Here is a 142694-nt window from a genome sequence, read left to right as displayed (position 1 = left end):
CAGGCAGGGCGTCTCCTGCCCTTGAAGGACCTCCCCCGTCCAGGCGCCCCCGCGACGGTTGTAAGTGTGAGGACCGGGTGTACGTCCCTGTTTTCAGGGCCGTGTGATGCCAGCAAACGCTGCTCTCCCTCCCTCCCTCCCTCCCTCTCTCTCCTTCCCTCCCTCTCTCTCCCTCCCTCCCTCTCTCCCTCCCTCTCTCTCTCCCTCCCTCTCCCCCTCCCTCTCTCCCTCCCTCCCTCTCTCCCACCCTCCCTCTCTCTCCCCCTCCCTCCCTCTCTCTCCCTCCCTCCCCCTCTCCCCCTCCGTCCCTCCCTCTCTCTCTCTCCCCCTCCCTCCCTCTCCCTCCCTCCCTCTCTCTCTCCCCCTCCCTCTCTCTCCCCCTCCGTCCCTCCCTCTCTCTCTCTCCCCCTCCCTCCCTCCCTCTCTCTCTCCCCCTCTCCCCCTCCCTCTCTCTCTCCCTCCCTCTCCCCCTCCCTCTCTCCCTCCCTCCCTCTCTCCCACCCTCCCTCTCTCTCCCCCTCCCTCCCTCTCTCTCCCTCCCTCCCCCTCTCCCCCTCCGTCCCTCCCTCTCTCTCTCTCCCCCTCCCTCCCTCTCCCTCCCTCCCTCTCTCTCTCCCCCTCCCTCTCTCTCCCCCTCCGTCCCTCCCTCTCTCTCTCTCCCCCTCCCTCCCTCCCTCTCTCTCTCCCCCTCTCCCCCTCCCTCTCTCTCCCCCTCTGTCCCTCTCTCTCTCTCTCTCTCTCTCTCCCCCTCCGTCCCTCTCTCTCTCTCCCTCTCTCTCCCTCCCTCCCTCTCTCTCTCCCCCTCCCTCCCTCTCTCTCTCTCTCCCTGGTGTTTTGTTATCTCGTGCTGCTGCTTGGATACAGCCGGGCTGCCCGAGGCTGGCATCGCTCGCCCGGCTGCTGTTTTCCTTTGCTTTGGGCTCTGCCGCCTCTGCACCGGTGTCCCAGGAGGCCGCAGTGCCATCCTGGCAGCAGGGCTGCACACCTGCGGCTCTTCTGGCCTCCCTGGCTCAGAGGAGAGGCAGCCACTGCAGCGGAGGAGGAGGAGGAGGAGTTGCTCAAAGTTTCCTTGGCTGGGCCATGATTGATGGGGGGGGCTCTGTCTTCAGCCCCCTTGCCTCAGTCCTCTCCTTCCTTCCATCCATCCATCCATCCATCCATCTTTCTGTTTCTTTCTCTCCTTCCATTTCTTTCCTCCCTCCCTCTCACCTTTTGTCCATCTTATCCATCGTTCCTTCCTGTCTTTCCATCTTTCTCTTTCCTTCCTTCCTTCTTCCCTCCCTCCCTTTCTTTCTTCCTACCTTCCTTCTTCCCATTCTATTCCTGCCTCCCTTCCCCCTCCTCTTTCTCTTTCCTTTCTCTCTCCTTCCCTTTTCATCTGCTTAACTTTCTCTCTGTCGTCTTACTTCCATTTCCCTATCTTTAAAATTCCCATGTGGGCCGAAGGCATACTTTGAATTGCCAGCGTAGACACGTTAGTTTCCCACCCACCCCACCCCAAAAAAAAAACAGTTAAGAGTCCTGCAGGACCAAGAGGGGGGGGGATGACTTTAAATAAGACGCCCCGCTCAGCGGTTGCCCCCCGCCCCTTCCCCCCTCCCTCCGTGGCCCCTTGGAGATGACGCTCCTCTCCTTGGTCCATCCGTCCCTTTGTCCTCCGGTCGGGAGGAGATCCCAGCGAGCGTCCGAGCCAGGCAGAGCCGTCCTGGTGTCCACAAAGCCAAGGCCCATCGAGGCTGGCAGACCAGGAGCCCTGGGCCTTGCAGCGGGTTCCCACCTCAGAAATTCAAGCCCACGGCTTGCTGGAAGCCACCTGATCTCCGTTGAACGTGGAGCGACCTCGCCTGACCTCATTGGCCACTGCTCTAAAATGGCGGCGGCAGCAGCAGCCACCACCACCCAGAGGTGCCGGGCTGAATCCTACCCAGTCTTCTGGAGCAAGACACACACTTTAAAAAAAAAAAAAGCTGTCTAACCGGCGGTTTTGTCCAGCCGTCGGTACAGTTCCAGCGGGGTCGTACAGAAGACCACCTCAATCTCCCAGCTCGCTCTTCCCCCACCCCCCTAAATTCATAGCCAAACGGAAGGCTTTCCTTTCCCTACGAGTTCCGTATCGGTCCCCGTTGAACGTGGCTCGTATCTGCGGAAAAGGAGGCCGGGTCCCACAACCGCAGCTGAAGTTGGATAGAGCAGAGAGTAATAGGATTGGAAGGGACCTCGGTTGGTCTTCTAGCTGCTCAAGGCAGGAGATCTTGTAACCATCCAGGTAAAATTATTGTCCGGTCTGGGTTTTTTTTTTTAAACCTCTCGGGCTGCCCCAAAGAAGAGGGAGTCAAGCTATTCTCCAAAGCGCCTGAAAGCAGGACAAGAAGCAACGGAGGGAAACTAGTCAAGGAGAGAAGCAGCCTGGAACTAAGGAGAAATTTCCTGACAGTGGGAACAATTAACCAGTGGAACTACCTGCCTCCAGACGTTGTGGGTGCTCCGACGCTGGAAGTTTTTAAGAAGCGATTGGACAACTTCATTTGTCTGAAGTTTCCTGCCTGAGCAGAGGGTTGGACTAGAAGACCTCTAAGATCCCTTCCAATTCTATTATTATGGAGCTACCCACAAGCCCCAAGAGGTCAAATTTGCAGGAGCTGCCTCCTGCTTAAGCTGCTATACGTCCCGCTCCCAGGAAATCCAAGGCGGGAAAAGGGTTTCGTTTCTTGTCGCTCAGGTTGAAGCTCTTTCTGGTGGAACCTGCAGCCCACCCCACCCTCCCCTTTCAACATTTCATTTTGAGGAAGGAAAGAGAGCAGGGGGGTGGTGGCCTGGCTAGCTGAATTTGGAGGAAAAAAGGATGCAACAGCGGCTAGCAGCCAACTCGGAGAAGGAAGTCGGGAGGAACGATTCAGGGCCTGGCGGGAAATTCACATTTCTCTCTTGCGCTGCTGGTTGAGTTTCGGATGTGCTGGGTGTCCCAAGTAAAAAATAAAATAAATGATTTTATTGTTAAAAAAAGGGAGGGGGTGTTTCAGCTATATCAAAGTCAATCAAAGTAAAGGTCTCCCTTTTAAAGCTTATTGCAGGGGTCTCCAAACTTGGTCACTCTTTTAAGACTTGTGGACTTCAACTCCCAGAATATCCGGCTGGAGAATTCTGGGAATCGGAAGTCCACAAGTCTTTATAACCGGCCCAGGTTTGGAGGCCCTAGCTGCATTTCAATGCTTCAAAGGCATCCAGGCCCATGGCTGCTGTCCTCCTCTGTTGCAGCTAAGAGCGCCTGGAATATGGAGCATGGCACGTGTGTGTGTGTGTGCGTATGTGCATCGTTGAGGGCGTTTTCATTCCTCTTTTTTTCCTTACCCTGCTGGAGAGCGATGAGAGAGAGCAGGTGGATTCTCCCCAGGAACAGTAAAAAAAAAATTGCAAAGAAAACTTTAAAATCTTTTTAGGTAATCCTGGCAGGCCGGGTTGGGCTCTCCCAACAGTTTGAGGTGGTGAATTACCAGCTCTGTCCATTTTTATGCGGGTCTCTCTGCAAATCAACCCCCCCAGAGCGTCAATTCTCCTATTGCGACATAACAGCTTGACATTTTGGACCCTACACCCCTGCGAGGTGGCCCGTAAGAAGTCGCAGCGTGACGGCAGGAGGCTCTGTGGCGCATGGCTCTCTTGTCTGGTTCTCCCCCTTTTCTCCCCCCCTCCCCCCCCCCAGCTGCTACTGTAATTCTCTCTGGCTCCCCTGTGCAAACGCACTTTGCTCCGATTTGGGGGGAGGGAACTCCTGCAGATTTGAATGTACCCTATTCGGCGTTTTGAGTTGCGAAGCGGTCCCGGGATCACTCGGTCCAAAATGGCACTGCTTTCTTTTTTTTTTTTTAATTATTATTTTCGACAGAACCCATATTTGAAACAGTGAAGCTTTTAGCTGGGACGGGAGGGAAACGGGGTTTCGTGCACCCAAGGATGTCTTTCTTCTTTGTTTCTCTGCCTCTATTTAAACAATTTTTAAACAAGAAAAAAAATTTAACTTAGTGAAATGTTTGACAGTTCAGTATGTTTTTGCTCTAGTTTTGTTTTTTTAAAATTTGGGGGTATTTTGTTTTTTTGGCTTTAGTTGTTTAGGGGTGTTTTGAGGAGAATGTGTTCAGCATTATGATGGTGCAATTTTTTTTAAGGAAATATTTTCATCATGGGGAGATAAAATAAATGGCACTTTACATTACAGCATTGTGCTTCCTTCTTTTTTTTTTTTTAAAGTGTAACCAGGTGATTGTGGGGGACGAATTATTTCCTCTCTCGTTTCCAAGAAAGCTTTGCAAAGGCACCCTTATGGGTTTCAATAGCTCAGTTTATTCCCACGAATCGTTGCAGGTGGTCCTCAACTTACAACAGTTGATTTAGTGACCAAAGTTAAAATGACACGGAAAAAAGTGACCACGTCTCACACTTAACGACTGCTGCGGCATCCCCGTGGTCATGTGATCAAAATTCAGACACTTGGCAACGTAACTCATATTTACGAAGGTTGCATGTCCCGTGTGTGTTCATTATATTAGGATGCCTTTGAAGATGAATTTTAGGTTTTTAATGGTAGGACTAGGCTGGGCTGCAAAACCAAGCAGGGGTGGGAGACCACCATGTAATGCAGTCTAGGCGTTACAGGGACCCAGAAAAACATCCTGAAAGAAAATGGCAAACCAATCACCCCTCCATTTTTTTTTTAGTTTTGTTTCATGTTATTAATATTTTTAAGGCCAATTCTGTCAGGACTATAGAAGGAAAAAAAAGGCAGGTTTAAGAACTCATTTAAGCAAAATTCAGGAGGAGGCTGGTTTCATATGGGTCTCTGATGATGTCCTGCAGAGAGGCCCGCTTTGTAAGTCCTGTCAAGTGACATTTTAATTGACAGGACTCAGAATTTTTGTTTCATTTGGGTCCCTGTAATCCTTTAATTTGGAGTGCGACTGGAGCCGAGCATTTGCTGGCCAGTTGCCCTTCCTGATGCCTACGCGGGGTGCACAGCAGATATTTTCTCTCTGCGCCCTGCCGCTACCTAGGATTGAACTCTCAACCTTCCGAATGGGAGGCGAGCGTCTTCACCACTAGGCCACCCTGCTGCTCTGACTGGACCCAAAATACTTGCCTGATTAAGCAAAATGGAAGAAAGTAGATAAGAACCTTTATTGTCATTTTTTTTTACTGCGGGCGCGACGGCTCGCATCAAACGTGAAATTTAGGTGCCCGCTCTCAAAGTGAAACATACATGACACACAGCTGAAACATACTACGTACAACATATGTATAGACCCACACCCCTACATATACATAACAAATAACTCTTAAACACTGTCCATCTTGAATATATAACAGAAGGAGGAATCCTGAGAGTTCACAAGGTAAATTGCTGTATGGAATCAAACTATGGCTGAATCTGGATGTTCTGCTGCGGATACCACAAAGCCCCCCTCCTCCCAGAAGGGAACAAGGAAAACAGGTTGTGAAGAGGATGTGTAGTTTCCCAGATACTCATACGGACCGTGTTCAAACAACGCTCCTGTGCTATGTCCCGGATGGGAGGGAGGGAACTGCCAATGATCCTTTCGGCCATTTTCACCTACGGTAAACAGGCTGGTCCTGTATCTGGAATAGGGACAGGGCTTTTTTTCTCATTGAACGCTCAGAACGGAGTTCCGGAACCTTTTTTGGATGGAACCTTGTAGGGTAGGGAAGGCGGGTTGTATAACGTGTGAGTTCCGGCACCTTTTTCTTTTACAAAAAAAGCACTGAATAGGGACAACCAGCACTTCCAAGAACTGGTAACCAGCTTAGTAGCTCCCAATGCCGATGGTCTTCCGGGACACAAATGCTGCCTACTCTTAGGAGGACTCGTGAGTGACTGAGTTCAGGCTGCACACCAATCCAAAGAGCAACAACTCCTACGTAGTCCAAATTAAGCTAGCAGGAATGGCCAACACCCTAAATGACGGGCCGCAAGATCCAGAGGGATCTTGGTAGACTTGGAACACAACAAAAGAGCCTTGGTGGAGCAGTGGGCTAATGCCTCCTTAAGTAACACCAGCTGCCTGCAATTAGTGCAGGTTCGCATCCCACCAGGCTCAAGGTTGACTCAGCCTTCCATCCTTCCGAGGTAGGTAAAATGAGGACCCAGATTGTTGGGGGCAATTAAGCTGACTTTGTAATAATTTAATAATTTAATTTAATTTGTATACCGCCCTTCTCCCGAGGGACTCAGGGCGGTGAACAGGGCAATACATAGCAAAAAAACGAGTACAAAAATTAAAAGCGATTAAACCATTATGCCCATAATAATTAATACATCTTAAAATTAGAGCTATTTATAAAAACCCAACCCCATCCCATCAGACCAGGCCAGCTTGTTCGAAAAAGAAGGTTTTAAGATCGCGCCGGAAGGAGTGAAGGTCGGGGGCCATCCGGAGATCAACCGGTAAGCGGTTCCAAAGGTCTGGCGCGCCCACAGAGAACGCTCTCCCCCTGGGGGCCACCAATCGGCATTCTTTGATTGGCGGCACCCTGAGGAGGCCCTCTCTGTGGGAGCGCACTGGACGGAGGGAAGTTGACGCCGGCCGCAAGTGTTGCCGTAGGTAGTCCGGACCCATGCCATGAAGGGCTTTGTAAGTCATCACTAGGACCTTGAACCTCACCCGGAGAGCAACCGGTAGCCAATGCAGCTCGCGGAGCAAAGGTGTAACATGGGAGTATCGGGAAACCCCCAAGACAACTCGCGCGGCTGCATTTTGCACCAGTTGAAGTCTCCGGGTGGACCTCAAGGGCAGCCCCATGTAGAGAGCATTACAGTAGTCCAGACGAGAGGTCACGAGCGCATGAGTGACTGTACGCAAGGCATCCCGGTCTAGATAGGGCCGCAACTGGCGCACCAGGCGAACCTGGGCAAAGGCCCCCCTAGTCACAGCTCCAATATGCTCTTCCAAAGAGAGCTGTGAATCTAGAAGGACCCCCAAGTTGCGAGCCCTATCTACGGGGGGTAATAGCTCACCCCCCATGGCCAATGATGGAATGATCGGAATTTCCCGGGATGCCGGCACGAACAGCCACTCAGTCTTGTCAGGGTTGAGTCGAAGCCTGTTCCTCCCCATCCAGACCCGGACCGCCTCCAGGCAACGGGACATCACGTCGAGGGCATCGCTGGGGTGGTTTGGGGTAGAAATAAAAAGTTGGGTATCATCAGCATATTGGTGATACCCAACTCCAAAACCACGAATGATCTCACCCAGCGGCTTCATATAGATGTTGAACAGGAGAGGCGAGAGAACCGATCCCTGAGGAACTCCACAAATGAGAGGTCTCAGGGTCGATCTCTGCCCCCCTGCTAACACCGACTGCGAATGTCCCAGGAGGTAAGAGGAGAACCACTGGAGAACTGTGCCTCCCACTCCTAACCCTCTGAGACGTCGCAGCAGGATACCATGGTCGATGGTATCAAAAGCCGCTGAGAGGTCTAAAAGGACTAGGACAGAGGAACAACCTCTGTCCCGAGCCCGCCAGAGATCATTCACCAGCGCGACCAATGCCGTCTCCGTGCTGTACCCGGGCCTGAAACCCGATTGGTACGGGTCTAGGTAATCAGCTTCATCCAAGAACAAAGGGAGCTGCTGCGCCACCACGCTCTCAACAACCTTCGCCAAAAAGCGAAGGTTGGAGACTGGACGATAGTTGTTTAAAATTGCTGGGTCCAAGGCAGGCTTCTTGAGGAGGGGTCTCACCACCGCCTCCTTCAAGGCGGCGGGAAAGCTACCCTGACTCAGAGAGGCCGTAATCACTGCCTGGAGCCAGCCTCGTGTCCCATCCCGGGCTGCATAAGTCAGCCAGGAGGGGCACGGGTCCAACAAACACGTGGTGTAGCTCAGCTTCCCCATGATCTTGTCCACTTCTTCAGGAGTCACAGGATCGAACTCTTCCCAGATTAAATCGACAAGGCCGCCCGTATCCTCTTCGTCAGACTCTGCCCAGTCGGAGTCCAAACCGGTCCGGATCCGAGCGATTTTGTCCGACAGAAATCGACTAAACTCCTCGGCTCGACCCTGCAAGGGTTCCTCCCTCACCTCCTGATTAAGAAGGGAGCGAGTCACCCTAAACAGGGCGGCCGGGCGATTATCTGCGGACGCGATGAGGGTGGCAAAGTGGTTAGACCTAGCCACCCTCAACACTGCGAGATAAGTTCTCGTAAACAACCTTAGTCGTAACCGGTCGGATTCGGATCGGCTGGACCGCCAACAGCTCTCTAGGCCCCGTCTCCGACGCTTCATCTCGCGGAGCTCCATGGAGAACCATGGGGCCCGTTGAGATCTGCGTCGGGTCAAGGGCCGCATGGGTACAACTTGGTCGAGTGCCTCCGTGGCTGCCCTTTCCCAGGCTTCCACCGGGGCATCGACCGAGCTGTGAGCAAAGGAGGCAGGTGGGGGCCCAAGCGCCGTTTGGAACCGCTCAGGGTCCATAAGGCGCCTAGGGCGGAACCATCTTATTTGCTCAGCAACCCCACGACAGGGAGTGGCAAAACGGAAGACCATCCGCAGGAGATGATGATCGGTCCATGACAGGGGTGAAATAATTGGAGAAACCCCCCCCCAAGATCATCTAACCACCGTCCGGATAGAAAAACCAAGTCGAGCGTGTGACACCCCCCCCCCCCCGTGAGTTGGGCCCAGAATAACCTGCTTCAGGTCCATGGCCGTCATGGAAGCCATGAACTCCCGAGCTAACTCAGATGATCCCCCCAGGGATGGTAGGTTGAAGTCACCCAAAACTATAAGTTTGGGGAACTCAACCACCAACCCTGAGAGGATATCGAGAAGCTCAGGCAGGGCTGCTGCCACGTGTCTAGGTGAAACATACACCAGCAGCAAGCCCAACTGAGCTCTGGGACCACATCTCAGGAGGAGGGACTCACACCCGACTATCTGGACCATGGTGGCCTCCCGCGGACATAAGGTCTCCCTTGCAACTACTGCCACTCCACCACCCCTACCCTGAGCCCGAGGCTGGTGCAGCACCCGGAAGCCTGATGGGCAAAGATCAACCAGGGGGACCACGCCCTCTGGGCCCAACCAGGTCTCCGTAATGCAAGCCAGGTCCGCATGCTCCTCCTCAATCAACTCCTGAATGAGAGGAGCCTTATTCATTACGGACCTGGCATTGAAATACACGAGCCTGAGCTCAGGTGGCTGCTCATCCTTGCTCCCGGTACCACGAGCCGAAATCAGAGGGTCGGAGCGCATCACCGCTTGAAGACAGCGGGGACGCACTCCCGGGTATTGATACGGCCCTCTGTTCATACACCTGCGGCCATTCCCTACCGCCGTGGGAATAGGCAATCCCACACCCCGCTCCGGGGCCCCGTAGGCCCCCAACCCAAGCCCCACCGCGGCGCGAGCAATCCCCGGCCTGGTCTGAGAAACGGTTGGTGGAACCCCCCCAGTCTCCAACCGAACCTTTTTAGAACCCTCCCCTCTCCCTAACCCCATAAAAAATCGAGATAAAAAATGCACCAGGGGCTTCTTATTAAATTTGTGGTGGAGGCTCCTGTCCTTGCCCAACCATCTCTCAGGGTCCCAGTAATAATGCCGCTTGGGGTGTGTGTGAAAGCCCTAATAAGCAGGCATATACATAGAATGAAGGCTACTGCTAAGCTCGTAAGCCGCCCTGAGTCTTCGGAGAAGGGCGGGATATAAATGGAATTTAAAAAAAAATGAAATTCAGTGTAGGAGAGAAAAGTAAAGTCTTACACTTAGGCAAGAAAAAACAGACACAGGACACAGACAGAGATTGGGTGAAACCGGGCTTAATAGCAGCAACTGTGAGAAGGATCCTGGAATCTTAGTGGACAATCCATTAAATAGGAGCTAACAGGGTGCAGCGGCAGCCGAAAAAAGCCAATGCAATCCTAAGTTTCATTAACAGGGATTCAATCAAGATCACGTGAGGAACTTAATACCACTCTATAAAGCCTTAGTAAGACCACACCTAGAATACTGCAACCAATTTTCGTCCCCACACTATAAAAAAGATGTTATGATTCTAGAAAAAGTGCACAGAAGAGCAACAAAGATGATTAGGGGACTGGAGGCTAAAACACATGAAGAACTGGGCACGGCTAGTCTAGTGAGGAGAAGGACCGGGGGAGACGTGATAGCAGCCTTCCAATACTGGAGGGGCTGCCCCAGAGAGGAGGGGGTCAACTTATTTTCCAAAGACCAGACAAGGAATGTTGTTGTTAGCTGCGGAAATCGTGTCCGACCCATCGCGACCCTATGGACAGCATTCCTCCAGACAAGGAATAATGGATGGGAATTGATCAAGGAGAGATTCAACCTGGAAATAAGGAGAAATTTGCTGACAGAACAATCAGCCAATGGAACAGAAGTTGTCTTCAATTCTTGTTGGTGCTACATCACTGGAGGCTTTCAAGAAGAGACTGGATTGCTGTCTGTCATCAAACGGGGCAAAACCCGCTGAACAAATTTCTCGCTGAGCCACCGACATTTGGGGCTCCGTCGTGGTCGTAAGTCGAGAACGGCTGCTACTGTGCATTTATAAAGGGTTATTTGAGTTATTTCTTAAATTGATTTGCAGAGCTGCCCCGTCTCATACCCGTCAGGCTGGGTGACCCTAAACCCAGCAGATAAAAATAAATAATTAAAAAACCCGACTATAAAATAAAATGGATGCGCGTGATGTACAAACGGCTGAAGTTTTGCCTCCCTTCCCCCCCCCCAAAAAAAAGGGTTGGTGGGAGGCAGCCCCGAAGCCTTCCTTCGGTTCTGCCGGCGGACATTTAACAAATCCTGATAAAATTGTCAGGGTCTCACAGCCAAGGGAAGCGATAAAAGTTGGCTTGAGAACGCACAAGGTCAGCCGACAACGTCAACAACTGCCTGTCCTGCTTTGCCCTCCCTTCCTCTCTTACTTTTCCCATCTGCCACTTCCTGAACTAGGCAAGGAGGGTGGGACGGCGGAAAAAAATTAAATATGTCCTCAAGAAACCCCTGATCACTGTGTGTGTGGGGGGGTGGTGGTGGGGCTGCTAAAGGGACGTTTCACTCATCCACGTCTTGCTGTAATCTGCCTACCAGCACGTTTCTGGGGAAAAAAACCAGACCAAGGTGAACTGGGATTTAGAAGCAGCCTGGAAGTAAGAAGTTTCCTAACCATGGGAGTCCCACCAGGCTCAGGGTCGACTCAGCCTTGAGAAAAGGAAAAGGAAAAGGAAGGAAAGGAAAAGGAAAAGGAAAAGGAAAAGGAAGGAAAGGAAAGGAAAAGGAAAAGGAAAGGAAAAGGAAAAGGAAAAGGAAAAGGAAGGAAAGGAAAAGGAAAGGAAAGGAAAAGGAAAGGAAAGGAAAAGGAAAAGGAAAAGGAAATTTTAGGAAAGGAAAAGGAAGGAAAAGGAAAAGGAAAAGGGAAGGAAAGGAAAAGGAAAAGGAAAGAAAAGGAAAGGAAAAGGGAAGGAAAGGAAAGGAAAGGAAAGGAAAGGAAAGAAAAGGAAAGGAAAGGAAAAGGAAAAGGAAAAGGAAAAGGAAAGAAAAGGAAAGGAAAGGAAAGGAAAGGAAAGGAAAAGGAAAAGGAAGGAAAGGAAAAGGAAGGAAAGGAAAAGGAAAGAAAAGGAAAAGGAAAAGGAAAGGAAAGGAAAGGAAAGGAAAGGAAAAGGGAAGGAAAAGGAAAAGGAAAAGGAAGGAAAGGAAAAGGGAAGGAAAAGAAAAAGGAAAAGGAAAAGGAAGGAAAGGAAAAGGAAAAGAAAAGGAAAAGGAAAAGGAAGGAAAGGAAATGGAAAAGGAAAAGGAAAGGAAAGGAAAGGAAAAGGAAGGAAAGGAAAAGGAAAAGGAAAAGGAAGGAAAGGAAAAGGAAAGAAAAGGAAAAGGGAAGGAAAGGAAAGGAAAGGAAAAGGAAGGAAAGGAAAAGGAAAGAAAAGGAAAAGGGAAGGAAAGGAAAGGAAAGGAAAAGGAAGGAAAGGAAAAGGAAAAGGAAAGAAAAGGAAAAGGAAGGAAAGGAAAAGGAAAGAAAAGGAAAAGGGAAGGAAAGGAAAGGAAAAGGGAAGGAAAGGAAAGGAAAGGAAAGGAAAGGAAAGGAAAAGAAAAGAAGTAAATAGATGAAGGGAAGGGAAGGGAAGGGAAAGGAAGGGAAGAAAAGGAAAATAAAGGAAAGGAAGTAAATAGATAGTGAAGGAAAGGAAAGGAAAAGAAGTAAGTAGATGGGGAAGGAAAGGAAAGGAAAAGGAAAAGGAAAGGAAAGGAAAGCCTTGGTGGAGCAGTGGGCTAAGGCCTCCTAAAGTAACACCAGCTGCCTGCAATCAGTGCAGGTTCGAGTCCCACCAGGCTCAAGGTTGACTCAGCCTTCCATCCTTCCCAGGTAGGTAAAATGAGGACCCAGATTGTTGGGGGCAATTAAGCTGACTTTGTAATAATGCCGCTTGGGGTGTGTGTGAAAGCCCTAATAAGCAGGCATATACATAGAATGAAGGCTACTGCTAAGCTCGTAAGCCGCCCTGAGTCTTCGGAGAAGGGCGGGATATAAATGGGAATTAAAAAAATAAAAATAAAAATAATCGGTGGAACGGCTTGGCTCCAGAAATTGTGGCTGCTCCAACAGTGGAGGTTTTTAAGAAGAGACTGGACAGCTGTTTGTCTGGAATGGGATAGGGTCTCCTGCTTGAGCAGGGGGTTGACTAGATGACCTCCAAGTTCCCTTCCAGGTCTTCTCTTCTGTAATTCTATTTTATTCTGTCCTAGCTAAGAAATCGGCCCCATTGAGTCAACTGGATTTAGCCCATCATCCCCCAAACCCTGAGCAGGGGGTTGGACTAGATGACCTCCTAGTTCCCTTCCAGCTCTTCTCTTCTCTTCTGTAATTCTATTCTATTCTATCCTGTTTGAGAAATCGGCCCCATTGAGTCAACGGGATTTAGCCCCAGATCTGCACCAGAACCCTGAGCAGGGGGTTGGACTAGATGACCTCCAAGTTCCCTTCCAACTCTTTTATTGTGTTTCTAAAAACTAGATCAACTGGGATTTAGGGGGGGGGGAAGAAAAACGCAAGCACAAGACAACACTTTGTTTAGGGACTGACTGCCAACAAGGAAAAGAAAATTTCTGACAGTTAGAACAATTAACCCGTGGGACAACCTGCCTCCAGAAGTTGTGAATGCTCCATCACTGGAGGTTTTCAAGAAGAGACTGGACAACCATTTATCTGAAATGGTATAGGGTGTCCCGCTTGAGCAGAAGCTGGACTAGAACAGGGCTTTTCAACCAGTGGTACGGGTACCACCTGTGGTACGTTGGCACCTGGCAGGTGGTACGCGACCATCCTAGAAAAGTGGCAGAGGCGGAGGGGAATGAGCTGAACCGGTGGCAGCACCGCGCAAGCCTGAGCGAGAGACGGCTGGAGCTGCAGGGCTGTCAGGGCTCAGCGGAAGCGCCAGGATCAGCGCCAGGATCCAGCTGGAGCTCAGCGCCGATCCCGGTGCTTCTGCTGAGCCCAGAGGAAGCGCCGATCAGCTGGAATGTTGCAGCATCTGCAGGGTCTTGTGATTTACATTCAGACGCTTGGCAACTGATTCATATTTATGACGGTCACAGTGTCCCAGGGTCATGTGAAGTGACCAAAACCTGCTGCAACCACCCAGCAAAGGTGGGGGGAATAAAAACCAAACACCCCACCCCACCCCACCCCCGCTGCCAATCCTCAACAGAAATGCTCACAACGATGAAAACCTCGGACAGGAGGAAGAGCGCCGCCGGGCGGGCAGGCAGGCGTCTTGCTCGGCTGTGGCTTGGGGAGCACTTTTTCAGTACCATTGTAACTTTGAACAGTCACTAAGCGAACTGTTGTAAGTCGAGGACTACCTGTACTTCACTTTTTTTCTTTCTTTTTTTTTTTTTTGGTCATCAAGTTTTTGACCCCTTGCTAGGCGACTGGTGGTACTTGGATGTTTCCATATCCTAAAAGCGGTACAGTGGGTGAAAAGGTTGAAAAGCCGTGGTCTAGATGACCTCCAAGATCCCTCCCAACTCGTTTTATTTTGTTATTCCGCTTTTTTGGACCTTTCTCCTGGGTTTCTTGAAATGGAACAAGGTGCTTTTTTTCTATCGCCAAATCCGTTAAAAACAAACACAAACTCCATTTTTGGATGCAAAGGACAACTGTCAACACAGCTGACAAACAGACAAGAAGGGGACAGAGGTTAAAAAAAAATTGTATTGGGTCAGCCCAAAATATTCAGCCTGGGGTTTCTCTTTGGATCCGCTTGGGAAATTGCCAAAAAGACGCTTGCTCCTGGGGAGGAAAGCCATGGCAAATCTAGACAGCACACTAAAAAGCAGAGACGTCACCCTGTCAACAAAAGTGCGTATAGTCAAGGCTGTGCTCTTCCCAGTTGCAATGTATGGCAGTGAAAGTTGGACCATAAGAAAGGCTGAGCGCCAAAGAATTGAGGCCTTTGAACTCTGGTGCTGGAGAAGACTCCTGCGAGTCCCTTGGACTGCAAGGCGATCAAACCGGTCGGTCCTAGAGGAGATCAACCCTGACTGCTCTTTAGAAGGCCAGATCCTGAAGCTAAAACTCAAATACTTTGGCCACCTAATGAGAAGGAAGGACTCACTGGAGAAGAGCCTAATCTTGGGAAAGATGGAGGGCAAGAGAAGAAGGGGACGACAGAGAATGAGGTGGCTGGATGGAGTCACTGAAGCAGTAGGCGTGAGCTTAAATGGACTCCAGCAGATGGTAGAGGACAGGAAGGCCTGGAGGAACATTGTCCATGGGGTCGCAATGGGTCAGACACGACTTTGCGACTAACAACAACAAGCGAAGGTAACTTCTTGTAAAAATAACAGAATTGGGAGGGACCTTAGAGATCTTCTAGTCCAACTCCTTGCTCAAATAGAATATATTTCTCTCTCTCCCCCTCCACCATTTTTAATTTCCAGTATCAACTCCCAAGTGGGCACGCATTAGGGGTAGTCCTTGACTTACAGTTATTCGTTTAGTGACTGTTGAACTTAATTAGTCACCTTAGAGGTCTTCTAGTCCAACCCCCTGCTCATGTAGGAGACCCTGTAGTGTTCAGGACAAATGGCTGTCCAGTCTCTTCTTAAAAACCTCCAGTGTTGGAGCATTCACAACTTCTGGTGGCAAGCTGTTCCACTGGTTAACTGTTCTCACTGCCAGGAAGTGTCTCCTTAATTCCAGTTTGCTTCTCTCCTTGACTAGTTTCCATCCATTGCTTCTTCTTTGCGACAGCCCCTCAAATACCAGAACACTGCGATCCTGTCACCCCTACTTTTCATTAAAGTAGACATAACCAATCCCTGTAAGCATTCTTCATGTTTTAGCCTCATGTCCCAGCCTAATTGTCTTTTTTTTTTGTTCTTCTCTGTACTCGTTCTAGAGTATAAAATATAGAATAACAAAGAGTTGGAAGGGACCTTGGAGGTCATCTAGTCCAACCCCCTGCTCAGGCAGGAAACCCTGTAGCATTTCAGAGAAATGATTGTCCAATCTCTTCTTTAAAACTTCCATTGTTGGAGCATTCACAACTTCGGGAGGCAGGTTGCTCCACTGATAAATTGTTCTAACTGTTAGGAAATTTCTCCTTAATTCCAGGTTGCTTCTCTCCTTGAGTCTCAACTTCTTTTTTATAATGTGGTAACCAAATGTGGATGCAGCATTCCAAGTGTGATCTTACCAAGGTGTTATAAAGTGGTATTAACACTTCATGTGATCTTGATTCTATCCCGCTATTAATGCAACTGTATTTTATGCTTTAGCCTCCGGTCCCCCCGATTATCTTTGTTGCTCTTCTCTGCACTCTTTCCAGAGTCTTCACATCTTTTTTACATCATGGTGATCACAACTGGATGCCGGATTCCAAGTGTGGCCTTACCAAGGCCTTGTAAAGTGGTATTAACACTTCACGTGACCTTGATTCCATCCCTCTGTTAATGCAGCCTAGCACTGTGTTGGCTTTTTTGGCAGCTGCAGCACACGGCTGGCTCCTATTGAAGTGACTGTCCACTAGGGCTCCAGGTATATGAACAACCCTGCAACTTTCTTGCAGGTTGTGAAAAAGTGACTTGCTCTTCTGTATCTAATCTATTGGTTCAGAAACTCTTGGTGGTCTCCCGTCCAAATATTTACTTATTTATCAACTCTCTACACCTAACCTAAGTATAGCAATGTGTGGAAGATTCATGAAGTATTTTTTCCAAGGCTGATGGGCTACTGTAATTGGTTTCGTCTACAACTTGGTTTACAGGTAGTCCTCGGTTTAGGACCACACCTGGGACCAAAACATCCATCGCTAAACGAGGCAGTTGTTAAGTGAGTCACCGTGCGTTACCCTATGGCAGGGCTTTTCAACCAGTGGTACGGGTACCACCTGTGGTACATCGGCACCTGGCGGGTGGTATGCGACCATCCTAGAAAACTGGTAGCGGGGGAGGGGAATGAGCTGAACCGGTGGCAGCACCGCGCAAGCCTGAGCGAGAGACGGCTGGAGCTGCAGGGCTGTCGGGGCTCAGCGGAAGCGCCAGGATCAGCGCTTCTTTGGGGCTGTCAGGGCTCAGCGGAAGCGCCAGGCTCCAGCTGGAGCTCAGCGCTGATCCCAGCGCTTCTGTTGAGCCCAGAAGAAGCGCCGATCAGCTGGAATGTTGCAGCATTTTTTTTCATCAGGCTGACCTGGATTGACGACGGGTTTTTAAAATGTTTTAATTTTTAATTGTTTAGTTAATTTATTTTGGGGCTGTTTATTTAATTTCTTTTAACTTTTGTATTGTTGTTTTTATTGTTGTTAGCCGCCCTGAGTCCTTCGGGAGATAGGGCGGCATATAAGTCCCATAAATAAATAAATAAATAAATAAATAAATAAATAAATAAATAAATAAATAAATAAATAAATAAATAAATCTCCAGGGTCTTGTGATTTACATTCAGATGCTTGGCAACTGATTCATATTTATGACGGTCAGAGTATCCCAGGGTCATGTGACGTGACCAAAACCTGCTGCAACCACCCAGCAGACGGGGGGGGGGGGAATAAAAACCAAACACCCCCACCCCACCCCTGCTGCCAATCCTCCACAGAAATGCTCACAACGATGAAAACCTCGGACAGGAGGAAGAGCGCCGCCGGGCGGGCAGGCGGGCGTCTTGCTTGGCTGTGGCTTGGGGGGCACATTTTTGAGTGCCATTGTAACTTCGAACAGTCACTAAGCGAACTGTTGTAAGTCGAGGACTACCTGTACTTCATCACTTTTTCCCCTTTTTGGGGGGGGGGTCATCAGGTTTTTGACACCTTGCTAGGCGACTGGTGTTCCTCGGATGTTGCCGTATCCTAAAAGTGGTACAGTGGGTGAAAAGGTTGGAAAGCCCTGTGAGATGGGCGACCAATAAATTTGGCGGATAAAGCAATAAACACGAACGTGCCTGATTTTATCACATTTTTTGCCATTGTCATTAAGTGAATCACATGGTCATTAAGCGAATTCAACTTTTTCCCCATTGACAGGCAAGGTCGAAAAGGGCCGTTCGGTGACCCTGGGATGCTGCAGTTGTTGTAAATGTATGCAAGCGCCCCGATTGCGATTTTGTAACCATGGGAATGCTGTGGCCACTGTGACGGTGAGGACCAGTCACAAGTGTGAGGACTGGCCGTTCAGTCACTTTTTTTCATCACTTTTTTTTGTAACTTTGAACAGTCGCTAACCCATTCAGACGGACTACGTGTAATTTCGTTTTCATATCATCTCTTCAACCCCCTGTGGGCCAGCTTTGTGTCCTTCCAACTCTGTTATTCTATTCTATTCTCCTCTCCATCCCAAGCCACCTTATCAGTTAGTTATTATCACCTCAGCAACCTTGGCTCTTTTATGACTCGTGGACTTCAACTCCCAGAATTCCTGAGCCAGCATGGCTCAGCTTGGAAACCTCTGCCTTTCCCCTCAGCGTGGCTGGCTCAGGAATTCTGGGAGTTGAAGTCCACGAGTCATAAAAGAGCCAAGGTGGCCTACCCCTGCCCTAGGCCAACCTTGGCATCTCTGATTTGTGGACTTCAACTCCCAGAATTCCTCAGCCAGCATGGCTCAGCTTGGAAACCTCTCCCTTTCCCCTCAGCATGCCTGGCTGAGGAATTCTGGGAGTTGAAGTCCACAAGTCATAAAAGAGCCAAGCTTGCCTACCCCTGGTAGAGGCATTACTTAATTTCTTCCAAATATCCATATGGGTTTTACCTTGCTAAAATTTCTTTGATAAAATTATACACAGGTGCTCTTCGACTTACGACCGCAATTGAGCCTCAAATTTCTGTTGCTAAGAGAACAATTAAGTGAGTTTTGCCTTGTTATATGACCTTTCTTACCCACGGTTGTTAAGTGAATCGCTGGAGGTAGCTCACACTTATGACCGCTGCAGCATCCCCTTGGCCACGTGATTTACCTTCGGGTGCTTGACAACCGACTCACAGTTACGACCAGTGCACCATCCCCTTGGCTAAGTGATTTACATTTAGATGTTTGACAGCCGACTCACACTTACGACCGGTGCAGCATCCCCTTTGCCACATGATTTACCTTCGGGTGCTTGACGCCCGACTCACACTTATGACTGTTGCAGCATCCCCTTGGCGACGTGATTTACCTTTGGGTGCTTGACAGCCGGCTCACACTTACGACCGTTGCAGCATCCCCTTGGCCACATGATTTTCATTCGGGTGCTTGACAACCGACTCACACTTACGACCATTGCAGCATCCCCGTGGTCACATGATCAAAATGCGGACGCCTGGCCAAGGACTCACACTTACGACGGTTTGCAACGTTCCGGGGCCGTGCGGCCTTCTGACGAGCAAAGTCAACAGGGGAACTAACTTTATCAAACTGCAGTGATTCACTTAACAACTGTGGCAAGAAAGGTCATAAAACGGGAAAATTCACTTAACCAAGGTCTCACTTACCAACGGAAATTTGGGGGGTCAGTTGTGGTCGTTAAGCCGAGTACTTCTTGGAACTAGCCGACTGAAGCTTACTAAAGGCTTTCAGGCTTTCAATTAAATCACGCTCCTCCTATTAAAATTAATTTCTGACTGAAAGGAAAATAGTCCAGAGGAAATTCCAAAACAATTATTTCAATTTGCTTGAGGAATTCAAAGGAGGCCGAATCTAGAATACAGAACAGGGAAAAATGGGGCTGGAAGGGACCTTGGAGGTCTTCTAGTCCAGCCCCACCTCGATTTCTCTCTCCTTCCGTCCACTATTTTTAATTTCCGGCATCCTCCCGAGGAGGCCCGCAGTGCAGGTAGAACCATTCATTTAGCGACCGTTCAAAGTTACAACGGCAATCAAAACAGCAACTTAACAAGCGTTTTTCCAGACTTAACGACCACTGCAGCATCCTCCCCATGGCCACCTGATCAAAATTCAGAGGCTCCTATTTATGATGGTTGCGTTGTCCCCATGGGGGGGTGGGTGTCCCGGGGTCCCCTTTTGCGACCTTCCGACAAGCAAAGTCGATGGGGGGAAGCCTGATTCACTTAACGACCACATTACTCACTTAACGACTGCAAGGTTTAACCAATGTAGCAAGAAAGTTCGTAAAACGGGGCAAAAGCCACTTAATGACCCCGTCTTGCTCAGGAAACAAAAATGTTGGGCTCCAGCCTGGGCCTCTCTAGTGGCCTACCTCCCTGGAACAAAAGTGTCAGAATAACAAGAGTCGGGAGGGGCTTGGGAGGTCTTCTAGTCCTACCCCCTGCTCCATTTTTTCCCCTCCAGAAATTAACCTTAAAAGAGCAGGGTGAGTCCTTCGGGAGAAGGGCGGTATATAAATAAAATTATTATTATTATTATTATTATTATTATTATTATTATTATTATTATTATTATTATTATTATTATTATTATTATTATTATTTTATTATTATTTTATTATTATTTTTTTATTATTATTATTATTATTATTATTATTATTATTATTATTATTATATTTGGACATCTTCAAGTTCTCTCTCTTTCTCTCCCCCCCCAACCGCCTCCCCCCAGTGCTTTAAGAGGCTCCACCCCCCCCAAAACCAGCCCCGCCCCATCTGTAGAAGGGAGATAGGACGGGCCTACCTTGCAGGGCTCTTGGCTGACCCAGCGTGCAATCCTTCCAAGCAAAAACCCTAATAGGTTTCTTTCCCAACCTCTGATTAGATCCAAGCCACCGGAGCTGTCACTTTCACCGGCCGGGCGTTCATGCTTTGCGAGGATCCGCTCCGCCGCCTTGCACGTCTGAACGCGCCTTAAGCAGCCAAACTGCGCCTTGGCCAGCCAAAAGGACCCGATCCAGCCCACCCGATTCTCCTTTACAACGCGACTTTTTTTTGGGGGGTGGGGAAGGAGGGGAAACCACCCGACCGACCGACGGTAGCGGATCCGCAGCTACCCAAGCGAACCATCTTCCCTTCCTTTTCTCTCCCTCCCTTCCCCACTCCTCCCGGGGATCGGCCGGATCGTCGCGTCCCCTTCTTGACAAGGCGGGCTGGGCCGCCGGGCGCGGCGCACGGGCTTTGTAGTCCCCCCCGCCGGAACCGGCGGCCGCCCAAAAACGGTGCGCCCCCCGGTTCTCCAACTTCGCGCACGGTGCAAAAGCACGCGTGGAGGTCCGTTCATCGCCGTGCGCGCGGACGCGTTTGTCCGTGGGTCGTGTCTCTCTCTGTGTGTGTGTCTGGTGTGTGTCTGGTGTGTGTGTGCGTGTGTCTGTCTCTGTGTGTGTGTGTGTGTCTGGTGTGTGTGTGTGCGTGTGTGTGTCTGTGTGTGTCTGTGTGTGTCTGTGTCGTGCGCCTATCTCTCCCACCCGGCTCCCCCAAAGCTCACGCTCCCCATCTCCATCCCCCCCCCTTTCCCGCCGCCGCCGCGCGCTCGGAAGCGCAGCAGGCGCGCGCGGACGCGCGTGGAAAAAGCGCGTGCAAAAGCCAAAGGCGGACGGGCGTGCAAAAAGAAAAAAAAAGGAAGGAAGGAAGAAAGCGGCTCGGGGCTCCTCCGGTTTTTCTCTCTCTCTCTCTCTTTCTTTTCTCTTCTCGGGCACAGCCCGCCCGCCTGCCCCGGCCTGTCGGGCTGGAGATAACCCCGGCGAGCCCTCCGCCTCGCCTCCTCGTGGGAGGGAGAGGGAGGGAGGGAGGGAGGGAGGGGGGGGCTCCGCTGCCGATGGCTGGAGGGGAGGGCAAGGGAGGCGAGGCGGGGCAGGGCAGGGGAGGGCAAAAGCAGCCAAGCAGCCCCCCTTGGCCAGGCGTGCGCCCTTGGCACGGAGCGCGGCGGGAGCCCGGGCGCCAGCGGCGGAGACGTGGCAAGAAGCGGGTGACTTGCAACTTGCGGACCTCTCCCCTCCCCGGGTTTGTATGTGTGTGTGTTGGGTGTGTGTGTGTGTGTGTGTGTGTGTTGGGGGTCTCGTCTCTCCTAGATCTGGCTTTTGCGCGGGCTTGCTCCCATCCTCCCCAGCCGGGCCCATCATCCCCGGACGGGTTCCCCCACCCTCTTTTTTTTTTGCAAGTCGCTTCTTTTTCCCCTCCCCGGGTTTTTATGTGTGTGTGTTGTGTGTGTGTGTTGGGGGTCTCTCTCCCACCCCCGGGTTTGTGTGTGTGTGTGTGTGTGTGTGTGTGTGTGTTGTGTGTTGGGGGTCTCGTCTCTCCTAGATCTGGCTTTTGCGCGGGCTTGCTCCCCATCCTCCCCAGCCGGGCCCATCATCCCCGGACGGGTTCCCCTACCCTCTTTTTTTTTTGCAAGTCGCTTCTTTTTCCCCTCCCCGGGTTTTTATGTGTGTGTGTTGTGTGTGTGTGTTGGGGGTCTCTCTCCCACCCCGGGTTTGTGTGTGTGTGCGTTGTGTGTGTGTGTGTTGGGGGGTCTCGTCTCTCCTAGATCTGGCTTTTGCGCGGGCTTGCTCCCCATCCTCCCCAGCCGGGCCCATCATCCCCGGACGGGTTGCCCCCCCCCTTTTTTTTCTTTTTTTGCAAGTCGCTTCTTTTTCCCCTCCCCGGGTTTGTATGTGTGTGTGTGTTGTGTGTGTGTTGGGGGTCTCTCTCCCCCCCCCGGGTTTGTGTGTGTGTGTGTGTGTTGGGGGTCTCGTCTCTCCTAGATCTGGCTTTTGCGCGGGCTTGCTCCCATCCTCCCCAGCCGGGCCCATCATCCCCGGACGGGTTCCCCCCCCTCTTTTTTTCTTTTTTTGCAAGTCGCTTCTTTTTCCCCTCCCCGGGTTTGTATGTGTGTGTGTGTGTGTGTGTGTTGTGTGTTGGGGGGTCTCGTCTCTCCTAGATCTGGCTTTTGCGCGGGCTTGCTCCCCATCCTCCCCAGCCGGGCCCATCATCCCCGGACGGGTTGCCCCCCCCTCTTTTTTTTTTTTGCAAGTCGCTTCTTTTTCTTTTCTCTTTCCTTTCTTCTTCTTTCTTTCTTTTTTTTTGGCTGCACCCCCCCCCTCCCTCCCTCCCCAGCGGAGCGCGCGGCGGCTGCACCTTTAAGAGAAGGGAGGGTCCCCTCTTTCGCCCGGAGAGCAACCAGGAAGGGAGTTCACGGCATCATACGGGGCTTTGCATCTACTGTTACAGGCTGGGGGAGAGGCGAGCACGGCACAGCCAGCCCAGCCAAGCCGAGCCGAGCCAGCCAGAGCGGGGAGGCCGGACGCGCCTGGCTGCTGCTGCTGCTGCCACCCGAGACCCCCGCCCGAGACCCCCGCCGGACCAAGAAGGTAAGGGGACACAGCGAGCCGGCCTGGCCGGGTTGGCTGCCATTCCCATAGGGGTGGGTGGGGGGGGGAAGCTGGGTGGGGGGGGGGGAGGAGGGAAGGGGACTTTTTTTTTTTCGGGGGCTGGGGGGGGTTTGGCTGGCTGACTAAGCTGGCTGGGGGTTGGAGGCGGGGGGGGGTTGGAAGGGGGGGGGGTGGGAAGCGCCCGAGTCCTTTCGGCCACTTTCGGGCCAGCTCAACTTTCCTCCTTCGTTCCGGGATCACCTGCGCGCGCGTGGGGGAGGCTTGCAGGGGGGGGGGAGGGGGGAGGTTTGCAAAGTGGGGGGGGAGGGAAAAGGAGGAGGAGGAGGAGGAGGGGTGGGTTTTTTTTTTTTTTTGAGACTTGGGCTGAAAAGTCCCCAGGTGTCCCCCGCACGGGGTGGATCGACGCGTGTGCGCGCGCGCGCGCGTCTGCATGTGTGCGTGTGCGTGTCTTGGGTGGGGGTGGGGGGCGACAGGGAAAGAGAGTGTGGGCCCCCCCCCCGTAGTTGGAAGGAAGCCTGAGCGAGAGAAGAGGCGCTTGGCAAAGCCAAAAGGGGAAAAGACCCCCCCCCCAAAAAAGGGAAAGTGATCGATGCTTCAAAGGGGCGACGGGGATTCGGGTGTCCCGGGTTGCCCCCTTTGCAAAGAGGGGCGGGGGGAAGGGAGCGCGCGGGGCGGGAGAGAGAGAGAGGGAGGGGGCTTTGCAATCGCGCGGGGGAGGCGGGCAGGCGAGGAAGGGAAGGGAAGGGAAGGGAAGCGGGGCAGAACTTTCCGCCCCCTCCTCTCGCCTGGCCTGGCCTGGCTTTCGCCTTGCCCGACCCCCCCTTGCAAGTATTCCGCGCTGCGTTGCCTACGTTGTACTTGCTCGGGCTGGGGGGGGGGCAGGATATGTGTTTTTTTTTTAAGGGAGGGGGCTTTGCAAGCCCCGGGGAGGGGGGAGAGAGGGAGAAGAGCGAGCGAGAGAGAGAGAGGAGGGGGCGGCTGCTTGGGAGTTGTAGTCTTCCCGGCCGCTTCGGCCTGCAGGTGCAAAGGAGGCCGGCGACTACGTCTCCCGAGATGCCCCGCGGGCGGGCCGGCCTGCCGCGGGAGGCGTGTTGACAGGCGGCGGCGGCGGCCAATGGCCAGCGCGCCTGCGCCTTTTTTTTTTTTTCTTCTTTCCCCCCCCCCTTTCCCCCTCGGGCCTCCGCTTCGGCCAATGGCGGCCGAGGAGCGGGAGGGAGGCGGGGGAGGGGGGGGAAGGGAAGGCGGCCGAGCGCTCGAGCGGGACCCACGTCAACCCCCTCCCCCGGGAGAGAGGTGGGGGTCCCCGGCCGCGCCGGCTAGGCAAGACCGGGGATGCGAGGCCTAGCGCCAGGCCCGCGCCGAGGGGGAAGCGGACTCCCAGACGGGCCTTTCGGGGCCTCCAAGCTCAGGGGAAGCCGGCTGGGTCGGGAGGAAGAGGGTTTTTTTTTTTTGGATGCGGGGGCAAATACCTGAAGAGTTTTCCTGAGCATCCCATGTGGGGATAATAGTCATTCAGGGACTCCCAAACTTGGGGTTCAAACTTTTTAGGGGTGGCAAGGCGGGGGGGGTCCAAAACTGGTCAGGCCCATGGGGAACCCCCCCTTGGAACTCCAGAAACGTGGCCTGTCTCTTCCCCCTTGGCGGGACCAGGCTTAGCCCGTTCAGGTGAGGCAGGTTGCAGGCACCTGCAGGACAGGTAAGCGGCCAGGTGGCCAACCAGGAAGTGCCTGGCCTGGAGTCCTGCAGGCCTCGGGCCTCCCTTTCCTCCAGCCCTTGGAAGAAGGCCCGGGCCGGATCCAAAGGGAGACCTCTGCTGCCACCCTGCCTGGTGGGAGGAAGCCCGGCTGATGGGACTGGCACCAGGGGTTTTGTAGTCCGGCGGCTCTGTGTCGGCAGGCCCCTCCTGCTTTTTGGCTCTTTGAGCTCTCTGACCCAGGCTGAGAATTTTAACTGGGTTTTATTTTCAGGGATAATTTAATCTTTTATTTGTCTTTTAACTTTTTAATTTTGTATTAGTATGATTTTAAAATGTCCTGTAAACCGCCCTGAGTCCTTCGGGAAAGGGCGGTATATCAATCTAATAAAATCTAAAATCTAAATCTTTGCCCTGCAAAGCCACCGGGCTGTACAGGGTAGTCCTCGACTTAACGACCACAGTGGAGCCCAAAGTTTCCATCGCTAAGCGAGGCGCTTGTTAAGTGAGTTTTGCTCCAGTTAATGACCTTGCTTGACACGGGGGGGGGGGTTGAGTGCGGATCCCTGGGGTTGTTCAGTTGTTCAATTGACTTGGCTTGTCAGAAGTCGTAAAAAGGGGATCACGTCATCCGGGGGGATACTACTGCGACCGTCATAAATGTGAGCCAGTTGCTCAGCGTCTGAATTTTGAACACGGGACCGTGGCGGCGGGTGTGTGTGTGTGCAAGGGTCCTAAGTGTGAAAAGCTATCGTAAAGTCCCCTTTTTTCAGGGCTGTTGTAACTTTGAAAGGTCACCAAAATGAATGGTTGTCAGTCAAGGACTACTATTATTTGCGTTTCCCTGGTTGGCACCTTCAAAGACACAGACGAGGTTCCAAAACCAAGTTCTTCCCACCGTTTAGTGGCTTTTCCAGCATGCAGGGGCGAGAGAAACAGGTTTATTTTGGAGCTAAGAAGGAATTTAAGTACTTTTTAAAAACCCTCCCTTGGATAACTTTATTTTTAGAATAGAATAGAATAGAGAGCTGGAAGGGACCTTGGAGGTCTTCTAGTCCAGCCCCCTGCTCAAGCAGGAGAACCTATACCATCTCAGACGGGTGATTGTCCAGTCTTTTCTTGAAAATTTCCAGTGATGGAGCGCCCACGATTTCTTCTCGGACCCTCGCCGGGTAGCAGATTTTAGGCTCAAGGGGGAGTAGAAAAGTGAAGCTGTGTTCAGGATTTGAATCCAGACCTCGGATCTGGCCTCCCATTGGTCGTTTTCCAGCCAAGGGTGATAGCTATGGGAAGAGTTTGGAGGGGCAAAAAGGGAAATTAGTTGCCGGAGGGAAAGGAAAGTGTGTTGTTTGAAGATGAAGCCATTTATGGCAGGGTGGACTATGATCTGTGAACGTTTATCAGGTGTGTTAGAGCCTATGTGGAGAGTATACTGCCAAGAAAGGATACAACAGAGAGCTGTTGTGGGGTGTGAAAGACAAAGAGGGAGGGGTGAAAAAAGGTGTTGTGGCAAAACTGCTTGGCTCAGAGGATGATGGTTGTAAAAAACCAAACCCAGGCACCGTGGGGTTCAAAAACTACAGGTGGTCCTTGCCGTAGGACCACAATTGAGTCCAAAATTTACGTTGCTAAGCAAGACGGTTGTTACGTGAGTTTTGCCCTGTTTTGCGACCTTTCTTGCCACAGTTAAGTGGAATCGCCGCCTTTGTTAAGTTAGTAACAGGGTGGTTAAGTGAATCTGCCTTCCCCACTGCTGTTGCTTGGCAGAAGGTCGCGAGAGGGGATCATTGTGACTGTCATAACCATGAGTCATCCGAATTTTGATCACATGATCCCGGGGACGTTGCAAGGGTCGTTAAGTGTGAAAAACAGTCATAAGTCACTTAGGCTGTGCAACCCAAAAACTTTATCCCTATTTAGTCCCTGAGAAATAGCAATAGCACTTGGACTTATATACCGCTTTACTGTGCATTACAGCCCTCTCTAAGCGGTTTACAGAGTCAGCCTGTTGCCCCCAACAATCTGGGTCCTCATTTTATTGATCTCAGAATGATGGAAAGCTGAGTCAACCTTGAGCCGGTCCAGGATCGAACTCCTGGCAGTGGGCAGAGTCAGCTGCAATACTGCATTCTAAGCACTCTGCGCGGGCGAGAGAGACAGAGACTGTTGATAGACATTAGAGAGAGAGAGAGAGAGAGACAGACAGACAGACAGGTAGATATGATTGATAATATAGATAGATTTTTTATTTATTTTATTTTAATTCCATTTATATCCCGCCCTTCTCCGAAGACTCAGGGCGGCTTATAAACTTAGCAAACTTAGATGATGGCAATAGTACTTGGACTTATATACTGCTTCACTGTGCTTTACACCCCTCTCAGCAGTTTACAGAGCATCTTGCCCCCAACAATCTGGGTCCTCATTTTACCGACCTCGGAAGGATGGAGGGCTCAGTCGACCTTTATCCGGTCAGGATCGAACTGCTGGCAGTGGGCAGAGTCTGCCTGCTATATTGCCCTTCTAACCACTGTGCCACCACGGCTCAGAAATGACATTGAATCTAATCAGTTTTGGCCCAACCGTTTCCTGATAACATTGTCTTTATTGGGCTTTTTCTGAAAGGAATGGGCTATATTTTACAAGGCCCAGAGGGCTGAAAGTGCAAGAAAACGCAGCTTCAAGAATTTTTATGGCAATTCATTTTCCCGAGGGGCCGAACGAGAAACTTGTCACTCTTGTGGAGAAGGTTGATCCAATAAGGCTGTGAAGATACATGCAAGAGCACGTATGTCAATTGAAAAATAAAAGAGTTGCCTTTAATGTAGAAACGGTGCGTGGCGTATAGATATTTACATTTGGTTTCTAATTTCCAGTTGATCTCACGCGGGCTGGATAGGGAACAGCCAAAGGGCTGGATGTGACCCAGGGATCATAAAATGCCCAGGTCAACTGTCTCAGAATCTGGGTTTAGTGCAGTGATGGTGATGTTTCTGGAAGACTTTAGGACAGTTGACTTCAGCTTCCCTGCGTGCATATGTTTGTAGGTATGAAATCCAGGGACGCGGTGGCTCAGTGGGTTAGGACGCTGAACTTGTCGATCGGAAGGTCGGCAGTTTGGCGGGTCGAATCCCGAGTGCCGCGTAGCAGAGTGAGCGCCTGTTACTCATCCCAGCTTCTGCCAACCTAGCAGTTCGAAAGCACGTAAAAATGCAAGTAGACAAATAGGGGCCACTACGGTGGGAAGGTAACAGCGTTCTGTGCGCCTCTGGCGTCTAGTCATGCCGGCCACATGACCACGGAGACGTCCTCGGACAAGCGCTGGCTCTTTGACTTTGAAACCGAGATGAGCACCGGCCCCTAGAGTCGGAAACGACTAGCACGCATGTGCGGGGGAACCTTTACCTTACCTATGAAATCCAAGGCTGCTAATGCTGGTTTAATGTCTTAACGGAGATTCTCAAGTCATCCAGGTCGTGGCTGTGCCGAAGATGCTTTTTCAGGAGGCAACGGGACTTTCTTGTTTATCTCAGAAGACGTTTCGCTTCTCATCTCAGAAGCTTCTGAAGAAGAGCTGAAGAAGCTTCCTGGATGAGAAGTGAAACGTCTTCAAAGAAAGAAAAACAAAAAGTCGCCTCCTGAAGAAGCTTCTTTGGGACAGTGCTGGCTTCCGGTCCAAGATTATCGCAAGGGGAGGAAAAAATATATATCGTCGAGCAGGATTTGTGACCGCCAAAGAGGACACGATGGCTTTGGAGAGAGATCCAGAGGGATACAGGAAAGCAAGGATGCCGGTGCTATTTGTAGAGAAGTTAAGAAGAACATCTGGGCCTCTTGGGCGTATGCACCAAACGGGGGCTTGCTTAGCTCATAATGGTTTGAAATGACTGTAAGGCGGCTGAGATGATGGTTCCGGGCTGGGGAATTCCAGACCTCACTCAGATGGAGACCTGAAAACTGAATCGAATCTGGGACTTTCTGCTTGAAGGAAGAACTGCTGTGCATCGGAGTTTGTAGCCCGTGCCCTACAATAAAGCCTATTTTTGCTCCGTAAACCTTCTAAAAAGCAGGCCGGACGCACACCCCGCTGTTTGAAATGCATTGACATAAGCCATAATTAGTTGGCTGGGTTTGAACGTAGCCTGTTAAAAGGAGCCCAGCGTTTTTAGGTTAGGTGCTTATTCAGCAAGCCACGATTAAGCTAAATTACAGTTTGGGGGCCCTCTGTGGACTCAGTCTCTGATTGGTCCATGCTGTCGGCAGAACGCACAGGTGGCCCTCGCCGTACTGACCACAATTGACTCCAAAATTTCCATTGCTAAGCGAGACAGCCGTTAGATGAGTTTTGCCCCGTTTTACGACCTTTCTTGCGCCACCCGTGAAGCGAACCTACTGTAAGTGATGTTAAGTGAATCCAGCTTCCCCCGTTGATTTTCCTTGTCGGAGGTTTGCAAAAGGGGATCCCGTGACACCCCTCCCCCCAGGACGCTGCGACCGTCATAAATAGGAGTCAGTTGCCAAGCCTCCCCATTTCAATCACCTGATTCTGGGGATGCTGCGACGGTCGTAGGTGTGAGAGGAGGTCATAAGTCACTTTTTTCAGTGCCGTCGTAATTTCAAAGGGTCACTAAGCGAATGGTCGTAAGTCGAGGACGACCTGTATCGTACTTAGCTTGAATGGCTGGTTGGAATTCTTTTGTGGTCCTCATTGAAACTGGGAATTTTTCCCGGCTGACTTGTAAGCAATCAAGAATCAAGAGAGAGAAAGTTCAGTGTGAAATAAAAGTGAATTTGAAGCTAGAGTAGGATGATGTGGAACTGGCTGATCACAAGAGTGTGGATCTTTCTTTCTTTCTTTCTTTCTTTCTTTCTTTCTTTCTTTCTTTCTTTCTTTCTCTTTCTGTTCTTTTTTCCTTTTCTTTCTTTCCTCCCTTCCTTTTCTTTCTTTCTTTCTTTCTTTCTTTCTTTCTTTCTTTCTTTCTTTCTTTCTTTCTTTCTTTCTTTCTTTCTTTCTTCTTTCTTTCCTCCCTCCCTCCCTCCCTCCCTTCTTTCTTTCTTTCTTTCTTCCCTCCCTCCCTCCCTCCCTCCCTTCTTCCTTCCTTCCTTCCTTCCTTCCCTCCCTCCCTCTCTCCCTTCTTTCTTTCTTTCTTTCTTTCTTTCTTTCTTTCTTTCTTTCTTTCTTTCTTTCTTTCTTTCTCTTTCTGTTCTTTTTTCCTTTTCTTTCTTTCCTCCCTTCCTTTTCTTTCTTTCTTTCTTTCTTTCTTTCTTTCTTTCTTTCTTTCTTTCTTTCTTTCTTTCTTTCTTTCTTTCTTTCTTTCCTCCCTCCCTCCCTCCCTTCTTTCTTTCTTTCTTTCTTTCTTTCTTTCTTCCCTCCCTCCCTCCCTTCTTCCTTCCTTCCTTCCTTCCTTCCTTCCTTCCTTCCTTCCTTCCTTCCTTCCTTCCCTCCCTCTCTCCCTCCTTTCTTCCTTTCTTTCTTTCTTTCTTTCTTTCTTTCTTTCTTTCTTTCTTTCTTTCTTTCTTTCTTTCTTTCTTTCTCTTTCCTCCCTCCCTCCCTCCCTCTCTCTCTCCCTCCTTTCTTTCTTCCCTCCCTCCCTCCCTCCCTCCCTTCTTCCTTCCTTCCTTCCTTCCTTCCTTCCTTCCTTCCTTCCTTCCTTCCCTCCCTCCCTCCCTCCCTCCCTCCCTCCCTCCCTCCCTCTCTCCCTCCTTTCTTTCTTTCTTTCTTTTTTCTTTCTTTCTTTCTTTCTTTCTTTCTTTCTTTCTTTCTTTCTTTCTTTCTTTCTTTCTCTTTCTGTTCTTTTTTCCTTTCTTTTTCTTTTTTCCTTTCCTTCTTTTCTTTCTTTTCCTTCCTTCCTTCCTTTCTCCTCTCTCTCTCTTTCCTTCCTTCCTTCCCTCCCTCCCTCCCTCTTTCTCGGACTCTGGCACTCAGGAGAAGGAGGAGAGGGAAATTGAAGAAACAATGGGCAATCTACAAAAGTTCGTCCAGGAGTCGGAGGTGTGTGTGTCTTGGGGTTGGGAAGATCTAGGGGGGGCGGTCGGATACCGTCCTGCATCTGTCTTTTGACATGGCAAAATTTCTCTGTGGGGAGTTTTTCCCATTCCAAGACGTGATTTTTGTGCAGTGCTCAGGAAAGTGAGTTCAAAGCTATTCCTGCAGCATCAACCGGCAACTAACATTTATGCTCCAGTTAAATACTGGTTTTCTCCCCTTTGAAATACGGGTGAGTACAGGTAGTCCTCGAGCTACGTGCACAAACGGAGCCCAATATTTCTGTTGTTCAGCGAGACATTTGTTTTGCCCCATTTTTACCACTTGTCTTGCCACAGTTAGTAGCGCAGCTGCTGAGGGAATCCGGCTTCCCCCCCATTGACTTTGCTTCTCAGAAGGTCACAAAAGGGGATCCCGTGATTCCCCCCCCTCGCCGGGGACCCTGCAACCGTCATAAATGCGAGTCAGTGGCCCGGGCGTCTGAATTTTGATCCCTTGACCGCAGAGAAGCTGCGACGACGCTCGTAGGTCTGAAAAATGGAGGCTGTGTCGCTTTTTTCCCCCAGTGTCGTCGCGACCCTGAAGGGTCACTAAACGAGCAGTTGTAAGTTGAGGACAGCCCGTGGGTGCCCCCAGCGGTAAAAAGGTCCCCTGGGATGTCCCAAGGGCAGGGAGGATTTCTGCTTTCACGAAGGGCCGGGCGATCATTTCCCGAAACGAGGAAAACGGGATTACGAATCCTCTCTCAACCGATGGCGAACCTTTTTGCCCTGCCTGGGCTAGCTGTAGAAACGGCCTCCTTGGCCGTGGCTAGACCTTACAAGAGAGTAAGAAGATTATTTGGCTGGCCGTCTGGAGGCTGAAATGCCGCCTCTTCCACCCACCCACCCACCCACCCATCCAGGTCCTTGAACCTTCTGGAGCTCTTGAGCTTGATGACATGATGAAGTGGTACTGCTTGATGCGGTCCTTGATGCAGTGGCTCAGTGGGTTAGGACGCTGAGCTTGTCGATCAGAAGGTCGGCAGTTTGGCGGGTCGAATCCCGAGCGCCGCGTAGCAGAGTGAGCGCCTGTTACTCGTCCCAGCTTCTGCCAACCTAGCAGTTCGAAAGCACGTAAAAAACGCAAGTAGAAAAATAGGGACCACTCCGGTGGGAAGGTAACAGCGTTCCGTGCGCCTTTGGCGTCTAGTCATGCCGGCCACGTGACCACGGAAGACGTCCTCGGACAAGCGCTGGCTCTTCGGCTTGGAAACGGAGATGAGCACCGGCCCCTAGAGTCGGAAACGACTAGCACGCATGTGCGGGGGAACCTTTACCTTTATATATATAAGGGGGGGACGAGGCCCAGAGAGAGAGCGGAGGTGTGGCACAAAGGCCTGGGAGGATCCGAGGTTGCTCGGATCATGGGATCTTTCGACTCCCCTTGTGCAAGGTGAGCGGCTGATCTGCTTGGTCTTGTCTGCCTCACGGGCCCCTTCGGAGGGAGGGGATTTGGGTGGGGTCCCCCTCCCTCCCCCTCCCTTTAAACCCTGGAGAGGTGTTTTTTTTAATTTTTTTTAATTTTATTTTTTTTTTAATTTAATTTTTTTTTAATTAATGCCCACTTGGTGGATTTCAGCAAGAGAGAAAAAGAGAGAGAGAGACAGAGAGACGGAGGGTGGGGAACATGCAAATTTGTACTGGAGCCCTCTCCCCACCCTGCTTTTCCTTGGCATGCAAGCCAAGAGTGGAGGAGTCAGCTCAAAGAGTGATTGTTAAGGGTTTCTTCCCCCCCCCCCCCACACACCATCTCCACCCTTCCATTTTCTCCAGCTTTGCAGAAGGACGGCAGGGCCACTAAAAAAAACACACACACACACCCCACAATCCTGCTCCTGAGATTGGCCCGGGGTGGCTTCTCCTCCTTCCAGAATCTTCTTTAACACAACAAGAACAACAACAGCAAACTTCCAGTGTTGGAGCATTCACAACATCTGGTTAATTGTTCTAACTGTCGGGAAGTTTCTCCTTAGTTCAGAGGTCTTCAAACTTGGCAACTTTCAAGGCTTGTGGACTTCAACTCCCAGAATTCCTCAGCCAGCCTTGGCTGGCTGAGGAATTCTGGGAGTTGAAGTCCACAAGCCTTGAAGTTGCCAAGTTTGAAGACCCCTGCCTTAGTTCTCCTAGGTTGCTTTTCGCCTTGATCCCTTTCCATCCGTTGCTTCTTGTGCTTCGTTGTTCCCCACCCACCCACCCTTATTTGATGCAACCCCTTAGCAGTCTTCCAATATTTGAGGGGCTGCCACAAAAAAAAAGGGGGGGGGTTGTCAACTTATTTCCCAAAGCAGCAGAGGAAAGGAGAAGAAGCAACGGATGGAAACGAATCAAGGAGAGAAGCAACCTGGAACTAAGGAGAAATTTCCCGACAGCGAGAGCGATCAATCAGCGGAACTCCTTGCCACCAGAAGTTGTGAGTGCTCCCAACGCTGGAAGTTTTAAAGAAGAGATTGGATAACCGATTTTTCTGAAATGGTATATGGGGCTTCCTGCCCTGAGCAGGGGGTTGGACTAGATGACCTCCAAGGTCCCTTCCAGCTCTTTTATTCTGCTCTGTTCAGAAAAGCCGGCCTCTTCAGCTTCTCCACTGCAGCCAGAAGATGCAAACCGGAGCTGGTAGGTTTTTCGGTTTGGGGGTGGGGTGGGGGGCTGCGCCTGAACAGGTAATCCAGGTCCCAGAGAAATACACGGAGTCCTCGACTTAACGACCACAATGGAATCCCACATTTCTGTCGTTAAGCGAGGCGGTTGTTAAAAGGAGCTTTGGTCCCGTTTGACCGGCTTTCTTGCCACAGTTAAGAGAGTTGTTAAGTTTGGCAAACGCGCTTGTTAAGTGGCTTCCCCACTGACTTTGCACGTCAGAAAGTCACAAAAGGGGGGGGAATCACTGCAACGGTCGTCAAGAACAGGCAGTCCTCCCTCAATGACCGCATTTCTGTGGCTAAGCGAAACGTTTGATAAGTGGACTGGGCCCCGTTTTACGACCTTTCTCGCCACGGCAGTTGTTTAGTGTGACTCGCTGCAGTTGATAAGTGAGTAAAAACGGTTGTTAAGTGGAACCTGGCTCCCCCCCCATTGACTTTCCTTGTCAGAGGGTCGTTAAAGAGGACAGCATGAGCCTGGGACACTTGCAACCGTCATAAAGACGAGTCTGTTGCCAAGCGTCCCAATTTTGATCCCAGGAAAGTGGGGACGCTGCAGCAGTCGTAAGTGTGGGGAAAAAAAGGTTGTAAGTCCTGGTTGTAAGAACTGTTGTAAACCGAGGAGTGCCTGCAGAGTCCACCTCCCAAGCATCTGTGTCTCGATCGCACGACGGGGGTGGGATGCAGCAATGGTCATTAAGTGTGGAAAACGGGGCATGGCTTAACTTTTTTTCCGTGCCGTGATACAGTCGCTTAGCCAGGGGTCTTCAAACGTGGCTCTTTTATGACTTGTGGACTTCAACTCCCAGAATTCGCGTGCCTGGCTGAGGAATTCTGGGAGTTGAAGTCCACAAGTCATACAAGGGCCACCTTTGAAGACCCCCTGGAATAGAATAACAAAGTTGGAAGGGCCCTTGGAGATCTTCTAGTCCAACCCCCTGCTCAGGCAGGAGACCCTACACACCATTTCAGACCAGTGGCTGTCCAGTCTCTTCTTAAAAACCTCCAGTGTTGGGAGCGTTCACAACTTCTGGTGGCCAGCTGTTCCACCGGTTAATTGTTCTCACTGTCAGGAAATTCCTCCTTGGTTTCAGGTTGCTTCCCTCCTTGATGAGTTTCCAATCAAGGAATTGGAAACTAATCAAATTGGCTGAGGAATTCTGGGAGTTGAAGTCCACCAGTCACCAAAGGGCCGTGTTTGAAGACCCCTGCACTAAGCGAACGGTCGTAAGTTGAGAACTACCTGTACACAATCTACGAAAGGCGGAAGAAGGCAGTTGGGGAATTGGGCCCTCCTTCTCCGGTGACCCAGTTCAGCCAGACACAGCTAAGCTGTCCCTAAATGCTCTCCGTTGCCTTGGTGGAAATCCCAAACATTAAAGATTGCTGTGTCTCCAGTACACACAGGGGGTCCTCTACTTATGACCACAGAGGGAACCGCAATTTCCGTCGGTAAATAAACTACGGACCATAATGTGAAGGAAGACTTGATGGCGCTTACGGCCCCATACGGGCGAGTCTTTAAGCAACCTGATACACAGTCCCCCGAGTTATCAGCATAATGGGGACTAGAATGCCTATTGCTAAGCAAGGCAGTTGTTCAAATTTTTATCAGTTTAACAGAATATATACAGAGAGAGGCAGAAATAACGCATATGAAGGGGAAGAAGAAAAAGCATTAACTTCCGAGTCTTTTGGGTGCGGTAGAATAAAGTAAGAACATACAACCTCAACTTTTTACTTTTACATAAGCTCATTTCACTTTCGCTTTCGCAACAGTTCATTTAGCAATCGTTCAAATTACGACGGCGCTGAAAAAAGGGGCTTAGGACAGTTTTTTCACACTTAGCGACCGTCGCAGCATCCCCACCATCCACGTGATCGAAATTCAGTTGTCTGGCAACCGACTCATATTTATGACGCAGGGTCCCTGGGGGGGGGAGGTGTCACCCATTCCCCTTTGGTGATCTTCCGACGAGCAAAACCACTGAGGAAGCCGGATTCATTTAACAACCATGTTACTTCACACCTGCGGTGATTCACTTTTAACAACTGTGGCACAAAAAGTCCTAAAACGGAGCAAAACTCACTTCATTGATGTTTCACTTAACCACAAAAAATGTCCGGGCTGGGTTGCTGTCGTAAGCTGAGAACCACCTGTAATATATACTATTATGACTTTGTAATAATGCCCCTTGGGGGTGTGTGTGTGAAAGCCCTAATAAGCAGGCATATACATAGAATGAAGGCTACTGCTAAGCTTGTAAGCCGCCCTGAGTCTTCGGAGAAGGGCGGGATATAAATGGAATTAAAATAAATAAATAAATAAATAAAAATAAATAGGACGCTGAGCTTGTCAATCAGAAGGTCGGCAGTTTGGCGGGTCGAATCCCGAGTGCCGCGTAACAGAGCGAGCGCCTGTTACTCGTCCCAGCTTCTGCCAACCTAGCAGTTCGAAAGCACGTAAAAATGCAAGTAGAAAAATAGGGACCACTCCGGTGGGAAGGTAACAGCGTTCCGTGCGCCTTTGGGGTCTAGTCATGCCGGCCACATGACCACGGAGACGTCCTCGGACAAGCGCTGGCTCTTCGGCTTTGAAACAGAGATGAGCACCGGCCCCTAGAGTCGGAAACGGCTAGCACGCATGTGCGGGGGAACCTTTACCTTTACTTTATAACAACACATTTAATCGGCAAAATCAAAAGTCGAGGCAGTTGTTCAACTGACTTTGCGGCCGATCTTCACTTTTTTTGGCACCGTAAACCTCATCCCAGGGGACGTTCAGCGAATCAGGCAGTCGTTAACACGGTGCTAGGCTTCATTAACAGGGATAGAATCAAGATCACATGAAGTGTTAATACCACTTTACAAGGCCTTGTAAGGCCACACTTGGAATACGGCATCCAGTTTTGGCTGCCACGATGTAAAAAAGATGTTGAGACTCTGGAAAGGGTGCAGAGAAGAGCAAGAAAGATGATCAGGGGACTGGAAGCTCAAACATATAAAGAACGGTGGTTGCTAGAATTGGATATGTCTGGTTTAATGAAGAGAAGGACGAGGGGTGACAGGATAGCAGCCTTCCAGTATCTCAGGGGCTGCCCCAAAGAAGAGGGAGTCAAGCTGTTCTCCAAAGCGCCTGAAGGCAGGACAAGAAGCAACGGATGGAAACTAGTCAAGGAGAGAAGCAACCTAGAACTAAGGAGAAACTTCCTGACAGTGAGAGCAATTAACCAGTGGAACAACCTGCCTCCAGAAGCGGTGAATGCTCCAACACTGGAAGTTTTTAAGAAGAGACTGGACAGCCATTTGTCCGAAATGGTGCAGGATTTCCTGCCTGAGCAGGGGGTTGGACTAGATGACCTCCAAAGTCCCTTCCAACTTTGTTGTTATTATTACATCCGACTTTTGGTTTTGCATGTCGCAAGCCGGCTGGGAAGGTCACCAGTGGGGATGACGTGACCTTGGGACACTTCAACCATTGTAAATACAGATAGTCCTCGACTTAACGACCCTTCAGTTAGTGACCGTTCAAAGTTACAACGGCGCAGAACAAAGTGACTTTCACGCTTGGGACCTTTGCAGCATCCCCATGCTCAAAATTGCGACGCTTGGCAACTGGTTCATACTTAACGACGGTGGCGGCGTCCCGCGGTCGCGCGACCCCCATTTTGCGACCTCCTGGCCAGTTAGTAAAACGAATGGAGGCGGGGCGGGTGGAAGCCATATTCGCTGAACAGCCGCGTTTCTCACTTGACAACCGGCGCGATTCTCTTAAAACGTCTCCCGTGTTTTGATCATGTCATAACCCCGGGAACGCTAGGACGGTCGTAAGCGCGAGGACCAGTTGCAAGTCACTTTTTTTTTCTTCCCCACTGTGAGTTAAAAAGAGTTGCTGAATGAAAAATTGTACCGGCGAGGAGTGCCTGTGCTTGAAAGAGATTAAGCTTTGGGAGCGAGTGGGATTGGCATCAGGTAAACATTGCTGAAGAACAGGAGTTTCGAATCTGGCACTCGGTGTTCCAGGGTCGCACGACGTCGCAAAAAAAAAAAAAAAAGCCACAGATCTTGTTTCTTCTTTCCGGGATCTTTTTCCAACCTTCAGAAAGCAGAATAACCTCTGCTTATTCCATTAGAGTAGAACATGGGTCTTCAAACTTCAGACTCGTGTACTCCCAGAATTCCTCAGCCAGGCACGTGTGGAAGGGTCCTTGGAGATCTTCTAGTCCAACCCCCTGCTCAGGCAGGAGACCCTACACACCATTTCAGACAAGTGGCTATGCAGTCTCTTCTTAAAAACCTCCAGTGTTGGGAGCGTTCACAACTTCTGGTGGCAAGCTGTTCCACCGGTTAATTGTTCTCACTGTCAGGAAATTCCTCCTTGGTTTCAGGTTGCTTCCCTCCTTGATGAGTTTCCAATCAAGGAATTGGAAACTAATCAAATTGGCTGAGGAATTCTGGGAGTTGAAGTCCACCAGTCACCAAAGGGCCGTGTTTGAAGACCCCTGCACTAAGCGAACGGTCGTAAGTTGAGAACTACCTGTACACAATCTACGAAAGGCGGAAGAAGGCAGTTGGGGAATTGGGCCCTCCTTCTCCGGTGACCCAGTTCAGCCAGACACAGCTAAGCTGTCCCTAAATGCTCTCCGTTGCCTTGGTGGAAATCCCAAACATTTAAGATTTCTGTGTCTCCAATACACACAGTGGGTCCTCTACTTATGACCACAGAGGGAGCCGGAATTTCCGTCGGTAAATAAACTACGGACCATAATGTGAAGGAAGACTTGATGGCGCTTACGGCCCCATACGGGCGAGTCTTTAAGCAACCTGATACACCGTCCCCGAGTTATCACCATAATGGGGACTAGAATGCTGGGAGTTGAAGTCCACGAGTCGTAAAAGGGCCAAGTTTGAAGACCCCTGGAATAGAATAACAAGAGTTGGAAGGGACCTTGGAGATCATCTAGTCTAGGCCAACCCCCTGCACAGGCAGGAAACCCTGTGCCATTTCAGACAAGCGATTGTCCAGTCTCTTCTTGAAAACCTCCAGAACTTCTGGTGGCAAGCTGCTCCACTGCTTAAATCACCCTCACGGTTAGGAAATTTCTCCTTAATTCCAGGTTGGTTCTCTCCTTGGTTAGCGTCCATCCCTTGCTTCTTGTCTTGCCTTCTGGTGCTTCGGAAAACAGGTTGCCACCATGCACACACACGCACCCCGTCTTCTTCGTGGCAGCCCCTCAAATATTGGAAGACTGCTATCAGAATAACAAAACATCACCTTTGGAAGGGACCTTGGAGGTCATCTAGTCCAACCCCCTGCTCGAGCAGCAGACCCTCAACCATTTCAGACGAGTGGCCGTCCGGTCTCTTCTTAAAAAACCTCCAGCGTTGGGAGCGTTCACAACTTCTGGTGGCAAGCCGTTCCACTGGTTAACTGTTCTCGCTGTCAGGAAATTCCTCCTTAGTTCCAGGTTGCTTCTCTCCTTGATGAGTTTCCATCCGTTGCTTCTTGTCCGGCCTTCAGGTGCTTTGCAGGCTCTTCTTAGTGGCCACCCCTGAAAAAAACCCATTGTTTTTTCCCCCCACCCCATCATCGTTGGGAAAATATTTTGCAACTGGGCTTCTGAGCATAGTAGTGGAGCTCCATCTTCCAAAAAACGCTGAATGGCTCTTGGCTGGAGTTGGCAGGCTTGTAAACCGCCAGCCTGGGGGTGTTTCTCGAAATCTCCAGCTGTGTGGCAAAAGGAAGTGTAGGTTACCTCACAACGCGAGCTGACAGCTCTTTTGGAGACCGTCCTTTGTAGACAAAATGGACGTCTTTAGGTGAAATGCAGCCGGATTTAGGTAAAATGAAATTGCGATCTGTGCTTCAGCTGGGAAGGGTGTGGGTCGGCCCCCAAATTGTGTGGCGGGGGGGGCTCATTCGTGGGGGCTGCAGTGCTGGGCTACAAACTGGAAGATTGTGAGTTCTAGTTCTGCCTTAGGCGCGAAAGCTGGCTGGGTGACTTTGGGCCCAGTCACCAGGAGATGGTGAGTTCTAGTTCTGCCTTGGGCACAAAAGCCGGCTGGGTGACCTTTGGGCCAGTCACCAGGAGACATTGAATTCTAGTTCCGCATTAGGCACGAAAGGTGGCGGGGTGACTTCGCGCCAATCACCAGGAGATGGCGAGTTCTAGTTCTGCCTTGGGCACGAAAGCCAGCTGGATGACTTTTGGTCAGGCACCAGAAGGTGGAGAGTTCCAGTTCTGCCTTGGGCATGAAAGCTGGCTGGGTGACTTTGGGCCAGGCACCAGGAGGTGGGGAGTTCTAGTTCCGCATTAGGCACGAAAGGTGGCTGGGTGACTTTGGGCCAATCACCAGGAGATGGCGAGTTCTAGTTCTGCCTTGGCATGAAAGTTGGCTGGTTGACTTTGGGGCAGACACCAGGAGATGGGGAGTTCTAGTTCTGTCTTAGGCACAAAGGTGGCTTGGTGACTTTGGGGCAGTCACCAGGAGACTGGGAGTTGTAGTCCAACCTTAAGTGCCAAAACCAGCTGTGTACCTTCAGATCAATCACTAGGAGTCAGTGAGTTATAGTCCCCCTTTCGCTCTGAAAGCCACCTGGGTGACCTTGGGCCAGTCCCTCTCCCTTGCCCAACCCACCTCAAAGGGTTGTCATGGGGAAAACAGGAGGCGGCAGCCTTACTTCTTTATGGCAACTTGAGTTGACCAAACCTAAACCAGGATAAATATCAGATCCCATCAGTTATGAGGATCCATTGTCAAAACAGTTTCTCCTTGTTGCCCTGGCGCTCCTCTGTTCCTAAGCGAGACATTTGTTAAGTGAGTTTTGCCCTGTTTTACGACCTCCCTTGCCGGCGTTGTTAAATGAATCACTGCAGTGGCTGTTAGGAACGCGGTTGCGAAGGGAATCCGGCTTCCCCATTGGCTTGGCTTTGACCAGAAGGTCACAAAAGGGGATTCGCAGGAGCCTGGGACACTGCAACCGTCATAGGTACTAGTCAGTTGCCAAGCGTCTGAATTTTGATCAGAGTTTTGACCCTGGGGATGCCGCAGTGATCGTTAAGTGTGAAAAAGGGTCACAGGTCACTTTTGTCAGTGCCGTTGTGACTTTGAACGGTTACTAAGTGAGCTGTCGTAAGTTCACGAGGTCCTGCGTTTCTGTGCGGGGATGCGTAATTAGCCCCCGAACATCCCTTGTTGTGGCTAATCAGTGTGGCTTTCCAAGTGCCCATTGCAGTGAATCCCACCCTCGACCTGCGGAGACCCTAACAGCATTCTGCATTTCGGGAAGACTTTGACTTCTAACCAGAAATGAGCCCAAAATTTCCATTGCTGAGCCAGACGGTGAAGTGAGTACCTCAACCGGAGGTTTTTAAGAAGAGACCGGACAGTCACTTGTCTGAGATGGTTTAGGTTCTCCTGCTTGAGCAGGGGGTGGACTAGAAGACCTCCAAGGTCCCTGACAGCTCTATTCTATTCTATTCTATTCTATTCTATTCTATTCTATTCTATTCTATTCTATTCTATTCTATTCTATTCTATTCTATTCCATTCCATATATTCCATTTTATTCCACTCCACTCCACATTATCCTATCCTATCCTGTTCTATTCATTATTCCATATTCTATCCTGTTCTGTTCATTATTCCATATTCCATTCCATTTCATTCCATTTCATTCCATTCCATTCCATATTCCATTCCATATTCCATTCTATTCTATTCTATTCTATTCTATTCTATTCTATTCTATTCTATTCTATTCTATTCTATTCTATTCCTATTCTATTCCTATTCTATTCTATTCTATTCTATTCTATTCTATTCTATTCTATTCTATTCTATTCTATTCTATTCTATTCTATTCCATATATTCCATTTTATTCCACTCCACTCCACATTATCCTATCCTATCCTGTTCTATTCATTATTCCATATTCTATTCTGTTCTGTTAATTATTCCATATTCTATTCCATTCCATTCCATATTCCATTCCATATTCTATTCTATTCTATTCTATTCTATTCTATTCTATTCTATTCTATTCTATTCTATTCTATTCTATTCTATTCTATTCTATTCTATTCTATTCTATTCTATTCCATTCCATATATTCCATTTTATTCCACTCCACTCCACATTATCCTATCCTATCCTGTTCTATTCATTATTCCATATTCTATTCTGTTCTGTTAATTATTCCATATTCTATTCCATTCCATTCCATATTCCATTCCATTCCATATTCTATTCTATTCCATTCCATTCTATTCTATTCCATTCCATTTATTCCATATTCTATTCTATTCTATTCTATTCTATTCTATTCTATTCTATTCTATTCTATTCTATTCTATTCTATTCTATTCTATTCTATTCTATTCTATTCTATTCTATTCTATTCCATTTATTCCATTCTATTCCATTACATTTATTCCATATTCTATTCCATTCCATTCCATTCTATTCTATTTATTATTATTATTATTATTTATTGCATTTATATACCGCCCTTTCCCTGAGGACTCAGGGCGGTTTACAGGGAGTTAAAAATCAACCATACAAAAGTTAAAAAACCAATTTAAAAAAGATTAAACCAACCCTGTACAATTAAAAACCCCAATTAAAATAAATTTCTCCTCAGCCTGGGCCCGAGAGCTCAAAGAGCCAGGTCTTCAGGTCCCGGCGAAATGTGCGGAGGTCGGGGGCAGTCCTCAGCTCCACTGGCAGCTGGTTCCAGAGGGCAGGCGCCCCCACTGAGAAGGCCCTCCCCCTGGGTGTCACCCGCCGGCAATCTCTTACCGGTGGGACCCTGAGCAGACCCTCCCTGTGGGAGCGCACTGGGCGAAGGGCATTTGATGCCGGCAGCAGGTGTTCCCTCAAATACCCCGGACCCAGGCCATGTAGGGCTTTATAGGTGATAACCAGCACCTTGAATTTCACCCGGAGGGCAACCGGAAGCCAATGCAGCTCGCGGAGTAGAGGTGTTACATGGGAGTATCGGGAGACCCCCATTACAACTCGCGCGGCCGCATTCTGCACCAGTTGAAGCCTCCGAGTGGTCTTCAAGGGCAGCCCCATGTAGAGAGCGTTACAGTAGTCCAAACGGGAGGTCACAAGCGCATGAGTAACTGTGCGTAGGGCGTCTCGGTCCAGATAGGGACGCAACTGGCGCACCAGGAGAACCTGTGCAAAAGCCCCCCTGGTCACGGCTCCTATGTGATCTTCAAAATTGAGTCGTGAATCCAGGAGGACGCCCAAGTTGCGAGCCCTATCAACGGGGGGTAACACCTCACCCCCCATCGTTAGAGGTGGAATAACCTGGTTAGCCCGAGACGCCGATATGCACAGCCACTCAGTCTTGGCGGGATTGAGTCGAAGCCTGTTCCTCCCCATCCAGACCTGAACCGCGAGGGCATCACTGGGTTGGTTCGGGGTGGAAAGAAAAAGTTGGGTATCATCAGCGTACTGATGATACCCCACCCTGAAGCCACGAATGATCTTGCCCAGCGGCTTCATATAGATGTTGAACAGGAGAGGCGAGAGAACCGACCCCTGAGGGACTCCACAAATGAGAGGCCTCGGGGCGGATCTCTGCCCTCCCGTCAACACCGACTGCGAGCGGCCCTGGAGGTAGGAGGAGAACCACTGAAGAACTGTGCCTCCCACTCCCAATCCCCTGAGACGCCGCAGCAGGATACCATGGTCGATGGTATCGAAAGCCGCTGAGAGATCTAATAGGACCAGGACAGAGGAACAACGCCTGTCCCTTGCCCTCCAGAGATCATTCACCAGCGCGACCAATGCCGTCTCCGTGCTGTGTTCCATATTCTATTCTATTCTATTCTATTCTATTCTATTCTATTCTATTCATTATTCCATATTCTATTCCATTCCATTCCATTCCATTCCATTCCATTCCATTCTATTCTATTCTATTCTATTCTATTCTATTCTATTCTATTCTATTCTATTCTATTCATTATTCCCCATTCTATTCCTATTCTATTCTATTCTATTCATTATTCCATATTCTATTCTATTCTATTCTATTCTATTCTATTCTATTCTATTCTATTCTATTCTATTCTATTCATTATTCCATATTCTATTCCATTCCATTCTATTCCATTCCATTCCATTCCATTCCATTCCATTCCATTCTATTCTATTCTATTCTATTCTATTCTTTTCTATTCATTATTCCCCATTCTATTCTATTCTATTCTATTCTATTCTATTCTATTCATTATTCCATATTCTATTCTATTCTATTCTATTCTATTCTATTCTATTCTATTCTATTCATTATTCCCCATTCTATTCTATTCTATTCTATTCTATTCTATTCTATTCTATTCTATTCTATTCTATTCTATTCTATTCATTATTCCCCATTCTATTCTATTCTATTCTATTCATTATTCCATATTCTATTCTATTCTATTCTATTCTATTCTATTCTATTCTATTCTATTCTATTCTATTCTATTCTATTCATTATTCCCCATTCTATTCTATTCTATTCTATTCATTATTCCATATTCTATTCTATTCTATTCTATTCTATTCTATTCTATTCTATTCTATTCTATTCTATTCTATTCTATTCTATTCTATTCTATTCATTATTCCCTATTCTATTCTATTCTATTCTATTCTATTCTATTCTATTCTATTCTATTCTATTCTATTCTATTCTATTCTATTCTATTCTATTCTATTCTATTCTATTCATTATTCCATATTCTATTCTATTCTATTCTATTCTATTCTATTCTATTCTATTCTATTCTATTCTATTCTATTCTATTCTATTCTATTCTATTCATTATTCCATATTCTATTCTATTCTATTCTATTCTATTCTATTCTATTCTATTCTATTCTATTCTATTCTATTCATTATTCCATATTCTATTCCATTCCATTCCATATTCCATTCCATTCCATTCCATTCTATTCTATTCTATTCTATTCTATTCTATTCTATTCTATTCTATTCTATTCTATTCATTATTCCCTATTCTATTCTATTCTATTCTATTCTATTCTATTCTATTCTATTCTATTCTATTCTATTCTATTCTATTCATTATTCCCTATTCTATTCTATTCTATTCTATTCTATTCTATTCTATTCTATTCTATTCTATTCATTATTCCATATTCTATTCTATTCTATTCTATTCTATTCTATTCTATTCTATTCTATTCTATTCTATTCTATTCTATTTTATTCTATTCTATTCTATTCTATTCTATTCTATTCATTATTCCCTATTCTATTCTATTCTATTCTATTCTATTCTATTCTATTCTATTCTATTCATTATTCCATATTCTATTCTATTCTATTCTATTCTATTCTATTCTATTCTATTCTATTCTATTCATTATTCCATATTCTATTCTATTCTATTCTATTCTATTCTATTCTATTCATTATTCCATATTCTATTCCATTCCATTCCATATTCCATTCCATTCTATTCTATTCTATTCTATTCTATTCATTATTCCCTATTCTATTCTATTCTATTCTATTCTATTCTATTCTATTCTATTCTATTCTATTCTATTCATTATTCCCCATTCTATTCTATTCTATTCTATTCTATTCTATTCTATTCTATTCTATTCTATTCTATTCTATTCTATTCTATTCTATTCTATTCTATTCTATTCTATTCTATTCATTATTCCATATTCTATTCTATTCTATTCTATTCTATTCTATTCTATTCTATTCTATTCTATTCTATTCTATTCTTTATTCCATATTCTCTTCTATTCATTATTCTGTATTCTATTTTATTCTATTCCTATTCGTATTCAACTTAATGACCACAATCAAGCCTCAAATTTCCGTGGCTAAGCCAGACAGTGGTTCAGTGAGCCGTGCCTCTTTTTACGACCTTCCCTGCCAGCCTTATTAAATGGACTGCTGCGGTTGTTCAGCTGGTAACCCGGTTGTTAAACGAATCTGGGTTCCCCGTTGGCCTTGCTCACCAGGAAGGTCGCCAAAGGGGATCCAGACAGACCGTTGTAAGTCAAGGACCGCCTATGTTTATTGGGGAAGTGGCTTGGCCACCGCTTGGGGGGGAAAGAGCGTTGCCTGTTTAATAACCGTCTTGGCTGCCGCTCAGCTCCTTTCTGGGAAATGGGAGAGAAATCGGGCAGCTCCACCAAGGGAGTTTAAGAAGATGGGCTGGGATAGCCTTCCTCTTTCAGTTGCGCATTTCACACCAGGCTGTTGTGAACATGGCGGGCCCTGCGCAGAAAATAAACGGTGCTCTTACGATTCCCCCCCCCCTTTGCTCTGGGACTCTGGGGTGGGGTGTGCTGTTTGCAGTTTCCCACCCCAGGTTGCCAAAAACCACTTTTAGCTAAAAAACAACAACAAACCCACAAAAAAAACCAAGCTTTCCAATCAGGAATCTCACCTGGCGGTACGTCAAGCGTCTTTTCTGTTAAGGGCCCTTTAGGTAACAATTGCTCGAGGTCAGCGTCACCTGGGATGGCCCAGAAAACCTGGTTATCTTAGCCCCCCCAAAAAAGCTGGGTGGGGAGTGGGGTGTGTGCGCAGGAATAATGGGACCACGGCAGGTGCAAAGGTGTCACGGCCACGAAGCAGAGTGTCACGCTGCCTTCCAGATTTATACTGTGGCAGGAGGAACTAATATTTTTTTCCCCTTTTTTTCTTGAACCAAGAGAAGAGAATATTTGCTACTCGGGCTGAAACACTCTGAGCTGGGTGGTTTTCTCGCAGACATTTCATTACCCTAGGAGGGAATGTCATCAGTGCTAGAGGGAGGTGGGGTTTGTGGGGAGGAGGAGGAGGACAATGACTGTGGGGTCCTTGCTGCTCTCTGAGCTGGGTGGTTTTCTTGCAGACGTTTCATGACCCAGCTAGCTAACGTCATCAGGGTTGGAAGGCAGAGGGGTTTGTGAGGAGGAGGAGGAGGAGGAGGATGACGACGACGACTGTGGGGTCCTTGGTGCTCTCTGAGCTGGGTGGTTTTTTTGCAGGCGTTCCATGACCCAGCTAGCTAACATCATCAGGGTTGGAAGGCAGAGGGGTTTGAGGAGGAGGAGGATGACGACGACGACTGTGGGGTCCTTGGTGCTCTCTGAGCTGGGTGGTTTTTTTGCAGGCGTTCCATGACCCAGCTAGCTAACATCATCAGGGTTGGAAGGCAGAGGGGTTTGAGGAGGAGGAGGAGGACGACGACGATGTGGGGTCCTTGGTGCTCTCTGAGCTGGGTGGTTTTCTTGCAGAGGTTTCATGACCCAACTAGGTAACATCATCAGTGCTAGAAGGGAGTGAATGGGTTTTGTGGAGAGGAGGAGGAGGAGGACAATGACTGTGGGGTCCTTGGTGCTCTCTGAGCTGGGTGGTTTCCGTGCAGACATTTCATGACCTAGTTGGGTAATGAAATGGTGTTTTTTTTTTTAAAAAAAAACCCACTCAGCTCAGACAGCATCAAGGACCCCACAGTCCTTTTCTTCCTCTTCCTCCTCCTCCTCGCAAACCCCACCTCCTTCTAGCACTGATGGTATTCCCTAGTTGGGTCATGAAACGTCTGCAAGGAAACCACCCAGCTCAGAGGGCACCAAGGACCCCACAGAAGGATTTTTGTCTAGGTTTTCCGCTTTATAGGTAGAACACGGACCATAAGAAAAGGGGAGAAAAACCAACAACCCGGGCCTGAATTCTAGGATGAGGATCTTTGGTTTGTTCTAGTGAGTAATGTGGAGTTCCTTTTCCACTGATTTTGAGTTTTCTCCCCTTGCTTCTGATGTCTACTTTACGTAAGAATGGGGACATACTGATGTTCTGGTTAAAAATCCAGCAATCCTGGCTGTTTCCCCCCCCCCCCAAACTTGGGAATTGGATATGTTTAGTTTAATGAAAAGAAGGACTAGATCTGACATGACAGCACTCTTCCAATATTTGAAGGGCTGCCACAAAGGGGGCGGTGGGGTGTGTGTGTCCACCTATTCCCCAAAGCACCTGAAGGCAGGACAAGAAACTAACCAAGGAGAGAAGCAACCTAGAACTAAGGAGAATTTTTCTGACAGTGAGAACAATCAACCAGTGGAACAACCTGCCTCCAGAAGCGGTGAATGCTCCAACACTGGAGGTTTTTAAGAAGAGACTGGACAAAAACGTGTCCAGAATGGTTATAGGATTTCCTACTTGACCAAGAGGTTGGACTAAAAAGACTTTCAAGGTCCCTTCCAACTCTTGTTACTCTGTTATTCATTCTTTAAGACTCCAAACGTGACAATAGATTAGTTCAGATCAGATCAGATTAAAATACAATACAATACAATACAATTACGGAATAATATTAGAATAGAGTAGAACAGAATTACAGAATATTTAGAATAGACTATAGAATTACAGAATAATATTAGAATAGACTAGAATTACAATATAATAAATAGAATAGAACAGAATAGAATAAATAGAATAGAATAGAATAGAATAGAATAGAATAAACAATAGATTAGAATAGAACAGAACAATAGAATAAACGATTAGAATAGAATAAACAATTGATTAGAATAAACAATAGATTAGAATAGAATAGAACAGAACAGAACAGAAAGGGACCTTGGAGGTCTTCTAGTCCAGCCCTCTGCTCAAGCAGGAGTCTTTATACCAGGGGTCTTCAATCTTGGCCCTTTTATGAGTTGTGGACTTCAAGTCCCAGAATTCCTCAGCCTGGCACGCCTGGCTGAGGAATTCTGGAAGTTGAAGTCCACGAGTCATACAAGGGCCAAGTTTGAAGACTCCTGCCCTATACCATTTCAGACCTCCTTAAATGTTCCTTAGCATTTCCAGATTTTAAAACTTAACGAGAAAGGAAACCATTCCTGAAGCCTTAAAAACCCAGTTCAGGACCACAATTTAGACAGAGACACCCCACCCCCCGCCCCCATTCTGTAGCAGAAACAGTCCCACAGTTTTGTAGCTAGAAATACTTTTTGGGGGTTCAGCAAAGCCATAAGTATCTCGGCTCGGTATGAACATGTCTCTTCCATAATGCAATTATTTAGATTTCCCGCAGTGGTTTAACTTGATTTCAGGACTGGTATAACGAGTGAGGGGAGGGGGGCGAAATTCCCTCTGGAATGTCCTGTACGGAAGTTCAAGGGCTGGTCTCGTATGTAGGCAGTGATGAAATGCAATGAGTAACAACTCTGGGTGAGTTTTGTGAAAGTCCAAATATCTGGAAAAGCAGCAAAGGGCCTGGCTGGTGATTTGCTAGAACTATTAAGACTTGTGGACCTCAACTCAAAAATCAAAACATCTGGAGACGCAGCAAAGGGCCTAGCTGGTTATTTGCTAGAATTTTCAAGGCGTGTGGACTTCAGCCCCCAGAATTCCCCAGTATGGGTGGCTGGGGAATTCTGGAAGTTGAAGTCCACAAGTCTTAAATGTCTATGGAGATTGTCAAGTCCTCCAGGTCCTGGTTGGCCCAAAGGTGCTTTTTTTCAGGAGGCAACTGGACTTTCTTGTTTTTCTCTGAAGAGGTTTGGCTTCTCCTCCAAGAAGCTTCTTCAGCTCTGCCTGGCTGGTGGGGAATGGAAGGATTTATACTCTTTGCAGACCGCTGGTCATTTGCATCCTTTTAGAGAGTCGTTGAGGCCACCTGGAGGTTTATCTGTGTCATCAGGATCACCTGAGTGGGGCAAATGGGCATGGAGCCTTCTTGGAGCTGTGGAAAGAATTGTGTGGTAGACTGGAGATAAAGGTAAAGGTAAAGGTTCCCCCGCACATGCGTGCTCGTCGTTTCCGACTCTAGGGGCCGGTGCTCATCTCCGTTTCAAAGCCGAAGAGCCGGCGCTTGTCCGAGGACGTCTCCGTAGTCATGTGGCCGGCATGACTAGACGCCAAAGGCGCACGGAACGCTGTTACCTTCCCACCGGAGTGGTCCCTATTTTTCTACTTGCATTTTTACGTGCTTTCGAACTGCTAGGTTGGCAGAAGCTGGGACGAGTAACAGGCGCTCACTCTGTTACACGGCACTCGGGATTTGACCTGTCAAACTGCCCACCTTCTGATCGACAAGCTCAGCGTCCTAACCCACTGAGCCACTGGAGATAGGTGGTGCCCATTGAAATTAGGTTAATGGAATGGAAAATGGAATGGAGTAGAATAATATTTAATTTAATTTTTTTAATTTTAATCCCATTTATATCCCGCCCTTCTCCGAAGACTCAGGGCGGCTTACAATTTAAGCACAAACCAATGTGCTTAGCAATAGCCTTCATTCTATGTATATGCCTACTTATTAGGGCTTTCGGGGGCCCCCAAGCATCATTATTACAAAGTCAGCTTATTGCCCCCAACAATCTGGGTCCTAGAATAAAATATAGAATAGAATAGAATACAGAATAGAATAGAATAGAATAAAATACAGAATAGAACAGAACAGAGAATAAAATATAGAATAGAATAGAATAGAATAGAATAGAATAGAATAGAATAGAATAGAATTTAGAATAGAATAGAATAGAATTTAGAATAGAATAGAATAGAATAGAATATGGAATGGGATAGGATAGAATATAGAGTAGAATAGAACAGAATAGAGACTAGAATTTAGGGAATGGAATGGAATGGAATAGATAGAATAAGAAATAGAATAAATATTTTAGAATGGAATGGAATGGAATAGAACAGTTGGAAGGATCCTTGGAGGTCATATAGTCCATCCCCCTGCTCAGGCAGGAAACCCTCTACCATGTCAGAGAAACGGTTGTCCAGTCTCTTACAAGCAGCAACTCCGTGATCACTTCTGTGAAAACCCTCTTGAGTCATGGTGGATTTACTTCTCGGCAGACCCGGATAAGTTGCATTAGAAAAAGGCTTCCTTGTTGGGTTTTTTTTTTGCAACATAAAGGAAGAACTTGCCCCTAACTTAGATTAACAGGATGAGGTTCTTTTTCTGAAAAGAAGCAGAGCTGTTAAAACTATAACTATAACTATATAACTATATAACTATATATATATATATATATATATAACTATATAACTATATATATATATATAACTATATAACTATATATATATATAAAACTATATAACTATATATAACTATATAACTATGTATATATATAACTATATAACTATATATAACTATATAACTATATAACTATATAACTATATATAACTGTATAACTATATAACTATATATATATAACTGTCATAGGTTGAGCTGTCATAAGTTGACTAGTTCCTGTGGATAAGCCCTGAGCCGGGCCAAAAACAGGAATGAAAGAGTTAATTAGCAAGGTCCATTCAAAAAACCTTGACAAATACTTAAACATATATATATAACTATATATATATATATAACTATATATATATAACTATATATATATATATATATATATATATATATATATATATATATATATATATATATATATATATATATATATATATATATATATATATATATATATATATATATATATATATATATATATATATATATATATATTCTTTGTTAGTAATTTATACATATACACACACACACACACACACACACACACACACACATACATATACACTGCTTTTTTTGTAAAAGAAGAAGGTGCCGGAACTCACACATGTCATACAACCTGCTTTGCCTATCCTACAAGGTCCCATCCAAAAAAGGTGCCGGAACTCCGTTCTGAGCGTTCTATGAGAAAAAAAGCCCTGCATATACATATAAAAAGGTAAAGGTTCGCCCGCACACGCGTGCTCGTCGTTTCCGACTCTAGGGGCCGGTGCTCAACTCCGTTTCAAAGCCGAAGAGCCAGCGCTTGTCCGAGGACGTCTCCGTGGTCATGTGGCCGGCATGACTAGACGCCAGAGGTGCACGGAACGCTGTTACCTTCCCACCGGAGTGGTCCCTATTTTTCTACTTGGGATTCTATTCTATTCTATTCTATTCTATTCTATTCTATTCTATTCTATTCTATTCTATTCTATTCTATTCTATTCTATTCTATTCATTATTCCATATTCTATTCTATTCTATTCTATTCTATTCTATTCTATTCTATTCTATTCTATTCTATTCTATTCTATTCTATTCTATTCTATTCTATTCTATTCTATTCTATTCTATTCTATTCTATCCCTATCCCTATCCCTATCCCTATCCCTATCCCTATCCCTATCCCTATTTATTCCCATTCCCTTCCCATTCTTTCTATTCCATTTTGTTCAAATGAGCCCAAAGTTTCTGTTAAGTGAGACAGTTGTTAGCTTTTCTTTCCACCGTTGTTAAATGAATCGCTGCAGTTGTTAAGTTACAAACGCGTTTGTTAAGCCAATCTGCCTTCCCCCATTGGCTTTGCTTATCAGAAGGTTGCCAAAGGGGGGAAAAAAATCACGTGACACCCCCCTCTCCCCCCCCGAACACTGTGACCATCATAAAGATGAGTCCGTGGCCCAGCGTCTGAATTTTGATCACATCGCCCTGGGGGATGCCGCAGCCTTTGTGAGTGTGAAAACACGGCCGTCACTCGCTTTTTCCAGCGCCGTTGTAACTTTGGATGGTCACTAAACGAATGCTTGTAAGTCAAGGACTAGCTGTGTTTGGGTGGGTCATTCTCCGATCCAGTCCCCCTCCGGCTGCCAGTTGAGTTGGATTGGCGATGGGGAGAAAGGCAGGAAGGCGTCAATTTAGCCTGTAACTCTTTTAAGTGCTTTTTGAGAAATTAGGATCCTCCTTGGATAGGAGCAGTCTCTCTGAATATCGGAAGTGTCTGCCCTGAGGAAGCCTACTTCTTGGATTGGCTTTTTATTTTTATTTATTTTTTTAAGAAATAAAGTTGCTGTTTGAAATAGACTTGGGGCACCTAATAATGTGGGGAATGATGTTGAATAGTGTAGAACTAAGGTGATATTTCCTAACAGTGAGAAGAATTAACCAGTGGAACAGCCTGCCACCAGAAGCTGTGGGTGCTCCATCCCTGGAGGTTTGGAAGCAGAGACTGGACAGCCGTTGGTCTGAAATGGTAGAGGTTCTACTTCTTGAGCAGGAGGGTTGGTCTACAAGACCTCCAAGGTCCCTTTCAAGTCTGTTATTAGGAAGGAAGGAAGGAAGGAAGGAAGGAAGGAAGGAAGGAAGGAAGGAAGGTTTCCTGAGCAGGGGGTTGGACTAGAAGACCTCCAAGGTCCCAACTCTGTTCTTCTATCATTCCGTTTCCCTTCCTTCTTTTGCACGATCTGTAAAATGGATCCAGTGATGCGCTTCACAATATCTGCGAAGGTGGGAACAAGCCTTTGGGGAAGGGGAGTTGCAGGTAGTCCTTGACTTATGACCAATCATTTAGTGACCAAATTTACAACAGCACTGAAATAAAAATTCTCTAGGACCCTTTTTCACACAACCGCTGGAACATCCCCATCGTTGCGTGATCAACGTTCGGACACTTGGCACTCGTCTCCTATTTATGACGGCTGCAGCGTCCCAGGGGGGGTCACGCAATCCCCTTTTGTGACCTTCCAGCCAGCAAGGTCCACGGGGGAAGCCGGGTTGATTTCGCAACTGTGTCCCTAACTGAACCCCCCCCTCCCCGCCACGATCCCCTTAACGGTGGCAAGCGAAGTCATAAAATGGGGCAAAACCCACTGAACAACCAAAATTTTAGGCTCCGTTGTGGCCGTAAGTCGAGGACTGCCTGTGATTAATTCAAGGCCCAGCGACTGAGTGATTTGTTTGTCTTGTTGAGGAAAGGTGTGTGTGTCGTCTTAACTCTGGAAATCAACTCTGGTTAGCCGGTGGGGTTGGGACAGAATAACAAGAGTTGGAAGGGACCTCTGGAGGTCCTCTAGTCCAGCCCCCTCCGCTCAGGGTTCTGGGGGGGGGGTGATGTGGGGCTCAATCCAGTTGACTCAATGGGGCCGATTTCTCAACCAAGATAGAAAGAAGCGGAGGCCGATTTCAGACAGAGACTTCTCTTTTGGTCACTTCCTTGAACTCGTCTGACCTTCCTTTAAAAAAAAAAAAATTCAGCGTTTAGGTTTCACTGTCTGGCTTCCTTTGGGCAACGGCCTTAACTAGGTTAAATCAACGGCACACGTAATCCTAATCTGTTTGGAGGAAGGAATTGATAATCCACAGCCTGTCTCGTTAAGATGACCGCGCAGGGCATGGGGTCAACCCGGAAAAGATGGGTTAATTCAGGAAACCGGGTTAAATGCAGTGGGCATGGCAGACGTGGGTTAAATTGTGCCTTGTGCATTGAGGAGGCGCGCTTGTGTGGACGTACACGTTGTAAAAACCCGGTCCAGCCTCGTCCCTCTGTTAGTACGGGTAGCCCTTGACTTACAGCCGTTCGTTTAGTGACTGTTGGGAGTTACAACAGCGCTGGGAAAAGGGACTTTGACCGTTTTTCCACACTTATGACCGTTGCAGCATCCCCGCGCTCACATGATCAAAATTCAGCCGCTTGGCAACTGACTCATATTGATGACGGTTGCGGTGTCCTGGGGTCACATGATCCCCTTTTGCAACCAACTGATGAGCAAAGTCTGATAGGGTTCCCTGACTGAGCAGGGGGTTGGACTAGAAGACCTCCAGAGTCCCTTCCAATTCTTCTCTTCTCTTCTCTTCTCTTCTCTTCTCTTCTCTTCTCTTCTCTTCTCTTCTCTTCTCTTCTATAATGTTCCGTTCTGTTCTGGTCCGTTCTGTTCTGTTCTATTTATTTTTCTATTCTATTATTCTATTCTATTCTATTCTATTCTATTCTATTCTATTCTATTCTATTCTATTCTATTCTATTCTATTCTATTCTATTCTATTGTGTTCTGTTCTGTTCTGTTCTGTTCTGTTCTATTTATTTTTCTATTCTATTCTATTCTGTTCTGTTCTGTTCTGTTCCGTTCCATTACGTTCCGTTCCGTTCCGTTCCATTCTATTTATTTTTCTATTCTATTCTATTCTATTCTATTCTATTCTATTCTATTCTATTCTATTCTATTCTATTCTATTCTATTCTATTCTATTCTATTCTATTCTATAATATTCTATTCTATAATATTCTATTCTATAATATTCTATAATATTCTGTTCTGTTCTGTTCCGGTCTGTTCTGTTCTATTTATTTTTCTATTCTATTCTATTCTATTCTATTCTATTCTATTCTATTCTATTCTATTCTATTCTATTCTATTCTATAATATTCTATAATATTCTGTTCTGTTCTGTTCTGTTCCGGTCTGTTCCGGTCTGTTCTGTTCTATTTATTTTTCTTTTCTATTCTATTCTATTCTATTCTATTCTATTCTATTCTATTCTATTCTATTCTATTCTATTCTATTCTATTCTATTCTATAATATTCTATAATATTCTGTTCTGTTCCGGTCTGTTCTATTCTATTTATTTTTCTTTTCTATTCTATTCTATTCTATTCTATTCTATTCTATTCTATTCTATTCTATTCTATTCTATTCTATTCTATTCTATTCTATTCTATTCTATAATATTCTATAATATTCTATAATATTCTGTTCTGTTCTGTTCCGGTCTGTTCTATTCTATTTATTTTTCTATTCTATTCTATTCTATTCTATTCTATTCTATTCTATTCTATTCTATTCTATTCTATTCTATTCTATTCTATTCTATTCTATAATATTCTGTTCTGTTCCATCCCGTTCCGTTCTGTTTATTTTTCTATTCTATTCTGTTCCGTTCCGGTCTGTTCTGTTCTATTTATTTTTCTATTCTATTCCATTCCATTCTGTTCTATTTATTATTCTATTCTATTCTATTCTATTCTATTCTATTCTATTCTATTCTATTCTATTCTATTCTATTCTATTCTATTCTATAATATTCTATAATATTCTGTTCTGTTCTGTTCCGGTCTGTTCTATTCTATTTATTTTTCTTTTCTATTCTATTCTATTCTATTCTATTCTATTCTATTCTATTCTATTCTATTCTATTCTATTCTATTCTATTCTATTCTATTCTATTCTATTCTATAATATTCTATAATATTCTGTTCTGTTCTGTTCCGGTCTGTTCTATTCTATTTATTTTTCTATTCTATTCTATTCTATTCTATTCTATTCTATTCTATTCTATTCTATTCTATTCTATTCTATTCTATTCTATTCTATTCTATAATATTCTGTTCTGTTCCATCCCGTTCCGTTCTGTTTATTTTTCTATTCTATTCTGTTCCGTTCCGGTCTGTTCTGTTCTATTTATTTTTCTATTCTATTCCATTCCATTCCATTCCATTCTGTTCTATTTATTATTCTATTCTATTCTATTCTATTCTATTCTATTCTATTCTATTCTATTCTATTCTATTCTATTCTATTCTATTCTATTCTATTCTATTCTCTATAATATTCTATTCTATTATTTTACTCTGTTCTGTTCTGTTGTATTCTATTTATTTTTCTGTTCTATTCTATTCTATAATATTCTATTCTGTAATATTCTATTCTATTCTATTCTATTCTTTTATTCTGTTCTGTTCTGTTCTGTTCTGTTCCGTTCCGTTCTATTCTATTTCCTATTCCATTCCATTCCATATTGTCTATTCTATTCCATTCCATTCCATTCCATTCAATATTCAATTCCATAGTCAATGGGGAAGCCAAAATCACTTAACAACCGTGTTACTAACTTCACAACTGCAGTGCTTCCCTTAACCACTGTGGCAAGAAAGGTCGTAAAATGGAGGGGAAACTCTCTTTAAGAAGTGTCTTGCTTAGTAACAGAAATTTTGGGCTCCGTAAGTCGAGGACCACCTGGATTGGACACAACTGGTCCATCCTTGTGCCTCTGATAGAAGACGGATACAAAGGGATAGTTCGAAGTTAGTCCAATTTCAAACAGTCCCTTTAAAGAATACCGACGGAGGCTTCTAGAAATGTGTGTTGTGTGTTAATGTACAGAAAAGTGAATGGCAAAGCAGAGCGAGATTTCCCAGCTGCTTGCTTTTTAAATCAGCTGCCAAGCAGCATTTTTTAATTGTATTATTTATGTGACATTTACCTTGCTGTAAAATAATTCTGCTTTGGTTGCCCAATGAGGTTGTGAAGCTAGGACGGGCCCTGCCTGTTGTGTTAAGCTACAGACAGACCTTGACTTAACGACCACACAATTGAGTCCACAGTTTGCGTTTCTAAGCGGGACAGGGGTTGCGTTTTGCTCCATTTTACGACCTTTCACACCACTGTTAAGCGAATCAATGCAGTAATAATAATAAGTTAGTCACACAGTTGTTAGGTAGACCGGGCTTCCCCATTGGCTTCGTTGTCAGAAGATCGCAAAAGGGGATCCTGTGATCCCGGGACCCTGCCGCCGTCGTAACTGTGAGTCAACTACCAAGAGCCTGAATTTTGACCACAGGGACGCTGCAAACGTAAAAACAATCGTGTGACTTTTCCCATGGGCCGTTGTAACGCTGGACGGTCACTGAACGAACTGTTGTAAGTCAAGGATGACCTTGTTGTTGTTAGCTGCGAAGTCGTGTCCGACCCATCGCGACCCTATGGACAACATTCCTCCAGGCCTTCCTGTCCTCTACCATCTTCTGGAGTCCATTTAAGCTCACGCCTACGGCTTCAGTGACTCCATCCAGCCACCTCATTCTCTGTCGTCCCCTTCTTCTCTTGCCCTCGATCTTTCCCAGCATTAGGCTCTTCTCCAGTGAGTCCTTCCTCCTCATTAGGTGGCCAAAGTACTTGAGTTTTAGCTTCAGGATCTGGCCTTCTAAAGAGCAGTCAGGATTGATCTCCTCTAGGACTGACCGGTTTGATCGCCTTGCAGTCCAAGGGACTCGCAGGAGTCTTCTCCAGCACCATAGTTCAAAGGCTTCAATTCTTTGGCGCTCAGCCTTTCTTACGGTCCAGCTTTCACAGCCATACATTGCAACTGGGAAGACCATAGCCTTGACTATACGCACTTTTGTTGACAGGGTGACGTCTCTGCTTTTTAGTGTGCTGTCTAGATTTGCCATGGCTTTCCTCCCGAGGAGCAAGCGTCTTTTAATTTCTTGGCTACAGTCCCCATCTGCAGTGATCTTGGAGCCCAGGAAAATAACATCTGTCACTACCTCCATTTCTTCCCCATCTATTTGCCAGGAATTGAGAGGGCCGGATGCCATGATCTTGGTTTTCTTAATGTTAAGTTTCAACCCAACTTTTGCACTCTCCTTCTTCACCTGCAACAAGAGGCTCTTTAGTTCTTCTTCACTTTCTGCCATAGATGATACCACTCTAATGGCAGAAAGTGAAGGATGACCTATATGCAGTTTATTTGAACCAGGGTTTGTGAAATAAGCCACAGTTTGGCCCGGGATAGGAAAATCTGCTAAGCCAATGCAGCGGAACAAATGGAAATTGGCTAACCCCAGGTGAGAATCTGACCCGAAAAAGAGAATCGATCTTTTTTTTTTTTTTAAGGAGGCATCCTGTCTCCACAAGCGACGCCGGCATCGTGTATGCAGTGGCAGGGAGTTCCCCATATATATATATATATATGCTGGGAGTTGGAATGTCGACTCTCCTCCATTCCAAGCGCTCTGATTGGCTAGCCCCAAGTTTTTGGGCTTGGGAAATTACGCGCTGGCTTGTGCGAATTCACGCCGGAAGACTCTTCCTCAAATTATAACCCAAGCCCGGTTTATATTCAGTCCAAAATGGTACGCTGGAAGAGGAGCGAAGCAAACTGGTTTTTCTTCCTCGTGGTGCCAGGGGGTTGAAACACACACACACACACACACACACACACACACACACACACACAGACCAAATGCAACACAGCCCATCACTTGTGATTCATAAGCCTGGTTTTTCGACTCCAGTGGAAACTTACAGCAATGCGATCCGTTTCTCTTCTCTCCCCCCCCCCCACCCTCCCTCCGGTGCATACCAAAAGTCCCTCGGTGGATCCTTGCCAGCCAGGCTGGCAACTGGCTGGGGAGCTGGTTGGCATCGCAGCTGCCAAACGGGCGGGGTTTGTGGTTTTTTTTTAAAATTTTAGTTTGTTTTTGTGGGAAACACACTATGGGGGCGGGCGGGGCGGGGTGGGGGACACAGGCCCAAATTCGCCCCAAAGTGGGTTAAGTACATTTTTTTAAGGAGGAGGAGGAGGAGGAGAGCAACCGCACAGGCGCGTGAGCTCCACAAGCCAGCGGTCCCGTCGATCCTTGGATGCCGAGTGCGAATCTCTCCCTTACGTTCTCGGCAAGGGAGGGTTGCCGAACGGGAAGAGCCGGCTGCTTGCTCCCAGGATGCTTTGGCTTTCCTTTCCTTTCTCCAGGCCTGTTGATTTTAGCGAGGGAAGAGCTGGACTACCGCAGTGCTCCCCCTCACGAGACTGCCCTTGAAGACAGTCCCGAAGGGGGCCGTGAAGGAGAATCAGGGACTCTTCCAGGTTCTTCACGCTAGTCCAGAGGTCCCCAACCTTTTTGGGGCACCAGGGACCACCGGTTCCGTGGAGAGAGGTTTTTTTATCCCGCAGATCGGAGGGTTGCGCGGCTTTGTGTGCTGCCTGCATCCCGCGGATGGGGCTTTGCTTGTTTGTGCGGGCCGGTTGCTGGCACGCCACGGACCGGGACAGGTCCACGGGCCTGGGGAGTTGGGGACCCCTGCGCTAGAGGAAGTTGCGTTTGGAGGAAGTGGTGGCATCTTTCCCCGTTAGGGCCCTTACGGCCATTTCTCAAACCTTTCCGGAAGTGCCTGATGTGAAGCAGATGTTTGGAGCTGGACGTGTTTCTGGAATGTTCCAGACACCTTTCCCGGAAGTTAGAACAAACAATGGCAAAGCCAGAAGTGGGCCTTTCTAAAGAAGCACCCCCTGCTTTGAACTCAGAATACTGCATCCAGTTTTGGTCACCACGATGTAAAAAAAGGTGTTGAGACTCTAGACCAGGGCTTTTCAACCTTTTCACCCATTGTACCACTTTTAGGATACAGCAACATCCGAGGACCACCATTCGCCTAGCAAGCTGTCAAAAACCTGATGACCAAAAAAAGGAAAAAAAGTGATGAAGTACAGGTAGTCCTCAACTTACAACAGTTCACTTAGTGACTGTTCGAAGTTACAATGGCACAAAAGTGCCCCCCCCAAGCCACAGCTGAGCAAGACACCTGCCTGCCCGCCCGGCGGCACTCTTCCTCCGGTCCGAGGTTTTCATCGTTGTGAGCATTTCTGTTGAGGATTGGCAGCGGGGGTGGGGTGGGGGGTGTTTGGTTTTTATTCCCCCCCCCACCCTCTACTAGGTGGTTGCAGCAGGTTTTGGTCACTTCCCATGACCCTGGGACACTGTGACCGTCATAAATACGAATCATTTGCCATGCATCTGAACGTAAATCACAAGACCCTGCAGATGCTGCCACATTCCAGCTGATCGGCGCTTCTTCTGGGCTCAGCAGAAGGGCCGGGATCGGTGCTGAGCTCCAGCTGGATCCTGGCGCTGATCCTGGCGCTTCCGCTGAGCCCCGACAGCCCTGCACCTCCAGCCGTCTCTCGCTCAGGCTTGTGCGGTGCTGACACCGGTTCAGCTCGTTCCCCTCCCCCGCTACCACTTCTCTAGGATGGTCGTGTACCACCTGCCAGGTGCCGACGTACCACAGGTGGTACCCGTGCCACGGGTTGAAAAGCCCTGTTCTAGTCCAACCCCCTAGACAATTTGAGGCAAGTGGCTGCCCAATCTCTTCTTAAAAACCTCCAGTGATGAAGCACAACTTCTAGTGGCAGGGTGTTCCACTGGTTAATCGGTCTCACTGATAGGAAGTTTCTCCTTAGTTCCAGGTTGCTTCTCTCCTTGATGAGTTTCCATCCGTTGCTTCTTGTCCTGCCTTCAGGCGCTTTGGAGAAGAGCTTGACCCCCCCCCTCTTCTTTGGGGGAGCCCCTCAAATACTGGAAGACTGCTATCGTCTCCCCCCCCCAAATCCTTCTTTTCTCTAGACTCGCCATACCCAAATTCTGCAACCGTTCTTCATATGTTTTAGCCTCCAGCCTCCTCCATCCGTAGGGATGACCCAAAAGGTCATCCAAAAGGTCATCCAAGAGGAGGGAAACTTATGATTCCCACCACACACACCCAATTCCTGGGGGTTTTGGCCCCAGACATCCTCTTATGTCAGGACTCTGCAACTGGGTTCCAAGATTACACAAGCCAGAATGCCACTTTCTCCTCCATGGCTTAGAATCTGGTTTGAAGTGGGGCCATTGGGCTTATTGATTGTGACTTCTTTCATCTATTCCTACCTGTATTTGGGGATTCTGGGAGTTGAAGTCCAGCCCGTCGGAAAACTACAGGGGGTCCTCGACTTAAGACCGCAAAGGAGGCTGGAATGTCCGTCGTAAGTCGAGGCACTCACATGACTGGACTTGATTTATTTTTTTTTACAAAACAAAAAATTGCGACAGTCGTTAAGCAAATGGATGTGATGCGGGGTGTGTGTGTTTTCAATCACAGTCATGTGACCGCGGAACCGGCTATCAAGGTGAGACAGTAGCTAAGCACCCAAAATTGGGTCATGTGACTGCAGGATGTGTCTGCCTCTGTCGGAAGGTGTGGGATTCCTGGTTGAACAAACCATGGTTTTAACGTGATGGGGTTGAAACAGATCTCTGTCTGTTGAAGATCTTAACACATCGTGCCAGTCTTAAGAGTTCAGTACGGGTGGCCCAGAATTTGAATCCAGAATTTAGGTTGCTAAGTGAGACATTTGTTAAGCGAGTTTTGTCCCTTTTTACGACCTGACTCGCCACCTTTGTTAAGTGAATCACTGCGCTTGTTAAGTCACACGGTTGTTAAGAGAATTGACTTTGCTGGGCAGAAGACCAACGAAAGAGGATCACACAGTCCCCGGAACACTGCGACCGTCATAAATATGAGTCAGTTGCCAAGCGCCTGAATTTTGATCATGTGACCCTGGGGATGCTGCAATGGTCGTAAGCATGAAACGTGGTCATAAGTCGCTTTTTTCACTCCCATTGTAACCTTGCATGTTCCCTAAACGAGCTGTTGTAAGTGGTCGTAAATGTGAAAACAAGGCCGCAAGCCGCTTTTTTCTGTGCCGTTGTAACTTTTTATGGTCACTAAATGAACGGTTGTAAGCTGAGGACTTCCTGTATTGTCATTTTTGCTTATAGCTTTAAGCGGTCACTAAGCAAACCATTGTAAGTCGAGAACCACCACTCGTACAGGTGATCCTCAACAACCCCACTGGAGCCCCAAATTCCTGTTGCTAAGCCAAGCAGTTGAGTGTGTTGCGTCCCGTTTTACAACCTTTTTTTTTTGGCCACAGTTGTTAAGCGAATCACTGCAATTGTTAACTTAGTCAGGCGGCTGTTAAGTGAAGCCGGCTTGCCCTAACGACTTTGCTTGTCAGAAGGTCGCAAAAGGGGATCACGTGACCCTGGGACGCTGCGACCGTCATAAATACGAGCCAGTTGCCAAGCACCTGAATTTTGATTACGGTACGTGATCACGGAGATGCTTCAGCCACTGTAAGGGTGAAACGCGGTTGTAAGCCACTTTTTCCAGCACCGTTGTAACTTTGAATGGTCACTAAACGAGTGTTTGTAAGCCGAGGACTGCCTCGGCTTTCGTTTCCTTCCATTCTTTTTTTCCCCAATTTTCCATATTTTGGCACCGCCTGCAAGATAGCCCTCGAAGACAACTGAGTCTCAAATTTCCATTGTTAAGTGAGACATTTGTTAAATGCGTTTTGCCCCGTTTCATGACCTTCCTTGCCCCAAATGTTCAGTGAACCACTGCAGCTGATTGGTTAGTAACCCTGGTCGTTAAGTGAATGAGGCTTCCCCGTTAATTTTGGTCGTTAGTTTTGGGACACAACTACGAGTCAGTGGCCAAACGTCCGAATTTTGATCACGAGACCACAGGGACGACGGCAATAGTCGTAACTTAGAACGGCCACATAATAATAATAATAATAATAATAATAATAATAATAATAATAATAATAATAATAATAATAATAATAGAGTTGGAAGGGACCTTGGAGGTAATCTAGTCCAACCCCTTGCTCAGGCAGGAAACCCTATACCATTTCAGGCAAACGGCTGTCCAGTCTGTTCTTCAAAACTTCCAGTGTCGGAGCGTTCACCGCTTCTGGAGGCAGGGAGTTCCACTGGTGAATTGTTCTCACCGTCAGGAAATTCCTCCTTAGTTTTGTAAGTGGAGGACTGATTGTGTTGGATTGGACCATGCCGTTTTTATTGGTGGCGCTGAGTTCGAGGGACACCCTTGTGCAGAAAGCAATAGAAAAGAAGAAAATAAAAACCACGAGCTTAATCCAAACGCTTTCTTAGAAGAACCGGTGGCGACGCCGGGTTAAATCCGTCGTACTGAGAGACCTCAGCACAGAGTTTCTCAACCTTAACACAACTGGAAGACGGGCGGGTTTTTTGTAGGTTGCCAAAATTGTGAAACCTGGGCTTTTTAGCATAATTATTTCCCTGGAATTGGATCCACGCGGTTGCTGCTTTCCTGGGCTGTTTGTAAAACCATTGAAGTCACTTCCTACTCAGCCCTGCCTGTGGGCGGGAAAAAGAATCCGGACAGACTACAAAACTTCAACGATCAACTACCATTTTCCTCCTCCTAGTAGTGCTTGCTTAGCCATTCAGCTCTGTAAACAATTCCCGGAAAGTTCCCAGTCCTCGCCTTACGACAAAATCGAGCCCAGTCGCTAAATGAGACATACACTAAGCGGGTTTTTGCCCCATTTGGGGTTCCTTCTACCTTTTTATTACCCGCTCGGGTTGCCCCATGAGCCTATGGAGCTCAAGAAGGCCCTGCCTGTTGTGTTAAGCTACAGAGAGTCCTCGACTTACGACCGCAGTTGAGCCCAACATTTCCGTTGCTAATCAAGGCAGGTGTTAAGCGAGTTTTGCCCCCTTTTACGACCTTCCTTGACACAGGCGTTAAGTGAATCCCTGCGGTTGTTAAGTTAGTCACACGGTCATTAAGCGAATTCAGCTTTCCCCCCCCCCCCCATCGACTTTGCTTGTCGGAAGGTCGCAAAAGGGATCACGTGATCCCTCTCCCCGGGGACACACTGACCGTCGTAAATGCGAGCCATTTGCCAAGCATCTGAATTTTGATCACCTGACCCTGGGGACGCAGCAGAGTGTGAAAACGGTACCAAGTCACCATTGTAACTTTGAATGGTCACTACATGCATCGTTGTAAGTCGAGGACTAACCTGACAAAAATTTCTGGCATTTGTCTCTCGTTTCGGAGAAACTGGGAGAGACTGGGAGACGAACGAAACAAACATGTTTGATGATAAACACATGCCCATCATCTGGGAGTTTATACACACACACACACACACACACACACACACAAATTAATTAAAAAGGAAACAAAATGCAAATAAACTCGGATTTGATGGGCCCCTGGGTCTTTTTCCGATGTCGGTTTTCTGTGTTTCTCTTGTCAAGAACAGCCTCATTTTTAAAGAGGGATTGAAGGCATGAAGAGAATCTTAGTTTAGGAATACAGGTAATCCTTGGTTTATGATTGCAACTGGGATCAGAAGTTCTGTAGCAAAGTGGTTATTAAGTGGGTCATGGCCGATTTTATGTTTTGCCGGGGTTTTTAAGCGAATCACTGCAGTCACTAAAACGGGTAGGCAACCTTGGCCCTTTTATGACTCATGGACTTCAACTCCCAGAATTCCTGAGCCAGCGATGATGAGGGGAAATGGAGAGGTTTCCAAGCTGAGCCATGCTGGCTGAGGAATTCTGGGAGTTGAAGTCCACGAGTCATAAGAGAGCCAAGTTTGCCTACCCCTGGCCTAGGCCTAGGCTGCTTTATGACTGGTGGACTTCAACTCCCAGAATTCCTGAGCCAGCCACGCTGAGGGGAAATGGAGAGGTTTCCAAGCTGAGCCATGCTGGCTGAGGAATTCTGGGAGTTGAAGTCCACGAGTCATAAGAGAGCCAAGTTTGCCTACCCCTGGCCTAGGCCTAGGCTGCTTTATGACTGGTGGACTTCAACTCCCAGAATTCCTGAGCCAGCCACGCTGAGGGGAAATGGAGAGGTTTCCAAGCTGAGCCATGCTGGCTGAGGAATTCTGGGAGTTGAAGTCCACCAGTCATAAAAGGGCCAAGGTTGCCTACTCCTGCACTAAACGAATCCGGCTTCTCCATTGACTTTGCTTGTCGCAAGAAGATCCCAAAAGGGAATCCCATGATCCCGGGACAGAATCAACCTGGAATTCAGGAGAAATTTCCTGACAGGACAATTAATCAGTGGAACGGCCATCACTGGAATTTTTTAAAGAAGAGACTGGACAGCCATTTGTCCACAATGTTACAGGATCTCCTACTTGAGCAGGGGGCTGGACTAGAAGACCTCCAAGGCCCCTTCCAGTTCTATTCTATTCTTAATCCAGCTAGTCCTTTTCCCGATTTAGTGGGAGATTTTGGCCAGCTGATTTTGACTGTCCATGAATGAAAATGGCTCTGACGCCGATGACAGGTGCCAGAGACACCCTATTCTCTCTCTCAAGGAAATCCTGTCGATGCATGAGATTCCAATTGTACAAATACGGTAGTCCTCGACTTATGACCGTTTTGTTTAGTGACCGTTCAATGTAACACTGGCCACTCTAAAAAGTGACTGGTCCAGTTGTCACGTGTCCATTGCAGCATTTCCCCCCCCCCACGGTCATGTGACCGAAATTCAGATGCTTGTCAACTGACTCATATTTATGACGGCGGCAGTGTCCCAGGTTCACGTGGTTCCCCTTTTGCGACCTGACAAGCAGTGGGGAAGACAGATTCCCTTAACAACCGTGTTCCTAAGTGAACGACGGCTGTGATTCGCTTAAGAACTTAAGCACATAAAATGGGGCAAAACCCGCTTAACGACTGTCTTGCTTAGCAGTTCTGAACACAGTCATGGTTGTAAGTCAAGGACTTCCCGTATTTCACATTTATTTGCCGCTGTAGATGTCATATCAGAAGCTCCAACGCTATCTGAGAGGCCTTGTAAATGATGCGAATTGTACTGTGGAATGGGGCAAAATTTGCTTAACAACCATGTCTTGCTCAGCAACCAGAATTTGGGATTCAGTTGTAGTCATAAGTCAAGGACCACATGTCAAGCAGATGAATAGAATAGAATAGAATAGAATAGAATAGAATAGAATAGAATAGAATAGAATAGAATAGAATCAAAGTTGGAAGGTACCCTGGAGGTCATCTAGTCCAACCCCCTGCTCAGGCAGGAAACCCTATGCCATTTCAGACAAATGGTTGTCCAATCTCTTCGTAAAAACTTCCAGTGTTGGAGCATTCACCGCTTCTGGAGGCAGAATCGGGACTGCAGCTCGGTTCGGGCAGAGTGTGTCTGACCTTACCATGGTTTGTTCAGTCAACTGCAATCAGCCGGCATGTCGACAACCAAGCCATGGAACAGCCCACCGGGCAAAAAAACGCCCCCTTTTAAAGGCTTAAGGCAAGGCCCGCCTCTGGCTTGCATGTGCCCGTCTCCGGCCCTGCACGCGTGTCCGATGAGACACGGGGGGCTCCAGAACAAACCCAACCCACCAGAGCAGTCTGAATTCTCAACAGCTGGCAGTGCGTTTCCCAGGCAGATCCGTGTGGTCTCCCTTTTGACACACCGGGGACGTGTTGGCACAGCGGGCTTTGGGTGGAGTAACCTGTTTTTGGGCAACAGCCACGTTGCGACACCCAACCGTAACCTACTTTTGAAAGAAAACGTTGGTGGCAAAGCTGGAGGGGGAGAAAGAGAGAGATCCGCCCCAATCCGAGTGCCCTCTAAGCAGACTAGCCGGCTCGTCTGGATTTCGCCCAGCGCCTGGCACGGCCTGCCTTTCATGTTGGCATGTGTTGATTTGGGGAAGCAGCCTGACGCTCGGCGAAGTTGCCCGACTCGTTCTCACAGCCCTGCCTAAACACCTGCCCGTCGAGGGAGAGATGCCCGTTCTTGGGGAGGGGGGTGGTGCCACCACCGGCATCCTGAAGCAAACAGGCTCAAACATGGTTAGTGCGCAGACAAGACGCCCTGCTGGCACGCTGCCCTGGGTTGTTGGGGGTTTGTTTTTATGAAACGCCTTTCATTTTAACACCTGGTCCTCGACTTGCGACACAACCGAGCCTCAACTCCGCTCTTGCTGAGCGAGACGGCCGTCCGGTGAGAGCTTTGCCCCGTTCGTGCCACCTTTTCTGGCCACGGTTTGCGAAGCGGCATCACTGCCGTCATTAAACTGGTCGTACGGTCGGTAAATAAACCTGGCTCTCCCCCCCCCTCCCCCTTGACTTTCCGGTCACAAGGTCGCGAAAAAAAGAGATGAGGTGACTCTGGGATATTGCGACGGTCATAAATGCGAGTCAGTTGCCTGGCTTTTTCCTCTTTTATATGTATTATAATATATACGTATATAACAGCAATAAATTCTCCTCCCCTTTTACAAATGGACGGATGGATAGACAGACAGACAGACAGACACACACACACACACACACGTGTAAAAGGGGAGGAGAATTTATTGCTTTTTCTTTTCTTTCAGCACTCAGCCAGGGTGGATCCTACACATTAAATGTTAAATTTAATTGAACCCTTTTTTTTTGTACATGATTTTTTCTTTTCTTTTTTTGTGGTTAAGGTTGAATGTATGTTTTCTTTTGTTTCATTTTGTTTATTTTACTGTTCTGTATTTTTATTCTCTACGATAAAACAAACTTATTTTAAAAAAAAAATAAGTCGCAAAAGGGGATCACGCAGATTGTTTTGGGGAAATAGGCTGACTTTGCAAACCGCTTAAGGAGGGCTGTAAAACACTTAGGGCACAGTGGTCTATAAGTGATGTTTTCCTTCCTTCCCTCCCAGTGGTTAGCGTATGATATTGCAGACTGCCTCTGCCCGCTGCCAGCAGTTCGATCTTGACCGGCTCAGGATTGACTCAGCCTTCCATCTGCAAATGCGCTGGCATCAGGCTCGCGGCTTGGCTAGTGCCGGCACAAGTCTTGTGGCTTGGCTAGCCTTGGCGCTTGGCTCACGGCTCGCCTAGTGCCGGTGCAAGGAGGAGTGAGCGTGCACACACGCGTGGATTGACCAGCCACTTGCGGCCCGGTGGCCAAGAAGCCATGGCCCGGTAGTGGGCCGTGGCCCCTAGTTCCTCAGGCTGTAAAAGAGACGGCAGGAGACTTGTACTTTCAGGCCTGGAAGATTCTGTTTATTTATTTATTTTTTATTTTAATTCCATTTATATCCCGCCCTTCTCCGAAGACTCAGGGCGGCTTACAAGCTTAGCAGTAGCCTTCATTCTATGTATATGCCTGCTTATTAGGGCTTTCATACACACCCCAAGTGGCATTATTACAAAGTCAGCTTAATTGCCCCCAACAATCTGGGTCCTCATTTTACCTACCTGGGAAGGATGGAAGGCTGAGTCAACCTTGAGCCTGGTGGGATGCGAACCTGCACTAATTGCAGGCAGCTGGTGTTACTTAAGGAGGCATTAGCCCACTGCTCCACCAAGGCTTGTTGCCACCTTGCAGTAACGTAGAATGAGCCCACCCTTAAAAAAAATCCACGATAGTAAAAGGTACAAAAACCAGACACTTCTCAGCCTTTTTTTTTTGCATCAGAACCATACAAAACCAATTCGTCGTTCTAGAGTACAAGCAGAGCAATCGACGTGCAGCCAGCCCAGAGCTACAGTTTTCCTGGTGGCATTGCTCTGCAATCAAACCGAGATTCTAGGCTTGTTGCTGGAGAGGCCTGTTTGAGGAACCTTCATGGGTCAATCCAAACTTGTGCAATTCGCAAATTTTCCGCAGCCCTTGGAGGGTGCAAGGAACGTCCCCCTCCTCATTACTGCATCCAGTTTTGCTCACCACGATGTAAAAAAGATGTCGAGACTCTGGAAAGAGTGCAGAGAAGAGCAACAAAGATGATTAGGGGGCTGGAGGCCAAAACATATCGGGAACGGTTGCTGGAATTGGGCATGTCTATTTTAATGAAGAGAAGGACGAGGGGTGACATGATAGCAGCCTTCCAGTATCTCAGGGGCTGCCCCAAAGAAGAGGCAGTCAAGCTATTCTCCAAAGCGCCTGAAGGCAGGACAAGAAGCAACGGATGGAAACTGATCAAGGAGAGAAGCAACCTGGAATTAAGGAGAAACTTCCTGACAGAGAGGACAATTAACCAGTGGAACTCCTTGCCTCCAGAAGCGGTGAATGCTCCAACACTGGAAGTTTTGAAGAAGAGACTGGACAGCCATTTGTCTGAAATGGTTCAGGTTCTCCTGCTTGAGCAGGGGGCTGGACTAGATGACCTCCAAGGTCCCTTCCAATTCTGTATTTCAAATTTCTTACTCCATTCCATTCTATTCTTACTCTATCCCTATCCCTATCCATTCCCATTCCCATTCCTATTTTACTCATTAGCCTTTGCAGACGGTCCATTGTTGGCTCTGCTTGTTTGTCTCCAGCTCTCCATCTGCCACCATCTTGAAGTCCTGTTTCTGTCTCTTCAACCCACCGGCAAGCTTGCAGCTGATGTTGTGCAACTCTTCACTTCCTCAAAATGCGTGTGGGCCCACCCCTTGTTCTTCCGCTGAGAGTCCGTCCTCCTCCTCCTCCTCCTCCTCCTCCTCCCCCCCTTTCCTCTCAGCAAAAGGGAAGGCCTGGAGGAGCCCCCACGGGGACAAGGGGGCTTGCGGGACTTTGTGTGAGAGCCGGAAAGCTTATCTCCGGCCACGGCCTGTCACCTTGTCAATCACCCAGAGCAGGGATTAGGAGAAGAAGCCGCTCTCTCATTGGATTTACCGGGGTGGTATTCTCTGCTGAGCCTTCTTAAACCCTCAGGGGGGCCGGGAAGGGATTGGGGCCTCTTTCAAAGAGCCCCCCCCCTCTGAACCGGGTAGAGTTCGTCCTTGGGTTGCGATTAAAAGAGAATTAGGGATGGGGATGGAATAGAATAGAATATATAAGGATAGGATAGGAAAGAATTAGAATTAATTAGAATTAGAAAAGAGATAGAAAAGAGGAATGAATAGAATAGAAAAAGAATTACAGAATAGAATAGAATTAATAATAGAATAGAATAGAATAGAATAGAATAGAATAGAATATGGAATAATGAATGGAATGGAATGGAATAGAATAGAATATGGAATAATGAATGGAATAGAATAGAATAGAATATATAATGATAGGATAGGAAAGAATTAGAAAAGAGGAATGAATAGAATAGAAAAAGAATTACAGAATAGAATAGAATTAATAGAATAGAATAGAATTAGAATAGAATAGAATATGGAATAATGAATGGAATGGAATGGAATGGAATAGAATATTTATTGCCCCGTTCACCGCCCTGAGTCCTTCGGGAGAAGGGCGGTATACAAATTAAATTAAATAAATAAATAAATTAAATAAATATATAATGATAGGATAGGATAGGAAGGAATTAGAATTAGAAAAGAGATAGAAAAGAGGAATGAATAGAATAGAAAAAGAATTACAGAATAGAATAGAATAGAATAGAATAGAATAGAATAGAATAGAATAGAATAGAATAGAATATATAATGATAGGATAGGATAGGATAGGAAAGAATTAGAATTAGAATTACAAAAGAAATAGAAAAGAGGAATGAATAGAATAGAAAAGAAAAGAAAAAGAATTACAGAATAGAATAGAATACCTGGAAGGGAACTTGGAGGTCATCTAGTCCAACCCCCTGCTCAGGCAGGAAACCCTATACCATTTCAGACAAATTGGCTGTCCAGTCTCTTCTTAAAAACTTCCAGTGTTGGAGCGCTCACCGCTTCTAGAGGCAGGTTGTTCCACTGGTTAATTGTTCTAACTGTCAGGAAGTTTCTCCTTAGTTCTAGGTCGCTTCTCTCCTTGGTTAGTTTCCATTCATTGCTTCTTGTCCTGCCTTCGGGTGCTTTGGAGAAGAGCTTGACTCCCTCTTCTTTGGGGCAGCCCCTGAGATATTGGAACACTGCTATCATGTCCCCCTTAATCCTTCTCTTCATTAAACTAGACATCCCCAATTCCAGCAACCGTTCCTTGTATGTTTTAGCCTCCAGTCCCCCGATCATCTTTGTTGCTGTTCTCCGCACTCTTTCTAGATTCTCAACATCTTTTTTTACATCGTGGTGACCAAAACTGGATGCAGTATTCCTAGTGTGGCCTTACCAAGTCCTTGTAAAGTGGTATTAACACTTCACATGATCTTGATTCTCTCCCTCTGTTAATGCAGCCTAGAACTGTGTTGGCTTTTTTGGCAGCTGCAGCAATCGGCTGGCTCATATCTAAGGGATTGTCCACTAGAACTGCAAGAACCTATGGTCCAATGGACTGCAAAATTTCCGTTGCTAAGTGAGACAATGCTGGGGAGACAGCACATTTCTCATGTGACTGTAATACAGGGAGTCCTCGACTTACGACCACAATGGACCCCAAAATTTCCATTGTTAAGCAAGGCAGTTTTTCAGTGAGGTTTGCCCTAGCTTACGACCTTTCTTGCCACCGTCGTTAAGTGAATCATTGCAGTCATTAAGCAAGCAGCACGGTGGTTAAGCGAATCTGGCTTCCCCATTGACTTTGCTTGCCAGAAGGTTGCAAAAGGGGGGGTCACGTCATCAGTATGAATTGTCGCGCCCGTGGCGCCCGAGGTTTGAGATGAATCAGTTGCTAAGTGTCCATATTTTGACCACGTCATGCTGGAGATGCCACAACCATCATTCAATGTGAAAAATGATCGCAGGCCACTTTTTTCTCAGTGTCGTCGTAATTCCGGACAGTCGCTAAATGAATGGGTGCGAGTTGAGAACTACCTGTATCCCACCGGTGGATCCTGTTTCCCCATCCATCTGATCAAGTTTCTAGTCCTCAGGAGTTAAAAGAAATGCAGGAACTTGCCCCAGCCCACCCAGAATTCATCAGATTGGTTTCTGACATCATCTGCTAATCATTCTAGCCCCCCCCTTGCACTTCCCCCTTCCCCCAGATGGGGGCGTCTATGAGATGGGGGTCTCCGGCAGTTGCTTTAAAGCTCTCTTACTCTCATGCTTCGGAGGGTGCAGCTCCTGGAGATGCCAATAGAGGTCACTCTTGTTTAGATGTCCCTTGGATGGGAGACCACCAGGAGATCTAGAAGCCTTCGTTTAGATCGGGAAGCGAAGCCAGAATAAGTGATCCAGCAGGAGGAGGTCGAAAGGGCTGTCCCACTTGTGTCTTGCTGCCGCAGGGGGGGAAACCCACCCGACACAGATGTATTTGCGAAGCTGGCAGGCTGGAAAGAGGATTTCCTTTCACGGCAGATGGAACGGCATCCCATCTGGGAGAGGCGTTAAGCTGAGGAAATGGCTGCGGTGTCGTTCATAGATGAACTCACTGACTGGCATTTAATCCTCTTAATCAGCCTAACCCAGGGCTGGGTCTCCAATCCTGGCCACTTTTAAGGCTTACGGACTTCAACACCCAGAATTCCTCATTCCTGGCTGGCTGAGGAATTCTGGGCGTTGAAGTCCACAAGTCTTAAATGTGGCTGGCTGAGGAAATCTGGGAGTTGAAGTCCACGAGTCTTAAAAAGTGGCCACGTTTGGAAACCCCTGGCCTAACAGACAAATTAGTGGATTTGCATTATTGAGAAGACAAGACCGAGTGGCTTTGCATACCTTCATCCCGGGTCTATTCGGATATTCCATCTCTTTCTATGGGGGGTGAATTATTGGGAGTCCTCCTAGATTCACGGCTCACCTTGGAAGATCACATGGTGGCTGTGACTAGGGGGGCTTTCGCCCAGGTTCGCCTGGTGCGCCAGTTGCGGCCCTATCTAAGCCGGGATGATTTATGCACGGTCACTCACGCGCTCGTGACCTCTCGTCTAGACTACTGCAACGCTCTCTACATGGGGCTTCCCTTGAGGACCACCCGGAGGCTCCAACTGGTACAGAATGCAGCCGCGAGAGTCGTGTTGGGAGTCTCCCGATACTCCCATGTCACACCTCTGCTCCGTGAGCTGCATTGGTTACCAGTTGTCTTCCGGGTGAGATTCAAGGTGCTAGTAATGGTGTTTAAAGCCCTACATGGCAGGGGTCCGGAGTACCTTAGGGAACACCTGCTGCCGGCGTCTACTTCCCTCCGCCCTGTGCGTTCCCACAGAGAGGGTCTCCTCAGGGTGCCACCGGTCAGAGAATGTCGACTGGTGGCCCCCAGGGGGAGATCCTTCTCTGTGGGCGCCCCGGAGTTATGGAACCAATTACCGGTTGAGCTCCGGACGGCGCCCGATCTTCGCTCCTTTCGCCGCGATCTGAAAACATACTTGTTCGAGCAAGCCGGCCTGGCCTGAGGGGGGATTGGTGGGGTCTTTTTACTATTTTTATTGGGGTTTTTACCATGTATTAACTGTATTTTTTAATCGGGCATGTATTTAATTATCTTTTATTTTTTGTAAATCTCTGTGTTTTATTCTTGCCCTGTACACCGCCCTGAGTCCTCCGGGAGAAGGGCGGTATAGAAAAATTAATAAATTAAATTAAATTAAATTAAGAATGGGCAGACTTTTTTTTGTTTTAAGCTTCCTTCTTTTTTTTCTTCCCTTAAGTTTATTTTAGGGTGTAGGTTTTCTGAAGCAGGTTGCAAAAATCTTTAAGTAGCCTGCAGGAGGTAACCAGGCAGAAACCAAGAGAGGGGCCAAATATATCATCATCAGAATTGATGCCTTTTCTGCCCAGAAGGGACCTAAATCCACCTCACTGGGAAGTCATTCTTTACCAACAAGTTGCGTTGCCCGTTCGGGTCCTTGTGGAGAGCTGAATAAATTTGCAATAAATCTTTATACCCTTTTGAACTGCTTGGATCTCCTGCTTTCCTCGACATCGCCGTTTCTTCAGGTTTTCTGTCCAAATGTGGAAAAGAATTGATTGGAGTCGGGTAGAAGATATATATGTATAGGTAGTTTGCGACTTATGATCCCAATTGGTATTTTTCCAAAGCTGAACAAGAGGCTTAAGTAAGTTCCTCATAAAGGGGAATATTTGTAGCTCGGGGTTGGCCTGAGGGGGTTCCCTGGTGCCCTCTTGAGCTTGCTTGTTTTCTTGCAGACGTCTCGTGACCCAACTAGGTAACATCTTCAGTGCTAGTAAGGAGTGGGGTTTGTGGAGAGGAGGAGGAGGAGGAGGAGGATTCAATGACTGTGGGGTCCTTGGTGTTCTCGGAGCTTGGTGGCTCTCTTGCAGACGTCTCATGACCCAACTAGGTAACATCAGTGCTAGAAGGAAGTGAGGTAGTAGTAGTAGGAGGAGGACGACGACTGTGGGTTCCTTAGTGCTCTCTGAGCTAGATTGTTTTCTTGCTGACGTCTCGTCACCCAACTAAGTAACATCTTCAGTGCTAGTAAGGAGTGGGGTTTGTGGAGAGGAGGAGGAGGAGGAGGAGGATTCAATGACTGTGGGGTCCTTGGTGTTCTCGGAGCTTGCCTGTTTTCTTGCAGACGTCTCATGACCCAACTAGGTAACGTCATCAGTGCTAGAAGGGAGACGGGTGTGTGAAGAGGAGGAGGAGAAGGAGGAGAAAGACTGTGGGGTGCTTGGTGCTCTCTGATCTTGGTGGTTTTCTTGCAGGCATTTTATGATCCAACTAGAGAACATTATCAGCGCTAGAAGGGAGATGGGTGTGTGGAGAGGAGGAGCAGGAGGAGGAGGAAGACTGTGGGGTCCTTGGTGCTCTGAGCTTGCTTGTTTTCTTGCAGACGTCTCATGACCCAACTAGGTAACGTCATCAGTGCTAGTAAGGAGTGGGGTTTGTGGAGAGGAGGAGGAGGAGGAGGAGGATTCAATGACTGTGGGGTCCTTGGTGTTCTCGGAGCTTGCTTGTTTTCTTGCAGACGTCTCGTGACCCAACTAGGTAACATCATCAGTGCTAGCAAGGAGTGGGGTTTGTGGAGAGGAGGAGGAGGAGGAGGAGGAGGATTCAATGACTGTGGGGTCCTTGTTGTTCTCGGAGCTTGCTTGTTTGCTTGCAGACGTCTCGTGACCCAACTAGGTAACATCATCAGTGCTAGCAAGGAGTGGGGTTTGTGGAGAGGAGGAGGAGGAGGAAGAAAACAATGACTGTGGGGTCCTTGGTGTTCTCGGAGCTTGCTTGTTTGCTTGCAGACGTCTCATGACCCAACTAGGTAACGTCATCAGTGCTAGCAAGGAGTGGGGTTTGTGGAGAGGAGGAGGAGGAGGATTCAATGACAGTGGGGTCCTTGTTGTTCTCGGAGCTTGCTTGTTTTCTTGCAGACGTCTCATGACCCAACTAGGTAACGTCATCAGTGCTAGCAAGGAGTGGGCTTTGCTGTCACTTTATATTCTGGTGTCTTGCCTGCCTGCCTGGGGGTGGGGGGCCGGTCTTAGGGATTCTTCGGTTGGGCCGTTGACTAAGGGCTCCTTGGCCGTATCTTCACTGGGGTGTTGCTTACTCGGTCCGAAGGTGACCTTGGAGTTAACCTCTGCTGATCCGGGTGCCGATTGCTGGTGGCGGAGAAGTGCTGGAGTCTTTCTGCTCCCTTTGGGGGGCTGGTTGATTGCCTCTTTCGCATCCTCTGTAGGCGTGGTTAACGCCTACGTGCCCGTCGATGGCTGATCGGTCAGAGTGCCAGGCTTCTAGAAAATTCCCCGGCATTTTGGGACTTGGCCTGGTTCTAGGACGGTCACATTTTCCCCATTGCAGCTATGGTTACATCTGTCTATATGGTGTGAAATCAAAGGGTCTTCTGACTGCTAGAGAGTACCCCTGACTCCTCAGTGAGTTCCTGATTTTATGGCCTTTTTATGGCCACGGTCGTTGTGTGAATTGCTGCAGTTGTTAAGTGGATTATGCGGTTGTTATCGTTTGGTTGTTAAGCGAATCCAGATTCTTCCTGTTGACTTTGCTGGTCAGAAAGCAGCTGGGCCAGGTCACAAAATGGGGACCACGTGACCTTGAGATGCTACAATCGTCAAAAATACAAGCCTCCCAGTTCTGATCATGTGACCCTGGAGATGTTGCAACGGTCGTAAGTGCGAGGACAGGTTGTGTCTCTTTTTTTCAATGCTATCGGTACTTAAAATGGTCTTGTCTGAAATGGAATAGGATGTCCTGCCTGAGCAGTGGGTTGGGCTAGAAGACCTCCAGGGTCCCTTCCACTTCTTCTATTCTGTTCTGTTCCCTATTTAATTTTCTATTCTAGTCCAGTCCAGTCCACTCCATTCCATTCTATATATTCTATATTCTATATTTTATAGTCTATATTCTATTGTATATTCTTTTCTTTTCTATTCTATTCTATAGTTTATTTATTCTATTCCATTCCATTCCATTCCATTCCATTCCATTCCATTCTATTCTATTCTATTCTATTCTATTCTATTCTATTCTATTCTATTCTATTCTATTCTATTCTATTCTATTCTATTCTATCCTATATTATATTCCTATTCCGTTCTATTCTATTCTATTCTATTCTATTCTATTCTATTCTATTCTATTCTATTCTATTCTATTCTATTCTATTCTATTCTATTCTATTCTATTCTATCCTATATTATATTCCTATTCCGTTCTATTCTATTCTATTCTATTCTATTCTATTCTATTCTATTCTATTCTATTCTATTCTATTCTATTCTATTCTATTCATTATTCCCTATTCTATTCTATTCTATTCTATTCTATTCTATTCTATTCTATTCTATTCTATTCTATTCTATTCCATTCCATTCCATTCCATTCCATTCCATTCCATTCCATTCCATTCCATTCCATTCCATTCCATTCCATATTTTCTATTCCTTTACATATATTCTATTCCATTCCATTCTATTCTATTCTATTCTATTCTATTCTATTCTATTCTATTCTATTCTATTCTATTCTATTCTATTCTATTCTATATTATATTCCTATTCCGTTCTATTCTATTCTATTCTATTCTATTCTATTCTATTCTATTCTATTCTATTCTATTCTATTCTATTCTATTCTATTCTATTCTATTCTATTCTATTCCATTCCATTCCATTCCATTCCATTCCATTCCATTCCATTCCATATTTTCTATTCCTTTACATGTATTCTATTCTATTCTATTCTATTCTATTCTATTCTATTCTATTCTATTCTATTCTAGTCTAGTCTAGTCTAGTCTAGTCTATTCCATTCCATTCCATTCCATTCCATTCCATTCCATTCTGAAGAAAATGGCTCTCTGCACAATTTTTCCATCGTTTCTAGAAGTTCAAAGCACTCCATATCCTAAGGTAAAATGTACCCATTAGAGATAGTTCCTGTAGCCTAAAATTTCTAAGCAAAACGGTTAAGTGAGTTTTGCCCCATTTTATGACATTTTTCGCCACAGTTGTTAAGTGAATCAGTGAAGCTGTTAATAAGTAACCTGGTTGTTAAGTGAATCCAGCCTCTTCATTGACTTTGCTTGCCAAAAGGTCGCCAAAGGGGATCACAGGACTCCAGGACGCTGCGACCATCATAAATATGAGTCAGTTACCAAGTGTCCGAATTTTGATTATGTGATCACGGGGATGTTCCAATGCCTGTGAACTCTGAAAAACAGTCATTTTTTCAGGGCTGTTGCAATATTAGAATAGAATAGAATAGAATAGAATAGAATAGAATAGAATAGAATAGAATAGAATAGAATAGAATAGAATAGAATAGAATAGAATATGGAATAATGAATAGAATAGAATAGAATAGAATTAGAATAGAATAGAATAGAATAGAATAGAATAGAATAGAATAGAATAGAATAGAATAGAATAGAATAAGAATTACAGAATAGAATAGAATAGAATAGAATAGAATAGAATGGAATGGAATGGAATGGAATGGAATGGATAGAATAAAATAGAAACAGAGTTGGAAGGGACCTTGGAGGTTATCTAGTTCAATCCCTTGCTCAGGCAGGAAACCCTATACCCTTTCAGACAAATGGCTGCCCAGTCTCTTCTTAAAAACTTCCAGTGTTGGAGCATTCAGTTTCTGGAGGCAGGTAGTTCCACTGGTTAATTGTTCCGGCTGTCAGGAAATTTCTCCTTAGAGAAATTTTTTTTCTTGCGCATGCGCGGATGCACACGGTTGCCATTTTTTAAATGTATGATGGAACCGGTTGCACGACGGTGACGGCCCGTTTGCAGAGCTACCGCCTTCAGAGGAAGGCGGCAGCTCTGCAAATGGGCTGCGGCAGCTTTCCCAACAAGCGGCGCCACTGCCCGTTCGGAGAGGTGCACGCGCACCTCCGCTCGTTCGGAGACGTGCACGCGCACCTCCGCTCGTTCGGAGACGTGCGTGCGCACCTCCGCTCGTTCGGAGAGGTGCGCGCGCACCTCTCGAAATCGGCAGCGGCGCCGCTTGTTCGGACGGCCCGTTTGCAGAGCTACCGCCTCTGGGAACGGGCAGCGGCGTCGCTTGTTGGGAAAGCTGCCGCGGCCCGTTTGCAGGCTGCCGCCTTCCTCTGAAGGCGGCAGCTGTGCAAACGGGCCGCGGCAGCTTTCCCAACAAGCGGCGCCACTGCCTGTTCGGGAGGAGGTGCACGCGCACCTCCGCCCATTCGGAGAGGTGCGTGAGCACCTCTCCAAACGGGCGGTGCCACTCTCCATTTGGAGAGGTGCGCGCACACCACTGCCCGTTCGAAGAGGTGCGCGCGCACCGGGCGGCTGGGAGCCGCAGGAGACGGCTCAAAGAGCCGCATGCGGCTCTGGAGCCGCAGGTTGCCAACCCATGATTTAGAATATAATATACTATAGAATAGAATAGCATAGAATGGAAATAGAAATAGAAATAGAAATAGAATGTAGAATAGAATAGAGAATAGAATGAATAGAATAGAATAGACTATAGAATAGAATAGAATAAGTAATGGAAGAAGAGAAGAGAAGAGAATGTAGAATAGAATAGAATAGAGAATAGAATGGAATAGAATAAGGAATGGAAGAAGAGAAGAGAATGTAGAATAGAATAGAATAGAATAGAGAATAGAATGGAATAGAATAAGGAATGGAAGAATGGAATGGAATAGAATAGAATAGAATAGAATAGAATAGAATAGAATAGAATAGAATAGAATAGAATAGAATAGAATAGAATAGAATAGAATACAATAGAGAATAGAATAGAGAATAGAATAGAGAATAGAATAGAATGGAATGAATAGAAATAGAATAGATATTGGAATAGAATAGAATTAGAATAGAATAGAATCTTTATTGAGAATAAAATAGAATAGAATAGAGAATAAATAGGACAGCATAGGATAGAATATCCTGTAGAACAGAATATCGGGTAGGATAGGATAGGAAACAGAATACAGAGCAGAATCTAGAATAGAGAAACAAATGGAAGAGACCTTGGAGGTCTTCCAATCCAGCCCCCTGCTCTGGACGAATGGCTGTCCAGTCTCAACCCACAACTTCTGAAGTCAAGTCGTTCCACTGATTAATTGTTCTCACTGTCAGGAAATCCCTCCTAAGTTCCAGGTTTGTCTTCTGGAGATTCTCCATCATCCAGGTCCCGGTTGTGCTTGTTTTTCCAAGAGGCAACTGGACTTTCTTGTTTTTCCTTTGAAGACGTTTCGCTTCTCATCCGAGGAAGCTTCTTCAGCTTCTGACCGGACTGGTGGGGGAAAAGCAAGGATTTACATCCCTTCAGTTAGTTCTAAGTTGCTTCTCTCCTTGATGAGTTCCCACCCATTGCTTCTGGTCCTGCCCTTAGATGCTTTGGAGAATTGACACACACACACACACACACACACACACCCCTACACCCCTCTTCTTTGTGGCAGGCACTGATCGCAAACCCCGGGTGGGGATGGCATTTCCGTGCCTTGAGTGCAGCAAAACGGGCACTTTGGGATGGAAGGAGTTGGTGCCTTCGCCCGCAGTCACGCATTAGAGGGCGTGCAATTTGCACACCCAACGGCCCATTTTCCCACCCCATCCCGTGACCCTCGCTGTTTACTTCTCACACCACGTGGATAGTTTCCCCCCTCTGGTCACAAGGTGTCATCCATCTCCAGTGGTTAGTTTCTGACAGATGTTGGAAGCATTCCAGGCGGTGTGGAGCCCTGTGCCAAGTGCCGGGGCTTGCAAAATTCAGGAGCTGGTTTGCGTGGCGGCGGCCTCCCCTTCCTGCGGTTTGTTTGGAGGACAAGAGGGATGGTGGTCAGCCCCATTTCTTCCACACCCCTTCCTTGGAGAAAAGATGGGGGTTGAACGGTCTTGTGAAGAGCAGAATGGAATAAAGATGCCTTTATTCTGAGACCCTGGGATTCAGGCTGGGCGTTTGAGGGTCTCTGAAGTTTAATAATAATAACAACAACAGCAGAATAACAGAGTCGGAAGGGACCTTGGAGGTGGTCTTCTTCTCCAACCCCCTACTCAAGCCAGAGATTCTATTCTGGACAAAATGGCCATCCAGTCTCTTCTTGAAAGCCTCCAGTGATGAAGCACCCACAACTTCTGGAGGCAGGTAGTTCCACTGGTTGATTGTCCTCACTGTTAGGACGTTTCCTCCTTAGTTCCAGGCTGCTTCTCTCCTTGATTCGTTTCCATCCGTTGTTTCTTGTCCTGCCTTCCGGGGCTTTGGAGGATAGTTTGACCCCCTTGTCTTTCTAGGAACCCCTCAAATATGGGCACTGCTATCATGTCACCCCTGGTCTTTCTTTTGTCTAGACTAGACCTATCCAATTCCTGCAATCCTTTTTCGTATGTTTTAGCCTCTATCCCTTAATCACCTTCGTTGCTCTCTTCTGCACTCTTTCCAAAGTCTCAACAACTTCATAGATAGATAGATAGATAGGTAGGTAGATAGATAGATAGATAGATAGATAGATAGATAGATAGATAGATAGATAGATAGATAGATATAGATATACAGTAGATATATATATATATATATATATGGTGTGTGTATGTATCTATATATATGTATTATGTGTGTGTACACACACATATATGTATGTGTGTGTGTCTGTGTGTGTGTCTGTGTATGTATGTACACACACACACACACACACACACACACACAGATATACATGGTGACTAGCAGCATGAAATGTTTAACAGGGTTGCTTAAAACACAATTGTTACGGGAGGGGCTCATTTTTCAAGCAGCTGACTTGTTGACGGGTTTTTTAGCAGCCTCCGCAGCATCCTGGGAGGGTTGTATTCCACAAACTGTGGTTAGGGAAATCAGAGTTTGTTTTTCTTCGTTCCTGCATCTGCGTGTGGTGAGTGGGGAGCCCGATTTTCCTGTTGGGGTGCTGCTTTATTGTAGGATTGTGGTGTTTAGCCACACGACAAGGGTGCTGAAGGGATTTGTGTACCACAAGGCAGCTTCGCTTCCAAACCATCTGGGCTTGGCTTTTATGTCTGGGACCCCAGAATGAAGTCCTCGACTTACCACTGTCCATTTAGCGGCCGTTTGAAGTTACATTGGCACTTAACGGCCGTTTTTCACCCTTACGACCGTGGCAGCGTCCCTGTGGTCGCCTGATCCAAATTCAGACGCTCGGCAACTGACTCATATTTACGGCGGTCGCAGTGACCCAGGATCACGTAGTCCCCTTTTATGAACTTCTGAGAAGGAAAGTCAATGGGGTAAGCTGGATTCACTTAATGACCGCGTTAGTAATGATCAGCTTCAGTGGTTCACTTAATCACTGCGGCAAGAAAAGTCATAAAGTGGGGCAAAGCTGACTTAACAACCGCCTGGCTTAGATATTCTAGGCCGGGGTAGGCAACCTCGGCTCTTTTATGATTCATGGACTTCAACTCCCAGAATTCCTCAGTCAGCATAGCTGACTGAGGAATTCTGGGAGTTGAAGTCCATGAGTCATAAAAGAGCCGAGGTTGCCTGTTCCAGTTCTAGGCTCAGTTGTGGTCATACCTCGAGGACTTCCTGTATGTTTCTTAGGATTTGTGAAAAGCCTGAAATATAAGTTGCTAGTCCTGTAGGCTTTTGAAGATGCCCGTGTAAATTTTTAGCAAGTCAGGTTTCCCCTTCGGGGTTTGGATGTCATTGCTGTCAATCACAGCATAAATCCAAACAATGTATGCAAAACATCCTCAACTTACGACCACATTTGGGACTGAAATGTCCACGTTAAGCGAGACGCCCCTAATTTTGCAACTTTTTCTTCTCTGGTTGCTAAGCCAATCCCTGCAGTTGTTAACTGATTCATGCAGTCATTAAGTGAATCTGGCTTCGCCCATTGGCTTGGCTTGCTGGAAGCCACCTGCGAATGTTACAAATGGTGATCACGTGATCCCGGGACGCTGCCAGTGTCATAAATGGACAGAGGGCCGTATCGTTACTGGGAGGGCGTATGGACAGAGGGCCGTATCGTTACTGGGAGGGCCGTCTCCGCTGTTTGCAAGCGGTGAGGCGCTCCGACCCTCTGGTTCTTCCCCGAGGTGCCGGGAGCGAAGATGTGCAGCCTCCTGAGCTCCGGCTGGTGTACCTGAATGCCAGGTCCGTGGTTAATAAGGCTCCCCTTGTGCGGGATCTGGTGGAGGGTGAGCATGCGGACCTGGCTTGTATCACCGAGACCTGGTTGGGTCCAGAGGGTGGGGTCCCTTTGGTTGACATTTGCCCACCAGGTTTCCGAGCGTTACACCGGCCTCGGGCTCAAGGTAGGGGCGGGGGAGTGGCGGTTGTTATTAGGGAGACCTTATGTCCGCGGGAGACCACCGTTCTTCAGATAGTCGGGTGTGAGTCTCTCTTTTTGAGGTTTGGTTCGGGGGCGCAGTTGGGCTTGCTGCTGGTGTACGTTTCGCCTAGTCACACAGCGGCAGCCCTGCCCGTACTACTCGATGTCCTCTCCGGTTTGGTGATTGAGTTCCCCAAACTTTTAGTTTTGGGTGACTTCAATCTGCCATCCCTGGGAGGGTCATCTGAGTTAGCCCGGGAGTTCATGGCTTCCATGACGGCCATGGACCTGACGCAGGTAATTTCTGAACCAACTCATGAGGGAGGCCACACCCTTGACTTGGCTTTTTTATCTGGACGGTGGTTGGATGATCTTGGTGGGGGCTCTCCATTTATTATGCCCCTGTCATGGACCGATCATCACCTCCTGCGGCTGGTCTTCCGTCTTGCCACCCCCCACCGTGGGGATGTGGAACCAACTAGATGGTACCGCCCCAGACGCTTAATGGACCCTCTTGGGTTCCAGGCAGCGCTGGGATCCCCACCTGCCTCCGTCGCTCACAGCTCGGCGGATGCCTTAGTGGAAGCCTGGGAAAGGGCAGCCACTGAGGCACTGGACCGAGTTGTACCCCTGCGGCCCCTGACCCCATTGAGCTCCATGGTTCTCCGCGGAGCTCCGGGAGATGAAGCGTCGGAAACGGGGCCTAGAGAGCTGCTGGAGGTCCAGCCGATCCGAATCCGACCGGTTGCGGTTAAGAACCTATATTAGGTCTTATCTCGCAGCGATGAGGGCAGCGAGGTGTAATTACTTCTCTGCCCTCATCGCGTCCGCAGATAATCGCCCGGCCGCCCTGTTTAGGGTGACTCGCTCCCTCCTTAATCAGGAGGTGAGGGAGGATCCCTTGCAGGGTCGTGCCGAGGAGTTTGGTCAACATCTGTCGGATAAAATCGCTCGGATTCGGACCGGTTTGGACTCCAGCTGGGCAGAGTCTGACGATCAGGACACGGGCGGTCTTGTCAATGTTATCTGGGAAGAGTTTGATTCTGTGACCCCTGATGAAGTGGACAGGATTATGGGGAGGTTGAGCTCCACCACATGTTTATTGGATCCGTGCCCTTCCTGGCTGGTTTATGCAGCCAGGGAGAGGACACGAGGCTGGTTCCAGGCGGTGATATCTGCTTCCTTGAGTGAGGGTAATTTCCCCACCGTCTTGAAGGAGGCGGTGGTGAGACCTCTCCTCAAGAAGCCTGCCTTGGACCCAGCTGTCTTGAACAACTTTCGTCCAGTCTCCCAACCTTCGCTTTCTTGCGAAGGTTGTTGAGAGTGTGGTGGCGCATCAGCTCCCTCTGGTCCTGGATGAAGCGGATTATCTAGACCCGTACCAATCGGGTTTCAGGCCTGGGTACAGCACGGAGACGGCATTGGTCGCTCTGGTGAATGATCTCTGGAGGGCCCGGGATAGGGGATATTCCTCTGTCCTGGTCCTATTAGACCTCTCGGCGGCTTTCGATACCATCGACCATGGTATCCTGCTGCGGCGTCTCAGGGGATTGGGAGTGGGAGGCACAGTTCTTCGGTGGTTCTCCTCCTATCTCCTGGGACGTTCGCAGTCGGTGTTGGCAGGGGGGCAGAGATCGGCCCCTAGGTCTCTCGTTTGTGGAGTTCCTCAGGGTTCGGTTCTCTCGCCTCTGCTGTTCAACATCTACATGAAACCGCTGGGTGAGATCATTCGTGGTTTTGGAGTTGGGTATCATCAATATGCTGATGATACCCAACTTTTCATTTCAACCCCAAACCACCCCAGTGATGCCCTCGCTGTGATGTCCCGTTGCCTGGAGGCGGTTCGGGTCTGGATGGGGAGGAACAGACTTCAACTCAACCCTGACAAGACTGAGTGGCTGTACATTCCGGCATCCCGGGACATTCAAAATGTTCCATCACTTTCTATGGGGGGTGAGTTTTTACCCCCCGTAGATAGGGCTCGCAACTTGGGAGTCCTCCTGGATGCACGGCTTACCTTAGAAGATCATGTAGTAGCCGTGACCAGGGGGGCTTTCGCACAGGTTCGCCTGGTGCGTCAGTTGCGGCCCTATCTAGACCGGGATGCCCTGTGTACGGTCACTCATGCGCTCGTGACCTCTCGTCTTGACTATTGCAATGCTCTCTACATGGGGCTTCCCTTGAAGACCACTCGGAGGCTCCAACTGGTACAGAATGCAGCCGCGAGAGTTGTCTTGGGAGTTTCCCGGTACTCCCATGTTACACCTTTGCTCCGCGAGCTGCATTGGTTACCAGTTGTCTTCCGGGTGAGGTTCAAGGTCTTAGTGATGGTTTTCAAGTCCTTACATGGCATGGGTCCGGAATACCTCGGGGACCACCTGCTGCCGGCGTTGACTCCCCTCCGCCCCGTGCGTTCCCACAGAGAGGGCCTCCTCAGGGTGCCTCCAGTCAGAGAATGTCGACTGGTGGCCCCCAGGGGGAGGGCCTTCTCTGTGGGCGCTCCGGCTTTGTGGAATCAGCTGCCGGTTGAGCTCCGGATGGCACCGGATCTCCGCTCCTTCCGGCGCGGGTTAAAGACCCATTTATTTGAACAAGCTGGCCTGGCCTGATGGGGAATTACTTAGGGTTTTAATATTTATATATATATTTTATTGTTTTTATTGTGGGCAATAATTTAATTCTTTTTTAACTTTTGTACTTTTGTAGTTTTAAGATATGCCCTGTTCACCGCCCTGAGTCCTTCGGGAGAAGGGCGGTATAAAAATTTAATTAAATAAATAAATAAATAAATAAATAAATACCTGCCAGGGGCCCAGTGCCCAAATTTTGATCATGTGACCACGGAGAGGCTGAAAAGCAACCTGTTCTTTCCTGACAGAGAGAACAATCGACCAGTGGAACAGCTTGCCACCCAAACTCGTGGGTGAACCAACACTGGAGGTTTTTAAGAAGAGACTGGACAGCCATTTGCCTGGGATGATATAAGGTCTTCTGCCTTGAGCAGGGGGTGGCACTAGAAGACCTCCAAGGTCCTTCCCAACTCTGTTCTTCTGTTAATTCAGATAGATAGATAGATAGATAGATAGATAGATAGATAGATAGATAGATAGATAGATAGAACAGACAGACAGACAGACAGATTAGATGATAGAGATGGATGGATGGATGGATGGCTAGATAGATAGACAGACAGACAGACAGATAGATTAGATGATAGAGATGGATGGATGGATGGATGGATAGATAGACAGACAGACAGACAGATAGATAGATGATAGAGATGGATGGATAGACTGACAGACAGATAGATAGATTAGATGATAGAGATAGATAGATAGATAGATAGATAGATAGATAGATAGATAGATAGATAGATAGATAGGACAGATATGATAGTAGATAGATAGATAGATAGATAGATAGATAGATAGATAGATAGATAGATAGATAGATAGATAGATAGATAGATAGATAGATGATAGATGGAAGATAGATAGATGGAAGATAGATAGATGGAAGATAGATAGATAGATGATACATTATAGCTAATAGAATAGCAGAGTTGGAAGGGATAGATATGGATGGATGGAAGGAAGGAAGGAATGGGTTTCCTTCTTGAGCAGGGGGGACCTCCAAGGTCCCTTCCAACTCTGTTATTTTGTTATGGATGGAAGGAAGGAAGGAAGGAAGGAAGGAAGGAAGGAAGGAAGGAAGGGGTGCTTTACATGGGTTGGGCCTTTCAAACCATCTAAAACCGGCACAGCTGTTCCGAGCCGCGCTGGGCCCCTCCCTCCGGGCCCCTGGGTCTCCGCTGCTCTGGAAACTGCACCGGTTGCCCTTTGACTTCTGGCCACAATCCAAAGGGCCGGTGGTCACTTATAAAGCGCTTTGTGACAGAAGACCAGAAAACCTCTCTAACTACTACCCCTTACTGTTTCTGCCTGGTATGTCCTGGCAGCGTGGCTAACCTCCGGGTCCTTTCTGTTAAAGCTTATCTCCTTGTGGGTGTTCTCTTTTGCGACCCCCAGCTTCTGGGAACAGCACCCCCCAGAGTCAAGGACAGTCCCATCTCCTGGGACTGCTTAAGGTCTCAGAAATGGTGATGATGATGATGATGATGATGATAAGAAGAAGTTGGAAGGGACCTTGGAGGTCATCTAGTCCAACCCCCTGCTCAGGCAGGAAACCCTACGCCATTTCAGGCAAATGGCTGTCCAGTCTCTTCTTAAAAACTTCCAGTGTTGGAGCATTCACCGCTTCTGGAGGCAAGGAGTTCCACTGGTTAATTGTTCTCACTGTCAGGAAGTTTCTCCTTAGTTCTAGGTCGCTTCTCTCCTTGACTAGGAGAATAATGTGTTTGGGGGGGGGGTGTCTCTCCTTTGTTGTGGCTTGATTATTTTAGTCAGTTTGGCTTGATTTCTTTGGGTTTAACCCCGAAAGGTTTGCGTGTTTTTAACTAGTTTTCTGGCTTGGCATTTACAGTATAAAGCCACCCAGGGTCTACAGGAGTCGGCAGTTATAACAAAGTTAAAACACTGTGAGGTTCCTTGGTGCTCTCTGAGCTTGGTGGTTTCCTTGCAGACGTCTCACGACCCAACTACGTAACATCATCAGTGCTACAAGGGAGGGGGAGTTGTGGAGGAGGAGGAAGAGGGCTGTGGACTACTGGGTGCTCTTTGAGCTGGGTGGTTTTCTTGCAGACGTCTCATGACCCAACTAGGCAACCTGATCAGTGCAAAAAGGAAGTGGGGTTTGCAGGGGGAAGGAAGGAAGGAAGGAAGGAAGGAAGGAAGGAAGGAAGGAAGGAAGGAAGGAAGGAAGGAAGGAAGGAAGGAAGGGGAGTCTTGGTGCTCTCTGAGCTTGGTTGTTTCCTTGCAGACGTTTCATTACCCAACTAGGTAACCTCATCAGAGCTAGAAGGGAGTGGAGTTTGTAGAGAAGAGAAGGGAAGGAAGGAAGGAAGGAAGGAAGGAAGGAAGGAAGGAAGGAAGGAAGGGGAGTCTTGGTGCTCTCTGAGCTTGGTTGTTTCCTTGCAGACGTTTCATTACCCAACTAGGTAACCTCATCAGAGCTAGAAGGGAGTGGAGTTTGCTCTCATTTTATATACTATAGTGTCAGTCTTGGTCTGAGTGTTCTGGATGGTTCCTTGATTGGGCCATTAGACTGCTAGTATATAAACAGTATAACAAACCCCACTGCTTTCTATCCCTGATGACGTTACCCAGTTGGGTCATGAAACATCTGCAAGGAAACCACCCAGCTCAGAGAGCACCAGGGATCCCACAGTTCAACCCTGAGCTTCAAATATTCTATTAGTCAAGCTACAATAACAAAGGAAACAGCTTTCTCGGCAATACCACAACATTTGCCCACAAAGACCTTGGCAACCATTTTGTAAATGTCCCCAAGCAGCATCTCCCTGTCGCCGATTAAAGATTAAAGGATCTTCTGGTTATTTTATTTTTTTAGTCCGGGGGGTAGGGGTGGTGTCTTGTCCAAACTTGGCACCTTTAGTACGGTGGACTTCAACTCCCAGAATTCCCCAGCCGGCCATGCATGGGAGTTGAAATCCACAAATCTTAAAAGTGGCCAGATTTGGAGACCCTAATTAACTGGTGGCTCAGTGGGTTAGGACGCTGAGCTTGTCGATCAGAAGGTCGGCAGTTTGGCGGGTCAAATCCCGAGTGCCGCTTAACAGAGTGAGCGCCTGTTACTCGTCCCAGCTTCTGCCAACCTAGCAGTTCAAAAGCAGGTAAAAATGCAAGTAGAAAAATAGGGACCGCCACGGTGGGAAGGTAACAGCGTTCCGTGCGCCTTTGGCGTCCAGTCATGCCGGCCACATGACCACGGAGACATCCTCAGACAAGCGCTGGCTCTTCAGCTTTGAAACAGAGATGAGCACCGGCCCCTAGAGTCGGAAACGACGAGCACGCGTGTGCGGGCGAACCTTTACCTTTTTAACTGGAGCTACCCTGGTTTCCTGAAAATAAGACCTAACTGGAAAATGAGTCCTAGCATAATTTTTTTTTCCAGGATGCTCGTAATGTAAACCCTACCCCTGAAAAATAAGTCCGAGTTAAGATCGTCAGCCAGAGGGACACATTTACCAATATTTCCCTGAAAATAAGACCGGGTCTTATATCAATTTTTGCTCCAAAGGACGCATTAGACTTATTTTGTGGTTAGGTCTTATTTTCCAGGAAATACGGTACTAAATGCGTCTGTCTCACTGACGGATCTTAACAGGCTTATTTTGGGGGTGGGGCTTATATTACAAGCATCCTGAAAGGTCTTATTTTGGGGAAAATAGTACCGTATTTCCCCGAAAATAAGAGCTGACGGGAAAATAAGCCCTAAAATGTCTTTTGAAGCAAAAATTAACATAAGACCGGGTCTTATTTGGGGGAAAATAGGATACTAGTCCTGTTTCCCCGAAAATAAATAAATAAGCAGGGAGCAAAAATTAATAGAAGACTCGGACTTATTTTCAGGGAAATATGGTATTTTGTGGTTAGGTCTCATTTTTGGGGACATACAGTAGTACCGTATTTCTCCGAAAATGAGACCTAACTGCAAAATAAGCACTAATGCGTCTTTTTCGGAGCAAAACATTAATAGAAGACCCGGTCTTATTTTCAGGGAAATGTGAGTAGTGTCTCTAATTGGTTGTGCGGGGGGAATAATCGGTGTGGCTGTACAAAATGGAGGATTGGGGAAACCACTCCCGACCGACTTCCTTAATTGACCGCATGTGTTTTGTCTCTCTTGACAGCCCTCTGGTGCCAGCATGGAGGGTGTAGATGGCCCCATTGGCATCCCCTTCCCCGACCACAGCAGCGACATCTTGAGCAGCCTGAACGAACAGAGAAACAACGGGCTGCTCTGCGACGTGGTGATCCTGGTGGACGGGCAGGAGTTCCCCACCCATCGCTCAGTCTTGGCGGCCTGCAGCCAATACTTCAAGAAGCTTTTCACCTCAGGGCTGGTGGTTGACCAGCAGAACGTGTACGAGATAGACTTTGTGAGCGGGGACGCCCTCTCGGCCTTGCTGGAATTCGCCTACACCGCCACTCTGACCGTCAGCACTTCGAACGTCGGCGAGATCCTCAACGCCGCCAAGCTGCTAGAGATCCAGGCGGTGAGGGACGTCTGCACGGATCTCCTGGACAGGAAGATTCTGGCCAAAACGGACCAGATGGATACAGTAGATCAAATTGATCAAAGGAACCATCTCCGAGCAAAAGAATACCTGGAGTTTTTCCAGAGTAATCCCATCAACGGCCAACAGGGCACCTTTTCATGGACCAACCAAGACTTTAGAGACCTTCAGAGGCTCACCTTCCGTGGCCGAGAGGAGGATGAAGAGCCGGAATGCAACGGCATGGACTTCTACTCGCAGGCCGCTCTCAGTGACAGACCAAAGGCAAATGACTGTGATCCCGATGCCAAGCACGCCATGTGGGACGAGGACGAGGTGAAGGGCCAGGCGTCCTTGTTCCCCGCCGCTCAAAATGGACAATTCGGTGGACGTGGCCTGCCGGTGTCCATGGGGGAGGATGACGGGCCAGCCAGCATTCAGTTGGACCAGCAGGAGGCGGGCGATTCTCCGGCGTTTGCTTCCAGGGGAGCCGAACGGGAGGAAGACTCGCAGGAAGTGGACGGCTTGGCCGCCAGCGCGCTCCTGCAGCAAATGATCAATTCGGTGGGACGGCAGCAGTTGGCCGACGAGGACCGCAAGGACGACGACGGAGTCATGGATTATTACTTGAATTATTTTAGCACTTCCCAGGAGGGCGGCGAATATCCGTCCTGGTCTCAAAAGGTGGAGAAGAAAATCCGTGCAAAAGCATTCCAGAAATGTCCCATCTGCGAGAAAGTCATCCAGGGAGCCGGCAAGCTCCCCCGCCATATTCGAACCCACACCGGAGAGAAGCCGTACGAGTGTAACATTTGCAAAGTTCGGTTTACAAGGTAAGAGGGGAACCGCAGAGAAGGGGGAAGAAGCCGCCGGAGGAAGGGGGGGGGAGTTTTCCCTTGTCAAGAAATTTCAGGTAGTCCTCGACTTACGACCACGGATGAGTGCAAAATTTCCGTTGCTAATCAAGGCAGCGGTTAAGTGAATGTTGCCCCGTTTTACGACCTTTCCTGCCACAGTCGTTAAGTGGATCACTGCAGTTCTTAAATTAGCAACACGGTTGTTAAATGCATCTGGCTTCCCCATTGACTCGGCTGGTCAGAAGGTCGCAAAAGGAGATCACATGATCCCGGGACACTGCGACCGTCATAAATACATGCCATTCGTCAAGTGTCCGGATTTTGATCACGTGACCAGGAGGGATGGTGCAATGGTGGTGTGAAAAATGGTCATCAGGCACTTTTTCCAGTGCCGTTGTAACTTTGAATGGTCACTAAATGAACGGTTATAAGTCGAGGACGGCCCGTATTTAAACCAATCCCAGGGAAAACGTAGCTAAAATTCCTAGAATTTGACTGAGATTGGCTGTTCTTCCACTTTGCTTTCTTTTTTTAGCTTTTTGGTTATACCCTCATAATTGGGATGATGCTCATTTGCTGGGGCACAGTGGCTCAGCAGGTAAAGACACCGAGCTTGTCAGCTTTCTAGCCTGGGTTTGAGACCTGAGTGTTGCTGGACAGGGTGAGCTCCCATTCCTTAGTCCAGCTCCTGCCGTGTTTCCCCGAAAATTAACACCGGGTCTTATTTTATTTTATTTTTTGCCTCCAAAAGAGGCACCAGGTCTTATTTTTGGGGTAGGCCTTACCTCACCTCTGGCACCAACAGGCCCACCCAGCCGATCCACTTCTTCTGGAGCCGAAATTGTGCAGCTGCATTCGGGCCTGTATTTTGCAGTCAGGCCTTTCCAGAAAGCCTAAGTAGCTGAGTACCGAGCTATGGATTCAATAGCTTGGTGCTTGGCTGCTGAGATCTTGCAGAACTGAGCTACGGATGGAAGCCATAGCTCGGGTCTCAGCTGCAGAGGCCTTCCGGAAAGCCCCGTGACTGAGAAATGCAGGCCTGGCTGCAGAAGAGGCCTCAGAAAAAGAAGAAGTGGGCCAGCGAGGAGAGGCCTGGCCGCATCTGCACACCCTTGCTCCCACCCTAGGTTGATTTTGGGGTGTGTGCCTCACCCCAAAACTAGGGCTTATTTTTAGGGTAGGGCTTATATTAGGCCCACCCCCAAAAATCAAGCTAGGGCTTATTGTTGGTGCAGACCAGGGGTAGGCAACCTTGGCTCTTTTACGACTCGTGGACTTCAACTCCCAGAATTCCTGAGCCAGCTGAGGTTTCCAAGATGAGCCATCCTGGCTCAGGAATTCTGGGAGTTGAAGTCCACGAGTCGTAAAAGAGCCAAGGTTGCCTACCCCTGGTGTAGGCCTTACTTTTGGAGAAACACGGTAGCAGTTCGAAAGCATGCAAATGCGAGTAGATCAATAGGTACCACTTCAGTGGGAAGGTAACAGTGTTCAGTGTGTCTTAAATGTCTTTGGACAATGCCAGCTCCCTCGGCCAAGAAACAGAAGTGAGCAGCGCCCTCTAGAGTCAGAACAGGGATTTGTTTTTTTAATCTTTACCTTACACATTTGCCCCTCCATATGGAGAATCCCAGGCCATTTTCAGTCTGATTTTGAAGAGGGTTGTTTAATTTGCTCTTCCTACACTTCCTTCCAACAATTTGGTTGTCGGAAGACGTTCCCAAATTTGACTGGGCCCCCTTTTCAAGATCAGAATGTGCTTGTTCATATTTTTGGCTGCTGCACGGCGAAGACTCCTCTGGCTGATAAACGGGCGGTCTACAGGTAGTCCTCGGCTTACGACACAATTAGAAATGGGATTTCTGTAGCTAAGTGAGCCGTGATCTGACCACATCCTGTTTTGAAACCCTTTTTCTTTTTTCTTTTTTACTGCAGTTGTTAGGCAAATCACACGGTCGCTAAGGGAAGCCAGCTTCTCTCCCCGATTGACTGATTGATTGGAAGGGGGCCCGTTGTGATCACACGGCTGTAAGATGCTGCAGTCGTCACAAATTACAAGGTGGCACCCAAATGGCGATGATGTGATGGGTGGTGCAGTGGTTTTAACTTTTAGGATGGGTCATAAGTCACTTTTTGTGAGCCCGTTGTCACCCTGATCTGTCATTACACAAACAGTCGTAAATCGAGGACTACCTATAAGCAGAGGTGGCGGATCACAAGCTGAGCAGAAGGTAACCCATGGGTGTTTGTTGAATCGTGAGGACCCCAACTGAACAGGATAGTTGATCTCCAATAACCCCCAACTCCAGCTGTTCTGGAGACAAGCCTTTTCCAGATGTTTGCACCTCCAAATTTCACAGACTTTTTACTGATGGTCAGGCCTGCTGAAATTGAGGCGGGATAGAGCCCCAGATATATCCGTGGGGCCAGGCTGCCTCCTGGAGGGACTGTAACCACTATTCTCTCTCTTTTTTAAAAAATTAGTTTATAAAATACAAAAATACCAGCCCCCAAAAAAGGAGGGAAATAAGGGAGGAAAAAGTGCAAGAAGAAGGGGGGAAAGGAGAAAGAAAAGGCATTGACTTCAACTCCCTTTGGTGCAGTAAAAATAAGGCAATAGCCTCAACTTTTTACTTTTCCATAATAATGTAAACCAGCCATTTCTGTAACAACGAACCTATTCATCAGTAAAACCCCAAATCGAAGTTTCATTTCCCCCCCCCACCTCGAGCACAAAATCCAGAAGCGGTTTCCAAGTAGAAAGAAAAGTAATAGTTTTTTCCCCCTTTCCCCTCTAACCATTATTCTCAGTTGAAAATCTACGGCAGTGTTTCTCAACTTAAGAACCTTTTGTGAGATGCCTGGACTTCAACTCCCAGAATCCACCCCACCTCCCCCAGCCACCTAGAATTCTGGGAGTTGAAGTCCAGGCCTTTCAAAGTTGCCGAGTCTGAGAAAGAGACTTGGGATAGATGGATTGGAGTTGTAGACCCATTTTAAAGCCATCGGGACTCGCATCTCCATCCGTACCCAACACAAGTTGGACCAGTTTTCACTCCTGGGGAGGAGGGTTGTGCTGTGGTTTTGTGTGTGTGTCTGTGTGTGTGTGTGTGTGAGAGAGAGAGAGACAGAGAGACTGAGCAGGTTGGGCCAACCCAGCTCACTCCGCAAGTCTGCTCCTTGTGCAAATCCAGGAACTGGATTCACTTGGTCACTAAGTGAGTTTTGGAGTAAGCGATGCAGCCTTGGTTTTGTTTCGTATTTTCCAGAAGGATCTTCTAGGTTGGTTCTTCAGGACCTTGTAGAGAATGCAAATTATTTCCCCCCCCCCCACTTTTAATGTTTTTAGAACCATTCTCCCTCGTGTGTGTGTGTGTCCGTGTGTCCCTTTGCATTAAAATTGTTCTTCCATGCCGTGCAGTGCATTATGAGAATGGACAGTGGGACTGCTTCCAAGCAGGATGAAGTTGGTGCCCTAAACCCATTTGCCAAATCTTTTCGGGGCGAGGAGGGCAAAAAAAAGGGAAGAGGGTAGGGATTAGACACACACACACACACACACACACACACACACCAAGAAGCCAAGTTTTGGAAATCTACTTTACAACACCCGAGGGAAAGTGGAAAGCTTGGCACAATACAGACTGTGCCTTGACTTAACGATCCCAACATTTCCGTGGCTAAGCGAGACGGTCGCTCCGTGAGTTTTGCCCTGCTTTCTGGCCACTGTGATTAAGCGAATCCCTTAACAGTTCTTAACCTAGTCTGGCAAGGCGGTTCAAGAGAATACACGGCTTCCCGATTGACTTTGTTAGTCAAAAAAAAAGTCACCAAAGGGGGAAATCACGTGACGCACGCGCACACACACACAGAGGACCCTGCGACCGTCATAAGTACGAACCGGTTGCCCAACATCCCGAATTTTGAATCCCGGCGATCAAAATTTACGACCCGATGCTGCCACGGGGGTGTGAAAAGCGATCAAACGTCACTTTTGTGACTTAATGTGCGACATATCACTTTTGGCAGTACCATTCTAGCTTCGCTAAACGCAGTGGTTGTAAGCTGAGGACAAAGTGAATTCTTTTCCTTTGGCAAAAGACCTTCTTTTTTTTGGGGGGGGGGAGAACCGGAAGAGGATGGGAGATGCTTTGTCCTCTTACACCATCCCACCCCCCAACCCTCAAAGCTGGTCTCTTGTTCCACTCCAGACATTGCATCCAGGAGAGAACAGAACAGAATAACAGAGTTGAAAGGGACCTTGGAGGTCTTCTAGTCCAACCCCCTGCTCAGGCAGGAAACCTTATACCATTTCAGACTAATGGTTGTCCAGTCTCTTCTTAAAAACATCCAGTGTTGGAGCATTCACCTCTTCTGGAGGCAGGTAGTTCCACTAATTACTTGTTCCCAGTGTCAGGAAATTCCTCCTTAGTTCCAAGTTGCTTCTCTCTTTGGTCAATTTCCATCCGTTGCTTCTTGTCCTGCCTTCAGGTGCTTTGGAGAATAGGTTGACACCCCCCCCCTCTTTTTGTGAGGTTCATCCTCTTCAACCTTAAAGATTTGAAGGTTTGTTAAGACAGTCATATGCTATGATGACAAAGCCTTTTTCGGACTCTTACCTTCCGTCTCCCATTGCCTGCCAAGGAGAATTGCAGATCCAGCTTTTCCAGTTTGACCACCATAAGTGGTGACCCTTTTCACTCAGGGAGCTTCTAATTTTCTTTCCCACATTCTGTGTTCCTACTATGCTGCCACGGACTTCATTGGTTATTTGGAAATTGTCTGGGCCACTGTTTCTCTACCTTGGCCTAGAACAGGGGCAGGCAACCTTGGCTCTTTGATGACTGGTGGACTTCAACTCCCAGAATTCCTGAGCCAGGATGAGTCAGCATGGAAACCTCTCCCTTTCCCCTCAGCATGGCTGGCTCAGGAATTCTGGGAGTTGAAGTCCACGAGTCATAAAGCGGCCTAGGCCTAGACCAGGGCTAGGTAACCTTGGCTCTTTGATGACTGGTGGACTTCAACTCCCAGAATTCCTCAGCCAGCATGGCTCAGCTTGGAAACCTCTCCCTTTCCCCTCAGCATGGCTGGCTCAGGAATTCTGGGAGTTGAAGTCCACGAGTCATAAAGCGGCCTAGGCCTAGACCAGGGCTAGGCAACCTCGGCTCTTTTATGACTGGTGGACTTCAACTCCCAGAATTCCTCAGCCAGCCTGGCTCAGCTTGGAAACCTCTCCCTTTCCCCTCAGCATGGCTGGCTCAGGAATTCTGGGAGTTGAAGTCCACGAGTCATAAAGCGGCCTAGGCCTAGACCAGGGCTAGGTAACCTTGGCTCTTTGATGACTGGTGGACTTCAACTCCCAGAATTCCTCAGCCAGCATGGCTCAGCTTGGAAACCTCTCCCTTTCCTCTCAGCATGGCTGGCTCAGGAATTCTGGGAGTTGAAGTCCACAAGTCATAAAAGAGCCAAGGTGTCCTAACCCTGGCCTAGAACTAGAAGCAACCTAGAACTAAGGAGAAATTTTTCTGATAGTTAGAACAATTAACCAGTGGAACAACCTGCCTCCAGAAGCTGTGAATGCTCCAATACTGGAAGTTTTTCAGAAGATACTGGACAGCCAATTTGTCTGAAATGCTATAGGGTTTCCTGCCCGAGCAGGGGGTTAGACTAGACAACCTCCACGGTTCCTTCCTACTCTGTTAAATTCTATTCTATTCTATTCTAATATGCAGCTTGACCAACAGGTCTCATAAACTTAACAGGGAGAAGGAACTTCCACTCCTTTGTCCTGGCTTTGGTTGATGATGCTTTTAGCTTGTCCAGTCAGGGGAATTGTCTGAGCCATCCAGAGTCCATTAAAAGGTTTTTGAAGCCTGGAATGACATAAGATGGTTACAAAAACTGGAACATCCAATCAGCGCCACCCCCCCTCTGGGACTCTGGAGAGCTACCCAAAGCCCTGACTGCCTCCAGAACACAACATCAGGGTGGCATTGCTGGACATTTCTTTCCCATCCCTCTGGCTGTGCCAGCCAGGAAAAAGTTTCCGAATGGCAGTCCTGAAGTCCTCGACTTACGACCACAATTAAGTGCCAAATGCAATGCTGCAGTCTAACCACTGCACCAGATCTCTTGAGATAGATAGACAGAGAGAGGGAGAGATAATATAGATGGATGGATGGATGGATGGATGGACAGACAGATCAACGGACAGACAGATGAGAAGATAGAGATAATATAGACGGATGGATGGATGGATGGATGGATAGGATAGATAGGCAGACAGACAGAGAGACAGATGAGAAGATAGAGAGAGATAAGATGATAGATAGATAGATAGATGATAGATAGATAGATAGATAGATAGATAGATAGATAGATAGAAGATAGAAGATAGATAGACAGACAGACAGATGAGACGATAGAGAGAGATAAGATGGTGGATAGATATAGATAGATAGATAGATAGATAGATAGATAGATAGATAGATAGATAGATAGATAGATAGATAGATATAAATAGAGATAGATAGATAGATAGATAGATAGATAGATAGAGATAGATAGATAGATAGATGGATAGATAGATAGATAGATAGATAGATAGATACGGTAGCACTAGCACAGACTTATCTACCGCTTCACAGTGCTTTACAGCCCTCTAAGCGGTTTACAGAGTCAGCTTCTTGCCCCCCAACAATCCGGGTTCTCATTTTACCAACCTCGGAAGGATGGAAGGCCGGGTCAACCTTGAGCCCCATCAGGGTCGAACTGCAGACTCTGGGCAGAGTCAACCTGCAACGCTGCATTCTAACCACTGCGCCACCACAGCTCCACAGCCCCATATCTTGCTTTATCCAGAACAGTGTAAGAGATTCAGGATAGAACCGAATCTGTCCAGGATCGAGTCCCAAAAGATTAGAGGTCCTCATTTACGACCAAGACGGGGGGCTGACATTTCTGTTGCTAAGTGGGATAGTTGTTAAGTGAGCTTTGCCCCAGGAAGAATTTAGTGCCTTTCCAATATAGATGCTCTCTTCAAGCATGGACTGCAATGCCCAGAGTTCCCCAGCTATCATGGAAGTTGAAAATGGCTCTCGCAATATGTGGATATACCCAGGGGGCAATTTTCAGTTCCCAGAATTTCCTAGCCAGCATGACGATTCCTGGGGAATTCTGGGAGTCCGTCCACCTTCAAATGGCCGAGTTTGAAAAACACTGCTTGCATCTCAGCAGATAACCTAGCTGAGCCAAGACGAGAAAAAGAGCGAGCTCAGTCAGCGAGCCAATTCGCCCTGACTCCCCTTTTGTTTTTGTTTTTCTCCCCCCCGCTTTCCCACAGGCAAGACAAGCTGAAGGTCCACATGAGGAAACACACTGGGGAGAAGCCCTACTTGTGCCAGCAATGCGGCGCCGCCTTCGCCCACAATTACGATCTGAAAAACCACATGCGCGTTCACACGGGTCTACGCCCGTACCAGTGCGAGAGCTGCTTCAAGACTTTTGTCCGATCCGACCACTTGCATCGGCACCTTAAGAAAGATGGCTGCAACGGCATCCCTTCCCGCAGGGGGCGCAAACCCCGGGTGAGAGAAGCGGCTGTCGTCGCCCCGGTCCCGAGTTCGAATCCCGATGACAGCAGCAGCCTGGCGGGGGGAGAGGAGGCCGAGGAGACGCAGGGGCCTGCCGCGCCCCAGGACGAGTTAGAACAGCACTTTGAAGAGAGTTCGAACGCCAACGAGGCGTCGGGAAGTTTGAATGTAGCTGGGGGAATTGTCTGAGGGTATTAAAAAAAAAAAACCACAAGGACTTTCCTAAACCAAAAAGAAAGAAAAAAAAGTGTCACAAAATCTAGTTATAACTTTCCTCCGGTTCCTCTTGAGAAAAAAAAATATTATATATATATATATATATGGTTTCCTCACCTTTTTTGGGGGGGGACAAAAACAAAAGAAAACCCACAAAAAAGTCAGAATAGCCTTATAGGTGTATAATGTATCTCTGTTTATGATCTTCCCGTTCGATTATAAACTCTTGTTAGCCATGGATGAAAGGAGACCACCCAGTGATCAAGGTTTTGAGCCAGGGGTCGTGGGCGGGGCGGGGAGTATGTGTGGAGAGAAGAGGTCTGCAAAACATGAAACGAAGCTTCCAGAATTTTAGTTTTTAAGTTTTAAAACTATATATATATATATATATACATACAGACATACAGACATATATATTATAATGGCCTTTTTTTGTAAGTATTTTAGAAGCTGCTGTTCCAAAGGGACACAATGAGGGTGGTCAGTGAGTTGGCTGACTTAAAAAAGCAAAGAAAAAAGAGGAAGCTTTTTTTTGGGGGGGGGAGAATATCTATGTTTCTTCCCAATCACCCTCCCCCTTCCCTTCCCCTCCCCTCCTCCCCTGTTCTAAAATTCTCATTTTTTTTTCTACAAAGCTTCTTGAAGAGCTTTCATTTTAAGTCAAATCGTAGTTCTTAAGGCTGTTGGCAGAGAATTTCAGGCCTGTTTTTAGAAGTTTGGTGAAGGGCACAATTCCCAAATGTCAGGTTCTGGGATAGGATGTTGGCCTGTCGAGCAGGGAAAACTCAAGTTGGTGTCCTGAGTTTCTTCCAAACCCGGGGGGGGGGGGAACCCACATAGTGTTACGTGGGCCAAAGGATTAAAAGTGCTAGCTTTTTTGGGGGGGGAGGGATTATTTGTGATCAGACAAACCACAACGCCCTCAACCGTTATACCAAGCCACCATTTCCAAAGCTGGCTGAGGCCAAGACTGTTGCCTGCAAGCAAGGCTACATCTTGGCTTACCAATTCCAGATAGTGGATTTAGTTTTTCCTTCTGGAGTTGATTTGCATCCGTTTCAGTCTGAATCGCTTTTTTCCCCACCCTCCCAAACCAGAGAAACGTCTTGAGATCTTTGGTGCTTTGTTCAATGCTCCAGCGAGGATTTTAATAGTAGTCATTAAAATCTCATTCTTCGTTTCCCTCCTCCCCGGAGGTGACCAAACGAAGCCCTGTTTTAAATGGTACTGAAAGTTGCAGTACAAGTTATTCTTCCCTCTCCTCAAAGGGCATCGGGGGTTTTTTCCCCTCACCGAGATCTGCGGAAGAAAAGATCTCGCGGCATGGCTCGCTTGCATGAGCTACCTGCTGGCTTCATCCGCTATTCTTCACTTTCCGACACACACTCCTCTCGGGCTGGTACAAATATCCCAACCTTGTTGTACATGTGGGAATATTGTCCTTTAATTAGCCGGCGTGCCAGGGACGCGGATGCGAGACACTCCCAACATCAGAGGTGCCAGCAAATCGTCCAGATGTTTCACCTCTCCCGATGGTGATTAGTTTAATTTAGGCATATCCACCTCAGGGCAAAAAGGTGGGCTTCCCTTTCTCTGCCTCCAGCTTTTCCTAAAAACCTTGTCTGTACCTCATTTGGCACAAAACAAGCCCTAAATACATGCCCAGCGATGGCTTTGTAGGAAAAATGATTTGTTCCTGGCATAAATTAAACCCTAGTTAATTCAGGGTTTACATTTCCCACCCCCACCCCCCATTATGTAATCTTCCTTTTTTTTAGTATGTTCCCTCCTTTGGAAGTCTTAAGATAGCCAGATTTATGCTTAAGGGTGTCTATTTGGATCGTGATAAGGTTTGGGGTCCAAAATTGTCTTTGGGGGTGATTTACCAAATCTCTTCCTATTTATCCTCTCCTGTCGGTAAGTAAGTAGCTGTATCAAAAAATAAATAAATTTAAAGACACAGCTCCCTCTAAGCTAAAAAAATAAATAAACTAAGGGCACCTTTAGCTATTTCAGAATTTTTTAAATGCACAGTTTAAAGAAAATATATATATATTGTTTTCGTAGATTCTCGCGGGTGTCTGTATGTGTAGGGAAGAAACCCGAGACTCTAGACCTACATATATATATATATATATATATATATATATATATATATATATATATATATATATATATATATATATGAATTTTAGTCATTTCCTTTTTTTTGTTCTTTTTTTTCCTTTGACAAGCACTTTTTAGATTTCCTTTTTAATATAAATATATATTAAAAAAAGGTGAACTGTTTGGCCGAATGTAATTAAATAGGGGAGCATGTGTGTACTGAGAGAGGATTTATATATATATACCGTATATAAAATAAGCAGAACAAGATGGATGTTTTATTTAATACAAAAAAAAGCAATAAAAACCACACAAAAAAAGAGATTAGAAACAAAGAAGTCTTAGCACTTTGAAATGGAACGGGTACTTTAAAAAAATCACTTTATCTTAATTTAAAAGAAAATATATATCTATATATCTATAAAAAAAACAAAGAAACGAATATGTTTACACGTTGAAACCATCTTCTACGGAGAAAAATTTATTGTTGTCTATTGTTTTTATTAAAATAATTCCTAGAATTGAATTTATTTTTGTAAGAGAAAAACAAATATGTACATATATATATATATGTCTATATATTTGCAAAGAGAGGGAGAGAGAGAGAAAGAAAGAAGAAAAAGACTCAAATGGAATTTACCATTTTGGTTTGTTGGCTTGATAGGGAAATAGAAATAAATAAAAAAAAGGGGAGGATTGGATTTAATTAGATTCTGTGACACGTTGCAAAATTTAGGCAGATATCTAAAGCAACCCTCGAAAGTGGATTGCACTTCAGAAATCAATATATATATATATATATATAAAAATGGAAGCTTGAATTTTTAAGCAGGAATCATGGGGTGTTTTTTTTTCTTGTGTATGTTTATTTTTTTTCTCCCTCCTTTTTTGTTGTCGTTCTGGTTTTGTATACATGTCTCATTGCTGGTGCTGGGCTGTGCGTTCCCCAACCACAACGTGGGTCTTAGGACCGTCTCGGCGGCAGGGCTGACCAAACAGATGTCCTTGCTGGCCGCTGCGGAGTGGAGTAAGGCCAAGATTAAATATCCAAGCCTTCTAATCTTTTCGGGAGTGGGGGGGCGGGTTTGTCCCATAAATCCAGATCAGCATAATCTTCCTCTTTCCACTGGGACGGTAGAATTACGATCCACCGATTTTCCTTTCCGACTCGTACAAGATGGGAAAAAATTGGTAACCTGCAAAATTGAAAGTCTCTCTCACCCGCTCTCTCTCGAACCCAGAGCCAGAGGGGGGGAAAAACCTGCCTCCACCAAAAAAAAAATATCCCCCCCCCCAAATGATGAATTTTTTTGCAAGAATGACCGCCTCACCCTAAAAATTCATACTAAGCACAAATCCGAAAAGCGCTTTTCAGCGGCCAGTGGAGCATCTTCCGACTCGTCCTACTGACCCACCTAGGCCAGGGGTCGCCAAAGCTGACCACTTTCAGACTTGTGAACTTCGACTTCCAGAATTCCTTCGGCTGGGGCATTCTGGCAGTTGGAAATCCACAAGTCTTAAATTGACCAAGTTCGGTGACCCCTGACCTAGATTCTTTTAAAAAAAAAGACAAAGGGGTAAATGGGAAAGGGTAATCCGTTTTTTAAGTTTTTGGACATGTCAAGTTCCCGGGGTCCATTTTGTCCTCTTGTTTGTTGGTCGCCTTTCTTCTGTACCATTGTTGTCCACTTGAGGGGAAGGGGAGCCAAAGACGGCCCGGGCGGGGCCTAGATGGACATGTTCCCCTCTCCCCCCCCCGCCCGCCCCGTCCTCCACCTTCTCTTCCACGGAGATCCTCGGCTTCGCACTGATTTTCAATGATTGCATATGCAAAAATTAGCGTGGACTTTGTAAATAGGTAGTAGATACATGAGATTCCTTATTGTAACCAAAAGTTGTGGTTTCTCTCCCAGGTTGTTTTTACACCCGTCTCCATGACTGTTTTCCCAGTTGTGTGTCCTTCTTTCTCTCTCTCTCTCTCTGTCTGCCCCCTTCCAAAGTCTCCTCGCAATTGATAAATCCCACCACGTTTTTCTTTTGCCTGTTTGATGCCTTCTTCTCTTAAATCCAGCTTCTACTTTCCACTAGACACGAGGGTCCTCTTTGGCTAAAGAAACATCAGAAGACTTGGCAGGATGTCGTTTTGGTATGAGCACAATTTAGCATTTTATAGGTATATATATATATATATATTTTTAAACTCTTGGTCGCTGTTGTTCAAGTTTCTCTTTTTTTTTCCTTGCCGAGGGACACCGAAGGTCTCTTCCCCAATTCTCTGCAAGACGGCGAACCAAAGTTTGATCTTGGGTGCAACTCAACCCTGCTGCCCAACCCCAAACACAGCCGGTGCCCCCACTTCCTTAGTGCCCCCTTTCCTGTATCATTGTCTGCAAGACTGGCCAAGGGTGCTTAATCCAATTTTAATCTGGGTTATCCCTGCTCCCTAGAGAGAGTCCGAGGAATTGTGTTTCGTTTTATAATGAGGAACTAGCCAAAAAAAAAAAGCAAAATGAAAATGCATACTGTCCCCTCCCACCCACCTTGACCTCACCAGTCGTAACTCCAGCGCTACTTGGAGGGAGGATTACCCTGGTTCAAAACCAATCCAGAGCACAGTTCTAGCTCTGTGTCTGTCCTTGGTGTCCCTTTGTGGTCGCAATATTCCCTTCAAAGAGTTTGTACCGATTGTACTGGTGTTTCTCCCATTGAAAGTCAGCGGGACGGGAACGAAATCCCAAATCGGAGGTCATGGAATCGGGAGCGAGCTGTGTGTGACGGCAACACTTTAACATAAGCTTTGATGCGTTTGCACTTTAAAAAAAAGAATTGCATTTCTGTCTTGCATTCGGTCCTGCGCTGGCCTCTCTGTTCTGCCTTAAATTCATCTCAAATCCTCTTTGTATGAGCAATGATAAAAATGACTGCATGCAGCGTTCTCCTCCTCCAATCCATATATATATATTAAGGTTGTGGTAAAGTGTTGCCAAAGAAACTTGCTGATTTCTTTTTTAACCACATTTCAGGAAGAAGCGTTTCTCGCTTCGAAGGGTGTTCACTGATAGAATGTGTTTTTTTCCTGGGGTAGATTTAATTGTGGATTTCAACGAGGTGCTTGAAGTGGTCCAGGTTTGTGTGTGTCTTTCCCGTTGTTTGCTTTCGTACATTTGGCAGGGATGCGGGGCACTGAATTCGACGGCCACTGATTGGTTTCCGAAAATTAGGAATGATTTTTTTGGGGGGTGGGGGGGCGCTGGATATTGTGCTTCAAATACACCTGGGAGCTTCTGGGATTGATTCCGTTGAAAAATAAGCAGGAATTGCCTCTTTGCTCCCTCCAAAATACTGTTGTGCTTAACATGGGTGTAAGAGTTTGATCTGAAGAAACATGACAACCATAGGAGAGAACCCCAAAAATTCTTCTTTTGTCCCCGACCGAGAAGGACACACACACACACACACACACACACACACACACTGTCTTGTTGACACCCTTAGCTGTTCTCAGGTCCCGTCCTTGCTGTGGTGTGAATGAACTTGGGAGAGATGATCACCCAAGCTGGAACAGAAAGGTGACTTGCCAACGTTGAGGAACACCAAGAAGGTTGGCCCATTTGGATCAGATCCAAAACGGCAAACGGGGTAAACGTTTTGCCAGATATAATTGTCTCCTGTGGTGGGAAGGGAGCTTATCTGTCAGGGGTTGGACCAGCATCATTTGTAGCATCCAGGAATGGGGTTTTTTTTATGGGAAAGCCAACCGGTTCCATGTTCTCACGTTCTATCGCTTCTTACATCTTCTATTCACCCAACGTTGGTTGAGTTGGAAGAATCTCTTCTGGGACTGTTGATTTGTAAGCACCTTTGAAACGTGACTGGTCTCCATTAAAGCCTGTTGTAGAGAGAGGACCCCCAACTCATTCAACATTCTACCACTTCTTACATCTTCTCCTCCTCTTCACCCAACGTTGGTTGAGTTCTTCCGAGACTCTCGATTTGTAAGCTCCTTGGAAACGTGACTGGTCTCCATTAAAGCCTGTTGTAGAGAGAGGACCCCCAACTCATTCAACGTTCTACCACTTCTTACATCTTCTCCTCCTCTTCACCCAACGTTGGATGCGTTCTTCCGAGACTCTCGATTTGTAAGCCCCTTGGAAATGTGACTGGTCTCCATTAAAGCTTGTAGCGAGGACCCCGGCAGGGATAAAGTAGAGAAGGATCACGTGACGCTAGCAAGATGGCGGCACGGGGACAGCCCACCCTCCAGCAGCCACACCAGTTGACCAACTTCCTTCCCCCCTCCCCCAATTACTTTCCCGTCGGGTCTTGAGAGGAGGCTGTGTTGGTCCTGCTTTCCCCCCCCCCTTCTCTAGCTCAACCCAACTTCACCTACCCAAAGCCTTAAGCATAGTCGCTAAGAATAAAAAGAACACGGCATCTTTAAATGGTCAAGGACTTTTTTCTTCTTTGCACTAATGTTGACCCATTGGATTCCGTGGGCCGATTCTGTTGCACTTTTCGAACAAAAAAAAAAATGAAACGAAATGGGGGGGGGGAAATGCTTTTGAGGATGTGCTGAAAAACAGGAGTTCTCAACCTGGCCCACTGAAAAATGGGTGGACTTCAACTCCCAGAATTCCCCAGCCAGCATAGATGGCTGGGGGGAATTCCGGGGATTGAAGTCCCCAGGTCTTTAAAAAATTGCCCCGGTTGAGAAACATGAAAACATGAAGCAAGGACTTGGGGACACTTCCGGTTGCAAGTTGACGTAGAGTGAGAACTCTTCCCCCCCCCCCATTGGAATGGATTGCTTCTTCTCTTTGAAATCTGATGCTTTTCACGCTTCCTTCTCTCCCCTCGTCCCATCCTTATCATCATCACCCCAATGTAAAAGGAGATGCTCATCCTTTGGACAGCTTCCGCTTCTTCTGGGTTGGTGGCGGCGGTGGTTCCCTTCTTCCACTGTGTCTCGTTGAGGTCTTCAATAAGGCAGAGGCTAAATCAGGTTCTCCTCTGTGCTTAGAGAGTATCTTGTTTAATGTCAAGTTACGTCCAGTTCTTTCATCGTGGCTTCTTTCTGTTCTAATCTCTTGGCCATCCAGGATCATTGCTGAAGTTGAAAGGAACCTTTTCAATGTAAACTGTGGGTTTTTGTTCTTTGTAGGGTTTTTCTCCCCCCACCCCAATTTTTTTTTTTAAAAAACAAACTTTTCTTCTAACTGTCCATGTGAGATTAGTTTCCTAGGTGGGTGTCCATTTAAAGTATCCCTTTTTTATTTTAAGCCTATGGAGAACTTTAATAAAATGCTTTATTAAAGCTATGTGTTCTTAAGAAATATATATTATGATATATGGAATATGCACACACACACACACACACACACACAAAAAGAGAGTTTGAGGGTTTTTTTCTGAGAGCTGGTTCTAGAACTCTCTTTTTCCCTTTACCAAATAAAAATAAAATTAAAAAAAAATGTCGTTTAGCTACAGGGAAGATAAAGTGATGATTCCGTCAGCTAAAAAGCCAATTTTCTTAAATCCTATTATTACTGTTATTATTATTCAGAGCATTCTAAATGTTCGTTGTCTTGTAAAAATAATAATAATAATAAACCGACTTTAAATGACTAATTTACTGTTGTTGAGCGAGCAAAAAAAAAAAAAGAGAGAGAGAGAAAGCACAGAGAAGACATTCCGTGTTTGTTGGATAGGGTTTTCTTTCTTAGAAAAAAATAAATAAATAAAATTTTGGGAGATAAATACAGAGTGGATATATATAAAAAACATTAAATGCACTTTTTGCAGAGGGAGGGGGCTTAATATATATATATATATATATCTAAAATTTAAAATGCAGTTGCTCTTTTGTTCTTGTACATAAGATTACCCCCCTTGAAAAGCTAATGTAATAAATGCTAATTTTAATTGCCTATTTTTTGATATCTTAATTTTTTAAATAAATAAATAAATAAATAAATAAAGAGCTCTAAAATGTTGATCTTCTGGTTGAAAATATGAAAGGGGGGGGAAACAGGTGAAGGATCAAAAGGCCAACCTAGGGAATGGCTGTCAATTGTTGTCTGTCTACATCACCGTGGGGTTTTTTAAATAGTTGCAGAAACTTATGGGACTTGCCAAATAATCTATAAACTAACTGGGTCCCTTCATAGAAGCCAACTTTGAATCTTCGGTTATAAATTTGCTTTTTTATCATAACCAGGCAAAGTGGACATTTTTTTTCTCTCCCAGATATTATAACCCTCTCCTTTCCCCACGTATCCCAATAGATGAATTCACGTTATTTATATTGTCAGCATTCGCACATGGGGCCATTCAGCAGATGACTCCAGGGACCGTTTAGGAATGACTGCAATTTCTTTCTTTTTTTCTTTTTTTTTAAAAAAAATGCCATTTCCAGAACCCCAAATTGAGAACCCCGCAGGGTTTATCTGCTTCCCATCTGCCCCGGAGGGCCCAATTCTTTAACATGGTTTTTTTTAAAAAATAAATAAATAATAATAATTCAAAAATTCCTAAGCACTTTTATTTCAAAAAAAATGAAAATAAAATAAGCAGCCAATAGCAATCGAACAGGGTTGTCACATCCAGAGGTGCCTTTGAGACAGTCCGAGGTATTGGAGAAATGTCCTATAAAATTCTTTCAAAAAAAGAGAGAGAGAGAGAAAGAGAGAGAATGAGAATAGAATGCGTACCAGTGGGCAGTTTGTGAATTTATTTATTTATTTATTTATTTATTTATTTGCCGGCCCCTATGGCGATACGTCATTGGTTGGCTCACAAATTTTTAGAGGGAAGTTAAGGGGAGGGAATTTAACCCAACATCATGAATTTTCATTTGTGGAGCAGCTGAGCCTTTGTGAGAAAATAGAGCTGGGGAAGTTTGGATAGAAACTCACAGGACGAGACCAAAATATTTTGACTGTTTCCCGATGAGATGGGGGGGGGCAATAATAATAATAATAGTTTTCCGCTTGGAATAAAATAGCCCAACTCAAAAACGTTCTGTTGATCTCCCTGCTGTTAGGACAAAATTAGAGACATCCCGAGGACTTCATCAAACAGAATTTGTCCTGTTTCAGAGTTGAAACAAAACTCCTAAACTATGGGGGTGGCTTTTTTTCCCAACCTTGGCCCCTTTAAACTTGATGGACTTCAACTCCCAGAATTCCTCCGCCGGCAGGAATGCTGGGGGTTGAAGTCTTACCTATCTTAAAAGTGGCCAAGATTATGGAAAAAAGCAAACCGTGGTTTCCAATGATCCTATTTGTCCTCCTTATCTATGGCCAGATGCACTTCTGCCAATAGGAACCTCTGATATTTGTCGAAACGGGTTTTGTGCTGATTTCGAAACAAAGTTTCTCAGAATATGTGATTTGGGATGCTCAAACGGCCCAGCTCAACCTGAGCTGACTTTTGAATACGTTTGAAATCCAGAAAGAGCTTGAACCTTTGCATGCTTGTTTAAGAGCAGCTTCCCCCCTCCTCCCCGAACTCAGTGAAATTTAGCACACCATGGCCTTAACTTTGTGTTCCCTGTTAGTGTTGTCACTTACTTCCCACAAGGTCTGTCATAACCCATCACATGAAAGCTTTAGACTTAACCATTTGCCTGTGAGGTTCTCTTTTGGCATCCGTTCAAAGTCAAGATTGCCAACAGCGTTGGCCTTCGGGATCCAGGAAGACAGTGCAGGAGCTTGAGAATCATTAACCACACAACCCATGTGCATCAGGTAGTCTTCCATAGGTGGAGTAAGGGAGTGACTTCCATTTTCTTCTTCGTCTCTTGGGCCTGTAAACCTCCCCGCACCAGTTTCTTCCCCGATGGATGCCATTTTGGTTTTGCGGCAGGATAGTGTTGATGGCCTTCCACTGGAGACCTGTGTTCCTCTCCCAATCCTGGGAGATGTCATCCCCTCAGTGTGAGATTTGTCGTGTTCACTTTTGACGAAAAGAGAAGGAGATAGCCTCCAGATCGTCGAGCAGTGGCCAACTTTGGACCGAGCGGATTTGAAGGACGTTAAAAGTGTAGCAGAACATCAGGAGAAACAGAGATAGCTCGTTGGGCTGTCCCTTTAGATTGGGCCTCTGAGCCCACTAAGAGTTTTCTCAGTTGTGTGTTTGATTGCTGAGGAAGGGAAAGCTGATGGGGATCGTAAATTGAGCTGAAGCTACTGACCAGCTTCTACTACCATTTTTTTTTCAACTCTGGGACAAAGGACCCACCCTTCTTAACTTGGAAAGTTCCTTTCCAAAATATAACCAAGCCATTAGGTTCTTCCAGATACGCTCCTTTGAGCGACAAGGAAGAAGGAAGCCATGTTCACCCAATTCCATGGTGCCTAGAATCTACTCCAGCCCTTGCCCCTTACAAGGCAGGTTACTTGGGAATCAGAGTTGGACTATCTTCATGGTGGTGCTATCTGACCAGTTTCTTTTCTCCTGATTTGGAATCGGTGACATCTTGAGATGTTGAGCCTCATACTTTCAGGTATTCAGCCAAAATGAATCCTTGAGCGTGGAAGACGAACACGGGTCTAATCGCAACAACTGTGGTTTAACAAGGCCCAAGACAAAGGCCGAAGCCTGTCCGTGGTTCTGGAAATGAATGGTATCAGTACAGAGAGATTTTGGCTTATTTACAAACGTAATTGTCCCAGTTCTCCAAAGCTTTGCTTTTGGACTCATCCGTGAGACAAGGATTAAATACAAGTCATAAAGGAGAAGTCTTAAGTCCTTTCTGTACGCAAACGATCAAAACTGAGCAACCACCTCAATTAAAATGGGATTTTTCTCACCCCATTCAAAGTACATTTGTTCGATGTTCAGGAAACTAATTTCGGAACTCTTAATTTGCACGTAGAGCTTGACCCTCCTGGCTTTATTCTTGCTTCTCTCAAGGATTCATGGGAATTGTAGTTCCACATTGGGCGAAGGCCCGCACTCTTAACGTGGCTTGAGAGCCCATCTCTCCTCCAAATGTAACCTGGCTTAAACTTGGCTTAGCTGCCCAGGGTCTCTGCAGAATTTCCTAGGAAGTGCAGTTTGGTTGCAGATTCTTCTTTCCGCAGATGGATTAGTCTCAGGGGTTTTTCTGTGTGTGTGACTGTGTGACTTTCTCAAAAACTGGTGTAACGTGTGGCTGCGTGGACACGCCATCCAAATTTTCTTGGAGAGAGTTCTCCAGCACCCGTGCTTCAGAGTGTAAATTACGCCTTAGCTCTGTCTCTAGTTTCTGTCTTGTAACCAGCACCTTGTCAGTTAATATTGCAAATATCCCACGCTTTTTTTTTTTACTTTCTTATTTTATTTTATTTTGGCAAACTCTCGGGAAAGGGAGGTAACTGTTTTTCAGAAACACTGAAAAAATAAAAATAAAAATCTCTTTCCCCGTAATGACAAGCAAAATAGTTCAGAAAAAAGCAGACCGTCTGTTAACTGTGTGGTCTTTCAGCGTTAATTCTTCGGGAAATCTCTTTCCTAAAATCATTTTGTTGCAAAGCTTTTCTTCTTTTTTTTTTCTTCCTTCGTTGTCTTTTTTCCCCAAAGTAGCAATGAATCCGATGCGCGCAGGATTGGGCCAGATATTATTCTTCCTTTCTCTTAAACTTCCTCCCCTCTTGAATGGGGAAATAAACGCATCTCTTAATGGCTTAATTTTTTTTTTCTCTTTCTTCTCCATCCTAAATCAGCAACTGAACTTTTTCGCTTAAGATTTGCCCGCCGTTGTTTTAAATTTGAGAATAGTGAATTCAGGAAAGCCTGAGGTTGGTTGGGAAGCTTTGGGAAACTCTTTCGTATATATATATATATTAAAAAAAAAATCAGATTATTTTTATGGACACCCAGGCTGTGGTACCCAACACTAACTTCACATTCAGGGGTGAGAGAAGGTGTTTTTCCCCCCTCACCCTGGCTATTTTGTGTTTGTTTTCTAAAAAAAACCCAGAAAAATGCAAAAGATAAGACTTCATGCAGAAATTTAAAAATACAAGCAAAGTTGCATTGATTTTCTCTTCTTGTTCAGAATTGGTTGTTGACTAAAATCAAATCAATTGTATGTTCTTCTTTTTTCCCTTCCATTTATTGTACTGTACTAGAGAACTGTTAATTTTTTTGCACTAATAGATTTCCTTTCTCTCGAATCTTGGCTGTGTCTTCATTTACTTGTTTTCGTATTGCGGACAAAAATGTCAAATTCAGTCTGAACCTCTGGCTGATTGTGCAATAAATCATCATCATCAATATCATAATGGGATATATTGGCCCATACTTTCCAAATACTCAAAAGTCCTACGTGTGTTTTTACAAGAGAGAAAACTGGACTTTGTTTTTCCTTGAAGACATGTCACTTCTCAACCAAGAAGCTTCTTCAGTTCTGGCTGAATGGTGGGGAATGGAAGGATTTGTATTCCTTGCAGTCATCTGGTCGTTAGTACTCTCTCTGAGAGTCGTTGAGGCCACTTGGAGGTTATCTACCTTGGGGCATCAAGTGGCCTCAATGACTCAGGAATAGAACAGAACAGAACAGAACAGAATAGAACAGACAGAGTTGGAAGAGACGTTGGAGGTCTTCTAGTCCAACCCCTTGCTCAGGCAGGAAACTCTATACCATTTCAGACAAATGGTTGTCCAATCTCTTCTTCAAAACTTCCAATGCTGGAGCACCCACAACCTCTGGAGGCAAAGAGTTCCACTGGTTAATTGTTCTCATTGTCAGGAAATTTCTCCTTAGTTCTAGATTGCTTCTCTCCTTGATTAGTTTCCATTCGTTGCTTCTTGTTCTGCCTTGAGGTGATTTGGAGAACAGTTTGACACACACACACCTCTTCTTTGTGGCTAATGACCTGTTCTGTACCAGCCTGCTACCGGCCCTGCAGCAAAAGCAGGGACAACCCCTTTACAAACGGCAAGAGGCTGGAATTAAGCCTGCCAAATTTATTAACATAAAACAGAGCAAGACAAGACACCAACCATGAAACAGGAGCTATGAAACAGGAACTATCCAAGCGGTTGCCTTCAGCAAACCAGCCCTCCCACACATTCCCCTTAAATACAGCTCAGGGCGTGGCCTCTCTCTGCCTCCTTCCGAGGTGCCCCATTGCCTTCCTCTGTTTACTCCTGCTTGACTGCCTCCTGCGTTGGGCGTCCTTGAACAGGGACAGCTGTGGGTCATCTTCATCCACGCTGTCAGGCTCACACAGCTGGGTCTCTGTCATGACCAGGTGGGAGGGGCCCGGCTGAGGGCTCTGCGGAGCCTCAAGGCCATCATCAGCAAGCTCTTCAACACCCCCCTCCTCCTCCTCTGAGTCGTCCGACCCAACTGCCGAACCCACAGGCTGAGCCTGAATCACAACATGACCAACTGTCTGCAAGGAGTATAAATCCTTCCATTCTCCACCATTCAGTCAGAACTGAAGAAGCTTCTTGGTTGACAAGTGAAACATCTTCAGGCAAAAACAAAGCAAGAAAATTGTCTCTTGTTGTCTCCTGAAAAAGCACCTTTGGGACAACCATGATCTGGAGGACTGAGAATCTCCATAGATGAAGGGTTTTCCTTCTGTTCACATCAGAGGCAGTTCCTACATGCAGGCACAGATATCCAGAGGCAAAACCTGAGCAACGGGGACAGTGTGAAGGGGCTGCCTTTGACCCCAGAGGGCAATTTTGACCCAGCCCAAGTTTGAACAAAATATTCCCAAGTTTTGTCCACCTCAAGATTTCATTCTGATTGTTCCCCCACCACTGTCCCATGATAAGGACCACAAATGGTGGTCATATTAAATTTACTTCTCATGCACGTATGTCTAATCAGAGTGCAAACACGGGATAAAAACAATGATAAAACGCCATGTTTCTTCAAAAGATTTGTGTGGCCGCCCACGTTAAAACACAACATTGGGTGGTTCACAACGAGAACAAAGTTATCCTCTAAAATGTTTCCTCTCCCTTCTAGCTTTGAGACATCCGCAGATTTGACTACTGCAATGGGTTCTAGATGGGGCTGCCCTTGGAAACTATCTGGAAGCTTCCAACGGCCTGAAAATGAGGCAGCCCACATGGTTTTCTCTAAATCCAAATTTGCAGATGTGTCAACCCTCTTCTGGGAGTTGCAGTGGTTGCTGATTTCCCTTTGGCCCAATGTAAAGTTCTGGTTGTCCTCTTCAAAGTTCTCATTGGCTTGAGGCCAAGTGATTTGAAGGACACTTTTTTCCAGTTGCATCTACCCAACCCAACAGACTGGGGAGGCCGGGGATGTTATGGGTGTCCTCTCTTAAGGAGGCCCCTCTGGTAGAAACTTCTCCATGGTGGTTCCTTCCCTGTGGAAGATCATCTGTGCAGAGATAAGACTGGAAATGGGATGTTACGAGTCCCCTCTCTTAAGGAGGTCCACCTGGTGGGAGCAAGAAGGAGGACCTTCTTCGTGGTGGCTCCTTCCCTGTGGAACATCGTTCCTGTAGAGATAAGATTGGCCCCACCTTGATACTCTTCTGAAAGGGCCTGAAGACATGAGTTTGCCAGCCAGCCAGGGGACCCCGTAGAAATATGGAGCCCATCAAGTGGATGGTTGTGATTGTTGTCATCAGTGGGGATGGGAGATTCTTGTGTTTTGTGTTTGGTATTTTATTTCCACAGCTCTCCTGGAGTCACCGTGAGTGAGTTGGACGGCCATACAAATTTTCTTAATAAATAATAAATTAGATAAGGGGGGGGGGTCTTCAGCTCCTACCTCCGAATGGGCCTTGATGCCTTGTACCACAAAGGCCCGGTGGCCATTCATTCTATGCTGCAAGCTAGGTGGAGTCATTCATTAATCCTTTTGGGGTGCGGTCCTCAGCCAATGTCTTCAGAGAAGAAGCAACATAAGTGACTAGGGAGCTAAAGGCTAAAAGTGCATCCAGTTTTGGGTCACCATGTTACAAAAAAAAAGATGTTGAGTCTTTGGAAAAAGTGCAGAGAAGAGCAACTAAGATGATCAAACGTCTGGAGACAAACATATGAGGAACGGTTGCAGGAATTGGACATGGCCAGTTTAGAGAAAAGAAGGAGTAGGGGGGACATGATAGCAGTCTTCCAGTAATTGAGGGGCTGCCCCAAAGAAGAGGGGGACAATTTATTCTCCAAAGCACCTGAGGGCAAGACAAGAGACAACGGATAGAAGCTAATCAAGGAGAGAAGCAACCTGGAATTAAGGAGAAACTTCTAACAGAACAATTAACCACTGGAAGGGCTGGCCACCAGAAGTTGTAGGTGCTGGAGGCCAATTCAAAGTTCAGCACCACGGAGAGCTCAACGTATGGCCATAATTGAGCCTGGCAAATGAGGTCGTAAATCATGACAGCCGTAAATCTTTCTACCATCTCTTTTTGCCATGGTCATTAAGTAAACTAATGGTTTGCTATGGATGCTGTTTGGCCAAAATCAGGAAGTAAATGCCGACTTTCACCAAAACCCCTCACAAAACATGGCCACCTGACCATGGGACGCTGCAAAAGGCCGTAAATAGGGCCTGGTTGCTGAGCAGCCAAAGTGCAGTCACATTCCCCCCTCAATAGCCTTTCCTCTCTACCTCACAAACACACACACAGAGACACAAACTTCCCCCAAAAGCCTTTCTTCTCTGCCTCACACTCACAAACACACACACACTTCCCCCAAAAGCCTTTGCCTCACACACACACAGACACACACATTCCTCCCAAAAGCCTTTCCTCTCTTTCTCTCTCCCTCTCTCTCTCTCTCTCTCTCTCTCTCTCTCTCTCTCTCTCTCTCTCTCACACACACACACACACACACACACACTCTTCACCCAGCAGGCCTTTGTCTCCCCCAGCAGCCCTGCAGCTCCTCAGGAATCCCTCAGGGCAAGTCCTGTGCTGCTGCCCCCTCCACTAAGACTTGGCTGGGCAGGGCAGGACCGCCCACCAGCTGCCAGGTGGTGTGCGTACTACCGGTTGAAAAGCCCTGAAGATGTTAGCGAGCCTGGTAATGAAACGTTTGGAAACCAACCCACAAGCTCAGAGAACCAACCTTCACCTATCTATCTATCTATCTATCTATCTATCTATCTATCTATCTATCTATCTATCTATCTAATTTGTCTGTCTGTCTTCTATCTATCCATCCATCTCTATCTGTCTGTCTGTCTATCTATCTATCTATCTATCTATCTATCTATCTATCTATCTATCTATCTATCTATCTAATCTATCTGTATCTTTATCTATCTCTATCTATCTATCTATCTAATCTGTCTTCTATCCATCCATCCATCTCTGTCTGTCTGTCTATCTATCTATCTATCTATCTATCTATCTATCTATCTATCTATCTATCTATCTATCTATCTATCTATCTATCTATCTATCTATCTATCTACCTACCTATCTATCTATCTAATCTATCTAATCTATCTATCCATCCATCTCTATCTATCTAACCATCTAACCATCTATCTATCTATCTATCTATCTATCTATCTATCTATCTATCTATCTATCTATCTATCTATCTATCTATCTACCATCTTCTCTTTCTCTTTATCCTCTTATCTATCTGTCTATCTATCTGTCTATCTATCTATCTATCTATCTATCTATCTATCTATCTATCTATCTATCTATGTCTTTCATCCATCTCTATCCATCCATCATCCATCCATCCATCCATCTCTATATCTATCTATCTATCTATCTATCTATCTATCTATCTATCTATCTATCTATCTATCTATCTATCTATCTATCTATCTATCTTTATCCATCCATTTATCTCTCTCTCCATCCATCCGTCTGTCTGTCTGTCTCTCTCTCTCTCTCTCTCTCTCATGTATCTTTATTACTTGACCCATCACAGGACCCGTCACAAGACCCTCACTTCACACACACACACACACACACACACACACACACACACACACACACACGCCTGCCCGCCCCTAAAGCCTTGGTAAGCAGAAGAACACAGACACCCCCTAAGATCGGCTGAAGATGTTGCCTAGCCTGGGAACAAAACATTGGGAAACCAACCCACGAGCTCGGAGGACAAACCTTCACCCTCCCACCGTTCCTTTAACAGAAAAGGCAACCATATTATTATTATTATTATTATTATTATTATTATTATTATTATTATTATTATTATTATTATTATTATTATTATTATTATTTTAAAGTAGCTTGTGTCATAAGCCTCCTATTTTTTCCAAGCTCCTGGGAGAGATAAAGGAGCTGATCCCCGGGGATTAAAGGACTGTAGCCACGTCTCTAAGGCCACTTAGGACCGCAATCCCTGTTTTTCATTAAGGGCCTCAGGAACAATTAGCCCCCACAAGCCCAGCTTTTGGAAGGGGGTGGGGGTCAGTGGTGTGTGTGTGTGAGAGAGTGTGTGTGTGCGTGCGTGTGCGTTTGTGCAAGTGTTTCTGAGTGGCATCTTCCACCCCCATCATCCCTCCCTCTCATCTATCTTGTTTAATGAAGAGAAGGACGAGGGGTGACATGATAGCAGTTTTCCAATATTTGAGGCGCTGCCCCCCAAAAAAAGAGGGGGGGGGTGTCAAGCTATTCTCCAAAGCACCTGAAAGCAGGACAAGAAGCTACAGATGGAAACTCACGAAGGACAGACGCAACCAGGAATTAAGGAGGAACTTCCTGACAGGGAGGACAATTCACCGGTGGAACTACCTGCCTCCAGAAGTGGTGAATGGCTCCAACACTGGAAGTTTCTAAGGAGAGATTGGAGAACCATTTGTCTGAAATGGTATATAGGGTCTCCTGTCTGAGGAAGGGCTGGACTAGAAGACCTCCAAGTTCCCTTTTAACTCTGCTATTCTTTTAGCTATAATGTATCATCTATCTATCTATCTATCTATCTATCTATCTATCTATCTATCTATCTATCTATCTATCTATCTATCTATCTATCATCTATCTATCTATCCCTGTCTCTCTCTCATCTGTCTGTCTATCTATCTATCTATCTATCTATCTATCTATCTATCTATCTATCTATCTATCTATCTATCTATCTATCTATCTATCATCTAATTTATCAAATTTGTGTGCCACTCATCTCGCAATGCATCCACACCGGTGTCACAAGAAAAAATCCAAAATGGTTGGCAGAAAATTCATTTTTGCTGATCATTTGTCTTTGCAAACTCCAGAGGAGGCATTCCAAGGTGCAACTCACCCCCCCACCACCACCACCATTAAAAGTCACAGTTTAGGATGGTCTTGGGGCAGAACGTGACCCATTTTGGGTTGGCTTGCCACACACACACACGCACGCACACACACACACAATGGCACAAGTGGGACCCCATTGTCGGTTGGACTGAATATCGAGGCATTCAGATAACTGTTGGCTCCGATTCCAAACAAAGGACAAGGCTGCAAATAATATCCCGTCTCCTGGGTGCCTCTGGAATTCATAGGAAGTTGCAGCATTTTTTCTTAAAAGGTGTCTGGAAACTTCACTTTGCAGAGTGAATGGACCTTCCTTCCTTCCTTCCTTCCTTCCTTCCTTCCTTCCTTCCTTCCTTCTTTCTTTCCTTCCTCAATTTCCTTCCTTCTCTCCCTCCATTTTTCCTTCCTCCCTGCCTCAATTTCTTTCTTTCCTTCCTTCCTTCCTTCCTTCCTTCCTTCCTCCCTCCCTCCCTCCCTCAATTTCCTTCCTTCCTTCTTTCTTTCCTTCCTCAATTTCCTTCCTTCTCTCCCTCCATTTTTCCTTCCTCCCTGCCTCAATTTCTTTCTTTCTTTCTTTCCTTCCTTCCTTCCTTCCTTCCTTCCTTCCTTCCTTCCTTCCTTCCTGTCTTCCTCACAATTTCCTTCCTTCTCTCCTTCCATTTCTCCTTCCTTCCTTTCTTCCTTCCTCTCTCAATTTCCTTCCTTCCTTCCTTCCTCCCTCCCTCAATTTCCTTCCTTCTTTCTTTCCTTCCTCAATTTCCTTCCTTCTCTCCCTCCATTTTTCCTTCCTCCCTGCCTCCATTTCTCTTTCCTTCCTTCCTTCCTCCCTCCCTCCCTCCCTCAATTTCCTTCCTTCCTTCTTTCTTTCCTTCCTCAATTTCCTTCCTTCTCTCCCTCCATTTTTCCTTCCTCCCTGCCTCAATTTCTTTCTTTCTTTCTTTCCTTCCTTCCTTCCTGTCTTCCTCACAATTTCCTTCCTTCTCTCCTTCCATTTCTCCTTCCTTTCTTTCTTCCTTCCTCTCAATTTCCTTCCTTCCTTCCTCCCTCCCTCAATTTCCTTCCTTCCTTCCTTCCTTCCTCCCTCAATTTCCTTCCTTCTCTCCCTCCATTTTTCCTTCCTCCCTGTCTCAATTTCTCTTTCTTTCTTTCCTTCCTTTCTTCCTTCCTTCCTTCCTTCCTGTCTTCCTCACAATTTCCTTCCTTCTCTCCTTCCATTTCTTCCTCCCTCCCTCCCTTCTCTCCCTCCATTTCTCCTTCCTTCCTTTCTTCCTTCCTCTCTCAATTTTCTTTCTTTCTTTCTTTCTTTCTTTCTTTCTTTCTTTCTTTCTTTCTTTCTTTCTTTCTTTCTTTCTTTCTTTCTTTCCTTCCTTCCTTCCTTCCATCCTTCCTGTCTTCCTCACAATTTCCTTCCTTCTCTCCTTCCATTTCTCCTTCCTTCCTTTCTTCCTTCCTCTCTCAATTTCCTTCCTTCCTTCCTCCCTCCCTCAATTTCCTTCCTTCTTTCTTTCCTTCCTCAATTTCCTTCCTTCTCTCCCTCCATTTTTCCTTCCTCCCTGCCTCCATTTCTCTTTCCTTCCTTCCTTCCTCCCTCCCTCCCTCAATTTCCTTCCTTCCTTCTTTCTTTCCTTCCTCAATTTCCTTCCTTCTCTCCCTCCATTTTTCCTTCCTCCCTGCCTCAATTTCTTTCTTTCTTTCTTTCCTTCCTTCCTTCCTGTCTTCCTCACAATTTCCTTCCTTCTCTCCTTCCATTTCTCCTTCCTTTCTTTCTTCCTTCCTCTCAATTTCCTTCCTTCCTTCCTCCCTCCCTCAATTTCCTTCCTTCCTTCCTTCCTTCCTCCCTCAATTTCCTTCCTTCTCTCCCTCCATTTTTCCTTCCTCCCTGTCTCAATTTCTCTTTCTTTCTTTCCTTCCTTTCTTCCTTCCTTCCTTCCTTCCTGTCTTCCTCACAATTTCCTTCCTTCTCTCCTTCCATTTCTTCCTCCCTCCCTCCCTTCTCTCCCTCCATTTCTCCTTCCTTCCTTTCTTCCTTCCTCTCTCAATTTTCTTTCTTTCTTTCTTTCTTTCTTTCTTTCTTTCTTTCTTTCTTTCTTTCTTTCTTTCTTTCTTTTCTTTTCTTTCTCTCTCTCTCTCTCTCTCTCTCTCTTTCTTTCTTTCTTTCTTTCTTTCTTTCTTTCTTTCTTTCTTTCTTTCTTTCTTTCTTGTTGGGTGCCAAAGAAGGTTTCCCAGAAGTGCCTTAAGGAAATCTCCCCACGGAATAATATAATTAACAGGAATTAAGAAGGGCTTTATTTGAGATAAAGCTCATTAGAGCTGAGCCCCCAACACCTGCTTTTGGTGTCAGGCTGAATTCTGACTCTCTGGAGAGAAGAGTGCACGACAGCACGTGGCAGCGAGCCTCTTCCTTAAGTTATGTCCCTAAATCGCCTTTACAGGGAAGGACTTTGGACGTTCAAGGTTTCAGCGTCAACATGAAAACAGGCAGTCGGGATGCAGTTTGTCCTAAAAGAGATTACTTTTCAATTCTGTAGCTCTATTTACCTATCTGGGTTATGGGTATAATTTCATTAATGATCACTTGGAAAGATTACTGTGAAACCGTGTGTACAGCTGGTCCTCGCGCTACGACCACAACCGAGCCCCAAATTTCTGTTGCTGAGAGAGACAGTTGCTAAGTGAGTTTTGCCCCATTTGACGACCTTTCTAGCCACAGTCGTTAAGCGAATCACTGCGTTTTTTTTAAAGTTAGCAACCCGGCTGTTAAGTGAATCTGGCTTCCCCCTTGACTTTGCTTGTCGGACGGTCACAGAAGGGGATCGTGTGACCCCAGGGACATGGCCACCGTCATAAATGTGAGTCAGTTGCCAAGCGTCTGAATGTTGATCGTGTGACCCTGGGGAGGCTGCAACGGTCGTTAAGTGTGAAAAAGGGTCGCAAGTCATTTTCCAGTGCCTCTGTCACTTCTAACGGTCGCTAAAAGAACGGTTGTAAGTCAAGGACTCCTTGTACTTGTTATAGGGCAGGGCTAGGCAACCTTGGCTCTTTTGTGACTGGTGGACTTCAACTCCCAGAATTCCTGAGCCAGCCATTCTGAGGGGAAAGGGAGAGGTTTCCAAGCTGAGCCATGCTGGCTCAGGAATTCTGGGAGTTGAAGTCCACCAGTCATAAAGGGGCCATAGTTCCCACATGCTGGCTCAGGAATTCTGGGAGTTGAAGTCCATGAGTCCTAAAGGGGGCCATAGTTCCCCCATGCTGGCCCAGGCATTCTGGGAATTGAAGTCCACCAGTCATGAAGGGGCCATAGTTTCCCCCATGCTGGCCCAGGAATTCTGGGAGTTGAAGTCCAAGATCATAAAAGAGCCAAGGTTGCCTACCCCTATTATAGGGGGATGGTGTTTGCCTAATCAGGGTTTATTGATTAAATCTCCCTTGGCCAAGGACTCCCTGTATTTGTTATAGGGGGATTGTGTTTGCTTAATCAGGGTTTATCGATTAAATCTCCCTTGGCCAGCTTCACAGAATCTCACACTAAGTTGGGTGATTTCAACCTGAGATTCAGTTTGGGTTGAGGAAATCCACGGCATCCGCAGCTATAGCGAACTATAAATTGAACGACAAATAAGCCACCATCCCTGCATTTTTACCTTGCCCTCCTGTAGGACCTGGTTGTCTGAACAAGCCATACCACTGGCGTCGTTCACAGACTGAGCTAAGTCGGACGTAGAGTTTGCAAAAAAAAAAGATAAATAACTGCTCCTGCCATATCTGGAGTGCAAAAAAAAACAACACCCAGAGGACTGCTGGGGGGTGGCAAAGAACACGGGTGTCCTGGAATTGTAGGTCACGTGATCGTGGGCGTGCTGCGACGGTCGTAAGTGTGAAAAAACGGTCCTGAGTCCCCCCCCCTTTTTTTTCCTGGCGCAGTTTTAACTTTGAACGGTCATCAGATGAACCGTTGCAAGTCAGGGCGACCTGTACGTGAAGAATCGGATGCGTAACCTCTAACCTGGTTTGGTTTCTAGGCTGAGATAGCTTGACCGAATGCCTGCTTGATTCTCCAATAGCTTTGAGGATGGATCGTGAAAGGCCAACGCCTCAAACACATGCAAGATAAATATTAACCCAGGGAGTCCACACACACACACACACACACACACACACACACACACACACACACTCACGACCATCATTGAGCCTGGAATTATGGCCGTAAGTCCTTGTGGCCATTAAGCAGGTCGCGATGTAACAGGTCCCAATTTTAAGAGACACTTCACAGTGGTTGTTAAGGGAACGCAAATGTCACAGTTGCGACGTGAACCCATTTTGCCCAATTTTACCCGGTTTGTGCCAGGAACCGGAAGGAAATGCCAGAAACTGACAACAACAACAACAACAACAACAACAACAACAACAAAGTCGAAAATTGATGTCACGTGACTGCAGGGGGGGTGGGAATCGCAGCCGCTGTAATTTCAAAACTGAGTCATAAGTAGCTTTTTTTGGTGTGTGTGTGGGGGGGGGGGGGGGTTCCAGCGTGTCTTCAACCAGTCGTAAGTCAAGGACTTAATTAACCAGTGGAACCACCTGCCTCCAGAAGCGGTGAATGCTCCAACACTGGAAGTTTTTAAGAAGAGATTGGACAGCCATTTGCCTGAAATGGTATAGGGTTTCCTGCCTGAGCAGGGGGTTGGACTAGATGACCTCCAAGGTCCCTTCCAACTTCTTCTTCTTCTTCTTCTTCTTCTTCTTCTTCTTATTATTATTATTATTATTATTATTATTATTATTATTATTATTATTGATGGAAACTAGTCAAGGAGAAGCAACCTAGAACTAAGGAGAAACTTCCTGACAGTGAGAACAACTAACCAGCGGAACAGCCTGCCTCCAGAAGCGGTGAATGCTCCAACACTGGAAGTTTCTAAGAAGAGACTGGCCAGCCATTTGTCTGGAATGGTATAGGGTCTCCTGCCTGAGCAGGTGGTTGGACTAGATGACCTCCAAGGTCCCTTCTAACTTCTTCTTCTTCTTCTTCTTCTTCTTCTTCTTATTATTATTATTATTATTATTATTATTATTATTATTATTATTATTATTATTATTATTATTAATTCATTTATTTATTTTTATTTATTTTATTGGAATTATATACCGCCCTTTCCCGAAGGACTCAATAATAATAATAATAATAATAATAATAATAATAATTATTATTATTATTATTATTATTATTATTATTATTATTATTATTATTATTATTATTATTATTATTATTTTGTAATAAGCCCCTTTACAGCCCTGTTGTTATTTTTGGAAAAATACATGAGTCCTCAATTTACAGCCAGGTTATTGGGGTCAAAGGTTAAGGCACCTGCGTGACCGGACCCCAATTTGACAACATTTTTGTGTCGGTCGCTAAGCAAACGCTGTAGTTGTAAGTGTGAACCCATTCTTCCAAACTGCCAGTTTTTGCCAATATTTGCAAAAACAAAAAAAAACCTGCTGGGAACCGACAAAAACGAAACCAAACACCACATTGGAAATTGTGGTCACATGACCACAGAACGTTACAACTGGTCATCAATGCAAACTGGTTGCCAGGCGGTCAAAATGTGGTCATGTGACTGCAGGAATTGGGGTTGGATGACACCCACGTTTTACTACCGCAGAATCAGAAGGGGTTTAGGGGCCGTAAAACACCCGTTCTGGGTGCTTCGTCGTAATTTTGAACCGTCGTTAAGCAAGCGCTCATAAGTTTGAGAACTACCTTTATTGAGGGAGGAGAGGCAAGGAGAAATTGTCCTTTAGGGCAACTTCAACATCATGGTGACCTGCATTCTCCAAAGCACCAGAAGGCAGGAGAAGAAGCAACAGATGGAAACTAATCAAGGAGAGAAGCAACCTAGAACTAAGGAAAAACATCCTGACGGTGAGAATAATTAACCAGTGGAACTACCTGCCTCCAGAAGCTGTGAATGCTCCAACACTGGAAGATTTGAAGGACAGATTGAACAGCCGTTTGTCTGAAATGGTGTAGGGTTTTTGCTTGAGCAGGGGGTTGGACTAGAAGACCTCCAAGGTCCCTTCTAACTCCGCTATTCTATTATTCCGTTATTCTCCAGTTCTGCATCCCCCACTGGGGGCAACCGGGCTTTCAGAATTGCCTGCCAAATTGGCAGCAAAGAAAGTTAGTGGAGGATTGTCTGCAGTTCTCCAAGATGTTGGAAAAAAGAGTGGCAGAACCTGGGGTGGGTGGGTGGCGTTAAAAGAGGGATCAGCCTGGAATCCCTAGGTAGCCCCAAGCGAACTAAGTCCCGCCTCCCCTGAATTCTGTTGCCCCTTATCTAAATCCTAGCAGGTACTAACCATGAGTTGAGAAGATTGCTGTGCATAGGTTGATTAGCAATAAATCAGTTTGATCGGACCTCCACGTGTGGAAATGAGAGGAAGGAGATGGGAATGAGAGGAAGGAAGGAAGGAAGGAAGGAAGGAAGGAAGGAAGGAAGGAAGGAAGGAAGGAAGGAAGGAAGGAAGGAAGGAAGGAAAGAAAGAAAGAAGAGAAGAGAAGAGAGATGGGGAAGGAGAGGACGGAGTTTATGGGAGAAGGAGTGGTAGAATAACCTTCAGAAGTTATTCTGAAAGCATTTCAGTCTTCCTCGTCTGATGAACTGAGGCTTGAATCTTCCTGGGAGATCTTTACAGCCTATTCTGTTTGTTCTTTTCCCTTCTTCATCCCATCCCAGCGGAAAACTGGAATGATGGAGCAAGGGGTCATTTAGCCAACCCAAGGCTCACCAACCTTGCTCACTCAAGTGGACCACCATCTGAATCCTTCTGCTCTTGGTTCTCATTCAAGCTCATGAAGGAAATGTTGGTTTTGCAAATTTTACGGCAATGTTTCTCAACCTTAGCCAACTGGAAGGTGCTTGGGCTTCAACTCGCAGAATTATTTATTTATTTATTTATTAATTTAATTTGTATACCGCCCTTCTCCCGAAGGACTCAGGGCGGTGAACAGGGCAATACATATTAAAAAACAAGATACAAAAATTAAAAGCAATTAAACAACAATGCCCATGAATAAATTAGTACACATTAAAAAGTTAAAACAGATTTATAAAACCCTGCTCCCAGCAAGAGCAGAGGGAGGCCTCTGAGGCCTAGAAGAGACCTCCGGAAGCACGTGGCCGCTGCCCACAGCCACCATTCTGGGCCTCGGAGGCCTGGAGAAGGCCTCCGAGTCCCAAATCGGATCTCCAGAGGCATGCAGAAGCCTCCCGTGTCCTGATTTCTCGGTGGAAGCACCCAGAAAAGGCCTCCAATGCCCAGATCGGAGGCATGAATTACCCGTTCTGGGAGCTGATGTCCAGGCATCTTCCCGTGATCAAGGTTGAGAAACCCAGCTTTAGAGCTTGTGAGGAGAAGAGAGCTTGCAGTTCACGAGTGCGTGATCACCCTGCTTTCCCCAGCTCTGCTCCCTCTCCCATAATCCTCTCTCTCTCTCTCTCTCTGCCTTTGCATGCTTCAGCTCGGTCTCCAAAAGACCTCAAAGGAAAGCTGTCTCCATGAAGACCATGTCCTGCTCTTCAGAAAGGACTGGAGAAGATCTCCATCCTTTGGAGAAACACAGAGAGATCGTCAACCAATTTCCTTCCCTGCCAATTGGGGGGGGGGGAGATTTGAAAGCTGGTGGAGTCAGGAATAGAAAACACGGGAAGAAGGGCTCAAAATGTGCGCAAGGTAGCTTGCCAAATGAGGTATGGGTGTCCTCGGGTGTCCTTTGATCCTGCAATGTAGCTCAGGAGCAAAGGACCGGGAAGATCCTGCCTTCAATCTGTGGTGTTTCTTCCACTGAAGGGCTGAACCAAGCCTTCTCCAAGCCTTCTAACAGACCATCCCTACAGGGAAGATCTTTCCACCAAAGTTACAACGGTCTGTAGGAAAGACCTTGGGAGACGGATGAAGAGATGCTGCCTATACAATAAGGGAGTGCTGAGCCCACAACTGTATAACGGGTAGAGAAAAAAAAAAGCTTAGAAGGGACCCTCCCTAGTTTCTTGGAATGTAAAGGAGACGGGAAAAAGAAATGATGCTAAGAAAATGGTCAGGTAAAAGATAGCCTAGCCCAAAGCTGCATAATGGGTAGAGGAAGATGCTCAGAAGGCTGACATTAGTCTTGCAGGTCTGAAAGTCCAATTCTCCCGCTATCTCCTTTACAACCTAGCAAACAAGGGGAGCTCCTTCGAAGCTTCTTTCTCCATCCGTTAGGTAGCGGTGGGCTCAGATGCCTCTTACCCAAGAGACAGCTTCACCCACCTCCCACGTTCTTTCTCACGCACCGTCAAATAAGTCGCCACAAAAGGATGAGGGCCTCTAGGGTGGAAGAAGTCCAAGGATTGAGGCTGGATGACCTTGGATGGTCCAAGATGGAGGTGTGATTTGTGGACAGGAGCTGCTGCCCCAGCAACTGAACGTCTTTTCGGCTTGGGCTTTCTCTCCACTTCCCCCAGCGAGGAAGGGCTGAAGGCGAGAGACCGAAGAGGGCAACAGGAAGAGAGGCCGGTTTGGTCCAGGAAGGTTGAGATGCGGGGAGCTGGGGAACGAAGAGCAGGAAAGACACCACCGGCCCAGAAGGTTGCAAGAGAGTCCGTGCCTGTAGGGATGGTGGGAACTCAAATTCACTGCCGTCCTGGGGAAGACAAGCAAGAAAACAGCGGGAGAGTTGCTTTAATCTCTGAGAGTTCAAAAAACCCAGATACATATTTTTCAGGTTCAAAAAAGGTTGTGATTGGTATAGGTAAAGGTAAAGGTTCCCCCGCACATGCGTGCTAGTCGTTTCCGACTCTAGGGGCCGGTGCTCATCTCCATTTCAAAGCCGAAGAGCCAGCGCTTGTCCGAGGACGTCTCCGTGGTCATGTGGCCAGCATGACTAGACACCAAAGGCGCACAGAATGCTGTTACCTTCCCACCGGAGTGGTCCCTATTTTTCTACTTGCATTTTTACGTGCTTTCGAACTGCTAGGTTGGCAGAAGCTGGGACGAGTAACAGGCGCTCACTCTGCTACGCGGCACTCGGGATTCGACTCGCCAAACTGCCGACCATCTGATCGACAAGCTCAGCGTCCTAACCCACTGAGCCACCGCGTCCCCTGTGGTTGGTAAGGTTAAGCTTTTTAATAAAATACGCTAATCTGAAAAAAGTCCACTGAACAGATCCATCTGATTTCAAGTCAAGAAAAAGAAACAACAAAAAGAACTTAGATTTTTTGAGCCAAGGTCCTCCAAGATACGGTGGGTTGGAACGACGGAGAAAAGTAGCTAGTGATGATCACCTTCCCTTTGTCAGGTCAGGCCACACGTGGAGGTCCGATCAAACTGATTTATTGCTAATCAACCTATGCACAGCAATCTTCTCAACTCATGGTTAGTACCTGCTAGGATTTAGATAAGGGGCAACAGAATTCAGGGGAGGCGGGACTTAGTTCGCTTGTGGCTACCTAGGGATTCCAGGCTGATCCCTCTTTTAACGCCACCCACCCCCAGGTTCTGCCACTCTTTTTCCAACATCTTGGAGAACTGCAGACAATCCTCCACTAACTTTCTTTGCTGCCAATTTGGCAGGCAATTCTGAAAGCCCGGTTGCACCCAGTGGGGGATGCAGAACTGGAGAATAATGGAATAATAGAATAACAGAGCTAGAAGGGACCTTGGAGGTCATCTAGTCCAACCTCCTGGACAAGCAGGAGACTCTATGCCATTTTGGACAAGTGGCTGTCCCATCTCTCCTTAAAAAATGGGATAGAATACCACTTTACAAGGCCTTGGTAAGGCCACACTTGGAATACGGCATCCAGTTTGGGTCACCACGATGTAAAAAAAGATGTTGAGACTCTGGAAACAGTGCAGAGAAGAGCAAGAAAGATGATCGGGGGACTGGAGGCTAAAAGATCTAAGGAACAGTTGCTGGAATTGGGGATGTCTAGTTTAATGAAGAGAATAGAAATGGAATAGAATAGAATTACAGAATAGAATAGAATAGAATAGAATGGAATGGAATGGAATGGAATGGAATGGAACGGAACGGAACGGAACAGAATAGAATAGAATATGGAATAAATAGAATAGAATAGAATAGAATGGAATGGAATGAAACGGAACGGAACAGAACAGAATAGAATAGAATAGAACAGAATATGGAATAAATAGAATAGAACGGAACGGAATGGAACAGAACAGAACAGAAAAGAACAGAACAGAACAGAACAGAACAGAATAGAATAGAATATGGAATAAATAGAATGAAACGGAACGGAACAGAACAGAACAGAATAGAATATGGAATAAATAGAATAGAACAGAACGGAACAAAACAGAATGGAACAGAACAGAACAGAATATGGAAAGAATAGAATAGAATAGAATAGAATAGAATAGAATAGAATAGAATAGAATAGAATAGAATAGAATAGAATAGAATAGAATAGAATAGAATAGAATAGAATAGAATAGAATAGAATAGATTGAGGAGAGCACCAGGGACTTTGGAGGGGGAAGTGGGTCAAAAAAGGTCAAAATTGGGGGCTTGCATCACAAGGCCACACCGAACCCACCATCTTGCCCTTTGTCCCCCCTCCCCCAGGTGACAGCAGCCAACCTCATTTCTCACCTCCGGATCCCTCGCCGAGCTGCCCGACGGTGATAGATGCCCTTGGAGAAATCTTCCAGGTTGTCCGGGTGAATGGCCCAGAAATGTCCTTTTCCGTTGTTGCTGTGGCCCGCCTTGACGAAACACTCGTTCAGGGAGAGGTTGTGTCTCACGCTGTTGCGCCAACTTTTCTCCTGCGTGGAAACCAAACCACATTAATGGACAGGTGTGAAATAACAGAACAGAACAACAGAGGTGGAAGGGACCTTGGAAGTCTTCATGTCCCAGCAGGAGACCCTATCCCATTTCAGACAAATGGTTGTCCAAGCTCTTCTTAAAAGCCTCCAGTGATGGAGCATCCACAACTTCTGGAGGCAAGGAGTTCCACTGGTCAATTGCTCTCTGTTATGACATTCCTCCTTAGTTCCAGGTTGCTTCTCTCCTTGACTAGTTTCCATCCGTTGCTTCTCCTCCTGCCTTCAGGGGCTTTGGAGAATAGCTTGACTGCCTCTTCTTTGGGGCAGCCCCTGAGATACTGGAAGACTTGTTATCATGTCCCCCCTTAATCCTTCTCTTCATTAAACTAGACATCCCGAATCCCAGCAACCATTCCTTGTATGTTTTAGCCTCCAGTCTCCCAATCATCTTTGTGGCTCTTCTCTGCACGCTTTCTAGAGTCCCAGCATCTTTTTTTATATCGTGGCGACCAAAACTGGATGCAGGATTCCAAGTGTGGCCTTACTAAAGATCGGGTCCACACCTGAAGGTCTCACACTGATCTATTGCTATTCAGCCGAAGCACGTGTGGCAGGGACTGCAGCATTTAACCAACTACAAGGGTAACACGAGAAACGTGGTTAATACCGATGCCACGTTGGCACAGGAGCTGAATATCTTCTTCGCTCGCTACGAGGTGAAAAAACCAGACCCCCGTATGTAGCCTCAGCTGGCCGGCCTTCTGATTCTCAGCCACTCACCCTATATGAACATCAAGTGAAAGCTGTATTGAAGGCTGTGAATCCCAGCAAAGCTGCAGGCCCAGATGGGGTGCTGGGGATAGTGGTAAAGAATTGTGCCGATCGATTAGCAGGGATCCTGACAAGGATCTTTTTAACATCTCCCTGCAAACGGCCTGTGTTCCATCATGTCTGAAAGCGGCCTCTATTGTCCCAGTCCCGAAGAAAACCGCAATTAACTGCCTAAACGACTACAGACCTATCAAATGAACGTCTGCAGTGCTTCAAAAATGCTTCTCCAACAACCTTAGGACATGCCTCCCGCCGGACTTTGACAAACATCAGTTTGCCTACAGGGGGAAATAGGTCAACAGACGACGCCATAGCTACTGCTTTACGTTCTGTAGTAGCGAGCCATTTGGAGAAACCCGGAAACTATGTCAGGATCCTTTTCACTGACTACAGCTCGGCCGAGCATCCTTATCGAAAAGCTGACTGACTCGGATTTTCCCTCTTCCACCTGCGACTGGATCAGAGACTGGGGGACCGGCTGCAAACGGAGAGGGCCGGGTCTGTCTCATCCACCCCGCCCCCTGAAGCTTGGCACTGGCTCGCCACGGGGCTGTGTGTTCGGTCCCTACCTGTATTCACTGTACACACATGATGGTGTATCGTCCGACCCATCCGCTGCGATCGTTAAGTTCGCAGATGATACCACCGTAGTGGGTATCATTACAGGTGGAGACAAAATAGCGTACGGGGGGAGGTTCAAAAAATATCCTCATGGTACCTAGAAAACAACCTGCACCTGAACATCGGCAAGACAAAGGAGATGGTGTTAGACTTCCGGAAGAAAAGAGAGGAACCCACCCCAGTTTACATCGAGGGGGGCTGTGTGGAGAGAGTCTCCTCCTTTAAATTCCTGGGAGTCTACCTCAGCGAAGATCTCACCTGGGAATTCAACACAACCCAGGTGGCCAGAAAGGCCCAACAGAGACTCCACTTCCTTAGGGCCTTGCGAAAGAACAAAGTGAAACAACGACTGATGACCTCCTTTTACCGGTCCACTATAGAAAACGTCCTCTCACATCGCATTACGGTGTGGTACGCTGGCTTGACAGCCGTGGATAGAAAGACACTACAGAGGGTGGTGAGCACAGCACAAAACATCGGGGGCTGTTCCCTGACACCACTGGATGACCTCGCCAGGGCCCGCTGCCTCAGAAGAGTGAGGAAAACCCTCAGGGACAACTCGCACCCTGGTCGGTACCTCTTTACCCTCCTACTATCAGGTAGGAGATACAGGAGTATAGCCAGCCATACCAACAGGCTGAAGAACAGCTTCTATCCGTGGGCCGTCAGGCTCTTGAACGGGAAATAACTTTATATCAACATAGAATGATAGACCACTGGGGCCAGCGTGTTGTGCAATAAGTTCACACACAGTGCAATAAGACTGTGTGTTTGTTAGTAGGATTCATTGTGTTGGGGGCGGGGTGCACGAAGGGAGGCTCAGCTAATCTCATTGTACATATGTTGTACTCTGACAATAAAGGTTGATGTGATTTGATTTGATTTATGTGTACGCAGAGGAATCTTCCCAGCTCATTGTTAACATGGCTAGAGGATTGATAAGGGTCAAGGCAATTCAAGGGGAGTTCGACTTAGTTCGCTTGTGGCTATGGAGGGATTCTAGGCTGATCCCTCTCTTGACTCTGACCACAGGTTCTGCCACTCCTTCCCCTACATCAGACATGTCAAACACAAGGCCCGGGGGCCAGATCCGGCCCGCGAAGTGGTTTCATGTGGCCCGCGAAGCCATCCTGGAAACAGTGAGGGAACGGCCCCCACTGCCTTGGCCCCGGCCCAGAGACCCTCCTTCTGCCAGAGACCCTGAGATCTGTCCCACTCCTGCCCAGTCCCCCATAGGGACCCTTGATGCGAACGATGTAGAGCTGGCCATACCCACCCAGTAGGCCATACGCACTCTAGCCATGCCCACCCAGTAGGCCACGCCCACCCAGGCCATGCCCACCCGGCCCCTTGAGGACAACCGCAATGCTGATGCGGCCCTCAATGAAATTGAGTTTGACACCCCTGCCCTACATCAACTGAGCAGGGGGGGAGGGGAGGGGGAGGGAAGCAACAGAGAGAGTTCCCTTCTTGGCTCTGGAATCAAGATTTCTTAACATCAAGTAGGGTAGCTATAACAAATCTCATCAATAAACAAATTCCTTTTATTTCACTGAGCCCAGCGAACTGAGCACAGACCCAACTAAGTCTTTGACTTAGCACCATATCTGGGAGCAGAATTTCCCATCGTTCAGCCAGGTTTTTGTTAAATGAGTTGTTGCCTAATTCTACAAACTTTTTGCCATGGCTGTGTGGGAAGTCAGCCCCCACTAGAAAAGGAAATATTTAAAAGGCAGAATATGTTTCCCTACAGGATTTTAAAGAGGCAGAAAAGCATGCCCAGTTTTTTTTTTAATAGCCCCAAGTCTCCCTCCCCCAAGCAGGAACCAGCTCTGTAGAAATGCAGATGTGATAATCCATTCAGGAAGGTTGGAGGCCTCCAGATAGATTAAGAAGACAAAGACACCTAAAATCTACATACCCCACCCAAACTCTAAGACAGAACGTAATAGGATTAATCCACAGATGCCAAAGGGACACAGGTCAGAATACATGACACAGGAAATACAAAGCCTCAAACAGGAACAGGAAACAACTCCAAACAAAAGGCTCTAGAGGGTATAAAAACCCACTCCCTACATGTGCTCGCTCTCTTTTCTTCCACAGCCATCTTCCTGTCTGGCTCTCCTCTGCAACCTTCTTTCTAAAGCAGTCATCATGTTGTTTATTCCCGGCTTGGACTGAACCCTGATGAAAACTTTTCCTTCAACAATTGTTAAGTGAATCACGCAGTCACTAAGGAAATCCGACTTCCCTCATTAACTGTCTTGTCATAGAACAGCTGGGAAGGTCGCAAATGGCACATGATCACATGATCCAGGATGCTGCAACAGTAGTAAATTAATGCTGCTGCCAGGTGCATCTTGATCACATGATCATGGGGAACGCTGAGACAGTCATAAGTGTGAGGACTGGTCATAAGCCATTTTTTTCACTGCCATTGTAACTTTGTAAAGGTAAAGTTTCCCCCGCACATGCGTGCTAGTTGTTTCCAACTCCTAGGGGCCGGTGCTCATCTCCGTTTCAAAGCCGAAGAGCCAGCGCTTGTCCGAGGACGTCTCTGTGGTCATGTGGCCGGTGTGACTAGACACCAAAGGCGCACGGAACGCTGTTACCTTCCCACCGTAGTGGTCCCTATTTTTCTACTTGCATTTTGACGTGCTTTCGAACTGCTAGGTTGGCAGAAGCTGGGACGAGTAACAGGCGCTCACTCTGTTATGTGGCACTCGGGATTCGACCCGCCAAACTGCTGAATTTCTGATCGACAAGCTCAGCGCCCTAACCCACTGAGCCACCGCGTCCATAACTGTAACTTTGAATGACCACTAAACAAATGGTTGTAAATTATAACTTACAACCACAATTGAGTCCAAATTTTCTGTTGCTAAGCGAAGCAGTTTTTAAGTGAGTTGCGCCTATATTAGTAGCCTTTCTGCCACAGTGCCTTCATTATAAGAAACAATAAAGATGGGATAAAAATAAATCTAGTACAGCACTTCTCAATCTTGGTAACTTTAAGATGGATGAATTCCCAGTCAATCTGGCTAGGGGATTCTGGGAATTGAAGTCGACCCATCTTAAAGCATGCTGGCTTGGGAATTCTGGGAGTTGAAGTCCACCCATCTTAAAGCATGCTGGCTTGGGAATTCTGGGAGTTGAAGTCCACCCCTTTTAAAGCATGCTGTCTGGGGGATTCTGGGAGTTGAAACCCACCCATCTTAAAGCATGCTGGCTTGGGAATTCTGGGAGTTGAAGTCCACCCCTTTTAAAGCATGCTGTCTGGGGGATTCTGGGAGTTGAAACCCACCCATCTTAAAGCATGCTGGCTTGGGAATTCTGGGAGTTGAAGTCCACCCCTTTTAAAGCATGCTGTCTGGGGGATTCTGGGAGTTGAAACCCACCCATCTTAAAGCATGCTGGCTGGGGAATTCTGGGAGTCGAAGTCCACCCGTCTTCAAGTTGCAAGGTTGAGAAATGCTGATCTAATAAAATGTACTAGCATCTCCAATGCATTGTGGTGGGAAGGTCATGAAAATGAGGTGCAGCTGACTTAACAACTGCCTCGCTTAGGAACAGAAATTTTTAGCTCAGCTGTGGTTTTAAGTCAAGGACAACGTCCACCGCTAGTGTTCTGACAGAGCTGGATTCCTGATCTGGTTTATCTTGTAGAGCTGACACCTGCAGCTCGGGTGTGGTGCTCAAAAAGTAGCAATCTTTCTAACCATTACCCCAACCTTGGTATTTGTCTAGTTAAGAGCATTTTAATCCATCTTAATCCTAACAGGTATTACTAGCACCCACTTAGATCTCATTTAAAGGCAAGCTCTGTTCAATGGTGGACAATCTCTTGAGGGAAGGGGTGAGGTCTCTATCTGTGGAGGCTTTTAAGAAGAAGCTGGAAAACCAGCTCTCAAGTCTGATGGAATGGATTCTCCTGAACCCTACAAGAGTTGGTTCCATGTGATCCCTCTCAACCCTACAGTTCAGAATCAGAATCAGAACCGGGCTGGAAGGGACCTTGGAGGTCTTCTAGTCCAGCCCTCTGCTCAAGCAGGAGACCTATACCAAGGGTAGGCAACCTTGGCCCTTTTATGACGCGTGGACTTCAACTCCCAGAATTCCTGAGCCAGCCATGCTGAGGGGAAAGGGAGAGATTTCCAAGCTGAGCCATGCTGGCTGAGGAATTCTGGGAGTTGAAGTCCATGAATCGTAAAAGAGCCAAGGTTGCTTACCCCTGGCCTAGGCCTAGGCCACTTTATGACTCGTGGACTTCAACTCCCAGAATTCCTGAGCCAGCCATGCTGAGGGGAAAGGGGGAGGTTTCCAAGCTGAGCCATGCTGGCTGAGGAATTCTGGGAGTTGAAGTCCATGAGTCGTAAAAGAGCCAAGGTTGCTTACCCCTGGCCTAGGCCTAGGCCACTTTATGACTCGTGGACTTCAACTCCCAGAATTCCTGAGCCAGCCATGCTGAGGGGAAAGGGAGAGGTTTCCAAGCTGAGCCATGCTGGCTGAGGAATTCTGGGAGTTGAAGTCCATGAGTCGTAAAAGAGCCAAGGTTGCTTACCCCTGGCCTAGGCCTAGGCCACTTTATGACTCGTGGACTTCAACTCCCAGAATTCCTGAGCCAGCCATGCTGAGGGGAAAGGGAGAGATTTCCAAGCTGAGCCATGCTGGCTGAGGAATTCTGGGAGTTGAAGTCCACGCGTCATAAAAGAGCCAAGGTTGCCTACCCTTGCCCTATATATACCATTTCAGACAAGTTGACTGTCCAGTCTCTTCTTAAAAAGCTCCAGCGATGAAGCACCCACAACTTCTGGTGGCAAGCTGTTCCGCTGTTTAATTCTCCACACTGTTAGGAAGTTTCTCCTTAATTCCAGGTTGCTTCTTTCCTTGATTCGTTTCCATCCATTGCTTCTTGTCCTGCCTCCTGGTGCTTTGGAGACTAGGTTGCCCCCCACACACACCTCTTCTTTGTGGCAGCACCACAAACATTGGAAGAGCGCTATCCTGTCACCCCTAGTCTGTCTTCTCTCTAGTCTAGCCAAACCCAAATCCTACAACCCTTCTTCAGACATTTCAGTCTCCAGGCCCTGGATGACCTTCGCTGCTCTTCTTTGCACTTTTTCCCCAATGTCTCAACATCTTGTTTGTTCCAGGATCCCATGCCTCTAAAAAGGCACGAACGCTTCTGAACACCCAGAGAGTAACTTGGGATGCTCAATCTGGTCAAAGGAAAGATGGAAGGAAGGTGTGAAAACCAGGGGCAGCTCCATAAAAGTAGCTACAGCGAAGACAGCTAGAATTGTGTTCAATGGCCACACCAAAAAAACACCACCAGAAATAGCAGGTGCAAATTACAGCTACCTAGTATATAGAACGTAGAATCATAGAGCCGGAAGCAACCTCAGACGTCCTCTAGTCCAAACCCTTGCTCAGAACAGGAGATGTGGCAGCGAGACTTTTAGTAGGGCAATATTGGAAGAAGGAAGAACTGCTGACTATAGAAGAATGGACTTTAAAAGTTTCCAACCTGGCGGAAATGGCAAAGATCTCAGCGTACTTGAAAGACCAGTCGCAACAGAGATATATTGTGGAGTGGAGAAGATGGATTGATTACATCCAGAATAAATATGGGACTAAAAAGTTTCATTTAGCATTTGAATAAGTATTGATGGGACATTTATATTGCTTGTAGTTATTTTATAAGAGTTAAAGTGCGATAGATTTAATATTTTATTGTTGTTTGCATAAGGTAGACTATGATTGCTTGTATTTTTATACCCTGTATTGAGCTCTGGGAAGTCGGGGAGGGGGGAGGGGGAAGGGAGGGAGGTGTTGGGGAGGGCTGGGGAGAGGGGAGGGGGTGGGGAGGGGTTTTGTTTTATTAAAAAAAATGTATTGTAAAACTTTTCAATAAAAAAAAAAGAACAGGAGATGTTATACTGTACCGTCTCGGTCAAATGGTTTTCCAGCCTATTTTTAAACCTAGATTGTTGTTGAAGCACTAAGGGGGAACTTCCTCAGGGTAGGATCAGGAAGAAGAAAGGAATGGCCTCACTACAGGGGTGGTGGGTCCTCCATCTCTGGAGGCTTGTAAGAAGAGACTAGCCAGTCCCAGTTGAATTGGTCTTCGGGGCAGAATTCAGACAGTTGGATCTTAATATTCCCTTTCAGCTGCAGAATCCGGTGATCTTAGAGTCTATATAGACTAGACTAGACTAGACTAGACTAGACTAGACTAGACTAGGAATAGAACAGAACAGAACATAACAGAATAGAATAGAATAGAATAGAAGCTGGAAGGGACCTTGGAGGTCTTCTAGTCCAGCCCCCTGCTCAGATAGGAAACCCTATACCATTTCAGACAAATGGTTATCTGATCTCTTCTTAGAAACTTCCAGTGTTGGATCATTCCCAACTTCTGGAGGCAGGTAGTTCCACTGGTTAATTGTTCTAACTGTTAATTGTTCTAAGTTTCTCCTTAGTTCTAGGTTGCTCCTCTCCTTGGTTAGTTTCCATCTTTTGCTTCTTCTCAAGCCTTCAGGTGCTTTGGAGAATGGCTTGACTCCCTCTTCTTTGGGGCAGCCCCTTAGATATTGGAACACTGCTATCATGTCACCCCTTAATCCTTCTCTTCATTAAACTAGAGATACCCAATTCCAGCAACCGTTCCCTATATGTTTTAGCCTCCAGCCCCCTGATCTTCTGTGTTGCTCTTCTCTGCACTCTTTCCAGAGTCTCAACATCTTTTTTACATTGTGGTTGGGGTTGGACTAGAAGACCTCTAAGGTCCCTTCCAACTATTCCATCTATTCCATTCCATTCCATTCCTATTTATTATTCTATTCCATTCCATTCCATTCCATTCCATTCCATTCCATTCCTATTTATTCTCCATTCCATTCCATTCCATTCCTATTTATTATTCTATTCCATTCCATTCCATTCCATTCCTATTTATTCTCCATTCCATTCCATTCCTATTTATTATTCTATTCTATTCCATTCCATTCCATTCCATTCCATTCCATTCCATTCCATTCCATTCCTATTTATTCTCCATTCCATTCCATTCCATTCCTATTTATTATTCTATTCCATTCCATTCCATTCCATTCCATTCCATTCCATTCCATTCCTATTTATTCTCCATTCCATTCTATTCCATTCCATTCTATTCTATATTCCATTCCATTCCTATTTATTCTCCATTCCATTCCATTTCATTCTATATTCCATTCTATATTCTATTCTATTCTATTCTATTCTATTCTATTCTATTCTATTCTATTCTATTCTATTCTATTCTATTCTATTCTATTCTATTCTATTCTATTCTATTCTATTCTATTCTATTCTATTCTATTCCATTCCATTCCATTCCATTCCATTCCATTCCATTCTAAAGAAATACTTCTCCACCCAGGCAAAAAACCAAACAAGATCTGTTGCAGGTTCCCATCTTTGATCCTTCCAGAAAGCCATCTTCAAAGAAGACCAAGCAAGTCCAGTTGCCTCCTGAAAGAGCGCCTTTGGGATAACCGCGAGCTGGAGGACGGGGAATCTCCACTGACATGGACCGACACCTCAACATCTCTGTGGGACTCACCTTGTTTTTGAAGTAGGGGTAGCGGTCCATAATCCACTGGTAGATGTCGGAAAGCAGCAACTTTTTCCGGGGGGAGGAGAGGATGGCGTTAGAAATCAGAGCGATGTAAGACTGATTTGGCTTATCTGACAGATCGGCAGACCCTGGAGCTTCGGGTGCTTCATGTCTTGGGGTCTCGGGCTTCTCTCCAGCTTCCTTCTGGAAAGCCACCAGCTCTGGAGCTTGAGAAGGTGGCTTGCCTTGATTGAAGAGAAGGCAATCGATGGTGAAGGAGGCTCCGGGGCGCCCCTGCCTTTCAGCCTTAGCTGCCTCCATCGTTCCTGCAAGTAGGAATCTCTTGACCTTAGCTCCTCTTGGCTGGCTCCAGCAGCAGCACCCACCACGTTGGACAACTGAAACCACCTCCTACAGGCCAGCTTGCAGGCCCAAGACTGGCAGTTCCCTTAATTGCCTTCTCACAGAGGGGCTGGCTTGCAAAGCCGCCGGCTTATCCAGCCACGTCTTGGATTTTAGCAGGATTGGGCGCTTAAGCCACATATATATTAATGAATCCCCTCGAGGGGTGGGGGGTGGGGGCTTGGAAGGGGGCGAGCCTCCAGCTTGGTGGCATCTGGCGATGGTTAGTTGGGGGTGGGTGGGGTGGAAATCACCGGCCTGATGAGGGTGTAAAAAAATGCAGTCCTACGTTGCAATTAACGGAGGGATTCAATCAAGATCACCTGAGGTACTAACAGCACCCCCATAAGACCACGGCTAGCATACCGCAACCACTTTTTGGTCACCACGCTATTAAAAAAAGGACGTTGGGATTCTAGAAAAAGTGCAAAGAGGAGCCACTAAGATGATTAAAGGCCTGGAGATTAAAACATATGACGAACAGTTGCAGGGTTTGGGTTTGGCCAGTCTATAGAAAAGAAGGACTAAGGGGGACATGATAGGGGTCTTCCAGTATTTGAAGGGCTGCTCCAAAGAAGAGGAGGGGGTCATTTTCCGAAGCACCTGAAGGCAGGACAAGAAGCAATGGATGGAAACTCATCAAGGAGAGAAGCAACTTGGAATTAAGGAGAAACTTCCTAACAGCGAGGACAATTAAACAGTGGAACAACCTGCCTCCAGAGGTTGTGGGAGCTTTACCACTGGAAGCTTTCAAGAAGAGACTGGACAGCCATCTGTCAGAAATGGTAGGGTCCTGCTTGGACAGGGGGGGTTGGACTAGATGACCCACAAGGTCCCTTCCAGCTCTGATATACTATTCTACATGCATCTCCTGTACTTTCTTTGCCCCTGCAGTGGTCAAGAGCGCAGCCATCCATATCCATATGTACAATGTAAAAAGGAATAAAACGTCTTCTAATATCTCAGGGGCTGCTGCCACAAAGAAGAGGGGGTGGGGGTCAACCTACTCTCTAAAGCACCTGAAGAATAACCAGCAATGGATGGGAAGCAGTGGGCAGTGGGCTAATGCCTCCTTAAGTAACACCAGCTGCCTGCAATTAGTGCAGGTTCGAGTCCCACCAGGCTCAAGGTCGACTCAGCCTTCCATCCTTCCCAGGTAGGTAAAATGAGGACCCAGATTGTTGGGGGGCAATAAGCTGACTTTGTAATAATGCCGCTTGGGGTGTGTGTGAAAGCCCTAATAAGCAGGCATATACATAGAATGAAGGCTACTGCTAAGCTTGTAAGCCGCCCTGAGTCTTCGGAGAAGGGCGGGATATAAATGGAAATAAAATAATAATAAAAAAAATTAAGGAGAGAAGCAACCTGGAACCAAGGAGAAACTTCATGAGAGTTAAAACAATTAATCAGTGGAACAACTTGCTTCCAGAGGTGGTGGTTGCTCCAACACTGCAGGTTTTCAAGAAAAGATTGGACAACCATCTGTCTGAAATGGTATAGTGTTTCCTGATAGAATAGAACAGAACAGAACAGAATAATTGAATAGAAAAATAATAGAGTAGAATAAAATAGGATAACTGAATAGAATGATAGAGCAGAGTAGAGCAAAGCAGAGCAGAGCAGAATAGAATAATACTAGAGTAGAATAGAATAATTGAATAGAAGAATAGAATAGAATAGAATAGAATAGAATAGAATAGAATAGAATAGAATAGAATAGAATAGAATAGAATAGAATGGAATGGAATGGAATGGAATGGAATGGAATGGAATGGAATGGAATGGAATGGAATAGAATAGAAAATAGGGAATAGAATAGGGAATAAAATGGAATGGAATGGAATGGAATGGAATAGAATAGAATGCAGAGTAGAGTAGAGTAGAGTAGAGTAGAGTAGAGTAGAGTAGAGTAGAATAGAATAGAATAGAATAGAATAGAATAGAATAGAATAGAATAGAATAAGGAATGAAAGAATAGAGTAGAATAGAATAGAAAATATGGAATGGAATAATAACAGAATAGAATAGAATAGAATAGAATAGAATAGAATAGAATAGAATAGAATAGAATAGAATAGAATAGAATAATTGAATAGAATAATAATAGAATAGAATAGAACAGAACAGAATAGAATAGAATAGAATAATTGAATAGAATAGTAGAATAGAATAATCGAGTAGAATAATAGAATAGGATAGGATAGGATACGGTAGGGTAAGGTAGGGTAGAACAGAATAGAGCTGAAAGGGACCTTGGAGGTCTTCTAGTCCAACCCCCTGCTCAAGCAAGAGAACCTATATACCATTCAACAAGTTGGATGGATCTAAGGTAGGTGGATTGAAAAAGTACACACTTTTTCGAAAAAGCCCTCCTTTTGCTTAATTATAATTTGCGTATTAAGGTGCTCTCTGAGCTTGGTTATTTTCTTGAAGACATTTCGTTACCCAGCTAGGTAACATCATCAATGCTAGTGTACAAATATTCTCCTTTCTTGGTATAATTTGCTTATTGTGGCAAAGACTCTTCCAGTGATATAGAAGTAAAATAAGTTTAAGATTTGACAAACAGCATGAAGAAAGATAATTATAAGTTTAAGGAGAAGAACTGGTTGCTAATCTTTGATTTTAATTCGCAGCCCAAATTTCTAAAAAGTAGAAATAGACTCCAGTCTGTATGACTGCATCAGCGTAATATGGAATAATCAATTGCTCTCCTTTTATTTACGTAAATATGTGGCTGGAACACTACTGTTAAATCTGATTTAATAATTGTCCAGTGATTAATGAGCATTCAACTGGCAATTAACAGATTGTCTCATTTAACCTCTAAGCAACGAAAATGGCTTGTTTACCAGCAATTAAATTGCTTATTGTGATGGCTGAAGCCTTTTGCCCACATGATTAAAAGCTATTGGTTCCCAGGATTTTCTTTCCTTTTAATTGCATGCAACGTGTTTTTTAATTCCATTTTTTTAAAATAAAAACTCAGCGGGGCCACTTTCTAAGCCCAATCGGTTGAGTGGGGGAACGATGATCGGGTGTGGGGGATGATTGCTTGTTTGGCCATAAACTTGTAATTATCCAGATAATAACTATTATAACGCTGTAGGAACCCTTCAGATGTAGCTAAGCTACAACAGCTCCAGTCAGCAGGGCCAACAATGGGGATGCTGGGAATTGTAGTTGACCAACCTCAGGAGGATTATGTCTTCTCCTTGTCTGTTAACAGGTCCATCCAGGACCATGAGGAGAGTCCAAAAAAAAAAAAGTCAAGTTGACGATGGTGCCTCCACAATTGAGGTTTCCCCTCTTCTATACATGCAGCAACAGCACAATTTGTAGCTGCTCCATCACTGGAGATTTTCAAGAAGAGACTGGACAGCCATTTGTCTGAAATGATACAGACTCTCCTGTTTGTGCTGGGGGTTGGACTAGATGAGCTCCAGGGTCCCTTCCCACCCTGTTATTCTGTTATCTTGCACCAAGGCCCCCAGATTGTCATCTTGATATGGGCAGGCAACTCTTCCTTGAAATGGTGACCACCTCAAACTTAGGCAACCATTGAAAACCTTACAGGACCTTTTTTTTTTCTATGCAGGTTAAGCACTGGAAATTTTCAAGAAGAGACTGGACAATCACCTGTCTGAGATGGTATAGGTTCTCCTGCTTGAGCAGGGGGCTGGACTAGAAGACCTCTAAGGTCCCCTCCAGCTCTATTCTATTCTAATTGGTTTAGCCGACTTCTTCCCCCCCCCCCCCTGCTACAGAAACCACTTTTCAGGAAAGAATGGGTGGGAGATCATTAAAGAGAGAAGCAACCTAGAACTAAAGAGAAATTTCCTAACAGTGAGGATGATTAACCAGTGGAACAGCTTGCCACCAGACGTTCTGGGTGCTCCATCACTGGAGGATTTCAAGAAGAGACCGGACAGCCGTTTGTCTGAAATGGTAGAGGGTCTCCTGCTTGAACAGGTGGGGTTGGACTAGAACAGGGGTCGGCAACCTTGGCTCTTTTATGACTCATGGACTTCAACTCCCAGAATTCCTGAGCCAGCCAGGCTGGCTCAGGAATTCTGGGAGTTGAAGTCCACGAGTCATAAAAGAGCCAAGGTTGCCTACCCTTGGACTAGAAGATCTCCAAGGCTCCTTCCAACTCTGTTATTCTGTAATTCTGTTATTCTATTCTCCAAAGCGCCTGAAGGCAGGACAAGAAGCAATGAATGGAAAATAATGAAGGAGAGAAGCAACTTAGAACGAAGGAGGAATTTCCCGACAGTGAGAACAATTAAGCAGTGGAACTACCTGCCTCCAGAAGCTGTGGGTGCTCCATCCCTGGAGGTTTTCAAGAAGAGATTGGGCAACCATTTGTCTGAAATGGTATAGAGTCTCCTGCTTGAACGGGGGGCTGGACTAGAAGGCCTCCAGGGTCCCTTCCTATTCTGTTATTCTGTTAAAGAGCTGCTCCACCCATTCTCCAAAGCCCTAGAAAGCGAGACAAGAAGCAACGGTTGGAAACTAACCCAGGAGAGAACTCACGTAGGATTAAGGATACATTTTTCGACAGGGAGAACAATTAACCTGTGGAACGACTTGCCTCCAGAAGTTGTGGATTCTCCACCAGTGGAGGTTTTGAGGAAGAGACTGGACAACCGTTTGTCTGCAATGGTAAGGGTCCCTTGCTCAAGCATGACCACCACGTGGTAGTCCAGAGTTTCTCACCATCAGCCACTAGATGGTGGTTCGGCTGACGCAGGGGGGTGGACTAGATGACTTCCAAGGACCCTTCCAACTCTGTTATTCTATGACTGATGACCATGTTCTCCATTCAGTCGTGTCTGACTCTTGGCGATTCTCTTTGCCAGCTGGTTTCTCCACTTCTTCCAATCTTGTGGTACTTCTTTGAGTTGTTCCATGCTCTGGCTGGTGTCAGCTTTGATGGTGTCCAGCCATCATCTTTGCTGTCCTGGTTTCCTTTTGCTGCTAATTCTTCCCAACACAACTGCTTCCTCCAGTAAATTCCCCCTGCTTGGCATGGCCAGAATGAGAAAACAATCACACGTCTGGTGTGATGCGCTCCAGTGCTTGCTTGTTGGTCTGTTGTCTGCTGTCCAAAGAATACGCAGGAGCCTTCTGCAACACCAACAGTATACCCACGTACAAAGAGGCAGGGCTTTGATCACCTTGTGGTGACCGATCTCTTGATGTGTTTTGGACCCACCTTTCCAATGCTTCTGGACTTGGGTATCAAATGGACACCCATGGGTTGGCTGCTGAGTGTAGCCCAAATCCACATGTCACTCTGTGTCCTAAACATCTGCCTTTGGTTTGGCATTAGTTGGTTCTCTCAATCCAGAATACCAGAGCTGAAAGGGACCCTGGAGATCTTCTAGTCCAACCTCCTGCTCAAGCAGGAAACTGTATACCATTCCAAATGGCTGTCGAATCTCTTCTTAAAAATCTCCAGTGATGGGGCACCCACAACTTCTGGAGGAAAGCCATTCCACTCCTTAATTGTTCTGACTGTTAGGAAATTTCTCCTTAGTTCTTGGCTGCTTCTCTCCTTGAGTAGTTTCCATCCGTTGCTTCTTGTCCGGCCTTCTGGTCCTTTGGAGAATAGATTGACCCCCCCTCTTCCACTGGGGCATCCCCGCAAATATTGAAAGACTGCTATCATTTCACCCCTGGTCCATCTCTTTCTTAGATTAAACATACCCAATTCCTGCAACCATTCTTCATATGTTTTAGCATTCTATTCTATTCTATTCTATTCTATTCTATTCTATTCTATTCTATTCTATTCTATTCTATTCTATTCTATTCTATTCTATTCTATTCTATTCTACTCTACTCTACTCTACTCTACTCTACTCTACTCTACTCTACTCATTCCCTAACCATCTTTATAGAGCCTTGGTGGAGCAGTGGGCTAATGCCTCCTTAAGTAACACCAGCTGCCTGCAATTAGTGCAGGTTCGCATCCCACCAGGCTCAAGGTTGACTCAGCCTTCCATCCTTCCGAGGTAGGTAAAATGAGGACCCAGATTGTTGGGGGCAATTAAGCTGACTTTGTAATAATGCCGCTTGGGTGTGTGTGTGAAAGCCCTAATAAGCAGGCATATACATAGAATGAAGGCTACTGCTAAGCTTGTAAAGCCGCCCTGAGTCTTCGGAGAAGGGCGGGATATAAATGGAATTAAAATAATAAAAAAAATCTTTGTTTCTCTTTTCTGCACTCTTTCCAGAATCTCCACATCTTATTTTATAATATGGGGACCAAAATTGGATGCAGTATTCTAGGTGTGGTCTTACTAAGGATTTATAAAGTATTACTAATAATTTATGTGATTTTGATTAAGTTGTTGTTAGCTGTGAAGTCGTGTCCAACCCATCGTGACCCTATGGACAATGTTCCTCTAGGCCTTCCTGTCCTCTACCATCTTCTGGAGTCTATTG

At 46.5% G+C, this 142694-nt stretch overlaps 2 protein-coding genes across 3 annotated transcripts in view; both read left to right on the top strand.

The window, feature by feature from the left end:
* Positions 1-209, top strand: part of MAP2K2 (mitogen-activated protein kinase kinase 2) — a 45399-nt gene extending 45190 nt beyond the window's left edge. Inside the window, exon 11 of the mRNA XM_081321293.1 lies at positions 1-209. This exon is cut by the window's left edge and continues 1407 nt beyond it. The gene's annotated coding sequence lies outside the window, so the exon portion shown is untranslated.
* A 20846-nt stretch (positions 210-21055) lies between these two features.
* ZBTB7A (zinc finger and BTB domain containing 7A) lies at positions 21056-99709 on the top strand. 2 transcript variants are annotated; one of them, XM_081314815.1, is made up of 4 exons: positions 21056-21400; positions 22607-22746; positions 88610-89808; positions 97172-99709. In XM_081314815.1, exons 3-4 carry the CDS (start codon positions 88625-88627, stop codon positions 97608-97610), a joined length of 1623 nt encoding a protein of 540 aa, XP_081170941.1. In that variant the 5' UTR covers positions 21056-21400; positions 22607-22746; positions 88610-88624; the 3' UTR covers positions 97611-99709. The 2 variants fall into 2 exon arrangements, with proteins under 2 accessions (XP_081170941.1, XP_081170940.1); XM_081314814.1 differs by lacking the exon at positions 21056-21400 and having other exon boundaries at positions 21411-22746.
* Positions 99710-142694: the final 42985 nt, after the last annotated feature.

Source organism: Vipera berus (assembly GCF_964194415.1).
Source record: "Vipera berus genome assembly, chromosome: 1".
Lineage (NCBI taxonomy): Eukaryota > Metazoa > Chordata > Lepidosauria > Squamata > Viperidae > Vipera > Vipera berus.
The sequence above is the reverse complement of the archived record's forward strand: the minus strand, read 5'-3'. Positions and strand labels throughout refer to the sequence as shown.

What these genes read in the sequence shown, in the direction of transcription:
- ZBTB7A (XM_081314814.1), top strand. Translation starts at nt 22,264, where the DNA reads ATGTGTGTGTGTGTGTGTGTGTGTTGTGTGTTGGGGGGTCTCGTCTCT. An exon ending in ACCCCCGCCGGACCAAGAAG is followed by an intron (nt 22,747 to 88,609) that starts GTAAGGGGACAC and finishes CTCTCTTGACAG; the next exon opens with CCCTCTGGTGCCAGCATGGA. An exon ending in TGCAAAGTTCGGTTTACAAG is followed by an intron (nt 89,809 to 97,171) that starts GTAAGAGGGGAA and finishes GCTTTCCCACAG; the next exon opens with GCAAGACAAGCTGAAGGTCC.